The 144,179-nt window shown below is 43.0% G+C and overlaps 1 protein-coding gene across 2 annotated transcripts; it reads left to right on the top strand.

Annotated features, from left to right (window-relative positions):
- Positions 1–28,397: 28,397 nt before the first annotated feature.
- Positions 28,398–79,551, top strand: LOC149440642 (choline kinase alpha-like). 2 transcript variants are annotated; one of them, XM_089658356.1, is made up of 13 exons: positions 28,398–28,809; positions 50,129–50,237; positions 55,638–55,691; positions 58,981–59,007; positions 59,283–59,396; positions 63,858–63,991; positions 64,963–65,067; positions 66,818–66,876; positions 67,585–67,672; positions 69,180–69,288; positions 69,759–69,865; positions 72,348–72,429; positions 73,165–79,551. In XM_089658356.1, the coding sequence occupies exons 1-13, from the start codon at positions 28,550–28,552 to the stop codon at positions 73,222–73,224; spliced, it is 1,308 nt and encodes a 435-aa protein (XP_089514482.1). In that variant the 5' UTR covers positions 28,398–28,549; the 3' UTR covers positions 73,225–79,551. The 2 variants fall into 2 exon arrangements, with proteins under 2 accessions (XP_089514482.1, XP_089514483.1); XM_089658357.1 differs by lacking the exon at positions 58,981–59,007.
- Positions 79,552–144,179: the final 64,628 nt, after the last annotated feature.

The raw sequence follows: 144,179 nt of genomic DNA, 5'->3' as shown, positions 1-144,179 counted from the left end.
CCATGGGCCCCTATACCGCCTCCTCATGCTGCTGCCAGGTCCAGAGTCTCTCATGGGTCCCTGTACGGCCTCCCATTGCTGCTGTCTCCATCGCCACACTCTGCCATGTGCCACTTTCAGGTCTCCTCACACTGCTGGTGTGTTCCATTTTTTGTCATAGGGTGCTGGCAGATTACGGGCCTCCCATAGCTGCTGCCAGGCCCCTAATCTGCCATGGGCCCCTATACCGCCTCCTCATGCTGCTGCCAGGTCCAGAGTCTCTCATGGGTCCCTGTACGGCCTCCCATTGCTGCTGTCTCCATCGCCACACTCTGCCATGTGCCACTTTCAGGTCTCCTCACACACTGCTGGTGTGTTCCATTTTTTGTCATAGGGTGCTGGCAGATTACGGGCCTCCCATAGCTGCTGCCAGGCCCCTAATCTGCCATGGGCCCCTGTACCGCCTCCTCATGCTGCTGCCAGGTCCACAGTGTCTCATGCCATGTGCCACTTTCAGGTCTCCTCACACTGCTGGTGTGTTCCATTTTTTGTCATAGGGTGCTGGCAGATTACGGGACTCCCATAGCTGCTGCCAGGCCCCTAATCTGCCATGGGCCCCTATACCGCCTCCTCATGCTGCTGCCAGGTCCAGAGTCTCTCATGGGTCCCTGTACGGCCTCCCATTGCTGCTGTCTCCATCGCCACACTCTGCCATGTGCCACTTTCAGGTCTCCTCACACTGCTGGTGTGTTCCATTTTTTGTCATAGGGAGCTGGCAGATTACGGGCCTCCCATAGCTGCTGTCAGGCCCCTAATCTGCCATGGGCCCCTATACTGCCTCCTCATGTTGCTGCCAGGTCCAGAGTCTCTCATGGGTCCCTGTACGGCCTCCCATTGCTGCTGTCTCCATCGCCACACTCTGCCATGTGCCACTTTCAGATCTCCTCACACTGCTGGTGTGTTCCATTTTTTGTCATAGGGTGCTGGCAGATTACGGGCCTCCCATAGCTGCTGCCAGGCCCCTAATCTGCCATGGGCCCCTATACCGCCTCCTCATGCTGCTGCCAGGTCCAGAGTCTCTCATGGGTCCCTGTACGGCCTCCCATTGCTGCTGTCTCCATCGCCACACTCTGCCATGTGCCACTTTCAGGTCTCCTCACACACTGCTGGTGTGTTCCATTTTTTGTCATAGGGTGCTTGCAGACTACGGGCCTCCCATAGCTGCTGCCAGGCCCCTAATCTCCCATGGGCCCCTGTACCGCCTCCTCATGCTGCTGCCAGGTCCACAGTGTCTCATGCAATGTGCCACTTTCAGGTCTCCTCACACTGCTGGTGTGTTCCATTTTTTGTCATAGGGTGCTGGCAGATTACGGGACTCCCATAGCTGCTGCCAGGCCCCTAATCTGCCATGGGCCCCTATACCGCCTCCTCATGCTGCTGCCAGGTCCATAGTCTCTCATGGGTCCCTGTACGGCCTCCCATTGCTGCTGTCTCCATCGCCACACTCTGCCATGTGCCACTTTCAGGTCTCCTCACACACTGCTGGTGTGTTCCATTTTTTGTCATAGGGTGCTGGCAGATTACGGGCCTCCCATAGCTGCTGCCAGGCCCCTAATCTGCCATGGGCCCCTGTACCGCCTCCTCATGCTGCTGCCAGGTCCACAGTGTCTCATGCCATGTGCCACCTTCAGGTCTCCTCACACTGCTGGTGTGTTCCATTTTTTGTCATAGGGTGCTGGCAGATTACGGGCCTCCCATTGCTGCTGCCAGGCCCGTAATCTGCCATGGGCCCCTGTACCGCCTCTTCATGCTGCTGCCAGGTCCAGAGTGTGTCATGGGTCCCTGTACGGCCTCCCATTGCTGCTGCCAGGAGGCAGCAGGGTCGCAGCAGTGTCAGTGGAGGCAAACGGCAACGGAGTAGAGCACCAGCTCCACTGCAGCCTACCACCACGGCCAGTAGTGGTGCCGGTGTGCACGGAGGAAGTAGCTGTCAGCCAGTGAGGAGTAGCGTGGGCAAAGTTTCCTACTCGGCGGTGTGGCAATTTTTCGTCAAGCCGCCCGAGGAAGTAAACGTAGCCGTATGTCGACTATGTGGCCAGAAAGTCAAGCGTGGCCAGGGGGCCCATGTTGGGACTACAGCGTTGCGTCAGCATATGCAGCGTCGCCATTCGGTGGCCTGGGAAAACCGTGATAAAGATACGGCGGTTCTGCCTGCCCCAGCCCAGGATTCCATTTTGTCATAGGGTGCTGGCAGATTACGGGCCTCCCATTGCTGCTGCCAGGCCTTAATCTGCCATGGGCCCCTGTACCGCCTCCTCATGCTGCTGCCAGGTCCACAGTGTCTCATGGGTCCCTGAACCGCCTCCCATTGCTGCTGTCTCCATCGCCACACTCTGCCATGTGCCACTTTCAGGTCTCCTCACACTGCTGGTGGGTTCCATTTTTTGTCATAGGGTGCTGGCAGATTACGGGCCTCCCATAGCTGCTGCCAGGCCCCTAATCTGCCATGGGCCCCTGTACCGCCTCCTCATGCTGCTGCCAGGTCCAGAGTCTCTCATGGGTCCCTGTACGGCCTCCCATTGCTGCTGTCTCCATCGCCACACTCTGCCATGTGCCACTTTCAGGTCTCCTCACACACTGCTGGTGTGTTCCATTTTTTGTCATAGGGTGCTGGCAGATTACGGGCCTCCCATTGCTGCTGCCAGGCCCGTAATCTGCCATGGGCCCCCGTACCGACTCCTCAGGCTGCTGCCAGGCCCGTAATCTGTCATGGGCCCTGTTGTTGCTTGTTGGCATATTCCGCTCGTTCAGATGCTCCTTCTCCTGCTACTCCTCTTCACGGATTCCGTCAGCAGTCTTTTCTGCCAGGCTCGGAATCTGTCATGCGCCCCTGTACCGCCTCCTCATGCTGCTGCCAGGTCCAGAGTGTGTCATGGGCCCCCGTACCGACTCCTCATGCTGCTGCCAGGCCCGTAATCTGTCATGGGCCCTTGTACCGCCTCCTCATGCTGCTGCCAGGTGCAGAGTGTGTCATGGGTCCCTGTACGGCCTCCCATTGCTGCTGCCAGGCCCGTAATCTGCCATGGGCCCCCGTACCAACTCCTCATGCTGCTGCCAGGCCCGTAATCTGTCATGGGCCCCTGTACCGCCTCCTCATGCTGCTGCCAGGTCCAGAGTGTGTCATGGGTCCCTGTACGGCCTCCCATTGCTGCTGTCTCCATCGCCACACTCTGCCATGTGCCACTTTCAGGTCTCCTCACACTGCTGGTGGTTTCCATTTTTGTCATAGGGTGCTGTATGGCCTCCCATTGCTGCTGCCTCCACCGCCACACTGTGGCTCCACACTCTGGTTTTGGCCCCGTGACTGCCCAAATGAGTGAAGTGTGCGGTGATTCTAAGATCGACGGCACTCATCTGCATGTCATACTGACTGTCAGTATTATTTCTCTTCCCCAGCAGACTCCAAGGGCATTTCAATTAAAGGTACAGTGTTCTGCACTAATATAAAGGCTCTCTGAAGCCTAGAAACACCCTTTTATAAGTTAAATTCGCAGCGAATATATTCGACTCGAATCGAAATTTTTTCACGAATTCGCCGAATTGGTCGAATCGAATTTTTGAATAATTTGCTCATCTCTAGTTGTAATAGCAGATATGTAGTATATCTACTTGAATGTTCCTGTTCTAAGCAGTACGTGGGTTGCACTACTAGGAGGTTAAGGGACCGCCTACGAGAACATGTCTATAATATCAAAAGAGGTTATAAAGAACACTCCTTATCCCTACACTATAGGCGGCACCATAATAGGGATCCATCTACTCTGAGATTTATAGGCATCGACATGATAACCCCTCATTGGAGGGGCACCCACAAAACCAGAGCAGTCTCCCAACTGGAGACTAGACTTATTTATGAACTAGGCACTTTACACCCAGCAGGACTTAATGTGGAAATCGATGTAAATTGTTTTATTGATAATAGTTAGGTTATATTTATATTAATTGCCTGTCCGCACATATGGTTCTATAGACTATATACCATGTGATATTTTTTAACATTTTTTTGTTATATTTTCCTATACATTCGTATCACACTGGTTTGTTTTATATTACATTTCATTTAACATTCGTCCATCTTTTTTACCATGGTTTTTTGGCTTAACTTTTTTACATCTATTCTTATAACATATAAAATATTGGAACATCGACACAATTCTAACATTTTTGGCTCTATACACCACCACAATGGATGTGAAATGAAACAAACAAGATGTGCTTTAACTGCAGACTGTCAGCTTTAATTTGAGGGTATTTACATCCAAATCTAACAGGTGCTTTAATATCATTATTTTTACCACCATTATACTGTTTTTATTAATAATCTTTTTATATGCTTTGATCTGACTTTATTATCATTTACACATGTTCAAATACATATTTACTACAATCCTAATTTACGGTACTGATGTGCCTCTCTTCTGTTCATATATCATGTGTAGATGGGAGAGTCATTTGGAGACACATACTGATCTCTTTTTATTCTCCATTCCCCCAGAGCATTAATAATATGTGACCTCTTGCTCTGTATTATGTACATTGTCTCTAATTATTAACGCACCTATAAATTGGCTTTTAGTTCACTTATACACTTACTTACAATGATACATCCTAAATCCATGGTAAAATGGCACCGCGCAGGTGCATGGATATATATTGCACTTTGGACTTCGGCAAGATGGCGCCAGCGTAATGCGCCCGCACCATCTTCCCCATAAATAGCCGGCTATAACGTTATGGCATCATTTGGTCTCTGCCCCTGAAGAAGTGTGTGCGCACGAAACGTGTTAGGAGGAGCCAGGTGGACGTCACGCCGCTGGAGCCACGTGGAGGCCTGGCGGCCATCTTAGAATCTGGACGGTCAATCCTTATCATTACCTGACGCTGCTGTTTTATTCTATACTGATTTTAAATCGAATTTGCAAATTCGCCTTTATAATTATATTTAATAAAATTACCTTTTAAAATACTGCACTATGGGCACTCTTCATGGTCTCCTTTGAGGAGCTATTTATTTATAGAGCCCTGCTGTGATCCAGTCATTTACCCACCGTATCCAGAGAGGCGAGCACCTGTAAGCAGGCACCTGAACCCATCCATCTATTAAAGGGACCTCTGGCCAGCTGGATCATCTTACATCTCTGAGGCCTCATAACAACACCACCCTGAGGGAGGATTATTCGTGTTCCAGACCAGACCTATATCTGTGAAAGAGATCTTCATTGATTCATACACTGCGTACTTGAATTACGCATCTGGTGAGTGCGTAATTTTTACCATATCATTGGGAGCACCGCCACTGGATTTGATTGTTATGCCACACCAATTTTATTAAGTAGACTATCACTGCTATTGAGAATTTATACTTTTAGCTAATTTTTTGGTATTTACAACTGGGGACAGATTGTACCAACACTCATTTTTAGCACTGCACTTATTTGTTATATGTCTATGCAAGGTTTTTATATTGGTTTCCTTGAGTGTTCCAGCTGCTTACTGGAGAGCGCTCACTTTATTACTTTACCTACAGTGTTCCCATGTTGCACTCCACATGTGCCGTCTGCTAGTTGCTCCACTCCTGTCCGGACTCCACTCACCTTCCTGCTGCTTCACGCTACACACCAAATGTGACATCTGCACCAGACTTGTCCAGAATATATACACATGAGCCAGAAGTGACTGCTGATGACGTCTTTCCAGTTCGCTTGTTGGTTTACCAGTGCATCCTGGGATATCTCATACCTGCAATACCTATAAAATAAAGCAAAACTAAAGCTTGATAAAAGCCTCTCAAAAGCTGCAGGTGCTGTAAGTGAGCTTTGTCATAGACTTTTATGGAGGCTTTGAAGACACTTTGAAGTGCCAAGAAAGCGACATGGGGTATAATTTTTTAAGCAAAGCAAAGCAAAACAGAGTGTATAAACAGGACTGTAAGTTAACCATTTCATTTAGTGACAGAGACTTTGACTGGCATTCAAAAAAGCGTGCACAATGCCACATTTTGAAGCATGTGTAAATGAGCCCTAAAAGTGTTAGTGATAAGTTGGTTTTACATTTTAAAAATGACAACAAAGGCACCTTAAAGCGGAGCTCCACCCAAAAGGGGAAGTTCCACTTTAAGGACTGGTCCCTTGCTCCCCATTAAGAATGATCTCCTTTGGGGAGCGGGTACCTGAAATTGACTAGGCAATTGGAAGCAGGAGTTGTTTTCCTCCCCCCCGTAGTCTTCTGGGACACATAACAGGTTCATTCAGAAAGTGCACCGCTACTCGCGCATGCGCAGTGGGCACCCAGCTGTGAAGCCGCAAGCTGTCACAGCCGGGTGCCCACACTGAAGATGCCAGCGCCAGGAACGCAAGACAGCCAGTAAAACGGGCTGTGGGGAGGACACCACGGGATCGAGAAACAGGTGAGTGTCTGTTTTTTTAAAAGTGAGAAGCTACAGTTTTTGTAGCTGCTGACTTAATTTTTTTACACTTTGACTGGAACTCCGCTTTAAGAATGTTTGGAAATGGCTGATACTTACAGGCATTTCATTCTTCATATACTTCTCACGGTGGCAATTTTCTCTAAGGGCAGGACAGGCATCTTCCTTTACAGTACTTCCCAGAAGTCTGGGCCTGCCTCCTGGAACATGTGACCAGAACTTCTCAGGAAGCATCTGTGAGGTCAGGGTTACATCACCAGTGCTTCAGTCAACCAGGAAGTGGAAAAACAATAACTGTAAATAAAAGCAAAAAAAAATGTTTAACCACTTGCCACCCCACCACAGTACATTTACTGCGGCACGTGCAGGCTCAGTCACCTATATATATAAGATTGAGCCTGCACCGGTTTAGGAGCGCACAGTGCACCCCCCCTACCCCATGACCTCTGTGTCCAAATTGTTACAAGTAACCGGGTATCATGTGATTGCTATGATTGGTCACAACGATCACAATGATAACAATGTAAACAACCTGTCATGAATGGCTTTCCATTCATTAACAGCTTGCTTAAGTTGTGATCCATGATTGGCCCACAGCAATCACATGGTACCTGGCAACCTGTACTATGTGATTAGCTTGGCCAATCACAGATCACAATCAAAAGCAAGCTGTTCATGAATTGCTTATTTAGTGATTTTGGGTGCTGAACCTGTGGCCCTCCAACTGTTGTGGAACTACAAGTCCTATCATGCCTCTGCAAGTCATGCTTGTAACTGTCAGCCTTGCAATGCCTTATGGGATTTGTAGTTCCACAACACCAGGAGAGCCACAGGTTGAGCACTCATAAGCAAAAGTAGTGTAAAAAACCCTGATCACCTCCTCCCAGAGTAGTAGTCACTATGGTGACAATGAGATACTTTGATGACAGGATGTAAAAAAAAAAAGGTTAAAAAAAAAAAAAAATTGAATATTTATTTTTTTACATACTGTCATCAGTCAGTACACCTGATCACAGCCTACCAGTCATATGTTGACGCTGTATGACACTGGTGCCAGTAGTTAAAAAAAACTGTGAAAAAAATACAATTAAAAAAAACTCACCATGCCTTTTACTAAATACCTCAGACTGTTCCATGTCCTGATGTGAGTTCTAGTAGAAGGGGGGGGGAAATAGACATATGCCACATAGCATGGCTGATTTTTAGCACCAAACTATATTTACAGTGGTCAGGAGTGACAGGACCTCAGAAACTACCCCAAAATAACTCTCTTTAGAAAAGAGGACCCCTCAAGGTTTTTGGCAAGGAGTATAACTTGGACTTTGAACCCCAATTTTACAGAATGCAATTGGCAGCAAAATTAGGGAAAAAAAAGTTAAATACAAAATTTAAAAAAAGTGTAAATTCAGTGATGGGTTTCACTCTGTGAAGCCCAAAGTAAATGTATGTATTTTACTTTAGAAGAGCTTTATTCCATTTTGATGTTACATTGCAATGTGTTTGGGAAATTAAAAGAACAGCATGACCTCTACTTTTTTCACAGGAATACGATTACTAAAGATTTAAATGACCTTGTGTCCACTTACATGAGTATCTGATGCTTGTGCAGCAAACACAAATGTCATCCAGGTCACTCAATGTCATTGTGGCAACTTAGGCTTCGTTCAGACAGAGAGTATAAATCTATACCCTGTGTGAGGGCTGTGTTTTATTTGAGAAGTCAAATATAGGAGCAAGTGCATTTGATCCACTTCCAGTGAAGTCGCACGATTTCAAATTCGGATGCCAATCTGACTTCAGGTGCGAGTTGCAAGATATCTGCAAGATGCAAGATGTCGCACCTGAACTTGCAAAAAGTAGGGCATGCACTACTTTCAAAATCGGTGTGACTCAATTGCACCAGTATGACTGCTTCATTTGCAGCAATTGTGTGCAATTTGTCATGTGATTTGAAACTATCAAATTGCATGACAAGTCACACCGGTAGTAAAGGAAATGTGTACTGATTTTGTACATACAGTACTTGTTTTATTTATTATGGTTAGGGCATAAAAAACAAATATATATGTACTTTATCTCACAGAAGTGAGTACACATTTTTGTAAATATTTTAATATATCTTTTCATGTGACAACACTGAAGAAATGACACTTTGCTACAATGTAAAGTAGTGAGTGTACAGCTTGTATAACAGTGTAAATTTGCTGTCCCCCCAAAATAACTCAATACACAGCCATTAACCACTAGGGGACTGCCCACAGTACATTTACTGCAGCAAGGCGGCACCTGTGCGCAGGATCACGTATATAAACGTGATCCTGCATTTCCGGGTAGGGGGCTTGCGTGAGGCACGTGACCAGCCTACCTGTGCCACCGCTTGCGGCCCTGGGAGTCAGTCACCGGGTCCCGGCCAGTGATTACCCGCCGGAGCCTGGTGATTGCCAGCAAACACCAACAGGGAGGAGGGTTGCATTGTTTACAATGTAGCTCTCCTCCCTGTCAGTTTGGGCACACTGCTCGAGATGGCTGAGCACAGCCGTCCCGATCAGTGTGTTTACAGTGCAGCACACACTATAAGTTGCTGATTGCCACCATAAGTCGCTGATTGCCGCCATAAGTCACTGATCGCTCCTATTATTAGTATATGAAAAAAAAAAATCCAGTATCTATACCGCCATTTGTAAAAGCTATAACGTTCACAGAAACCAATTAATTTACATGTATTGGGATATTTTTTTAGCAAAGACATGTCACAGAATACATATTGGCCTAAATTTATGACGAAATTTTATTTTTACATTTTTTTTACTGGACATGTTTTATAGCAAAAAGTCCAAAATGTTTTTTTCTCAAAATTGTTGGTCTTTTTTTTTATAGAGCAAAAAATAAAAAACGCACAGGTGATCAAATACCACCAAAAGAAAGCTCAATTCATGGGGAAAAAAGGATGTAAATTTCATTTTGGTGTAGCGTTGCATGACCACGCAATTGACAGTTAAAGTAACACAGTGCCATAACGCAAACCGCTTCTGTAACTGCTTCCTGAAATACTGCTACAGGGTGGCATGGGTGCGTAAAATCACGTATATATATGTGATTCGAGCTCCCGCAGTTTTCACGCCCCTTCCAGATAGCCCATCAGTACACCAGTAATCACATTTAACCCCTTGATTTCCAGGAAAATGCTCATGCACAATAAACCTCCATTGCTATTATAGTGTCTGAACGGATCAATATCTTTGATCAGATCAGCACTATACCAGCGTTCACATTAGTATAGTGTCCTCAAAAATACAGCGTTAGTGGGATCAGCTCTGGCACCTGCCTGCACCTGCGTTCAGCCCCTACGCTTACACCCCCCCTTCTCCCCCAGCAAGTGCAGTGTCAGTAGGTCACTGTCACCTGATACATTGCACACAAAACCGCAGTGTTCGCAGAATCAGGCCTAATCTCTGTTAGCACTTGACAATAAATATTGATGACTCTCATATGCAGCAGAGTGCCAGTATTAGTGCCGCGCTACCTTTTGGTGAACTGGTGAGCACCAGCAGCCTAGTACATCCTGGTCTTTCACATATCAGCACTGCAGTATCACTTGGTGATGTGGCGAGTCCCATAAGTGCAGTATAAGCTTGTGCGGTGGCGAGCACATGTATTGTTCCACAACCACCTAGAATTCGCACACAGGCCCATAGAGCCCCTAGTATCTTTCCAGATGTGCTTGCAAATCCTGATTGGCAGCCCACAAATTCTGCAGCACCCGTACGTCCCCCATTCACTGCCCAACCCGGAATTCAGGTGGAAACAGCAAATTTAAATACTCCCCTTGATTTTTTGGAGCTGTTTTTCACAGAAGATCTGTATGCATTGATTGTGGATCAAAGCAATTTATATGCACAACAATTTATCGCCGCCAACCCAAATTCAAACCTTGCGAGACCATTCACATGGAAACCCATTACGGTTTCTGAATTTACATTTTTTTTGGACCTAACCCTCAACATGGGCATTACTAAAAAAAATGAATTGTGGTTGTATTGGTCCACAGACCCAATTCATCATATGCCCGTGTTCTCTGCTGCCATGGCCAGGCATAGATATGAGAGTATAATGTGTTTATATTACATACATTATATAAACATCTGCGTTGATGAGTCCCTGATTAATTTTTCTGGCTGCCTTGCATTCAAACAATTTCTCCCCTGCAAGCGTGCCAGATATGGGGTCAAGATGTAGAAGATTTGTGAGAGGGCAGCAGGCTATACATATAAGTTTTGGATTTAAGAGGGAAAGATAGTCACATGGAGCTCCCCGGATGCCCAGACTACATGGGGAGTAGTGGCAAGATAGTTTGGGACTTGGTGTCATCCTTTTTCCATATGGGGTACCACTTATATATGGACAATTTTTATTCAAGCGCGCTACTATTTAGACATTTGTACTCAGAATTGGCGCATGTGGCACCATGGTACCTAATGTGTGCCCACCATTAGAAGTGGGTGGATGCAGGGTGGTATATTCTAATGGTGGATATACCACACACTTTTTCTGGCAGAGATTTCTTCTCTTTTTTTCATTCAGCCCACAGGTTGCATACAAAAAAAAAAAAGAATGTGCCTGCGTTGGTTTCCTCCGGGTACATTATCTAAGAACATGGGCAGCACAGTGGCTAAATGGTTTGCACTTCCACCTGGCAGTACTAGGGTCCCTGGTTCAAATCTCGGCCACAGAACCACCTGCCTGGAGTTTGCATGTTCTCCCTGTGCCTGCGTGGGTTTCCTCCGGGTACTCCGGTTTGCTCCCACTCTCCAAAGACATGCTGGTAGGTTAATTGGCTCTTGTCTAAATTGGCCCTAGTATGTGTATGTATGAATGTGAGTTAGGGACCTTAGATTGTGTAGGGTTAGGGACTGATGTGAATGTACAATATATATCTAAAGCGCTGCATAAATTGATGGAGCTATATAAGTACCTGTAATAAATAAATAAACATAGCATATATACCCAACAAGGACCAGCAACGTACTGGTACATCACTGGACTTTGAATGGTTATACCAGGATGATGCCTACAGCTGCTATCGCTTTTTTCAGATGGCGATTGGCTTTCATGTAAAAGCAATCCTAGTGGCTAATTAGCTGCAGGATTGCTTTTACAAGCCCCCCCTCAAGTCCCCCTCCCCCGCTGCCTTCCACAGCCTTCTCGGGCAGTCGCATGCAAACGGGGAAACCTGAGAATGCAGCCAGTGTTTTTGCCAGCTGGCCATAGAGCTGATTGGAGACTGGAATGGTGCCAATCATCTCTATAGTCTAAGAAATCGTAAGCTACGAGCATTTCATCCCTTCAGTTTCGCAGGATATAAACAGCACCATTTGTAAATTGGGAAAGCATCTGATCACAACAATCTTGGTTTGATTAGATAATGTAAAGGCAGAGGAAATATCTAAAATCTCATAGACCCCATATTTCTCAAAAAAGAATATACAGTATGACAATGCCCGTTGAAGTTATAGTGGATATTTGCATACCCTGTGATAGCAGAAAAAGAGATTAAAAAAAAAGGAAAGGGACAGTGTAAAAATAATAAAAAAAATCAAAATAACTTAAAAAAAAGCACCCTTGCCCCCCAACCCGCACACGCGCACACCTGTGTGTGCGAGCGTTGACCCTGTGGCGATATGTAAACAGCGGTTGCACCATGCATGTGAGGTATCACCGTGAACGTCAGATCCAGGGCAGTAATTCTAGCACTAGACCTCCTCTGTAGATCTAAAATGGTAGCTTGTAAAGGCTTTTAAAGTGTTCCCTATGGATATTAAAAAAGTATGCAGTTTGTCACCATTGCACGGGGCATGCGCAGTTTTAAAGCATGTCATGTTTGGTATCTATTTACTCAGCCTACAATCATCTTTTATATTTTACCAAATAATTGGCAAATATATTGTATTTTTGTGCTTTAAAAGTAAAAAAAGTGTATTTTATAAAAACAAATTTGCATTTGAAAAATTGCTGCGTGAGTACTATGTGACATAAACAATTTCAGCACCCACCATTTTATTCACTAAGGTGTTTCTTTAAAAAAAATATAATGTTTGGGGGTTTAAATTAATTTCCTAGCAAAAAATACAGATTTTTTTTCATGTGAACAAAAAGTGTCAGAAAAGGCTTGATCTTACGGTGGTTAACAGAGTGAGTGATGTGTGGCATAAACTTCTAATGCTGGGCATAAAATGCCCCCCCCCAAAAAAACGACCCCTTTTTGGAAAGCAGACACCCCAAACTATTTGCTGAGAGGCATGTTGAATCAATAGAAGAATTTTTTTTTTACCACAAGTTTTTGGAAAATGACAAAAAAATATATATTTTTTTTACACAAAATTGTCACTTAAATGATTTACTGCTCACACATGCCATGGGTATATGTGGAATTACTCCCCAAAATACATTATGCTACTTCTCCCAAGTATTGTGGTACCACATGTAAGAGAGTTTTTGGAAGTCTAGCCAAATACAGGACCCCAAAATCCAATAAGCACCTTCAGGCTTTTAAAGGGCTTTATTTCCTCATTACACTTCCTGACTACCTATCATGGGTTTGGAGGCCCTGAAATGCCAGGATAGCACCAAACCCCCCCAAATGACCCCTTTTTGGAAAGAAGACACCGCAAGAAATTTGATAAGAAATATGGTGAGTATTTTGCAGATCTCATTTGTTGCCACAAGTTTTTGGAAAACGAAGAAAAAATACAAAAACAAATTTTTTTTTTTACATTCCAAAACCTTGTGAGAAAAAAATAGATCTGCAAAATACTCACCATGCTTCTTTTCCTTGGGGTGTCTACTTTCCAAAAAGGGGTCATTTGGGGGGGGGGGTGGTGCTATCCTGGCATTTTAGGGCCTCCGAAACTGTGACAGGTGGTGAGGAAGTGAAATGAGGAAGTTACGCACCTTCAGGCTTTCAAAGTGGTCATTGGATTTCAGGCTCCTGTGGCTAGGCTCCAGGGGCGGACTGACCATTTGGAAACTCGGGCACTGCCCGAGGGCCCGGGGTCAGTAGGGGACCCCATGAAATGCACCTGGTACCTTTATCATAGGCTTTTTGAGCTTGTGCAAGGACACAGGGGCCCCATGATCCCCTATTGCCCGGGGGCCCCATGAGTTGTCAGTCCGCCCTTGCTAGGCTCCCAAAAAGTCTCACACATGTGGTATCCCCATACTCGGTAGAAGTAGCAGAATGTATTTTGGGGTGTAATTTCACATATACACATGGTTTGTGTGAGAAATATATAATTTAAATGACAACTTTGTGTAAAAGTGTGCCTCTCAGCAGATAGCTTAGGATATCTACTTTCTGAAAAGGGGTCATTTGTTGGTGTTTGTACTGTCCTGGTATTTTAGCACCTCATAAAATGTGATGAGCAGTCAGAAAGTAAAAGCTGTGTAAATTCTATTATCTATACCGGGTGTCGGCAACCCGCGGCTCCAGAGCCGCATGCGGCTCTTTTTCATCTTTGCTGCGGCTCCGGAGCACACTGCCCACCAGGTGACAGGCAATAGGGTTTCAGTGGTCGGCAAGCCGCGGATCGCAAGCCACATGCGGCTCTTCTGTGTGCCGGGCGCCCGCTCCCCTCCCTCCTCTCGGGCGGCCGCCTCAAAAGTCAGGACTCTTTTAATCCGGCCCGCGGAGCGTGGAACATTAGCTGTCAGGATGTAGGCGGGGCAGCCAGGATGTAGGCGGGGCAGCGTGACGAACTCCTCTCACAGTCCGCCCTGAAGACCGGAACACAGCGCGGGAACACAGCGAGAGGAACGCGCGGAGCAAAGGTAAGTGAATTGAGACAATATGGGGAATTAATTAATATAGGGGGGATGAATTACTATGGGGGATGAATTATTATATGGAGGATTAATTACTATGGGGGATGAATTACTATGGAGGATGAATTACTATATGGGGGATGAATTACTATGGAGGATGAATTACTATATGGAGGATGAATTACTATATGGGGGATGAATTACTATAGGGGGGATGAATTACTATATGGGGGATGAATTACTATGGGGGATGAATTACTATATGGGGGATGAATTACTATGGGGGATGAATTACTATATGGGGGATGAATTACTATGGGGGATGAATTACTATATGGGGGATGAATTACTATGGGGGATGAATTACTATATGGGGGATGAAGCTAACTGCACGATCCTGTATATAGCATTAAGGTAAGAAACAATATATGCAGTGTCGGATTTGTTTTAAATGTTGCAATGGTTTTGCGGCTCCCAGTCTTTTTTTTTCCCTTCGGAAACGGGTCCAAGTGGCTCTTTATGTCTTAAAAGTTGCAGACCCCTGATCTATACCATAGTTGTCGATGCTAGAACTTTCACACAAAGCAATCAATAAACACTTAAACATGTAGCAGAATACATTTTAGCCTAAATTTATGATGAAATTTGAGTTTTTGGGAAATTTTTTATGACAGAAATGATAAAATATTGTTTTTTTCAAAATACATTTTTTTTTCAAAACGTTTTTTGCTTATAGAGCTAAAAATAAAAAGCTCACAGGTGATAAAATACCACCAAAAAAAAGCTCTATTTGTGTGAAAAAAAAGGAAATTTGGTTTCATGTACTGTATTGCATGACTGCGCAATTGTCAGTTAAACTAGTGCAGCGTTGTATAGCAAAAAAATGGCGTAAATTGCAGTATCTATACTGTAGACGCTATCATTTTCACAAAAAGCAATCAATATACACTTACTTAAAACATGTAGCAGAATACATTTTGGCCTAAATTTATAACTAACTTTGGGTTTACTATATATTTTTTATAGCCGAGTGTCATTTAGTGTCATTTGTTCAGTGTTGTCACATGAAAAGATAGAAATACAATATTTACAAAAAATGTGAGGGGTGTATGCACATCTGTGAGATACTATATATACATATATATATATATATATATATATACACCGTATTTGCCGGCGTATAAGACGACTTTTCAACCCGTGAAAATCTTTTGAAAAGTTGGGGGTCGTCTTATACGCCGGTATACGGCAAGACGGTGTCAGGGCGGCACTTTTTCGAGGGGCGCCACCGCCCCCCCTCCTCCTCCAACGGACACCAAGTACAGGGGTGGGCAGAGGGGCTGCTGTACCTTACCTGGCTCCGGTCCTGGTCCCACGACGATCCGGTCCAGGAAGCGCGGCCGCTCCTTCTTTCAGTTCGGCAGCTCGATGGTCCCGCCGCCCGCTCGGCTCCGCCTCCTCACCGGTGATTGGGCGCCAGCACTGGAAAGTCACACAGGTGACCAATCACCGGCGAGGAGGCGGCCGAACTGAAAGAAGGAGCAGCCGCTCCTCTCCCCCACTGACATTAACGATGGGGCACTATTCCTCCTCCACACTGACACCAACGATGAGGCACTATTCCTCCTCCCCACTGACACCAACGATGGGGCACTATTCCTCCCCCACTGACACCAATGATGGGGCACTTTTCTCCCCACTGATACCAATGAAGGGGCACTATTCCTCCCCCACTGACACCAACGATGGGGCACTATTCCTCCCCCACTGACACCAACCATGGGGCACTATTCCTCCTCCCCACTGACACCAACCATGGGGCACTATTCCTCCTCCCCACTGACACCAATGATGGGGCACTATTCCTCCCCCACTGACACCAGTGATGGGGCACTTTTCTCCCCACTGATACCAACGATGGGGCACTATTCCTCCCCCACTGACACCAACCATGGGGCACTATTCCTCCTCCCCACTGACACCAACCATGGGGCACTATTCCTCCTCCCCACTGACACCAACGATGGGGCACTATTCCTCCTCCCCACTGACACCAACGATGGGGCACTATTCCTCCTCCCCACTGACACCAACGATGGGGCACTATTCCTCCTCCCCACTGACACCAAGGATGGGGCACTATTCCTCCTCCCCACTGACACCAATGATGGGGCACTATTCCTTCCACTGATACCAATGATGGGGCGCTATTCCTCCCACTGACACCAATGATGAGGTGCAATTCCTGCCACTGATACCAATGATGGGGCGCTATTCCTCCCACTGACACCAATGATGGGGTGCTATTCCTCCCACTGACACTAATGATGGAGCACTATTCCTCCCACTGACACTAATGATGGGACACTATTCCTCCCACTGACACCAATGATGGGGCACTATTCCTCCCACTGACCAATGATGGGGCACTATTCCTCCCACTGACACTAATGATGGGACACTATTCCTCACACACTGACACTAATGATGGGGCACCATCATTGGTGTCAGTGGGAGGAATAGTGTCCCATCATTGGTATCAGTGGGAGGAATAGCGCCCCATCATTCGTATCAGTGGGAGGAATAGTGCCCCATCATTGGTATCAGTGGGAGGAATAGTGCCCCATCATTGGTGTCAGTGGATGAAATAGTGCCCCATCATTAGTGTCAGTGGGAGGAATAGTGCCCCATCATTGGTATCAGTGGGAGGAATAGTGCCCCATCATTAGTGTCAGTGGGAGGAGTAGTGCCTCATCATTGGTATCAGTGGGAGGAATCATGCCCCATCATTGGTGTCAGTGGGAGGAATAGCACCCCATCATTGGAATACCATACTGAAATACCATACCATATTGAAATCAAATCTGATGTTTTTTCATTTTTATTTGGTGTGCGTTGGAAGAGGGGTAGTCTTATACGGCGAGTATAGCTCAAACCCTATATTTTAACAGGAAAAGTAGGGGGTCGTCTTATACGCCCAGTCGTCTTATACGCCGGCAAATACGGTATATATATTTATGGCAACTGTGATGAATTTACATATTAAAATTGTTTACAGTTTTTTTTTAACAGTATTTTTTTAAAGATGTTTAGTACCCTGCCTTAGGCTGGTAAAATTGAATTTCTAGTTTTCTCATCATAGTTGGCTCTAATTTCTCTGCTATTCTTTCATTGTGCTTTGTATGATTTTTATTGGTCAATTTTAGATTATTTGTTTTACCAAGGCTATGTTAATCACTTGACACCAGCCATGTCCGGCTAGCTGTACAGTGCAAATTAACCAGTAATGCCGCTGCAGTTGAGCACCTTAATTTGCTTTGTTTTGTTTAATTAAGGCCTATTACCTCAGGGGTTTGTCTATTATGACTCACTGTAACATTGTCAAAATAAATAGCCTGCTAATTGTAATGTTTTTGGCTATTATCTACTTTGTGTTTGTCAAATCCGCTGTAACATGTATAGTCATAAATAAATATGGAATTAAAAAAAAAAATTTCTGTCTCTCCCTTCAAGGTTAATTAACAATTTCCCTTCGGGATTAATAAATTATTTTTAATCTGAATCTGCTGTATTCAGTGGAGCAGCAATTTATTTTTTAGGTCTTTTCCTAAACGTTGGGGTTGATTGCTCCTGCATCTGGAAAAAGCTTTCAGAAATAGAGTGGATTATTATTATTTATCTGACCTCAGCCAATCCCTGGGAGGGGGACCCATAAGGTGGCTGTGGAGAGGATAAATGTCTGGGAAGGCTTGTTCAGTGCTCTCTTTTTCTCCCAGGGGCCTCTGCCCCATGGAGGCAGCCTGTGCTACTGAAGATCTGCTGCTGATAGGCAGGCCTCAGCATGTGCTTGGCTGGGGGCCCTAAAGATATCTGCTGGAGGACACTTCTTTATGAAGTTGGGCTGGAGAAGGACCTCCTTTCACAGAAGAGTGTTGCAGGGATGATAGTTGGAGAGCTTGCATTGGACATTGTGAGTAGGACCCATGTAGAGAGCTTTATGTGTGCCTGTGGTTTGAGGGTTAGATGCCAAGGGTAGCTACAAGGACTGTGACTGCTTTTACAGAGTCTCATATGGACTGGCTATCCCCTCTGCCTCTACCAATATTTAAGGCTGCTGCTTAAGGACCTTTGCCTAAGAATCTGTCCTCTAATGCTTGCTTGTGTTTTGGAGTACTCTGCACCCTCATCCCGCTTTCCTGTTCAAGTACTGCAGTAAAACTACAAAAAGACACTAGAATTAACCTGTGTTTGTTTGTGTGCTCTGGAACTGGTATCTGGGCCTGGAAGGCTCTGAACAGGTAAGGAAGATCTGTTTTTTTCAGTGGCCCCTTTGGGGGACAGCACTTTGTATGCAACATAGATATATGTGATAAAGAATACAACATGTGTTACAGTAGTGGTTTCAATAGAGGTAGTCATTATCAGTGTTTAATCAGTTCCCGCCCGGCCTATAGCACAATGACAGCTGGGCGGGACTTTCGTTGTTCCAGGTGGACGTCATATAATGTCCTCCCAGATTGCACCCATGTGGCTACGCTGCAGAAAGATCTGTTAATGACTGATCAGTATACCGGCTCGCTGCCAGTACCACGTGACCGCTGTGACCAATCACAGCAGGTCAAATGAAATTCCTTTCATGCCATCCATTGTGTACAGTTGCTTTGCTAGCTGTGATTGGTAACAGCGAACACATGGTACAGACTGGGCCAAACACAGCCCATCTGTGCCATGTGATGAGCTGTGGCCAATCACAGCTAATCACAATAAAAACCCCAGTGGTGATTAAATGCCGAAAACATTGATAAAAAATTAGTTTGGATACAGTGTTTCAGGACGGCGTAATTGTCATTCAAAGTCCAAAAGCTGAAAATTGGCCTGGGTAGGAATGGGATAAAATTGCCCAGTATTAAAGTGGTTAATTTCCATCACTGGTTAACTGTAACATAAAAGTAAATATATAGTGTGTGTGTGTGTGTGTGTGTGTGTGTGTGTGTGTGTGTGTATGTGTATGTGCACATGGGGGGGGGCACGTAATCCTCAGTTAAGGTGTCCTGCTATGGAAGCAATAAAATGAGAAAGGTGGATGAGAGAGGAGAGAAGTATGGAAAAGGATTTGTGGAGTTAGAGAAATGAGGGAGGGGGTAGAGGGAGGGGTCAGGTTAGGAGAAGGAGGAGGTGGATTCAAGTAGAGTATATTAATACAGATCATTGGTTTATGTTAAATCTCTGTTTATTAGATTTTTGTTCTGTCATAACAAGCACACATGAAAAGAAAAGGGATAACAGAAGGACCATAAGGATCTGGACAAGATCCAGATCTGTTGCAATACACAATGTTGATAAAAATAGGTTATACATGTTGCTGCACAAGGCAGAGCAAAATACAAAATGACAATTGTACAGTAGGTAGATAGCAAAAAAAGTAAGACTATCCTAATGAGTGGATTGTGAGGCAGTCAAATGTCCAGTAAGCCTACAAAATAAATTCTCACAAATAGGTTAGTATCAAAAACATAGGAAACAGCAAACACCCTTCACCTGGAGAGGGATTTCCACCATGAGAGCCAAAGGAAAACTATTCTCCAGTGTACTCAGAACATTAATATGAGTGTAACTGGACAAGCATGCAGAATATCTACGAGGAATGTAGTAGCCACTAAACATAGATAGAAAAAAGAAAAAAAGGGGGTGGGGGGTGCATGGCCCAAGTACTGTGAGGAAGAGAGTAGGTGGGCATCTAAGAAAAGATAACGAGTAATATGGCAAATAGATGAAAGGTAAGAGACAAATTGAGAGAAATGTCAGAAGTGATTCTAGCTCATTGTTTTTGGAACAGTGGTCTCCAAACTGAGGCCCACAGGCCAGATGTGACCCTTTACTTGCATTTATCCAGGCCTTGAGGCACCATTCCTTCTACTGATACGAGGCACCATTCCTCCAACTTACATCAATGTTGAGGCACCATTCCTCCTACTGACATCAGCGATGAGGCACCATTCTTTCCATTGACACCAACAATGGGGCATAATTACTCCCATTGATATCCAATGATGGAACATTATTCTTCCCACAGATCTAAATGATGGAACACTATTCCTCCCACTGATACTAATGATAGGGCACGATTCCCTCAACTGACACAAATGGCAGAGAACTATTCCTTCCACTAACACTGGTGATGGGGCATAATTAATACTTTTTTTCACTCCCACTAACTGCCAAGCCAGAGGCATTGTTTACTCCCATTGGCACTGGGGCTTTTTCTAGTCCCACTGGTGTCAGTTATTTCATGCCCCCTATAGTCTGAAGGACAGTAAACTGGCCCTTTGTTTAGAAAGATTGGAGACCTGTGGTTTGGAGTCAAATGTAAATAAGGGACCTAGAACTGTTGTGCTCACTCTACCCCTTCAAAGTCTCCCCTGCCCTCCACTGTAGCTAATCACAGCACATGAATGCATCATGTATGTGTTTGTGTGTTAAAGTGCCCTCATTTTCAGAGGGAACAGGGAAAGCAACAGGGGTGGCCCCCATGGATAAACACTTTCACCAGATTCATGAGAGGATGAGGAACATTGGAAAAGGAGGCCAAGACCTCATTCTAAATGGTACATAGCACTAGTTGCTGACCCAGCGATTGCCACCAAGACAATAGGATGCCACTGATGGTGAGGATAAACCCCTAAGACTTGCATATCCCATAGTAGACCTGCAGGTACCTTGTACCCCATACAAATGAGGGCTAGCAAACCTTAGTGTGGCAGGGATTACCAGAAAAAATAACCCTCTATGTTTCAACATCTGTACTAAAACAGCCAGCTGTAACAAGTGGTTGAAAAGCAGGGTGCAAGTTGGGACCTCACAACAAAAAGTCTGGATAGACCAGAAGATGCCATAGATCGTTATTGAGCAGGTAAACCAAAACCACGCCTCTCTAACTCAATCCTTGATTGCCTTGGAGACAAAAAAGTGTCCAGCTCAAGTTCAACCATGATGGCATGAGGCTCCTGGTGTATGGACCTGTCCCTCATGACCTAGAGTGTCTGTGTTACCTGCCAGTTCTCAGTGCCTATGATTTACAACATGGAAAAATGGTGACCAACTAATTTAAGGAAATGATCCACCTCCTGCGCTTCTGCTGGACTTATTGATCCTGCAGATGGATTGACCTACAGTGCCTTGAAAAAGTATTCATACCTCTTGAAATTTTGTCATGTTACAACCAAAAACGTAAATTTATTTTATTGGGATGTTATGTGATCAACACAAAGTGGCACATAATTGAATTTTCTTCAGCAGGGACAGGAAAGATGGTCAGAGTTGATGGAAAGATGGATGGAGCCAAATACAGGGCAATATTAGAAGAAAACCTGTTAGAGTCTGCAAAAGACTTGATACTGGGCCAGAGGTTTACTTTCCAGCAGGACAACGACCCTAAACATACAGCCAGAACTACAATGGAATGGTTTAGATCAAAGCATATTCATGTGTTAGAATGGCCCAGTCAAACTCCAGACCTAAATCCAATTGAGAATCTGTGGAAAGACTTGAAAATTGCTGTTCACATACACTCTCCATCCAGTCTGACAGAGCTTGAGCTATTTTGCAAAGAAGAATTGGCAAAAATTTCACTCTCTAGATGTGCAAAGCTGGTAGAGACATCCCCCCAAAAGACTTGCAGCTGTAATTGCAGTGACAGGTGGTTCTACAAGGTATTGACTCAGGGGGGCTGAATATAAATGCATGCCACATTTTTCAGATATTTATTTGTTCAAAATTTTGAAAACCATTTATCGTTTTCTTTCCACTTCACAATTATGTGCCACTTTGTGTAGGTCTATCACATAAAATCTCAATAACATACATTTACGTTTTTGGTTGTAATGACAGAAAATGTGGTAAATTTCAAGGGGTATGAATACTTTTTCAAGGCACTGTGTGTTACAGCCATGGCATTGTCAAGGTGAACCTCACAGAGTGTTACTCAGGAAATACCATCCAGCTGTGCTGTGACATTCAGATCACACAAGGGCCTAGTACAATGATGCTAAGCTGGGCTTTATTCTGGATGCAGCAACCTTATGTCATCTGCAGAGGAGACCTCCATCCACCATGGCCCAAGGGTCCCCATGTAACAAGACAGAGAGATCCAGCGATAAGACTAAATGTGCTTGACTCTAGCCTAAAGTTGCAGAGTCCAATCCTATTAAAAGAAAGACTTTCACTAACCAAACATGCAAGACTCTCCAAGAAGTACTGGGCACATTGATGGCATCCATGAGGATTTCTCAATGACCAGCAGGCAGCTTAACTCCACCAGGGGCCACAGGTGCATATACCAACTGACATCCAGCAGTAGATTCCCTAAGTATTCAGTGATTGAAATGTCCTGTAGATCTAAAAGAGCTAACACTGGTGCTAGCACCTAAGAAAATACCCCGGGGAAAAAATATTTTATTTCAATGAAATAAAAATCTTCTCTGGAGAAAAATCTTCTTTACTTGAAAAAAAAGTCTTGGATCTGAGAGTGCCATGTACATGGATATAGAGTCTAAGATAAAGAAAGCTAGCCTCTCTCACTACTCCAATCACCCCTGAGTAGGAGGACAGGGAATGTAGGAATGGAATTAGTCCTAATGGGTGATGTTGGCATTTCTGGAACTTGAGAGCTCTGTCATTAGGTAGCTTTGAGTGATGTGGTGATGTAGATCACCAATGAGGTCAGGAAAGTTGGAGTTAGCATAGGTGGGCAAAGTGGGACCAAATCAGAGGGAACAGATGGAGTCTGGAACAGTCTGGAGTCTGGTTATGATAGTCTTTCCCCCTTGGATGCAAGGAAACTCTGAGCAGCAGTTTGAGCAGCTCTAGGGGCCACATCTTTTTTTTTTTTTTTTGCATGTAGCATCCTCCTCCTAAAGATGACACTATAAAACTACAAGTAATGGATGATTTATCTTTAGTAGTGTTCCTAAAACAGAGTTTAAAACTGATGTATGGCCAAAAATTTTTTTGCCAATTTGCACAGTAAAAATTACTTAGTTGTAATGATGAGCATCCCATCTCTGGGCGCTGGATTGTTTTTCACATCTAACATTTACCTATGCTCCTGATTGCGCCGAATATGCAGTACTTAGATTTGTAGTACCAGCTGCATTACACAAAGTACACAGATCACTGTGGGATACTTACTTGGCACCTCCTCCATTCATAAGAAGTCATGCATTCTTTTCAATGACTGCAATGGGCTCTGTGATTAGAGGGGATGCGGATGAATATCACAATCTCCCCTCCTCCAATCACAGAATGCCTTGTATTCATTAAAGTGCCAGACTTTTTATAAAATGAGGAGGTGCCTAGCAAGTATCACACAGTAATCAGTGTGCTGAGTGTACTGCAGCAGGTACTAAAAGTCTCAGTGCCAGACATTTGGCTTTGAGAGGCAACAGCTGCCTGACTAAAAGTAAGATATTTAAAGTAGAACTGAAAACACCCTTTTTTGTTTTAGATAGAGTAAGGGGGATTATAACCCCTGTCAGTTTCTTTTCTGCCATCTGTGTCTCATTAGAGAGATTTCCCTTCACTTTTGTTCCATAACCACAACAGTGAGGGGATCTCTGGTTGTCTAGTATACCCATTAGAAAATTTCCCTTTTATTCCTGTTCTGGTCACCACTCAAAGTTTGGGATTTTCATCAGTTTTAATGATAATAGAAAGGATGAATTCCCCTAATGGGGACACAGACAGAAATAAAAAATAAGTTTTGCCTTCTGTTATGCTTTAATAACTAAAACTAAAGGCAAAACATTTTGTATTTTTGCCCTGCCAGTCGTGATCCCTGTCTTCTGTCTTTCCAGTGCTGATCTCTGTCCATTGCTTTTCCAGTGCTGATCCCTATCTTCTGCTTTTCCAGTGCTGATCCCTGTCCTCTGCCTTTCCAGTACTGATCCTTGACTTCTGCTCTGCCAACCGTGATCCCTGTCTCCTGTCCTCTGCCTTTTCGTGGTGATCCTTGTCCTCTGCCTATCAAGTGCTGATCTTTGACTTCTGCTCTGCCAGTGGTGATTCCTGTCCTTTGCCTTTAAAATGGTGACCCCTGTCTCCTGCCCTGCCAGCAGTGAACCCTGTCCTCTGACCTGCCATCAGTGACCCCTGTCCTCTGACCTGCCAGCAGCGATCCCTGTCTTGTGCCCTGCAGACCATGTCCTTGGCTCAGCTGATCCCTATCCTTGGCTCTACTGGCCCCTGTCCTCTGTCCTGCTAACCCCTTATGCCCTACTGATTCCTGAATACTCTTCTGCTGACCTTCCAATCTTTGCCCTGCTGACCCCTGTACACTGCCTCACAATCCAGTGGCCTCTGTATACTGCCCTACAAACTGCTGACCCTATACTCTGCCCTGTTGACCCCCTGTACAGTAACTTACAAAATACTGACCCTGTCCTCTACTGTGCTGCACCCTTGTACATTGCCCCACTGATTTCCCATCCTCTTCCCCCCTGAAATTTTTTCCTGCACCCCACATCAGACAATTAAGATCTGGCCTTGCCCCAGGATGCAATTGGATATTCCTTGGATCAATTTCCCCTGGTGTTATTACCTCTAAAAATGAATATCACATTATATTTTGTGCATTTAGGAATATATCCAGCTCTTTTTAAAAACAAACTACTGAGCTGGCCAGAACCAGTTCTTGCAGGAATCTATTCCACATTCTCACAGCCTTACTGTGAAGAAACTTATATATATATATGTGAAAGTTATGACTGTAATGACCTGGAAGTGAATAACTCTACACCAAATTGATTATAGGGACCACCTATGCATTTATACATGGCGATCATACCCCCTCTTCTCAAAGAGAGAATAAGTTCAGTTCCTCCAATCTTTCCTCATAGCTGAGCTCCTCCATGCCTTTTATCAGTGTGGTTGCCCTTCTCTGTACTTTCTCCAGTTCTCTGATATCCTTTTTGTGAATTGGTGCCCAAAACTGAACTGCATATTTCAGATGAGGTATTACTAATGATTTGTACCGGGGCAAAATGATGCCTCTCTATGCAGGCCATACCTATTTTAATATAAGCAAGGGTTTTGCTTGCTTCACGGCTCATGTACACGGGACATTTGGAAAACTCTTCTAAATAATGGAAACTGACTGCTGGAAAACATAGGTTAAAAAACGTCAGTTTATCTGTGTTTGCATAGCGCGTTTATGCGCGTTTATGTATGTTTGCATTTAGAAGTGTTTTTAAAAGATAACCTCAGAAGACCTTCCAAAATGATCAGAATGCACAGAAAAATATAAAAAAATTAACTATTTCAGACATTTTGAGAGGAATAGAGAGAGCAGAAGCAGAGAGAGCAGTATGTGTTGAGATGACCTGTCTTTTTCTGGTTGTATTCACTATGGATCCCATCATGAGCATAATGCAGCACGTTCTACCATTTTTTCCTTCACGCAAAACCTGGAACTGACTGCGCTGGTGTACCGGGTCCATTTTAATACATGGAAAACGCTTTGCATGCATTTCTGATGATGAAAAGGCTCTTGACAGCATTTGGATATGGAACAGTTAAAAAAAACGCTTCTAAACGCATACGCTTATAAACGTGGTTAGCTGCGTTTACAAGCGTTTACACACGTTTGGCGTTTCAAGCGCCGGTAAAATCTACTCCTGAACACAAGTTTGGTGCATTCAAAAACACAACTATAAACTCAACTGCCTATAAACGACTGTAAATGACATAGTGTATATGGACACATAGGAAACATTAGGGAGAGTTAAGGGGTTGCTGAAAAAAACGCTGAACAGCTCCTGAACGTCAGTTTAGGAGCTACAGTGTACATGAGCCCTTAGAAACTGCAGCTTGGCATTACATGCTATTATTAAGTCTACAATCTACCAGAACTCCCAGATCCTTCTCCACCATTGATTCCCCTATCTGTACCCCCCCTAGTATGTATGATGCATGCATATTCTTAGCCCCCAAGTGCATAACTTAACATTTATCACACAGTGTTGGGCCCTTTTGGGTCACAGGAAGGAGGTGCGAGTTCTGAACGCTTAGCCCACATTCTGAAACTGGACAGAGCTGTGATTTGTTCTTTAGCTGCACTTATTACATATCTTAAAGAATTTCATTTGGAAAAGATACTTCATAATCCAAATCAATTTGTGCCAATGTCCAGTTCAGTAGCGTGCATGAATATAAATGGGACAACTCTAAGAAATCTGGAAATCTTACAAAATCAACTCCTGTGGGAGCCAGTTACATCCACAGAGTGGTCATCACTTAATGAGAAGGCTGAGTGCAAAGCGTGGGATAGCGAAAGAGACCTGACCAGATCTGACCAGACCTCTGATGAGATATTTGAAGTCCCTATATTATACAAATGTGCATAAAGGTTGCGCATCTGGTGAGTGCGCAACCTACTGTATCCTAATTGTTTCACAGTATGCACAGTCTGTGTCGTTTGGAAATCAGTAGATCGGTTGAGATCTTGCTCACACCTTCACGTTGGACTTATTCTTGGATATAGCATTTTTCTTCACGTTATACCAGCCACAAATCCAGTGGCATATATATGAGTGCACAGTGTCACTTTATATCTTTGTATGATTTTATGTATGTGTATATATACGTTTATTCATTTGTGTTTTAGCGCTGCACCTTTTTGTATATCATTGTCTATTAGAAGGTCTTATATGGTGCCTTTGGTGTACAGCTGCTGCTATCTAGAAGGCGCTTACTTGTTTATACATTTTTAGCATTTCATGAATTCATGTTGACTTCTGCTTAATTTTCTAGCAAAAAGTCTTCTATGTTGTCTTTAAGTAAACGTTCAAGTATCTTCACAACTATAGAGGTTAAACTAACTGGACTGTATACTTGGTAACAGGGGCGGATTGACAACTCATGGGGCCCCAGGGCAATAGGGGATCATGGGGCCCCTGTGTTCTTGCCCAAACTCAAAAAAGTCTATGAAAAAGGTACCAGAGGCATCTCATGGGGCCCCCTACTGACCCCGGGCCATCGGGCAGTGCCCGAGTTTCCAAATGGTCAGTCCGCCCCTGCTTGGTAAAGACTTTGATCTTTTTATAGAAATTGGCACCACATTGGCCTTACACCAATCCAGTGGTACTATGCCAGTCATTAAAGAGTCCTTAAAAATGAGATATAAGAGAGCTTACCTCTGTAAGAACCCGAGGGTGTAATCCATCTGGTCCAGGTACTTTATTCACCTTTATTTTAAGTGTTTTTGGACCATACCAATTTTGAGCCATTGTGGATCATTTGGGACTATGTCAAAATTATACCCATTAAAGTCTCGAACCCCCCCATGCTCCTTTGTATACACTGAGCTGAAGAAGGTATTTCATACATTTGCCTTCTCCTTGTCCCCAATAAGCACCTCAAAATGATCCAGTAAAGAACCTATATGTTCAGACCTGACCTTTTTACTGTTAATATATTTGAAGAATTTTTTGAGGCTGGGGGAGGAAGGGGGATGGGGGGAGGGAGTCACCGACATCCCCACCCACCCAAATTCCAACCTTACTGCCTGACAGGGTTGGACACATGCTGCATTTGTTCTGCGTAGCTTTGCAGCTGCAGCATTTTTTACTAGGCTGCAGAGTTTGTGTCAAACTCACACATTTTGATCACTTTTCAGAGGGTGGTGAGCACTGCTTCCTCTCTGAAAGAGACCTTTATGGTATTCCATTATACTTGCAGTCATCTGCTCATTATTATTATTATACAGTATTTATAAAGCGCCCATAGTTCGCTCAGCGCTGTACATTACAAAGGGGGACAGAACATGTGACGGAACAATATCAATACAATGCAAAACATGAGGGGATCGAGGGCCGCTCATGACTGTACCTTGTTTCTTCACTACCTAATAGTTGGAGGATACACCTTCCAATCACAGATCTGTAACTATAGCAACTGCAGCAGCCTTGTCTAAGGTGATGGAGTCAATGTGTGACAGCAGAGGTGGCCATACATGTCTCCAGGGAAACCATCCCATCTCAGCATCCAGACCTACAGACCCGCCCCTTATGAGCAGAGCTGGGCACTGGGCGGGGCCTCACACCCCATCAGCCTTTGTGACGTTACGTTATACATATAAAGCAGAATCCGGGAGTGGGAGAGCAGACGTGAGCTGACAGAGGAGACGGCACGGTGTATCCATAGTAATAGTAACAACGGTCCGTTCTCTCAGAATAGCAGCATCTCCTTCCTCTCCGCACACAGCGCTCCTCCGACATGAAGACCAAATTCTCCTGCGGGGAGGAGCTGCCCGATTCCCTGGGCTTACTGATCACTGCAGCCGGGGGACTGGTGAGCGGCCAGAGGATCGGGGAGCCGGGGGTGGAGAGTCCGGAGAAGGAGGAGGAGAGCTGCAGAGCGCCCGAGGACGAGCCCGATCCCCGCACTAGGCGCAAGGCGTACCGATGGTGCAAGGAGTTCCTGCCCGGGGCCTGGAGGTTCCTGGAGGAGGAGCGATTCCACATCACTGTCATACGGTCAGTGCTACACCGATAGCATCTCGCCACATTGTACGGCGCCTGTACACTGCTGTCTATACACCCATACCATCCGATCTCTGTACATGATCTATACACCCATACCATCCGATCTCTGTACATGATCTATACACCCATACCATCCGATCTCTGTACATGATCTATACACCCATACCATCCGATCTCTGCGCATGATCTATACACCCATACCATCCGATCTCTGCGCATGATCTATACACCCATACCATCCGATCTCTGCGCATGATCTATACACCCATACCATCCGATCTCTGCGCATGATCCATACACCAATATCATCCGATCTCTGCGCATGATCCATACACCCATACCATCCGATCTCTGCGCATGATCCATACACCCATACCATCCGATCTCTGCGCATGATCCATACACCCATACCATCCGATCTCTGCGCATGATCCATACACCAATACCATCCGATCTCTGCGCATGATCCATACACCCATACCATCCGATCTCTGCGCATGATCCATACACCAATACCATCCGATCTCTGCGCATGATCCATACACCAATACCATCCGATCTCTGCGCATGATCCATACACCAATACCATCCGATCACTGCGCATGATCCATACACCCATACCTTCCGATCACTGCGCATGATCCATACACCCATACCTTCCGATCTCTGTACATGATCCATACACCCATATCATCCGATCACTGCACATGATCTATACACCCATACCATCTGATCACTGTACATGATCTGTATACTGCTGTCTATACACCCATACCATCTGATCTCTGTACATGATCCATACACCCATACCATCCGATCTCTGTACATGATCCATACACCCATACCATCCGATCTCTGTACATGATCTATACACTCATACCATCCGATCTCTGTACATGATCTGTATACTGCTGTCTATACACCCATACCATCTGATCTCTGTACATGATCCATACACCCATACCATCCGATCTCTGTACATGATCCATACACCCATACCATCCGATCTCTGTACATGATCCATACACCCATACCATCCGATCTCTGTACATGATCCATACACCCATACCATCCGATCTCTGCACATGATCCATACACCCATACCATCCGATCTCTGTACATGATCTGTATACTGCAGCCTATACACCCATATCATCCGATCCCTGTACATAATCTATACACCAATACCATCTGATCTCTGTACATGATCTGTATACTGCTGTCTATACACCAATACCATCCGATCACTGTACATGATCTGTATACTGCTGTCTATACACCCATACCATCCGATCTCTGTACGTGATCCATACACCCATACCATCCGATCTCTGTACGTGATCCATACACCCATACCATCTGATCTCTGTACATGATCTATACACCCATACCATCCGATCTCTGTACATGATCCATACACCCATACCATCCGATCTCTGTACATGATCCATACACCCATACCATCCGATCTCTGTACATGATCCATACACCCATACCATCCGATCTCTGCACATGATCCATACACCCATACCATCCGATCTCTGTACATGATCTGTATACTGCAGCCTATACACCCATATCATCCGATCCCTGTACATAATCTATACACAAATACCATCTGATCTCTGTACATGATCTGTATACTGCTGTCTATACACCAATACCATCCGATCACTGTACATGATCTATACACCAATACCATCTGATCCCTGTACATGATCTATACACCAATACTATCTGATCCCTGTACATGATCTATACACCAATACCATCCGATCACTGTACATGATCTATACACCAATACCATCCGATCACTGTACATGATCTATACACCAATACCATCCGATCACTGTACATAATCTATACACCCATACCATCCGATCTCTGTACATAATCTATACACCAATCCCACCTGATCTCTGTCGATGATCTGTACACTGCTGTCTATACACCAATCCCATCTGATCACTGTCCATGATCTGTATACTACAGCCTATACACTGCAATACCATCTGATCACTGTACATGGTCTATACACTGCAATACCATCTGATCACTGTACATGGTCTATACACTGCAATACCATCTGATCACTGTACATGATCTATACACTGCAATCATACACCAATACCATCTGATCACTGTACATAATCTATATACTGCAATCCCATCTTATCACACTGTACATCACCTATACACTGCATTCCCATCTGATCACAGTATCTAAACACTGCAATATCAGCTGATCACACTGCGCAGCACCTATACACCACAATACCAACTCAGCACAGTATCTATAAAATGCAATACCATCTGATCACAGTACATGATCTATACACAATATTCTATACACCAATACCATCTGATCACTGTCCATGATCTATACACTGCAATCCCATCTCATCACACTGTACAGCGCCTATACACTGCAATACCATATCAGCACAGTATCTATAAAATGCAATACCATCTGATCACAGTACGTGATCTATACACTGCAATCTATACACCAATATTATCTGATCACAGTACATCACCTATACACTGCAATCTATACACCAATACCATATGATCACTGTACATGATCTATACACTGCAATCTATACACCAATACCATCTCATCACTGTACATGATCTATACACTGCAATACCATCTGATCACTGTACATCACCTTTACATTGCAATCTATACACCAATACCATCTTATCACAGTACATGATCTATACACGGCAATCTATACACCAATACCATCTGATCACAGTACATGATCTATACACCAATACCATCTGATCACAGTACATGATCTATACACCAATACCATCTGATCACAGTACATGATCTATACACCAATACCATCTGATCACAGTACATGATCTATACACCAATACCTTATGATCACAGTACATGATCTATACACCAATACCATCTGATCACAGTACATGATCTATACACCAATACCTTATGATCACAGTACATGATCTATACACCAATACTATCTGATCACAGTATATGATCTATACACAAATACCTTCTGATCACTGTACATGATCTATACACTGCAATCCCATCTGATCACACTGTACAGCGCCTATACACTGCAATGTATACACCAATACCATCTGATCACTGTAGATGATCTATACACAATACCCTCTCATCACTGTAGATGATCTATACACCAATACCATCTCATCACACTGTACAGCGCCTATACACTGCAATGTATACACCAATATCATCTGATTACTGTGCAAGATCTGCACACTGCAATACCAACTAATCACACTGTACGTAATCTATACATTGCAATCTGTACACCAATAACATCTATCTGATCACTGTACTGGATCTATACACTGCAATATATACAGTGTAATACCAACTGATTACACAGGTCATCACCTATACACTGCTGATGCCTTCTGATCACTGTACAGCAATGGTCTCCAAGCTGTGGCCCATTGCTTGCTTTTATTCAGCCCTTGGGGCACTATTCCATCCAACAATGGGGCATTATTCCCCCCATTAACACCAATGAAGGGGCACAATAATGACACCAATGATGGAGCAAAAATCCCTCCAATGACACCAGTGAGGGGGCACAATTCCTCCCAATGACACCAATAATGGAGCAAAATTCCTCCCAATGATGAAGCAAAATTCCTTCCATTGACACCAATTATGGGGCACAATTCCTTCCAATGACACCAAAGATGGGGAATTTTTTTTTCCCACAGACATCGGGACCTTTTCTGCTACCAATGGCCACAGTCTGACCCCCTCATAAAGTCTGAAGGTCAGCAAACTTTGCTTAGAAGGTTTGGAGACCACTGCTGTACAGGATCTATACACTGTAATGTATACAGTGCAATACCAATTGATCACAGTATATGATCTATACACTGCTAATATCAACTGATCAATGTACAGGATCTATACATTGCAATATATACTGTGCAATACCAACTGATCACACTGTACATACCCTGCAATCTATACACTGCTACTACTATGTGATCACACTGTACAGTAAATTCACTGCTGCTACCATCTGATCACATTGTACACTATGTACACTGCTACTACCATCTGATCACACTGTACAGTATATACACTGCTACTACCATCTGATCACATTGTACACTATGTACACTGCTACTACCATCTGATCACACTGTACAGTATATACACTGCTACTACCATCTGATCACATTGTACACTATGTACACTTATGCATTCCAATCACACTGTACAGTATATACACTGCTACTACCATCTGATCACACTGTACTTTCAATAATCTGTTGCTACCAACTAAACATGCTGTACAGTCGATACCAGTGGTGATCAACTTTCTTGATATGGGGGATACAAGAGGTGGTCGAAGACTGAGGACATGATACAAGAGATGATCAGAGACTGCAGACATGATACGAAAGGTGGTCAGACTGTGCACATGATACAACCACTTACCCCCTTAAGGGGGAGTGGTTGGGGGATTGTAAAAATGCGGCTCAATCATATAATTTTGCAGCCGCCAACCCCCACCTCCCCAGCTGTTAGTGTAAACAAACTTTAAGGGCTCATTCACACCATGTGAGTTGAGTACCATTGATCAATGTAGGCTCAATACAAGTGTACATAGAAAACAATTGTTCTTTATGCACCCTGTTCGCACCATACATGTGCAGTGGTGCATGTTGTGTAAAATGCAGAATGTCTACATTTTTATACAGTGTGACAATGCAGAGTTGAATGAAATGTCATTCAATTTTGCATTGTCACATTGCATAAAAATGTAGTGTGACAATGCAGAGTTGTATGGAATATCAGAAAATGACATTTCATTCAAGTTAATGTAAAAAAAAGAAAAAGCAGTTAACTGCAATGAGTTGTAACAACATGTCACAACACCCCTGCACAACGCACACCAGTGGCAATGCATTATGCAATGGATTCTGCACCCCAGCCGGTGTGAATGAGCCCTGAATCAGGCATCATTCACCAAGTGCCAGTCCTATGGTTTTCCAGAGGTCATTCCAATGATGTATCTATGATGGGAACATGCAGATATATGAAACATTGTAAATAAATATACTACTGTATAAAATGGGGTTCATGCCAAAAATGTGTCTTTGTGTGATGTTTAAGGGTTTCAGGAACTGCCTTGCAAAATGCAGCATTCTGGGCATTGGTATGAATCTGACCTTTAAAAACTATTTGCTCTTCTCCATGGAATGTTTTGAATTTTCATGCCATACAACTTGCAAGTCGCACCTTATTGTCCGCAACTACAGAGGTCATATCGGTGCAGTTCCGACTTGGTCGGAGCCGCACCGATTTCTAAAGTAGTGCATACACTACTTTTGGTGTGATATTTTTTTTTTTTTGCATAGACATGTCAGATGTCTTACAAATCGTACCTTAAATCGGAATGTCACCTGACTTTAAAATCGTGAGACTTCACTGTAAGTCGCACGTCAATTTGTTACATTTCATTAAAATTGAAAGGAAAGCGTCAGCACCATAATCTTCACAGTGCACACCAGGCCGGTACTGATCATAGTATATCTGTTCTACAATAAAAAGCCTGCTTGTTGGCATACTTCTGTATTGTATGTAAAGTTCTATTTTAACCTCCCTAGCGGTCTGATTATGTCAGTATTTCTGTGCTCAAAGCGGTACCTTTTTTTTTTTGCATGGAAATATTTTTTTTTATTGTAGCCCTGTAATTCTTAGGAATAACTCACTGAAATCTGTCCGAACAAGAGTCTAGTAAACATCCCGGGTATGATAAAATTTGAAACGCAAAATCATAAATTATAGTATAATAAATATTCATAAAAAATAATAATACATTTAATTCAATAATGTAATCAAACCAAAAACGCTGAAATTTGAAATAGAGCGCCAAGTTCGCACATCACTGAGCTTAGTCGCAAAATCGTTTTCAGTGTCTGATGACGAATTTCCCCACGAATCATTATCGCTCAATTCTGCAAGTGGTTCTAATTTACTATCACTGTTCTCTAGCTGGAATAAAACCGCTTTTGACCTAAAGGGAGGCTTTTTGGACGCCATGGACATTTCTCAGTTTCCAGGCAGAAAGAACAGTAAAAATGCAGGCAGGGCACAGGACAAAGCACTAGGAATAAAATGTATGTGAAATGGTTTGATACAGTAATGTTCTACTATCAGATTTTAGTGTATTGAGAGAATGTCACTTTTAAATTTTTGAATTTCCTGCCTGTTCCGTCCCTCGTAAGTCCCGACGCTCGCAGGGAACGGAACCCAGAAGACGGATGCCGGCATTGGCTGGAGGAGATGGCCGGGGCTGCTGGGGGGGGGATATCGTGGGAGCGAAGGACAAGGTAAGTGCTGGAGGGATCCCTAACCAACGCTGCAGGGTAATCCCAAGTGTAGCTCGGGATTACCGCTTTTGGTACTGAAAGTTTACCCCAAGCAACACTCGGGAAAACCGCCAGGGAGGTTAAACCCTGCAGCTTTGAAGTCTTTCTACTTCAGGGCAACTTCATAGCCGACTATCAGTGCGATTTCATGTGCAGCTTGCTGACATCTGTGCGACTTCATTTAACAGATGTCAATGCAAGTCGCAATGACGTCGAACAGAAATAATGTAGGAACGTTTTTCAAAGTCATCGGAGCAATTTGAACGGTTCCATTGCCGAAAATGGGATGTGATTTTTTTTTCATGCGACTTTGAATTGTCAAGTTGCATGACAAGTCACACTGGTATGAACCAGGGATCAGGCCCCATTCGCTCCTGGGAGTAGCAGAAATGCAGGAAGAAACTAGCATTTCTGCAAACTGCACCCCATAATGGCACCCCAAATGCAGGCAGCAGTTGTGTGTTTTCCACGTGCAACGCAAAGCTCAGTGCCAAAATTTGGTACAGGAACTTCTTTAGCATGTGTTTATGCAAATGTCGCCACTCCCAAAATGCACAAAAAAAATGCCAAAAACTTGAGAAAGCAGAGCTGCTCAAGTGTGAACAGGGCTAAAGAGGCTTGTAATTGCTGTGCCCTGCCTGTGTTCAGCCCTAAAGAATAATGGCAATATTTCTATATACACAACTTTTTAGTGGTGTGATGCAGACTACAAATATGACCTGATGCTGGGCAGGGTGCAGCAATGCAAAGACTAGATCTGCATCTGGAGTCTGTACTTAAAGCTGAACTATGTGAAAAGAAATATCATGTAAGAACAAGAGTCGTGTATTCTTCATTGAATCTTGGTGTGCTTTGCATATTTCATCCAGAGCTGTGCAGTAATCCAATGTGGAGCTTTGCCTTTGTGCAGGATCTTCCTGTAATAAAGACCCCTCATTGCTGTTCTCTCTCCTTGTGTAGAGTGACTGGTCTTGTCTCCGCCCCCTCTGTAGTTTTCTGCAGACAGCCTGTAGTAGGTGGAGCCTGCTGGGTCCCTCCCATAGCAAAATAATGATGTTACTGCTAGTTTTACTAGATAACTGGGCTTCCAAAGGCATTGGATGCACGCAATGATGATTGATATCCTTTTCTAGCTATTAAGGAATATGTTTAGGTGAGAATTTTTGTGCCTGGAGTTTAGCTTTGCATATTTAGTGTTATTCAGGCTGGCAATGGGTTGTGAGTAGTGTTTTTTTTCTTTTTTGTGCAACTGAATTCTCACTTTAAAGTGTTACTAAACCCAGGACCCTGCATTCACTATATCTGATCTCCCACAGTGCAAAGAGCATGGAAATGCAATTATTTTAGTCAGGGTGGATTTGATTTAAATCAAACTGATTTAAATCACGATTTAAATCACTAGTCAGTAAGGCTTGATTTAAATCATAGTTTTCTACATAAAGACTAATTCTTGCTGGTATAACTTTAATATGCAAGTAGATGAAGATTTTTAGAATAACAACTTTTCATATTAGTTTTTTTATCCCCAGTTTAATAGGTTAATCATTCGTATTTGGACAACTTGTCTGTTGTACTTAGGAAGGAGAAAAATAATCATTACCTTAATAACAATTTAAATAGATTTATTCAACTGAAACAATAACATTACAGCATATGTTATTTGCTTAAACAAACATCCATGTTTGTTAACTAATTTGGCTAAACAAAATATATATATTTTAAGAAACGTAGACTGTCAGCCCCTTCCTCCTCACACTTAGTTTCACTTTCTTCTTGTGCAGATCTATTCCACTCCAAACAATCAGAAAAATATTGTTTCTATTCTATTCACTGAACTTCTTGAAGCTTAGCACTGAAGGGGTTGATTCTGTATTCAGAGGTTTGTAGAAGTTAGGATTAAGGTCTTTTTCTTAACTCTGTTCATGTTATAACATTTTTGCTGTGAAGAAGAGGCATGTGATCTCTGCTGAGTCAAATTCAGTTTTGAGAACTGCAAAGTAAACCAAGCATCTGTGATCATGTCTTGTAGGCAGAGAAACTGCCCAATAATCTTACAAAAACCTCCGGAAGAGCATGACATTGTGAATGGATTAATGGAATTTATTTACCAAAAAAATTAAACATATACAGCCTTATTCTACATAATTAAAAAACTAATCTTTATTTCATGATGGAATAACCTTTGGATGGTAATATATTTTCCTCAAAAAGCCTTTTATTTAAAAAAATCCGATTTAAATAAAAAAAATCTGCTTTTTTTTTTATTTAAAAAAAAAAAATATCATTGATTTTTATAAATATATAAATATAATATAAACTGATAAATACGTTTTACTAATTAGCAATCAAAAGTCTTGTGACTATTATCAGTGTCCAGCAGAGCACTGGTTAAAGCTTGGAGGAGGAGTTTTCATTCTCCCCTGATTGTCCTATGAGGCTACATAACACCTGAGCCTCTGTCTGGACAGCGCTGATTTGTCCTTGTGCTAATCACATGCACTTTCCCCCCCAAAAAAACCTCTAGCAGTACACACTAAACTGAGCATGTGCAGCTTGCCCCCAAGGCCCTGTTCTATCAGCAGATGGATTGGGGACAGTAGTAGATGAGGATCAGAGAAGACAGGATTAAGTATCCTTTTTATACAATGTGGAAGATTAACCCCTTAGGTTCCACAATGAATATAACAAGCATGCTTTACTGCATATACAGACTGATTGTACGGTTGTAGGTTTAGTAACACTTAAAGGCTGCACTTACACCTGAGCATGAGGGTTTACAAGGGATTTTTTTTGTTTAGAGCATGTTTTTGTGTGGTTTTTTTTTTTTTTTTCCCCAGGCGTACTCAGGCTTGAGCATTTTTGTTTTAGTCAATAGAGAGCTAGTCAATAGGAAGAGATGGTGGTTTAGGTTTGAAAAACTTTAATTGTCAGGTTTTTCAGGCATTTTGCCCCATTCTGCTTCAAAGGAAGCTCCTGTGTCTTTCTGAGTCTCGGGCATTGAGCTACAAGCGTCATGTCTCATATGTGAACAGACACAGTTTAAAAAGATGGGGTTTTGGTTGTTGAGCGTTATGGAGTATTGGGCTTCAAAGTACTAACCGTTCAGGTGTGAATCAAGGGTAGAGGTCTTTAAAAAATTCTAAACCAACAAACGTAAATTTCATCCATATATGCAGTAAAGCATGCTTGTTATACTCACTGTGGAACTTAAGTGGCTAATCCTTTGCATTGTGTAAAAAGAATGTTTAATCCTGTCTTCTCTGATCCTCCCCTTCTTCCACTGTCCCCGACTCATTTCCTGATAGAACAGAGCCTTGGGAAGCAAGCTGCACATGCTCAGTTTGGTGTGTATTGCTAAAGTGTTTGTTTTTTTTTTTTCTTTGGAAGAGTGCATGTGATTAGCACAGAGCCAATCAGTGCTGTCCAGACAGAGGGTCAGGAGTCCTGCAGTCTCATAGGACAGTGAGAGGAGGATGAAAACGAGCTTTATCCAGTGCTCTGCTGAACACTGATTGAAGTCACAAGACTGCTCTCACTGCTGATGAGAAAAGGTATTTAACAGTTTATATTTACTGAAATAATTTAATTTCCATGTTCTGCGCACTGTGAGAGACCAGATATAGTGAATGCAGGGTCCTGGGGTTACTAACACTGTAATGCTGTGACAATGAATAATTTTCTTTGTTGGCAGTAAGCCTATTTTCATCCACTGCAATTGTATTCACACTATAATAGACTCTTCCGCCCAACTGTGTATTTCCTTTATGGGTACTTGATGGTAACATCTGGACTTCCCGTTATTTCTAATCTCTATATGCTGTTGCTTATGCCAAATTCTTTGCAACTCTAAAGAACTTCCTCCTCGACATCGGGGACACTTATTGTACATTTGTAAGTATTTCATAATATCTAGTGGCGTGTGTCAGCCGCCTTTATTTCTGGAGATGACTCACTGCTATAGCAGGTGATAAGTGAAAAAATAGTCATGCGTTGGTCATTGCCTGCTGATGAGTTTCATTAAAGCAGAACTGAACTCTTCAATTTAACGGTTTCACAAGACGGTTATATTCAACTCATGCTAAAAATAATTGGTAGTTGCTTGTTCTCGCAACCGAATTGTTGATCTATTAAATGGCTGGTGTCATAACTATTACATGTGCCACACCATGATAGCTGCAGATCAGAGACTAAGATGTCAGCTTCCTTGACTGTAAGAGAGGAGGGTTTAGTCTTGCTTTATCAGCCACCCATCAGATTTAATTTTTTTTTTTTTTTTAGGACAGATTAAAAAAAAATAAGTCAAAAACGGACTAATGCCTGTTTTTCTTTGTGATGGGATTGACTTTGGGTGGGGGGCCCATGGAACACAGCCCCCTTTGGAGAGGTGGGGAGACCACTGTCTCAGCTCCCCAGATCCCTATTATGTGTAAGTCACCCTGTGCCTGTTAGGGGTACAAGGTGAAATGTCCTGCTATTGTGTAGACATGTATAGGTGGGGTGTGGGGGTTGTTCATTGTTTAATGCCATGTGGTTGTCCCATTGTTCTATTATGTGTCTTGCTTGAGAACAAACTATTATGGGATGTATGGGTTTGTGTATTGTCTACTGCCACATGGTGTATCCCATTGTTCACTGCCATGCTGCTGCATCCCATTTTTCTAGCAAACTATTATGGGATGTAATGTTTCTGGCAGCCCTTCCCCCTGATGGGACGGCCTGCTGATGTTTCCTGTCTGGGTGTGTATTTCTCCGCCCTGTGTATATATCTTGTATCTATGTTAAAATAAAGCAGTCCATTTTCTGTCTTTCCTTCAAGTAAGGTGCTGTCTTGTCCTGTTGGGTCAGCGGTGGTGTCTGTGGATCTGTGTTCGGACAGGGAAGCTGGAGTCTAACGGAAATACCCAAGTGCAGTCTGGGTCCGATTCCGTTACATTCTTGCTCTGGCACTTTTGGTAAATCACACCTGCGGCCTTAAAATATATTTAGATCCAAAATTGTATTTCTCTTTTGGATGAAGCTTGAAATACGTTTTTGCTGTCAGATTTCCCTTCACTGCTGCCCAGAGATGGATAGGAAGAAAAAAAAGCAACCGAATGAGCTGGACAGTGGACTCCACAATGTCTGTATTCCCACATGGAGTATAGAAGGAATGCAAGCTTTGCTGCCCTCAACAGACCAGGGAAATCCAAAAAGAACTGTATATGAAGAAACAAAAAGCGGCCGCACGGGCCTAGTGCATTACCTTTTTAAAAACTAGATTTATTCATAAAAAGTAAAATACTCACAAAGGAATAAAATCAAATGAAGGGCATGTCACAAGAAATGCAGCATGCTCCAATCACCCTGAAGGATGTCTGGTGGGGCACTGTAGACCTCTAGGTGGCTGTTGGCTGACGCGTTTTGAGGCTATGCCTCTTCCTCGGAGCAAGAGTAAAGATTAGACATCTGGCAAGATTAGACATCTGTAACCTCTGGTGGCCATTTTTACTCTTCTGGATTTTCAAAGTATGTCCATTAGCTATGCACCCTCTTCAAGGTGTGAAAGGTTAAGGCATTGGATTGATTTTTGTTCAGCAATGGAAACATACCAAAAGTTTTTACTCTTCTACATTCTAACCCCCATTCTTTTTGGCTCCACCGCCCTGCGACGCCATGTGCGAAGGTAGGCTGAAGGGCTTTGCCTGACAGCGCTTTTCTGCACATGTGCAAGGTATTTCCTACACAAATAGGGAAGTTTTGTGAGTTCTGTACTACATTTACACCCGACTGTGCTCCGATCTACCTAGATGGAGGATGACGGGTGGCCTTCATTTTTTTTTTTTTTCTTTTTTTGTGGGTCAGAGGTAGGCAGGTATAAATGGACACAAGTCCGTTTTCTACCTGCTGATCCATAGGGTTGAATGGGCCATCCGATTAGGGCCACCTAAAAAAAAATACTTTGTGTGAAAAGGAACTTAGGGATTTTTTTTATTATATTATTTCTTTTAACCTGAAGTGACATCTGTTTTGAAAAGGTTGATTCTACTGCATAGCATATACCTCAGGTGAGTCTGTAAGCTGGTAGGTTAGTGCTTGAGTGACTTGAATCCTTCAGACAGTGGATTGTAATTCATATCAGCTGGCCTTCATGGTTAAGAAAAAAAAAAAAAAATCTAGTTCCTCTGTTGACCCATCACTATGGTGGGTGGTATCATTGTTCACTAATGTTCAATCGTGTGATTGGGGTTAGGACCAGGCTTTTAAAGGAAGGTTGGTCAATGTGTGCCAGAGCATCACTGGGAGCTGGGGCCCCTGGCCAGTCAAGATGCTGAGTTGACATCCAAGGCAAAAGCAGTTTAAATGTTTGGCTAGACATCAAAGTTTCTAATTAACTTTTTTTTCTCAGCTTTAATCCTAGGCAGCCAACCAAGTATTAAATAGTTTGATAATTGCTATAAATATCCATGTAATGTATAATTTATGAATGGCATAAGGCATTTAGGGTCCCTGGCTGAGACCCCTCCATAGCCCATACCCAAAGAGCCCACTATCTTTTATTGGGAGTTTGCCAAATAACAAAAGTGTAATATATTGCAGCTTACGGTTATTAGATGTTGTAGAATGTGCTCTGTTTAGAGTGCCTTGCTTCTAATGAAGGACCACTAGATCTTAAAATTAGGGTTCTGCTTATTTATAAATAGATTTGTGTAGATTATAGTTACAAATTGGGAAAGTGAATAAGGTGACAGGGAAAAGGTGGTTCTTTTTTAGGCTCACACTCATCTTGAACTAATCTACCAGGACTTCTTGTCCAATCTTAGGACACTCCCTCAATTGAGATTGCATCCTTGATCCATCGTTAAAAAAAAAAAAAAAATTCCTGTACTAGAAGTCACAGAAGTTAAAGTGGAATTTCAGTCATTACCAAACTAACACTAAACCTACTCCCAACCCCAATCTACAGCTTTCCTTTCTAGCTCTGTAAAGAAAAGACTTATACTGAAGCCGTTTTTGTTCTGGTGCCAAGTTGAGCTGTCAGCTGCAGCTTTGTGCAGGAGAGGCAGCCGACAATGGATGCCCTATAGTAAGTCTATGGGTGACGTCATCTCCAGTCCCAGTCATTGTCTGCTTTCTCTCCTGCATGCTGGAGACTGGACCAGCTTCAGAATAGGTAAGTATAGCTATCTTTTCTTTACAGGGTTAGATAGAATAGTCATAGTGTGGGAGTAGGTTTAGCTTTATGTAATGACTGGAATGCTTCTATAATTCCTTTTCCAGGGTCAAAGTTGAGTTTTTGAACAGATAATTACACAGAATGACCACAATGATCTTGCCCCCAGCAAGCATGCTGTAGTACTGAACAGGTTTAGGCAGTAAATACCACCAGTAGTTACTGATCTCAGACATATTCATTTATTCCTTTCGTTGATTGTTGGTTTATAATGCAATTTGCTCCTGCAGGAGGCATATTTTAGTTAATATCACAGCTGCATTGATATCAAAATGTATCATTACTAACAGATGTTGTGGCTGCATTAATTTATTTTCAGGCTAAGAACATTTTTGCAAGGACATAAAATAGTTGTTGATCTTGCCAGAACTGCAGGGTCCTTGTCACCTTCTGTGAACTGGACAGAAAGTCTAGTCTTAAGGCTGGTACACACAGGCCGAATATTGGCCAGTTCAACAGAAACCAGCCAGTGTGTACAGCAGCCTGTCTGACCAGAAGCCAGCCTAACTTCTGGCTTCTGTCGAACGGGCATGCTGGTAAACCAGGCAGTTGGCATCTGGCATCCGATCAATGCTTACAGCCAATGGCTGCGAGCACTGACCCGTGTTTTCCGTCTGTTAGAACACAATAGCTCAGTGGGGAGATCACTGTACTAACATCGCATAGTTGGTACAGCAAGCTTCGTGGTTTTTTTTATTTTATTTTTCAGCCCGTTGGGTTGACCAAAAAAAAACAAAAACTACCTGTGTGTACCAGGCTTTGTGTATACTACATATCCCGTCATGACATGTTAGTCCAGCATGAGTGACAACGACACATACAGTAGAGTAATTGAGAGTAGCCACCCGGGGACAGGAAGTTTTTAAACATAGCATTAGCAGGTGAAAATAAAGGAAATAAGCCTGAAAAAAAAAACTAATTCAGTCATCACATTTAAAGCTGAAATCTAAGAAAAATAAATGTCCTTCTTTGCTGCTGTGCTGCACAAGGGTTAGCCTCTCATTTATGGCTAGGGAGACTGGGTACAGTGGTTTTACGTACTTGATCCTCCACCCACAGGATCCTTGCACTGTGAGATTGGTCCTTGCAACCTCTTCTCCCTTATGATCCAACCATCTAAGGCCATCTGACATCATGAAAACTTGACATGAGGATGTCTACTGCAGTGTATCTCAACCTTTTTTCAGTCAAGGCACCCTTTAAAATTGCGAATAGTCCCGAGGCACCCTTTAAAATTATGGACAGTCTTGAGGCACCCCATTCTAAAATGTGAAAAACTATTATAATAGTTTTATATAACGCAGCAACATCCACACATGTAGGACACCCAATGTTAGAGGTGATTTATTCTTCCAAAGCAAATACACTTTTCCACACTGGTACTGACTAGTATTCTAGTGTTTCTCTTCTGCCTCCAGTTTTTCTCCATCACTGAGCTAATGTGACCCCAGCACTGACGGGGAGGGGCAAACAAGGATGCTGTGCAGGCAACAGACATCCTCCTTATCAACAGATGATGTCAATGGTTGCCATGACACCGGTGGTTAGAAGGTTGTAATGGTGCACAATGAAAACCTGTGGCTGTGTGTAACTAAAAGGCAGGCTTGTTCCACCCGCTGGCTTGTATCCAAGTTTTGGGCAATTTTTAGATTTTTTTTTTGCCAAGGCACCCCTGAAGAAACCTCAAGGCACCCCAGGGCGCCTGGGCACCCTGATTGAGAAAGGCTGGTCTACTGTATAAGAGGACTTTTACATTTCCCGGAGCTTGACTTTAACCACCTCACGCCCGCCATATAAGGAAATGACGGGCGCAAGGTAGTTCTGGAAGGACATCATGTGATGTCCTCCCACTCTAACCGCGCGTGTGTGCCGATTGGTGGGGCAGTGTGTCCCTGGGACATAGCGGATCACCAATCAACAGAAAGAGCCGAAGACGTCGGCTCTGTCTTGTGATCAGCTGTGTCCAATCACAGCTGTTCGCATGTAAATAAAGAAATGTCGGTTATCGGCATTTCTCTCCTTACGAGTTGTCATGCTGACAACTCGTGAGGAGAGAATAGTCTGCAATCGGCATTACTCAGAGGGGACATGTACACTGATCATCAGGGCACTGATGGTCAGTATAGCCCCATCAATGCCACCTGTCATTGCCACATATCACTGCCTACCAGTGCACATCAATGCCCTTCATATGTACATATCAGTGCCCTTCTGAGCTGCCTTTCAGTGCTGCCTGTCAATGCCGTCTGTCAGTGACATATATGAGTGCTGCCTTTCAGTGCCCATCAGTGATGTCTGTCAATGCCCATCAGTGCCACCTACCAGTGCCTCCTCATCAATACCGCCTATTAGTGCCCATCAGTGCCTATCACTGCAGCCTCATTAATGCACACCAGTGAAGGAGAAAAATTACTAATTTACAAAATTTTATAACAGAAACTAAGAAAACCCTTTTTTTTTTTTTCCCCAAAAATTTTCAGTTGTTTTTGGTTTGTTTAGCAAAAAATAAAAAACCAGATGTGATTAAATACTACCAAAAGAAAGCTCTCTGTCTCAAAAAGAGATACAAATTTAATATGGGTACAAAAAAATGTTAGTCTTTGTTTATTTCGCAAATAATAAAAACCCCAGTGGTGATTAAATGCCGAAAAAAGAAATCTCTAGTTGTGTGAACAAAATGATAAAAAATTAGTTTGGATACAGTGTTGCATGACTGCGCAATTGTCATTCAAAGTGCGACAGCGCTGAAACTGAAAATTGGCCTGGGCAGGAAGGGGGTGAAAGTGCTGGTAAGCAAGTAGTTAAAGACTGGCAAGCTGCAGTGTATAAAAATCGTTTTTGGGCTTGGATAACATTTAAGAATCTTAAGATGACCTTAGAAATGAGATAAAAGGTTGGGGGGGGGGAAGGTATTGTTTTTCATTTCAGTATAGGGTCTTATTCATTATCCATTCTAAATTTTAGTTCGAAGGGCTAGTATAGAAGTATGTTCATATTAAAGACCTTTTAACTACTTCTCATTAAAAAACAACAACTTTTTTTTGCTAAATTGATACGGTTATGGGAACTTGCAAGTGGTTCGGGAGCTTCTGTGTACATTTACTTGTCCCTGTTTCTTAGTGTGTTTTTATATTCTGTGTACTACTGACTGAATGCTTTGTTAAAGAGCTAAAAAATTGGGAAAAACTTTTTGTTAATCCAAAGCACACATTGTAATATACTTCAGTGAGGTGCGCATTTCTACTGTGTGAACAGCCCATGGAGAAAGCAACCATTTTCTATATGCCCTTGCATTGAGCCTGTGTCAGTCTATGCAGACATGGTGTGAATGAGTCTCTTGCACTCACCCCATAGTTTTCAGGAACCCAGAATAGTAATTAATAACTGCACAAAGCCGTATCTGTTTGTGGCGAACATAGTTTCCTACTGTGCAAAGTGTTGCATTAAAGCTGATTTCCGGGCAGATATGGAAGACACAAATTCTGGAGGATGTGGGGGATGGGTATTTTTTTTAATCATTAACTGTATTTAAAACGCCTCTAGGAAGATCTTTGAAATCTATTTATATTCGCTTGTAGCAGTCTGCATGGCTGAGGCTAAGGAAGGCTGGATTATGAAGTGGTCAGGCTCTGCTACACTGCACCATAGGAGTCTAAACTTGCTTACAGACAGAGCATGGATGACCTCAGTGTGAAGCTTCTAATCACAAGTTTAGGGCTGTGATCAAACTGTATCTCTTAACTACAGTGGAAAAAAAGAGGTCACCTACTATGTGGCTGGAGAGCACGAGTACAAGATTGGCTCAGCAGAATTACAAATCTTTTGCCAGGAAACACAGTTCACATGTTTGTATTTCAACAGTGTATTTAGTTTGATGGAGTTCAGCTATAACACTTATAGTTGTTGTAGGAAATGCCATTTTTAGCTGCAGTACATTTAAGAACAATTGCCACTTCAGAGTGAGATGCAGAAAACACCTGTCTTTTCAGCTGGCCCATGTCTTGGAACGTCCATGCTCTGCTGCTCCCCAGGTAATGCAAGTATTCAACCAGTTGGATGGGTTGAATGCTGGTTTTTCCTGCCACATAAAGGAAAATGGTATTACAGGAATAAAGAATGGAGTATTATAGGAGGAGGGAGGCATTACAGAGGAAAAGAAGGCAGAAACACTAATGGTGGGAAGGAGGTATTGCAGGAGAAGGCAAGTAATGTATACATCCAAAATTGTAGAATGCATAGTGCAGTCAGAGAGCAAGGAAGGGAGTATTCAGAGGAGGGAAGGGGGTTTGACAGAAGGAACTTGGTAACACAGGAGAAGGTAAGGAGGTATTATAGGGGGAAGGAATGTGGCAGCAAAGGAGAAGGAAAGGAGATATTACAGGAGGAAGCAGGTACTATACACAACCAGAATTATAGAATGCATGCCGCAGTCAGGGAGCAAGGAAGGGAGTATTACAGCAGGAGGGAAGGAGGTCTCATGGGAGAAAGGAACTTGGTAACACAGGAGAAGGGAAGGAGGTATTATAGGGGGAAGGAACATGGTAACACAGGAGAAGGAAAGGAGGTATTACAGGAGGAAGCCGGTACTATACACAACCAGAATTATAGAATACATGCTGCAGTCAGGGAGCAAGGAAGGGAGTATTACAGCAGGAGGGAAGGAGGTTTCATGGGAGAAAGGAACATGGTAACACAGGAGAAGGGAAGGAGGTATTATAGGGGGAAGGAACATGGTATTACAGGAGGAAGCGGGTACTATACACAATCAGAATTATAGAATACATGCTGCAGTCAGGGAGCAAGGAAGGAAGTATTACAGCAGGAGGGAAGGAGGTTTCACGGGTGAAAGGAGCTTGGTAACCAGAGTGGATAAAAATCAATGATTTTTTTAAAAAAATCAAAAAAATCTGATTTTTTTTATTTAAATCTGATTTTTTTATTTAAATCAGATTTTTTTAAATAAAATGCTTTTTGAGGAAAAAATATTACCATCCAAAGGTTATTCCATCATGAAATAAAAATTATTTTTTTAATTATGTAGAATAAGGCTGTATATGTTTAATTTTTTTGGTAAATAAATTCCATTACTCCAGTCACATTGTCATGCTCTTCCAGAGGTTTTTATAAGATTATTGGGCAGTTTCTCTGCCTACAAGATATTATCACAGATGCTTGGTTTACTTTTGCAGTTCTCAAAACTGAATTTGACTCAGCGGAGATCACATGCCTCTTCTTCACAGCAAACATGTTATAACATGAACAGAGTTAAGAAAAAGACCTTAATCCTAACTTCTACAAACCTACGAATACAGAATCAACCCCTTCAGTGCTAAGTTTCAAGAAGTTCAGTGAATAGAATAGAAACAATATTTTTCTAATTGTTTGGAGTGGAATAGATCTGTACAAGAAGAAAGTGAAACTAAGTGTGAGGAGGAAGGGGCTGACAGTCTACGTTTCCTAAAATATATATATTTTGTTTAGCCAAATTAGTTAACAAACATGGATGTTTGTTTAAGCAAATAACATATGCTGGAATGTTATTGTTTCAGTTGAATAAATCTATTTAAATTGTTATTATTAAGGGAATGATTATTTTTCTCCTTCCTAAGTACAACAGAAAAGTTGTCCAAATATGAATGATTAACCTATTAAACTGGCGATAAAAAAACTAATATGAAAAGTTGTTACTCTAAAACTCTTCATCTACTTGCATATTAAAGTTATACCAGCAAGAATTAGTCTTTATGTAGAAAGCTATGATTTAAATCAAGCCTTACTGACTAATGATTTAAATCGTGATTTAAATTGTGATTTAAATCAGTTTGATTTAAATCAAATTCACCCTGTTGGTAACACAGGAGAAGGGAAAGAGGTATTATAGGAATGTGGTAACACAGGAGAAGGGAATAAACAAAGACACACAGAATTGTAGAATACATGCCTCAGTCAGGGAGCAAAGAAGGGAGTGTTAGAGGAGGAAATGAGGTCTTACTGGAGGAAAGGAGGTAGTAACACTAGAGAAGAAAAGGAGGTATTACAGGGGAAGGAAGGCAGCAAGACTAGAGAAAAGGAGGTAATATAGGGGGAAGGATTGTGGTAACACAGGAGAAGGGAAGGAGGTATTACAGGAGGAAGTAGGTACACAACCAGATTTGTAGAATTACAAAGTAATTAGAGGAAGAAGGAAGGCAGGAACACTAGCAGAGGGAAGGAACGTGGTAACACAGAAGAAGGGAAATACATATTACAGGAGGAAGCAGATGCTATACACAACTAGAATTATAGAATATATTCTGCAGTCAGGGAGTGTGGAAGGGAGTAATACAGGAGGAGGGAATGAGGTTTCACAGGAAAAAGGAACTTGGTAACACTGGAGAAGGTAAGGAGGTATTACATGGGGAAGGAATGTTGGCAACACAGAAGTGGAGGAGGTATTACGGGGGAAGGAATGTGATAACAGAGCAGAAAGGGTAGGACGTATTACAGGAGGAAGCAGATACTATACACAACCACGATTAATAGAATACATGCTGCAGTCAGGGAGCAAGGAAGTGAGTATTACAGGAGGATGGAAGGAGGTATTACAAAGGGAAGGAATGTGGTAACACAGGAGAAGGGATGACACACAGACACAGAAATGTAGAATACATGCCACTAATGTGGAGCAAGGAAGAAAGTATTACAAGAGGAGGAAAGGAGGTCTTACAGGAGGAAGCTGTGAACTACACACACACAGAATTGTAGGATGTGTGCCGCAGTCAGGGAGCAGTAAAGCAGCTGTACTATAAGACATTAGTCATTGGAAATGTACATATATTGTGTATTGTTTTACCAGGTCGACTATTGGTGTTCAAATGACCCTGTGCTTACAAAGTCGCTTTGAAATTCTTTCTTGTGTTGCAGAGCCCTTTAAAATTCACAAAAAGTCAAATATCACTGCAGTCTCTTGTGTATTTTTATTATACAAATTAACTACCAGCCTGAGATAAACAGATAACTCACTATAAAAGAATTTCAGTGACATTGACAACTACCATTGTAGTAATTTATTAAACAGCTCAGGGAATATGATGATCTAGTTTTGCATGGAATTAGGTCTTTTGGCCCAAAAACAAAATTTCTGCCACAAGGTCACCATGTTCTTTTGTTAGGTTGACCCACTAAACAGGATAAAGGGTTCACTTCTGATCCCATTTAAAAAGTACAGTGCCATTTGTTGTAACAATAGATTACATTATCCCTCACCACTCCGACACAAATCGCTCACCAGCATTCATGCATCTTTTATGGCAGTGCAACACATATTAGTGCACATTAGAATGGCACCACATTGCACAAACTCAAGTGGCATGCATTGCTACATGCTAAGGTAATGAACGTTAATGCATATGCCTATCCTTTTTATATAAAAGGTATGAACAGAAATGAATCCTTCTGTAAGTAACTTTAGTTGTGTTTAGCTTGACAATAAAGTTCAATTTCTGTGTCATGCCATTTACTCTGTAATACTTCAATTCCATTTATCAGTTAAGCTAGCTCAAAGGGGGCATTGATACTGTCCACATACAGACATGCAGTATCTTTGTTTTGGCTGGACCACAACTGAGTTTTTTCAAAATTTCAATATAGAAAAACAAATTAATTTTCATAGGTGTCATTGTGTTTAATCATATTGTTTTCTTCCTACAGAGGTGGCCTGAGCAACATGCTCTTTCATTGCTCTTTGCCGGATGATGAAAAGTGTTTAGACAGTGAGCCAAGGAGCGTACTGCTGCGGCTGTATGGTGCCATTCTACAGGTGGGTGGAATCTGACCAAAAGCATAACTGTATTCTTTTGAATAAGGAGAGATTTTGAAGGGTAATTATAATGCTTTTGTCTGTGCCCATTTTTGTTAGGTGTTAGATTTAAAAGGTAAATGTGATAGGCCATTCTTTGCTGTTTGGATACTTGTAGCATAGATTGTGTGCTTCCACCTTAGATTATAATGTACTGTATCACAAACGTCAATGTTTGACTGTAGATTACAGAATCAAATAGATCCTATCTCTGTTGTCAAACAGCCCTAAATGCATGCTAAAGAAAAACCTATATCTTTGCAAGGATCTATGTAGAGGCATGAAATCAGAAAATGCTAATATATCCAGAAAGTTCAGTTTGTTAGCTAAGTATAGACATATAATGCACTGTGATGAGAAATGCTAGAGAAACATAGCATGCCGACGTTGTTTTGGCAAAAAAGTGGCATTACTATAGTTTTCTTTTTAGGCACATAATTGTCACTTGTATAGCTTCCATGGAACCATAAACTGCATTATTTTACTTTGTAATTATCAAGTGAAACAATTTGTACTGCATATAGTACACTGTTGTAATATCAGACGAGTGTATTGCACATAGGCACATGACGAACGTAAACACAAGTTGTGACGGACTGATATATCATCGACTTGTGCTGAGTTTACAAATCTGCTGTGTGTAATTTTTTTCGTGCTTACCAAAATGTGAACTGCCTGCCTGACAATGATTTGCAAAGGTGATGATACTGTGCTTTCCAGATTCAGTCATTCTGGCTGTGGATGTCTGGAGTTGTAGTTCGGAAGAAATGGCTGGAATGCGTAGATTGGTCATGCCAGGTTTAGAGGTAAAGGTGCTTTAACATATTAAGTTAGGCTTTTTACCCTAGGTACGTTTTTTTGTAAATTGTTGCTTTCCCTACAGGTTTAATTATCTTAATGCAACACATTTGGTTTGTGAATAGTGCAAATCTCACTTTCAAAATATAACCTTGGAACAGGGGTGGAGTGACCATTTGGAAACTCGGCACTGCCCGAGGGCCCGGGGTCAGTAGGGGGCCCCATAAGATGCCCCTGGTACCTTTTTTCATAGGCTTTTTTGAGTTTGGGCAAGGACATGGGCCCCATGATCCCCTATTGCCCGGGGGCCCCATGAGTTGTCAGTCTGCCCTGCGTTGGAAATCCTTGGCCACTAAATGATGGCCATAGATCCTTGTGCCAAGAGAATACACAATGCAATACTTATAGTTTTGTGTCCGGTTAGGTTCTAAAATGATCATATAGAGAATTAAATCTAGGATGATGAAAGAATCACATTTCTATTAGTCAGAACATTCCAGAATGCTCACGTAACAAACTTTTATGAATGACATGTAGTCATATTTTTTTTTTTTTGCCAAAGTTTGACTCTACTTTATTGCTACATTATTTGGAGTATTTATAGCTGTAGCTCACTTGGCCAGCTCCTGTGTTTATGGCTCTGTATTTTTCCATTTTAGTCACAGGTCAATGTCTAAATTAACTGAGCAGTGTGGCATAGACTTTGGCCTTAAAAAAAAAAAAAACGCAGATGTAGAACTCCCCTAGGATTTCTGGTGTTTTTCCTTTGATTACCACACCCAGGTACAGTCCGGGCAGGCTTACAGTTTTATTTCTCTCTCCTGGTAGACAAATGATTCTCTGCCTGTTAAAATACACAATACTATAGACTAGCAGAACTGGTTTACCTGTACGTTCTCTGCTAATAGGTCAAGCTTTTTCTGTGAGATGCCAGATAACATTTTCCCCTATACCCATTATCACCAATATAGAGCAGATCTACATAACCTTCCATTGTTTTAATTGTAGAAGGAAAGGTGTATGATTAAAAAGAGCATATTAACTTTATAGCAAAAATGTATAGTATACTATGGCTTAGGGAAATTGCCAGCCACATCTTAGAATTTTAAATCTGGCGCCATTCCACCTCTGATCCAACTGCCTGTTGCAGCACTTGGGTGAAGATCAGACAATATAGGGAGAATCTAATGTTGCAAGCTCCCTGTCGCCAACAGAAGTTTTATAACTGGCCAATCTTTCAAGGTTGAATGAAGGTAGTAATCATGCAAGCACCATCTCTTCTTTGGGTGAATTGAATAGAAGTCACAGATTGGTCCCAGCACAACCAATGACCGCTAGATGTTGCACCCTTGTCACTCTAGGACAGATGTCTGCCTGTCTATGACAAGCTCAGTTTTTAAAATGATGTATTTCTTAGTTGTTTTTGTTCAGCTATTAACTTCAAAACATTTTTTGGGGGAAGGTGGTCTAATTAAAAGGAAAACAAAAAAGACCAGGGCTTCAGAAATTGCCCTTGAATTTTTTGTTTCAAATGTTAAATTCACATGTCTACATAGTTTTCCACAAGGTGAATGACTTAAAACCCATCTATCTATATATACGATTGTAGTAGTTATTCATTTTTATTTATTGTAGGCAAGACCGTTTTATAAACCAAATTAAAAAAATAAACGTTCATAAATTTGAATTTATGAGATAGAATTGTATTCTCAGTATAGTTTATCCTTTTGCTATATAACATTCTGTACAGATAAAAAAATGTTACACAAACCATGCATATTTAATGTTTTGGCCTTTGTGTCAGTATAGCCTTTCTTCAATTTCCAACAGCTTTTTTAAAAAATTTAGTTTACGATTAGCCTGTTTTTTTTACTGCTTAGGTGGCAAAAGACCATGTTTATGTCCTTTTTTAATTAAGAGAGCGGGCAAATGTGTATCTCTTTCTCATACTAGGCATATAGGTAAGGATAAGAATATGGACATAAGCACAAGAAACCGACGTTGCACAGTGTTCTGGTTGGTAACTTGAAGTTTAAATCCTTTGATAGTGGTCTAGCCATTTGATTGGTTAGTCAATGTAAAGCCTAATTTTTAATACTTAATATCTATGTAACACTGTCATCTTTGTTACTTATTGAAGTTTGGGATAAAACCTTTACCAGCTATTTTATTGACCTTTAAAGTGTTGGAAATCTTTATCTTTGCCTTATACTAATTATCTACTAATGTTCCAACATGTTAAAGTGCACATTATAAGGTGCAACATAATGTTATGCATTCTAGAATCTTTTCTTGGTTTTAAGTCTTCTTTTTTAAGTCTTACTGGGTGGGTTAATATGGGGGGATGGTGATTATGGATGGGGTGGGGTGTTATACCTCTTTAGTTGTATGTGCATGTGTTCTTTGCTGCAGGCGTACCCATGCGATCGTGCCTTGCACACTCTGGTTACCAGGTGACAGACACGATACACGGTATAGTATGCGACCTCTGAAATTGGAGCATTCTGTTAAGATTTACATTTTTAATGTTCATATGCATTGGTTTATAATGCATGTCTCAGTCTGTTTTGAAATGCCTTTAATGGGGAGCTGCAGGACCAAAATGAGATATTGAGGCGACTGCAAGTCAAAAATAATTCATATGCTGTTCAAACTCTTACAGCTGTTAACAGCAAAGCTAAGATGGTTTTTTTTTTTTGGAAATCAACCATATGCAAGCGCAGTAGACTTCAATAAAAAAAAAAAAAAAAAAAAGATATCAGGTGATGTTCGGTTTTGAATTGCCAAACTTTACCATTGCAGTTTGCTTATTTTTATCGCATAAACCTAAATATACCTTATTTTAAATGTTGGGGAAGAAACACAAATTTAATTTCAAAGCATATTTTACTTGAGAATTATACAAATATTTCAGATAAATAGTTAAGATTGCAAAAATATGACAAAGACCTTTAGATCTCAGTATGGTAGGAGTTATAGCATTTTATATATTAGACTATATATAATCTCACACACATAGATACACATTTAACTTGAGATCCATTACTTTACGGATCTATCCAATTGCTTAGTTTAGTTTGGTGGACTGCATCCCCCCATGAGGCGATTGATACCAACTGTCATCAGAAACCAGGTTTTTTTTTTTTATAATGGGCAATTTGTAGCATTTAATTAATCCAGGACATGGAATCTTATGTTCGCCAAGGCCTGTCACAGGCAATTAATAATTTCCTTTTTTACTGTAAGCATTCTAATTTCATTGACAAATACTTTTAATACATGGGATAATATGTAATGTTTTATGTGCACATAGAGGGCCTTTTTTTAATTAAAAAGTGCCCTAGTGCTGATTAACTTGATTCTTTTTTTTTTTTACTCCAAATCTGAATTTTTTTAACTTTTTTTTTTTTTTTTTACATGGGCTAAATTTATTTGCAAACTCTGTTGCATGTAAAAAAAATTACATTTTTTATTTAGATACCTGATTTCTGATCTTTCTTATGGTTGGTTCAATAAATGTCTTTCTGGGTTATAAATATGACCTGCTGTTTTCTGCTTTACTCTTTTATCTTATGTTCTAGGAATTTTGATAACTATTTAGAATAAGGTATGTCTAACTAGGTTGTATACTAATTGCTCAGTAATTAAGGCAAGTTAATATTGCAAAGAGGGATTATAACCCAAAAATAACCAACAAGATTAGCTTTAAATGGTCAGCAGGACTCAGATTAATGGAGACCAGCATTTATACAGTATGGTCACCAACAAATCTTAATTTCTAATGATCGAGGCTTCAATTGCAGAATAAAGTATTGGAAAATCACTTAAATGGCCACTTACCCTTACTACAGCGCTGCTTTAATCATTTAGAATCTTTAGACAGTACCGCATTGCATGATATTCTAAACCTTGGCTTAGTTTTCTACAGACCTTCTGCTTTTTACAGTCTAAAAGGAAATAGATAATATGCATTAGGCTCTATTTATAAAGCTTTTACACAATAACAATTTTTACCCATGTGACTGTAATTTTCAAAACTATTTGGATTTTGCTTTAAAAAGTGACAGTTATTTTCAGCTACAGATTTTTAGCCTGATATATTTTGTAAATGTAGCCATTTGTGTCAAGCATTTCAAATAAATGCAGTGCGTTTTCAAACAAGCCACTAACAGCTAAAAAAGTTTAAACATTTGTAAAGAAGTGTATGCAGTGATCATTTTTAAATCCTCGTAGAGGTCAGCCTTGCTATGTACTTGGCAGCAAGCAAATCAGAAATGTGTAAAAATCTTGTTCTTAGTTCATCTTCTTTCAACATGTCCTTCAAGAAAAATGTTGTGTGCCTTTTGTGAAAGCTTTCATCTCAAAGGCAAGTTTATGTCCCTTGCAAAATGCTTTAGCAGTATTTTTCTGTCAACCTAAGCAGCTAAATCTGGTATTTTCTGTTAAGATATGCACAAGCATATGTATGTGAAATTTCTGTGCCTTTATTTCTTTCCGCACCAACCTGGTTTGGATTTAATTACTTTGATGGTTAAAATAACACCTTTTTTATGACCTCAACAGATGTCGTGTAACAAGGGTGAAAATCAAGAGACGCAGAGAGAAAATTTTTTTCAAGTAAGTATTTTTTGTATCGGAGTCAAACACTCTACAGAGGATTGGATACAATATCATAAATCACATAAAGTAAACTACATGTGGAAGTAAACTTGGCCTTGGGTAAAGATCCAGTTAAGAAAAACACTGTTAAATGCTGTTCCAACTTTTTTAGAGATGTCCTAATGCTGCTACTTTAAAATTCATAAGACATGCTGGGAATAATTTGTTCAAGAACGGATCTAAAAGGACTATAAAAAAATTTTCTGTGCAGTAGTGAGCTTGTCACCTTTCCTGATCTATAAAAATTGGGACACTTTAAGACACGTATGTTGGGAGAGTGGAAGGATTACCGGTGCTATATCTGCCTTATGTGTTTAGCTCGGCGTGCTTCAACATTTTCTAGTCTTGGCTTACCATTGACATCTTGTGTGTGTATAATATGGTTAGAATTTTACATAAAACACAAACATGACTGACTACCTTAATCCAGCACTAAAGTCTAAAGTGGATGGTCTTTTGTGTATAAAACTGGACCAAAGGGTGTTGTCTATTTTTGTTAGTTTCAGATGAGTTCTAACCTGGCAGCGTTTCATAATATATATTTGCATTTGTATTCTTGTTTGAAGTTCAGATTTAGGTTCTCATTCTTATTACTTTTTAATTTGGCAATATTGGTCACTAGATCTACCAGGCTTCGACCAGATATCTGAATTCAATGCCTATTTTTTGTAAATCGAAATCAAAAGTAAATGAAATACTAGTATTTCTCAGATTTTTTTTAAAGTGAGGATATCTGTGCCCATTATGGAACTGTTGCCTTTTGTGGAACAGTTTGCATGTTGATGCCTAAATACAGAGATCAGATCTCAGACAATTTTCTAAGCTATATGATACATTCAGCTTAGGGGATAATTAGTAAAGCTTTGGAAACAGTGGCTAAAGTCTGTTTAGATGACACTGCACATTTAGGGGCTCTGAGTTTTACGTTTAGCTGTCCTGAGGTTGCCAATTAGGGGCCCTGAGTTTGTTGAGGACAAAGAATTTGAGTTCTACAATTTCAGCTTCTGTAAGGTGTACAGCCAATGATTTGTGCTTCAATACCCAGGCACAGAAGTTGCATAATTCATGTCATACAGTTGATAAGAAGTTCTTATGCATTGTTTTTTGTTCATTATGCATCGAAGGCTCCTTTTGTTTTTTTCTATTGACCTGAACTCTGTGCTTCATCAGGTTTTGGCACAATGCCTTACATACTGAATGTCATTTGTGTGCAGGCTTTTTCTTGACTCTAAAGTCAAGTGTCACCCAGTGCATGTATGTTAATAGTTTAACTCCAGGAATCTAAGAGTAGGTTCTCTAGCATGTGCTACAAGTATGGGAACAGTATAAACTTCTGAAAATTAGATTTCATATTTTAAATATAAATGGTGTATTGACCATGTAATAATGCAATCACTGAACATCTTTGTGGAATGTATGATGCGCTTTATTTGGAAAAGCTACCAAAATGGCAAGCCAGTACCCATGTGCAGCAAGATATTAGAGAGATCACCTACTTGTACCTTCACTAACAAAAAATGCACATACAAACTGCAGCAGGCCATGCATAAAATTGTCTATATAGGTGCAGAGTTGCTACTCCATTGGCAGCAGGGAAATGATGGAGGAAAAGACATGTCTTGATTTCACAGGTCTTTTGCCTAGCAGACAGATTCAGAATATTTTCTCTTGATGCAATATCAGTGCGTTTACACGTTTTAGCAGGTGTGCATCTCATAGTAATTGACCCCATTTTGGATGGTAAGAATTTGTCAAATGTTTTTTTTTTTACAAAACCCGGCTTGTGTAAATAGGATCAGCTGCAAGACTGTTGCCCATAACTGTCTATATCTCTAGCAGCGAGTTACAGGTGGAAGGAATTGTCATGAATGGGGTCATCCTTCCCGTAGTCTTAGTATTTCAGGCTAATATTCATTTCTGTCCAGTGCTGGGTTTGTGTGTGTTTTTCCATCCTCACATCTAACCCCCCCCCCCCCCCCCTAAAAAAAAAAAAATACATTTATAGTGTAGGTTACCAGTCCTTTGATTTAGTGGATGCATTATGTTTTCACTAGGCATTTTGTTTTATCGTCACCTGGTGAACATGGGAGTAACACACTTGGGTGGCTGTGCTAGTCCGCCTCTGTATCAGTTGCCATCCAGGCTGGACTACAACCATATTTGCCTTTGTTCATTTCCATTACAAGGGGGATGGAGAGAACAATTAACTGCAGGAGCTTATATTCCTTCTGTAATCTCGCTGAAAGTTACAAGGGCATTCCGGGAAGATCAACAGGTATTTCTTGTACTTGCTGGAATTTTTAATAGCCTGAAAAATAAAAATAATGCAGCTGCCACATCTAACGAATGGTAAGATGTAATTATAACTTTTTAATACTTGTCTATAGTTATTTTTTTCAAGTGGTTTTATTTAAACTTTTTTTAATTTTTTTGTAGCTTAGCAGAGTTGGGAAGAATTAAACCCTTTGCTAAATTATTTGCTGTCTGTACATATTGGAGAAATGTCTCCATTTGTCGCAGAAATGCTACAAAACATAACTCTACAAGTAAGGGGAGTTTCCCTCTAGAGAGTTGTCCCCAGATGAAACTGGGTCGATTTACTAAAGCTGGAGAGTGCAAAATCTGGTGCAGCTCTGAATAGAAATCAATTAGCTTCCAGTTTTGTTTGTTTTTTTTCAAACCTTAACTGAACAACCTGAAGTTAGAAGCTGATTGGCTGCCATGCACAGCTGCACCAAATTTTGCACTCTCCAGTTTTAGTAAATCAACCCCAAATGTCTGCATTAGATGATTCTGGGGACAACAATAAAATGCTGCCTTTACCCAAACTTTCTTTCCCTGTGACAGTGGTCACCAGTACAAATAGAGGGTTGAATCCCCCCCCAGTGGGAGAAAGACGTTGCCTAGAGATACACTATAAAAACACATCACAAGGAGGGATAGTGTTGTATGTTTATATTGAGAGTTTACAATGAGAAATCTTTGCTGATCATTAGATGGCATATCACCAAAAGTTAAAACCAGTCAGGCTGCTTTTGATGGCTGATTTCTCTTAAATCTTTATCACTCTACAAATTGACTTGTATGAATAGCTTTTACCCTCTGTACACAAGGATGTATATTTGTATCTGCATTTTACCTTCAACTTCCCGAGTCTTTATGTACAGAGTATTTGAAGGTTATTTCTAGAATGTCTGTGTGTATGCTGAGTATACAATGTTGATTGGAGCACATACTTTATCTCCAGGTAACCTCCCTGCAAGCTATAAGAAGGGTAAATACTTCCTGCATCATTGATCCGACTTGTCTGCCGTTTTCTTTAATGGGCTGCTCTATTGCTGTCTGGATTAAGATAAGCAGACTAGATGCTTCATTCACTACTGTCTACTGTCTGCATGCAGTTAACCTGATGCATCAGTGACTTTACTTTAACCTCATTTACAGCTAAAGCATGTGGCCTTTTAATCATGAGGCTGTTGAATCCTTCTTCCATGTTCCTGGTAATGGTGTTAATCAGTATTATCCCATTGTCAAATCTCTTCTTGACAGGGTGCTGCAGCCATGGTAATGGAGAGTGTCATGTTTGCAATCTTGGCAGAGAGATCCCTTGGTCCGAAGCTGTATGGGATCTTTCCTCAAGGACGTCTTGAAGAATTCATTCCAGTAAGCACAAGCAGACTTTTTTTTTTGGGGGGGGGGGGGCATTGTATGAATCAGCCTTACGAAATAGTGGAATTCCTAATTGTGTAACTGCCATTGGCTTCTGACTCATCTTCTTGGTTTTTAGTGAACAAGTGCCAACACTAGCTGAATAGGAGTAGTTTGGTTTCAGAAGGAGTGGAATCCGATGTCTGGGCAATGAAATGCCCATTGTATGACACCACTAAGCTTTGTTGAGTCTCGTATACAACCCACTTAGTGGTAGACATATTTTAAGTCCTGCTACGTATATGAAGCAGTATTTCCTTTGTAGGATCAGTAGACTTTTGCAAAATTTCTAGGTAGATAAGCAAATGCATTTTATAAAGGGCCAAAATTATGTTTCAACTATACTGGCACTTTTTTTTTTTTTTTACCTGATGTATCAAATTTTAAGAAAATGTATGACTTGTGTTGACCATAGAACCCTCAAGATGCTACATCACATGTTCCCATAGCATGTTGTGAAATGTTATCTGCTTTTGATAACACCTCCACCTTCTCTGTTAAATCATCCAGATGGTTGGTTAGAAACACTGACATATCATTCCACTGAGAATTGCTGATATAGGATTGGTTAAAATTTGTCATCTGTAATTATGGTGTATGCACATAATAGGTCCTGAAACTAGAGGAAGTAGGAGTTACCTATAATTCATCAGATTGGCTTTCTGGTTCCAGTTTGATGGCAGATATGTGATAAAGATGCTATTATTGTCAGTCTTTTTTTGAAATAATAAACAAATAAATCTGACCAAGAACAAAAATACAATACATTGCAGCTTACCAGTCCTTAGCTGTAGAGGCTACATTTGTTTTCTTATTTAGGATAAGAATTTTCAGCAAATACAGAAAAATACCAGTTTATCTTCCCATTAATGCAGTGTCCTTATCCTCCTGTGATAAGGAGGTGAAAACTATCTTATTTGTGTAAATTCATAACTCCATTATTCCCCATGTAATGGAGATGAACAGTTTGACATCCAGCTTAGCTGACAGCCATGATGCTGAGAGGAGTTATCTTAGCCACCCAGGAACAGTGCATTATTTGCAGGATTACTAGATGAAAAAAGGCTAAAAGAATAATACAGCCACCACATATAGAGATTAGTAAATTGAAGTAAATTACATTTCTGTGTAGATATACTTTTGGAACTTTGCCAACATCTCTGGATTTTAGGACAAACAAAAAACTTGGCTAATAGACTCAAAAAGCTAGTCTGTTCAGCACAAAAGAAAACAAAACCCCTGAGAAAAAGCTCCTAGGTTGCTATAACATTAAATATCCAGGTTTCCAAAATTTGTGCTTATTGCTTCTTATTAAATTGGAAAACTGTACTTAACCACTTCCCGTCCGGCCCATGTATATAAACGGCTGGACAGGAGCATTGCAGGAGCGGGTGGCCGTTTATAAACATCCTCCCTGCTCCCCGCCTGTGCACGCTCCCTGGAAGCGCGCGGCACCGCAATCCGGTGCCGCTGTGTCCGGAGAACACCGATCGCTCCTGTATGAGGTCCCGATCATGTGATCACTGATTGGCCAATCAGTGATCACATGAATAGTAGTAAGCAAGCTGTCACTTGTGACATCATTGCTTAATACTTGTGAATCCTGTGAATGATCACAGAAGTCACATGGTACAAGGCTATTCACAACAGCCTTGTACCATGTGACAAGCTGTGACCAATCACAGGATTCACAAGTATTAAGCAATGATGTCACAAGTGACAGCTTGCTTACTACTATTCATGTGATCACTGATTGGCCAATCACAGTATTTCTCAATGGCTGCAAAAATGCAGCCAGAGAGAAGGAGAAATTGTTGCTTTTACAGCCTTTATGTGTGTAAAAGCAATCAGTGTAAAAATAAAAAAATAAAAATCTTCAATATCCCCTTACAAGTAGTACAATGACACTGTACTGCTAGGGTGACAGTATGTTAAAAAAAAAAAATCAATATAAGTAAAAATGTAAAAACATATTTGAAAAATTATACTTTTTGGCTATAAGCTAATTTGGGTTATTTTTTTTCTACTAAAAAATAGATGAATACATTTTAGTCAAGATTTATGCAGAAAAATTATTTGCAAAATTTTATAAAAAAAACACTTTTTTTTTTCTTTTTTCAAAATGTTTGGACTTTTTTATTTATATAGCAAAAAAATAAAAATCCCAGTGGTGAATAAATACCACCAAAATAAAGTTTTATCTGACTGTGCTAAAAAATTCATATGGGCAGTGTTGCATGACCGCACAATTGTCATTCAAAGTGTGATAGCGCTGAAAGCTGAAAATTGGTCTGGGCAGGAAGGGGGTGAAAGTGTCCAGACTTGAAGTGGTTAAAGTGATATCAAAGGCTTACATTTTGTTTAAATAACAAACACATCATACGTACCTGCTCTCTGCAGTTGTTTTGCACAGATCAGCTCAGATCCTCCTCTTCCCGGGTCCCCTGCAGGCTCTCCTGGCCCTTCCTTCCTGTTGGGTGCCCCCACAGCAAGCAGGTTGCTATGGGGGCACCATAGTATGCGTGTCCATTCACACATGGAGCTGCGGCTTGGCCCCATCCCCTTTCTTCTCATTAGCTCACTGACTGTGATTGACAGCAGTCTGCCTCCGCTAATGAGGAGAGGGAGTCCCAGCGCTGCACCCTTTGATTGCATTATAGCTTTCCAACTCAGAAGTTGAGCTTCTGATTGACATCTGTCAAATGGGGAGGGTCACACACCGATCAAATTTCAGCTGGTCCCTGCTGAACCAGTTACATTTTGATCCGTGTGTACCCACCTTAATTACTATGCCAACACTTAGATTACAATCATCCATACTATCCGGATTCCAAATGTCCTTCAGGTCCAACACCACTGTCCAAACTAAAGGCAAGAAGAGCAGTGACTGGTTATTTGCCCAGCTACCAAATGACCCTTCTTGTATTGTCTCTAGCAACTTGGATTAGAGGGTGTTGATTGTGATGGAGAAGCTTAAGGCTGGCTTTATACGGATCAATTTTTTTTTTCATCAGCCAGTGGGCTGATCGGAATAAACTATATTTCCCTTCCACTAAGATTTCCCCTTGCACACAAACAAAGTGGATGGAGTAATCCTCCCCACTTTGCGACTATATTCTGACAATGGGAACTCTTCTGCTGTCAGAATACATTTATCTAATTGGTTGTAGCACTGATTTAAGAAAAAGTTTGCAACAAGCCGGTTCAAGAGAAGTCGATCATTAGATTGACTTCTCTGGAACAGGAACAGCCATAGATGGACTGAAAGAAGAAATACATATTTTGTATGTAATAGAGGCATTGTGACCTCTCAGAACATGTTGGGGTATTAGCAGAATTTTAAAGTAGTTGTAAAGGCTTATTTTTTTTTCCTAAAACAAACCTATTATACCTACCTGCTCTGTGCAAGGGTATTGCACAGAGCAGCCTCTTTCCTTGTCTTCTGAGGTCCCCTGTCCAGTGCTGTCCACTCCTGAGTGCCTCCATAGCAAGTTGTGTGCTATAGTGATACCTGTGCAGGCATGCTCCTGAGCCGAGCGGTGTGCATCCATAGACACACATTGTGACTTTGCCTTGCCGCTGTGCCCTCCTTGCAGGATTTGATTGGCAGCTGTGGGAGCTAATGGTTCCCACTGCTGCCTCTGTCCTGTTAACACAGGAAGAGAGACCAGCGCTGCTGCAGACGGGCAAAGTGCTGGATTAAAAAAGGAGCCAGGAAAGTATTTCAAGAGGATCTTCAGCCTCTTTGGGAAAAATTAAATGTCAGCAGTTACAACTAAAATAAAAGGATATTACCTCTCTAAGGATCCAGCACTACCATCACCTGGGCTGGTTCTTTGCTGATCTACAGGCCTCTGAAGCCGGTATGTTTAGTGTGGGAAGCCAACTGTGACTCCTTGCAGCTTCACAGTTGGATTCGCACTGTGCATGCACAAGCTGTACTGTACTGTGTGAATGGTCCAACAGCCTCCTGGGACCTGTGACATGAGGGCAAGATAGGTGGACTTCCTATGGAAGTCAAGTCCACCGTTCCGTAGTCGGTGATACACAGAGGATCTAGCTTACTAAAAGCGTTTAATTTCTGAGGTGTTTTTGCCTTTACTGCATGCAAGCAGTTTAACCAGTGTAAACATTTTTTCTATTTTCTCCCAGAGAATTAGAAAATGACCAAGAGAAGAAGAGATCATATATGTAATAGAAAAGATAGATATTATAAATAAGAATAGCAGCATTTGTTACATCAAGGCTAAAGCAGTAGTAGCAGAGATGCATGCAATAATAAAAGTAGTAGGATAACTAAAACTATAAAGACCTTTGTTTGGAATTTAATGTTTGCCCCTAAATAAATATGAACACCAACACTAAATGATAAAAAGCCCACTATCATTTTAGTAATACGTTTCCTCCTTTTTATAGAGTCGAAGGCTTGAGACTACTGAGTTGCTTTTGCCAGCGATATCTGCTGAAATAGCTGAGAAAATGGCTCGATTTCATGGTATGAGCATGCCGTTCAACAAGGAACCCAAGTGGCTCTTTGGGACAATGGAGAAGTAGGTTGATTTTTCTGTTTTCTATTTGTTTCACAGGTTATCTCTTATTTCATTATTATTATATTATTTATTTTATCTTTATTTCATTAACAATAGATCTGCGAATACATAGCATTTTTGGTTGATCAGCTTAAGTATCTTAATAACTTTATTGCAGACCGTAATGTCTGTATTTAATTCCAGACCACCCCAATGCTCAAGAAGCCCTCAAACGTCCTTCAAATTCTTTAGGAAAATTAGACTATTATGCCCTCCTTCCCCAAAAGCCATTGGTATTGCATTGTAGGAGGTGAAGGTGAGCCTATGTTCAGGGAAAAAATAGTATATGCTTCAAATTTCTGGTGGGTTGGGAGGACTGGAGCCTTTATAGTGTCTGTGCATATATATGAAAGCTGGCTTACACCAATTTTTTTTCTTAATATAGAACAGTTTTGTATTTAGCCAGCCATAGATGGTTCGAATTTCGGCTGGTTTAGCAGGAAACAGCCAAAGTTCCAAACATCTATGTGCAGGCTGATTGTACCTAAGTTGATCCATTGATCAACTTGGGTACAACCAGCATGTCTGATTTTTACATGTGATTTAATTCCAATGGCTATAGTTGCTAGCAAAAATCGCTGTGTTCTCCCAGCAGGAATGGCTCCCCATGCACCTATGCCGGGAGAACACAATCACTCTGCTTGGGGGATTCTCCCATAAACACTGATCCACATCTATGTCGTGCCTTAGAGTAGGTCCATAATTGGTGGGTCTCCTTTCTTCAACCGCTCTCATTAGCAGTAGGGATACAGTCTCTCTGCTGTTGCATGTTATGATGGCAAAATAGAGATTTATGGCTAGTGGAAACCCATAAAAATTTAACCTTGGCGACATGGAGGACAGTTTTACCAGTTAGAGTTTATTCATAAAAATGTATTTTGTATTGCAATGACTCTAGCATATTATGCTCATTTATTCAACTCTTTCGTTAGGTACTTAAAGCAAGTCTTGAAAATTAAGTTCACTAGAGAATCTCATATCCGGAAACTCAATACATTTTTAAGCTACAATCTTTCCAAAGAAATGGACACCCTGAGGTAAGGTCTGTTCTGACACTAGACTTGTCTGTTACAGATTTCTATAAATGGCATCTGAGCATTAAAAAGTCATGTAGTCCTGTAGATCTTCTACATTTTAGGTAAAGAAGTAAAGTTGTAGTTTTTTGTTTTTTTTGTTTTTAATTTTATGTTAGGAGGACGCGGCTAGAGCAATGCCTGTTTGCATGAATGTATAATAAACCAACTGGATGCTGTCATGGACAGTGCTGTGTAGGCTTGATAATGTACATCTGGGTCCCAAAATCTGTGTGGGTGCCTTATGGAACTAAAATGTTAGGTGTAAGCAGGAGTTCATTGACAGACAAAAAATTCTATAATAAAGTGTGAGCAGGCAGAATGAAAACCAAGGGAATGAGAATATTTAGAGCGGTTTTTATCCCTCTTAAAGCCCCCCTCTTCACTCCCAGTGTTTTTATTATATACGTGTCTAATATAGTTGCTTGGCAATCTTCGTTGTGCTGCCCAGCAAATATTTAACGTCTTCCCACTTCTGCACCTCATCTCTTGACGCATTTATGGCCCACATTCCATTCACTTCACTGGACAAGTCTGTCAACAGCTGAGCAAGTCGTAATACAGACTTTCTATTGAAACGAATAGAGGGTAGGCTGTACAGAAGTTTTGAAGAGTTACTATGAGGAAATAGGCAGGCCAGTCAGTAATGATTTGAAAGGGAGCTGTTTTAGTGGCAAGTATATTTCAGGGCAGAAAAAAAATTTTGTCAGAAAAAAAAGCAGCACAACAAATGCTAATAGTTTCTTGAATTGCACAACAGTTTGGGAGTTTATTAACATTTGCTTTTATCAGCTTTTATTTTCTCCTAAAACATTCCCTTCTGCTCATTTTTCAGTGTACGCTTGAAAACTCTGTTTGCATGTTTATGGGAGTTAAACGTTTTTCTGATTGAAAGCTCCTCTCAAAAACATGATTCTGAAGGGTTTCTTTCTGCCTCTAAATGCTTCTCTGAAAATATGCCTGTATACTCCCTAATGCAGTGCATGGACACAAAAAGGCAAATATACTGTGCACTGCAAGTGCAGTTGCTCTAGATCTGAGGGGGAGCTGTGTTGATTTCTATTATCCAATCATGTGCAAACAAAAATGCAGTTTTTTTTTTTTTTTTCTCTATGTGATTGGACATTCTCTGCATAGTGAAGCCGTACCTAATTTACTAAGCTCTGGCGCAAGTGAACAGCCTTGAGTAAATCAGCCTTGAGTAAATCATCCCCAAAGGCTAATAGAACTGCTTCTATAAGTTGAAGGAAAAAAATGGAAAATGTTTGTATAAGCAGCATTTTTTTTTTCTATGCCCAGTGTGTATGGACCCTCAGAATCACCTGGACAGGGGAGTACACCCTTACAAGAGTAAATGCCCCAAAAGTTTTTTGACTATTTACTAAAACTGGTGCACACAGAATTTGGTGCAGCTCTGCATAGTAACCAGTCAGCTTCCAGGTTTTATTGTCAAATTTTAATTGAACAAGTGGATTGTTTACTCTTCACAGCTACACCAGATTCTGTGTGCACCAGTTTTAGTAAATCTCCTCCAATGTCTATTGTATAATATAGTTATTCTCAAAGCAATATATTTTACATGTATGGTGTTTGGAATGGGTGAAAATGTAATTGTTGTAATGGATCAATATCCCTAAGAATATGCACCGCATAATTGTGTTCCCCTAAATCAATGAGGATGTAAAATCATGGTCTTCAATCTTCTTTCTTTTAGGGCTCTGCTGGAATTAACGCCATCACCAGTTGTGTTCTGTCACAATGACTGTCAGGAAGGTAAGACTAAAGCTGGTCCTATATTAATTGTCTTTTTTTTGGTTTGAAAGAAAAAGACAGATTCCCCCATCCACATCAAATGCCTCCTACTGTGCTGTGTTCTAATGACAAGGAGACTTCCCTACCATCAGAATACACTGATTAGTACTGCAGGCTATATCTGGCAGCACTGATCATTTGGGAAAAACCCAACAGGCTGGTTATACAGACATCGATCAGCAGATTGACTTCTATACAACCAGCCTGCCCATACATGGATCAAAATTCATCTGGTCCCTGCTGAACCGGGCCAGTTTCAATCCACATATGGCCACCCTTAAGCTTTACTGCTGGTGTTGAATTGTATTAATGTGAGATATATAATGAATGCAGCCATGTCCAGTGATAGTCTTGGCTTTTAAAGCATTGTCCACTTATGACCTATAAGTCTCTAGCAAATCCCTCACAAAAATGAGTGGTGTAAATTAATGCTCATTCAAAGTGGAATACTTTATTTGCTTTTCTATAGAGAAAAGGGAGTGATCATGGAAGTCCACAGGTAATCCAACAAGCCTTGGTGATTGCCACACTGCAACAGTCAGCGCTCACATACTTGACTTTGTGCTATTGACTGTGAAACTTCATCTTTGTTAACTAAAACTTCATAATCCATTGTAACAGTTCATTGTGACCTACTGAGGAATCACTTTGCCTTACTTTTCCTTGCAGGTAACGTCCTATTACTGGAAGGAAGAGAGAATTCTGAAAAACAGAAGCTTATGCTTATAGACTTTGAATATAGCAGCTACAATTACAGGTAAGATATCACATAATGTCTCTGTTGGGTAGCTTCTTTAATGATGGATTGGATTTTCACACAATTTGGTTACACCATGAGTCCTGCTGTTATTAACCCTAAGAGTTTTATGGACATTTTTGGCCAGTATTATCTTAGATTCATTACTCATTGTCCACTAAGAGGACAATGACAGCATTGTACAGCAAAAGACTACTATTAATGGGTTCATATATGCTGTATACAGTCAAAGACATGCTTTTAATCTAAGAACACAAATACAATATTACAGCTTACCAGTCCTTAGATGTCTTGGCTAAATTAGTTCCTGCCTTAGGGTGACTACATTCATTCAGTGTAATGTATCGATGGAGGAGCAGTGTTTTTCAACTAAAGACAGAAAGTGTTGGACTACAGAATGCCACTCCTTTCTTCATCTACATAGCATAGGGAGTGGTGGTCTATAGTTTGAGTTGGTCAGGGCTCATAACACTGCAGTGAGCACCATAAATTATCAGCTCACTAGATTTCTGGCAGGAGCAAAGGATATTTTTTGCACTATTCAAGCAGATATGTCAACTCTATCAATGGTATACTGAACAGAAGATGAGGTTAGTTCATTGTTGGGATTTATGTCCTCTTTAACTTTTAATTTTGCCAATATGACCAAGCCCTAAGAAATAACACATGCAAAAAAAATCTGACATATATTTCAAAAGGCAATTTTTTTATCTCACATTAGTATTGTATAATTTTCTACTTTTAGATGTGCAGTATTCATTATAAGTAGTCTTTAGTAAGACCCAGCAGAGCTATAATTACAGTAGACGTATATGCATCTAATATCAGGGAAATATACTTTGGGGTTGATTTACTAAAACTGGAAAGTGCAAAATCTGGTGCAGCTGAACATGGCAGCCAATTGGCTTCTACCTTAACTTGCCAGAAAACCTGGGCTCTGATTGGTTTCTATGCAGGGCTGCACCAGATTTTGCACTCTCAGTTTTAGTAAATTGGCTCCTTTTGCCTTGCACAAGATCAATAGTAGTGCCTTCTTCTAATAGTGGATTCTGCCATTATATACATTTACTTTAGATTTGAACTAAGCTGTAATTCAAGGCACACTTTTTTGCTACAGGTGACACACCTATATTGAATTTAAAAACCTCCATAATGTAGCATTGGACAATGTGCTTGTTTCCTGTATATAGCACTGACCTATTACTTTGCAACACAGTCACATCGGTTTCTAATGATAGGAAGTTAAAGGTAGGCTCTGCTTTAAGCCGCTTAGTTTTATGGTCATCTGTTGTGTATCATATAGCCTTGTATATGCAGATCAGATTACATATGCACACGTTTGTCATCTTGAAAGGATTATAACTGTTAACATGCTGGATCAGCAAACATTTAAACCTTCAGCTGTTGATCTGTCATTGCAGTTAGTGTCTATGGACATGACCTCAATCTTAAAACTGATCCATATTTATACTATGAGTTGTTGCTTAACCAGATTCTCTTCCTCCAGGGGTTTTGATATTGGTAATCATTTCTGTGAATGGATGTATGATTACACCTATGAGAAGTTTCCATTCTTCAAAGCCAATTTCTCAAATTATCCGACAAAGAAGCAACAGGTATTAGCCTTATTTATAATGTGAATTCTCTAAATAAATGACTTAAACCAAACCTAGCTGAGATACATTTTTACCATTAAATTTGAGTATCTTTCAACAGTTTTTCCAAACAATCTCCTTACTTGAAAAAATAAACGATAAGCCACACAGTTGTCTCATTTTTGAGCTGAGACCACCGATGTCATTAACAGGGTGTTATTTATTTGGAAGGAGAACAAAAGTTTTATGTTTGGTCATATCAGGTGAAATATTCTGCCTATATTGAGTCCTGGTCCTGGGCCAAGTGGATCTACAGCTATTGCATGAATATCCCAGTCATAGTTAGCAGCCTGTGTTGCATGGCATGGTGGCAGCTGCAATTTCATTAGTTCTCTTGAAATATTTCTTATTGGCAGCTGACAGCTCTTGTTTCTCTGAATATTACCAGAGTCAAGTGTCTGACAGCCATGTGGTGGTCTTCTGTCTTTCAGCTTCACTTCATTTCTAGCTACATGGCAGAGTTTCAGCCTGAGTTTGAGAACTTGAGCAATGAAGATAGAAGTAAAATTGAGAATGAAATGTTAACTGAAATTAACAGGTTAGTGAAAATACACTTTATAGTTTTTTTTTTTCACTGCACTTTAATATTTTGTAAGTAAAGCTGGCCATAGATTGTAATTAATTTTTTTGATCAGCCAGCCAGCTGATCAAAAAAAGGAATGGATTCTCCAGTCCACACTTTGGAGGTGGATACAGGAATCCTCCATGCTTTGTCATTGTATTCTGACAGTGGGACTCCTCAGCTGCTAGAATACACCGATTAGCGCTGCAGCAAAAAGTTTCCAACAGCAGTTGACTCCTCTTCGATGGAAACAGCCATAAATGGATTGAAATCGGGCTGCTTCCTGCTGAACCAGCCAAACTTCAATCCATCTATGGGCAGCTTTTTATTTTCCGAAAGGAAGCAGTCACAATAGTTCACTCATGTACTGATACCTTGTATCTCCTAACTTGGGAATCTTTGTTCATTCTACCTGTGGCATGGGCTAAACAGACCTGTAGGAAACAGGAGCTAGATGTTTTGCGTCCAACATCAATGTGAACTTTAAATATTCCATCTCAAGATAAATATTTCCCCTTTGACAGTTGTTGTTTATACAGTACTGTGCAAAAATGTTAGGCGGTTGTGAAAAATGCTATAAGTTAAGAATCCTTTCAGAAATTAGAAGTATTAAAAGTTTCTTTTTATCAATTAACAAAATGGAAAGTAAATGAACAGAAGAGAAATCCAAATCAAATCCGTATTTGGTGTGACCACCCTTTTTTCCTCCAAAACCGCATCAGTTCTTCTAGGTACACTTACACACAGTGTTTGAAGGTAGGTAGATTGTTCCAAACATCTTGGAGAGCTAATCACAGATCTTCTGTGAATGTAGATTGCCTCAAATCCTTTTGTCTCTTCATACAATCTTAGACAGACTTCATGATGTTGAGATCAGGGTTCTGTGGGGGCCAAACTATCACTTCCAGGGCTCTTTGTTCTTCTTTACATTGAAGATAGTTCTTGATGACATAGCCTGTATGTTTGGGGTTGTTGTCCTGCTGCAGAATAAATTTGGGGCCACACTCCTCTCTGATGGTATGGCATGGCATGATAGATCAGTATCTGCCTGTATTTCTCAGCATTGAGCAAGTCATTGATCCTGACCAAATCTCCATCTCCACTGCAGAAATGCAGCTCCAAACCTGCAAGGAACCTCCACCATGCTTCACTGTTGCCTGTAGACACTCACTATTGTAGCACTCTCCAGCCCTTCGGCCAACAAACTGCCTCCTGTTATAGCCAAATATTTACAATTTTGACTCCTCAGTCAAGAGCAACTGCTGGCATTTTCTGCACTCCATTTCCTATGTTTTCATGCATAGTTGAGTCACTTAGCCTTGTTTCCATGTTGGAGGTATGGCTTTTTGGCTGCAATTCTTCTATGATGATCCTTTCTGGCCAGACTTCTCCAGACAGATGGGTGTACCTGGATCCCACTGGTTTCCACCAGTTCTGTGTTGAAGGCACTGCTGGACCTCTTTTGATGTCAAATGGAAGTAAGCATGTGTCTTTCGTCTGCTGCATTAAGTTTCCTTGGCCAACCACTGTGTCTGCAGTCCTCAATGTTGCCCGATTCTTTGTGCTTCTTGAAAAGCTTGATGAATTGAATTGATGCTGGTGTGAAGCCAAAGGATAGTCACACCAAATATTGATTTGATTTAGATTTTTCCTTTATTTACTCACTTTGCATTTTCTAAATTGATAAAAATGAACAATTAAAATGTGTATTTTTGAAAGCATTCTTAATTTTACAGCATTTCTTCACACCTGCCTATACAATACTGTATATTTGAGATAAGTGCAGTAAAGTGAATATTCTTGTGAATATTTATGGTGCCTACAGTCAAATCTTTAAGTACACGAGACCTTGTAGAGTCAGTGAATTTTTTCCCCTGAGAAACAAAATATCTTCCTCTGGGGCAAAGCTCCTTGAGTTTGAGAGTTTAACTTGTTGGACATGTTTTAACCCCTAAATAACTTTGTAATGCTATAGTAACATGAGTAGTTTAAGGCTAAACTACAGCCACACCTCTAAAAACCGCTTGGCCTCCATCGCACACTTCGGCACCTGAAGTAGCAGAATTGCTGTCATTGTTTTGCAGTGTCATCACTATATATGTGCATGATATTTCAGGTATTCTAGCCGAAGAGCAATAATAAAAAATGTAAGGCACATTGATTAGGTGTGAAGACTTCTGTAGATAAAGAAATGGTACTGCTCGGGCCTTCAAGAAGGGGACATACCCCGAAAGCTATTCCTGAAAATTTAGATGTTAGTGCAAATAATAAAAAAAGTATCACAGACAGTACTCACTTGTTTTTATGCAGATAAAGAATAAAATTGCCATTTCTTTTTCGTCATGTTTAGTGGAATTGTTTCTCACTGAGACCTTTAACACCACAGCAAGCGACAGAAAGTGCTTTCCTCTAATCAGCTAATGTATATTGAGTGTTTTTGCTTCTGTTTGTAACTTAGGTTTGCCCTTGCATCGCATTTCTTCTGGGGCCTCTGGTCTATTGTACAGGCAAAAATCTCTTCAATTGAATTTGGTTATATGGTGAGTAATACTTTTTTAATACTTTTATACTTTTTTTTTCATTTTGTTTGCACACTGCCAAAGCATGTGGATGTGATGTCAGCAGCCCCAGAAGACTTGGAGCTGTCACTCAATGACCCTCTATAGCAGCGGTCTCCAAACTTTCTAAACAAAGGGCCAGTTTACTGCCCTTCAAACTTTAGGGGCCACAGACTGTGGCCAGCGGGAGTAGAAATGGTGCATGTGTCAATGGGAGTAAATAATGCTTCCTCTTTGGTATTAGTGAAAGGAATAGGGCCCCATTGTTGGTGTCGGTGGAAGGAATAATGTCCCATCATTGGTTTTAGTGGGAGGAATAGTGCCCCATTGTTGGTATTAGGGGAAGAAATAATGCCCCATCATTGATCAGTGGAAGGAATAGTGCCCCATTGTTGGTGTTATTGGCGGGAACAATGCACCTTTCTTGTTGACAGTGGGGGGGGGGGGGAATGTCCCAAGGACCAATAAAAGCAAGCCAAGGGCCGCATCCAGCCGCCCGGGCCGCAGTTTGGAGACCACTACTCTATAGTATTCCTTTTTTCCTTCTTTCTCTGGAAGATACATATAGAAAACAATTATGGAGTGAGTTGAGAGGTGAGGGTGCTAGGACAACAGAGATGTTGGACACTACTAGAAAAAGGCGTTTGTAGAGAATGTTAAGGTGGGAATCTTACAAATGTATTGTTTTAGTAATCCTTTTACATAATTTTTTTTAAGGAATATGCTATGGCAAGATTTGATGCCTACTTTCTGCAGAAGAAGAGGCTTGGACTGTAATTCCATTCTGCATGAACAACTGGCTGGATGTTCTCCCATCTCTATTGTTGTTTCTGTTAATATCTCAGATATGATGGGACTTCTTTATCGGCATCAGAAGAACTGTGCATTGTGTATAGCAACCAGTTAAATTCTCCCTTTCATTCTTCCTGTGCAGGTCAGAAAATGAAATGGGTTCTGGTTGCTTTGCTCAACAAAGCTCTTTTTTTCAAACACATTTTCTAATGTTCTTTAGGACATTTCTTTTAAGAATGAATGTAATATAACCGTGAACATTTACTGAGTTTAGTTTCTGCAATGATGGAGTAAAGTCGATTTATATTGTGTCAAAACTGTGCTGATACCTCCACCCTTTGGAGATCCCCATTTTGCTCCTGGAGCAAATATGAGAATGCAGCCTATCCATATTGAAAACTGTAGCATTTTATGAATAATAAACCCACAACATGCAGGCTCCACATTAAAACGAAAAATGTATTTCAATGTGTGTGGAGATCAGTTGTGCTCTTATCCAATCAGATACAATTACTTAGGATATAGGAAAGGTGCTCTAACCCTTCATATTTAACTCTCCTGATATCAGTCTAGTGATTGGTAATGTTTTCTAGCTGAGGATTGCTGCATTTTGCACATACTTTTCTTTATGCGCTGAAAATTGGGTATATTAGGCACAGTGGTTTTAGAAAGTATTTATCTGATTTGGAGGCGACCACTTCTCTATAGCTCTCCACATTATGCAGGTATAGTGCTTTTCCCTGCAATATTTGTACACTGGAGTTTTTATTTTAAGAGAAATTTCAGTTTTGTTGGTAAAACTCCTCCAGGTCAACTATTTACATTGCAAAGACTTTAGCATACTTTGTGCAATCCTTATGGAGCTAAGGTCAAACTATGCAATCATTGATCTTTTTTCAACAAAGTGCTAAGTGGGGGTTTTCTGCTTAATGTGATCACAGGAATATTGCCAGTGTTAACTCATTTTTGATATGAGATTATTAAATAGATGGGTTATGTATTCTCATAATTGTAAATCAGTTCAAAATATTTTACATGTACAACCTTAATCTGAAACCAAGATGGTATGTGAAGTGGTTTATTATTGTAATTGTAAATATTGTATAATTTTTTTTAAAGGTGTAATATGTATTTAAATATTTTTTTAAGAATGGTTTACTGATTTGGGCTTTTACATGTTTTTACTGACATTCCAGTAACCAGAATACCCAGTTAAAGTGTTACTAAACCCAGGACCCTGTATTCACTATATCTGGTCTCCCACAGCACATGGAAATGCAATTATTTTAGTAAATATAAACTGCTAAATACCTTTTCTCATGTGCAGCAGAGCACTGGTTAAAGCTTGTAGGAGGAGTTTTCTTTCTGCTCTAGGAGGATGCAGAATCCCTGACCTCTGTCTGGACAGTGCTGATTGGCCCTGTGCTGATCACTAGCACTCTTCCAAGAGAAAAAAAAAAACCTCTAGCAATACACACCAAACTGAGCATGTGCACAGTATCTCCACACAAACTGAGCATGTGAGGGGGGGGGGGTCACTGGAAGAAGGGGAGGATTAGAGAAGTCAGGACCAAACAGAGTTTTTAAACAATGCAGAGGATTAACCCTTTAGGTTCTACAGGGAGTATAACAAGCATGCTTTACTGCATATATAGACTGTTGTGGGTTTAGTAACACTTTAACATGTACTGTACAGTAGTTCTTTGTGTATTACAATAAACCAATGTCAGGTAAGGCTTCAAATATAATTCTCGACTCCATAGTCGAGGATCAAGTAAGAAGGTAATGCCCAAACTGACGTATGTGTTTGTGCTTGGGGAGAACTGTATAGATGAATTTTTATATTCAACCAAAGGAACATAAGCTGAACACTACTTTTAAACACAAAGGAAAGGTTCCATTGCCTACAGCAACCAGTCACATTACCATACGTTTCATTGCAAGAAAATGAGTGCAATATCAATGCAAATGCAACACTGTCGCAGTCATTTTTATGTATAATACACAATCGACATACTGGAGTGTAGAGACTGTTAATCCTGTATATATTGCACTGACATGGATTTACATCTTGTTTATAGCTTTGATATCATTTCTTATCTGATTCAGCTATTTCTTACCCACTTCAATATTTCAGTTCTTGTATTTCCAGCCTTGAAAGTTAAACGTCAGGACTTGGTTAGCCTGTTGCTCTATTTAACAGCCAGTCAAGCAAAAATGTAAGCATGTGAAAGGGTATTCTACCCTGACAGTCATTAGGGTCATGATCTCGTGTCACGATGTGTATGGTGTTACATCCTAAGGCTACCTGAAGTATTTCATTTTAGCAAACTGAGCTAGTTTGTGTTGATCATAGTGCTGGCTTAAATGAAGCTTTTTTTTAAGATAGTTCCTAGCTCATGGCCAATAATGTTGTACGTGGATTTATTCCTTTGGCAGCATAAACTTGTGTATTCTGACACCTTTAGTCATTATCCATCCATTTTTCTTTCTAAAAACATTAAGGTTGCCAGATGCTTGCAGAATGTATGTATCCTTGGTATGTTTTCAACCCACAGTACAAAATATACATGTACAAGGAAAATAGGAAATGTGCATTTGATATATTGAAAGCACTATTTATTGCTGTATCAAATTTGCCTTCCAAATGCTGGCAGATCAACTACATTAGGAGATCTAGCATCTGTCATTTAATGGCTAAACACTCTGTGATTATTGGGGGCTTTTTGCTGTACTTTAGGTGGATTTCCCTGACAGATTTTATGTGTCAAAACCTGAGCAAACAAGAACTAGAAAATATTCTTCGAGGGAGATGAGATAGTCCTATGACTTGGGCTGGCCATAAATGGGGAATATATACCTAAGAATTACAGTTGTGCAGAGAACTGACATATAATTTCAGGACTTTATTAGCAGAGGATCTTTCACTCTTCAAACTATTTCAACTCCCTATGTGTTTTGAGTACTTAGCATGCATTCATTTTGTGCACAGAGATCTTCCTGACAGTCATGTACAAAACCTATATTAAACCTGTATTTGCTTTATATAAACAGATGTAGTATTCGGGGTTTGACTGTATCTGAGATTCTAAAGATTTAGACTAGGTTTACACATCCAGTAGTGCATGCCGCTACATTCAAATTTGATCCATAGTGGGTCGATTTTCAGAGGCATTTGGTAAGCAGTTAGCAGGTTGAAATGTTGCCTCTTCACCGCCTTTTTAACCATGTAAATGCCTTGCCACCATGCTGCAACAGTGTGCAGTACAGCTCATTAACTTAAATGAGTCATATTTGGTACCAGTACTGCCCAGCAAATGGATGGGGGGGGGGGGTTAATTTTTGTTGAGCCTGCAAAGGAATGTGCTGTGGTATGAGTACACCCCTATCTGACTGCCTTTGTGGCTTAGGGAGACTGTTGGCGGGGTTAGGATGGGGTTGGGGGTGCCTGTTTTTTACCGTCCCCACAACTGCAAGTGTAAACAAGCCTTTGGTATGATTGACATCTTCTCTACAGATGACATGTTTGCATTAAACTTTTTTGCAAATTATGCTGTGGTCAACAAAAGGCTAATTTTGTGTTGTAATTAAAAATGTCATTTATAGTTGTTGTTAAGTAGGCACTAGGTGCAATCTTTATTTACTTAGCCCTGCCACATTTCACGAGTTTTCATTTTTCTTTTAAGTAACATCTAGCCCAGGTTCACACTGGATCCAACTTTGAAATTGTACGACTTCAGTTGGAGTTCAGCAGTTTCAAAGTCGCATGTCAGTGTCCTGTGTCACCTGAACTAGTGCAGGAACCTTTTTTTTCTCATCAAAGTCGCACAGATTTGACTGGTTCCATTGCTGACAATAGGGTGCAATTTGAAACTGTCAAATCACATGACAAGTCCCACCAGTGTGAACTAGGGCTTACAGTACAATTTCTGTAGATAAGATCACCATACATATGTGGTAATATACTGTATGCTTTCCAGGGCAAACTTAAATATTTCTCCTGTTATTTCATAAGCACTAGAAAAGTGTTAAGTGGTTTACTTCACTGTCAAACGTATGAAGGTTACGTAAGGAAAAATAAGATACTCTGATCTGCAAATCCTTACACCATGCTAATAGATCACTGCTATGGCTTGTACTATCCTGGACCTTACACAAGTTAGGTTGATGTGCCGTATATCAGTATTATATGGCCAGGCAAAGTATCGATTTTTCCTTCTCTTCTTGTAAGTGTATATAAAATAATGGAAACAATATTTGTAAGCTAATGATTCTTTGCTTGATAATCATTTGATAATGAATCTTGTAGTGGGTTTTTATGCTTGAATTACACTAATACTGTGTATTAATATTAACTAAGTGAACTAAATGGGGAAAAATGTGTGTAATATCCTCAGTAGGGACATTAAACACAAATCGGGAATAGTGTTACAGTGTGACTCCAATTTACCATTCACAGTCATTGTAAAAGATTCTATTGCAAATATTGCCTCTCTATAAAGAGATCTATGCATAATCAGAGGGTATAGGCTTTGCTTAAATTTAAATTTCTGTCTGTGCAGAACAGAGTCCTGTAGTTGGCTTGGCCCCTGCTACATCCCATCCTCTACTTGGAAGTATATCCTTGGGCTGTTCTGAAGCAGGGTTAGTTAGAAAATTTAAATAAACCTTTCCTGGTAGAAACCTCAAGGCTGCCAAGCTTTTCTTTTTCTTGATTTTTAAACTGAACCGGCTTTAGCACCTTCTGTGTTGCTGATATGGAACAAGTATGTGGATAAGAATAAAATACGTGAACTCCTTATATTATATTATAGGTAATTGTTCTGGATTAGTAAATCAATGTACTAAAGCAGGGGTCTCCAAACTTTCTAAACAAGTGGCCAGTTTACTGTCCTTCAATCTTTAGGGGGGCCGGACTGTGGCCAGTGTGAGTAGAAATAGTCAGTGGCAGACTGATGGCAGTGGGAGGAATAGTGTCACATTATTATTATTATTATACAGGATTGATATAGCGCCAACAGTTTGCTCAGCGCTTTACAATATAACGGGAGACAATACAGTAACAATACAGTTATTGGTATCAGCGGTAGGAATAGTCCCCCATCATTGGCATCAGTGGTAGGAATAGTCCCACATCATTGGTATCAGTGGGAGGAATAGTCCCACATCATTGGTGTCAGTGGGAGCAATAGTCCCCCATCATTGGTGTCAGTGGGAGAAATAGTCCCTCATCATTGGTGTCAATGGGAGGAATAGTGTCCCATTTTTGGTGTCAGTGGCAGAAACTATGCCCCACTGTTGCGGAAGGGCGGGATGAAATGAAGCAAAGGGCCATATCTGGCCACAGTTTGGAGACCACTGTACTAAACCAACAGAGGGTCAGCATCACAGCCAGGAAAACTGCTCTAACACAGACATCTGAAATGACAGCTCTTAGGTTTCTATTAATAAAGATTTCCTTTATGCAAAGGTAGACTTGCTGCACTTGGATTAGTATGAGTAACAGATTTGCTTCTGTTGCAGACAGAATCAATATCCCTAGATCAACCAATTAATCTTGCCTATATTATACAATGGTGTGGTGTTACACTTTAACATACCTTCCATAAAGCACATATTGGGGGACCTTTGTTAATATGGTTTCGCTTGTAACCATAGAAATATAATCCTTGTGAATGGAGGTGCAGCAATTGACTAGTGTTAAAAGCACCAGAATAAACACATATGGTGCTCTTGGGTAATAGTGGTACTGTTCCTTAACCTTCCCTCACAGAAGAGGTTGCCATTAAAATGGTATGCCATAACAAAGTATAAACACCAGCTTGCAAAATCAGGGTGCGATATTGCCGTAGGAAGCTATAGATGCAATATTTTGCTGATGGGTCACTGCCATATTGGGTATCATGCTATCTCAGCAATGAGTATCCAAAGACCTAATATAGTGCCACAAGTAAAGGCCACAAACCCACAAACAGTGATTTGACTTTTGTGTATTCATGCTGTTGATGGCTTAGTTCAGGGGTGCTGCCTACCTTCTAACTTGGGTTGTTTTATCTATAGGAATTATAATGTGACATTAGAAATTATACTGTGAAATTCCATGACACTATTTGTTAAGTATTCTTTTAACACCGGTGTTTTCTTTGATTTTTACCTAAGACAGGTTTTTAGAAAACTTGACATTATATACAAATGTTTTGTATTCTTTATGTATTCTCTGCATCTGTTATGCATATCAAAATTACCTTGCACTTTTTTATTTTACGTGTAAAATGCAAAGCTGTATTTTTATATTAAAATGTGGATGGTAAATATCTGTCTTGTAGCTTTTTTTTTTCCAATATATTTTATCTGAGCATCTGTTTAAATATTCAGATTAATGACACCTTTGTCATTAGTGTTTTAAAAGAGTAATATCGATTGCATTCAAAATACTTTAACCCCCAGATGTTGATTGGAATTCTAGCAAATGGCTACTGAGTTGGGAAAGTAAATGAATTGTCTAATTGCAACCTGTTAGATTGCTGTTGGCGCTGCTGCAAGTAGAGGTGATAGCATATCCCTATGTCCCAGGGGTACAGGCTTCTCCTAATACCAATCCAGGGGAGTAGTAAATATAATGAAGAAAGGATTGTGCTACTCCTGACTATCCCAAGTTAATAAACGATAACAAGAAGCCTCCACCTATGTCTCCAATAAACCACACGCCCTGATGCATTTTCTCCAGCCTATCGGTGCTTAAGCCAGCTATAGATGTGCAGGCTGAATGTACCCACGTTGGTTTATCTATCAACTTGGGTACAACTAGCCTGTTGTATTTTACATGCAATTATCACTAGCGGCTGTTCTAGCTGATTAGCAATAATCACTGTCTTCTCCTGGAGAGGAAGGCTTCTCCTGCCCCACTGGGAGAACAGAATGGCTCGGTGGGAAGGATTCCCCTGTCAACACTGGTTACAGGAAAGAAATTTGCACCATCTATGGCCTGCCTTAGTAGTTAGGGGCTGAACTGTAATTGTCAAAAGATGTATAAATCAGTCAGTGTTTATGCTTGAATCCCCTGCCAAACTAAGGGCAGATGAAGAGTCCATAAGGAGAGCACCTCTGAACCTCCCTGGAGGTATTCCCGACTATAGCTCGGGGTAAAGTTTCAGTACCACAAGCAGTAACCCTGAGCTACACTCGGGAATACCCTGCAGCGGATCTCTTCTTCACTTACCTTGTCCTGCGCTCCCGCGATGTGTCCCCGGCAATGTCCTCCGGCCGATGCCGGCATCTGTCTTCTGGGTTCCGTTCCCTGTGACGTCAGGACGTATGGGGGATGGAACTGGCAGGAAATTTAAAACTGTGAAAAAGTGACATTCACTAAATACACAAAAATCACATAGTAAAACATTACTGCATCAAACCATTTCACATACATTTTGTCCCTAGTGCTTTGTCCTGTGCCCTGCCTGCATTCTTACCGTTCTTTCTGCCTGGAAACTGAGAAATGTCCCTGGCGTCCAAAAAGTGTCCCTTTAGGTCAAAACCGGTTGTAGACCAGCTAGAGAACAGCGATGGTAAATTAGAACCACTTGCAGAATTGAGTGATAATGATTCGTGGGGAAATTCGTCATCAGACACTGAAAACGATTTTGCAACTTTGCTCAGTGATGTGTGAACTTGGCGCTCTATTTCAAATTGTAGTGTTTTTGTTTTGATTATATTATTGAATTAAATTTATTATTATATTATTTTTTATGATTATTTATTAAATCATAATTTATGATTTTGTGTTTCAAATTTTAACATACCTTGAATGTTTATTAGACTCTTGTTGGGACAGATTTCAGTGAGTTATTCCTAAAAATTACAGGCCTACAATTAAAAAATACATATTTCCATACAAAAAAATGTACCGCTTTGAGCACAGAAATACTGACATAATCAGACTGCTAGGGAGGTTAAGCATAGTAATCTATACAAGGGATTGACAGTTTTGTGTATTGAATTTTTTGCAGTTATTATTTAAGCACCCTTTATAAACAGATGGTGAAAATTGCACTGTTTTTGAACTTTGTAGTCTTGCACCATATTTTTTTCAAGCCAATTTTTTTAGCACTTAACAGTATTACATAATATATGATATATTAAGTAATTTATATGTTTGGTTTTCATATTTTATTATCTTTACTGCAGCACTGTTTTTATCTGATTGTACACAATTTTTAGCTTTGTGCACAATTGTTTTTTGCTTTTGACACAAGTGTAAAAATTTGCCAGGAAGTGTTTGTATCTATAGCACTCTCCGCTCCAGGGTAGCTAGTTGTAGTATGTAATAAGGCAGTCATCCCAATGAATTTGAGACTCCCACTCCTATCCAAAGTACGTGGGCATCATATAAATAGAACCAAAATTAGAATAGGAACACACTGCAAGCTAACTTAAATACAGTATTTTTTTTTTACAAAGTTCATCACTATACCTTCCTAATATTCTACTTGTGCAATATGATACAGCAAATACAGTGCAAGGTTGTGAAAACATAATGGTTCAAGTAAATACACATTTATAAAACAATTACAATAAAAATTCAGCATTCAATATATAGTAATCTAACAAAAGTCAACATCAAGTACAGGCATACTACTTAGGTCTGAGTTTCTGCCAGCTATCTGACAACCATATTATCTTGTGCGTATCTGCCAAAACACCCTTGATGCTCAATCCCACTCCACCCTTAATGGGTACACTCTCACCTTCTTAGGTGGACCTTATATAATGAGTATGATCATACAAAGCTTTACTCACCAAGCAGTTAAAATATATGGGTGTCTGGATCCAGATGGTGGGTCAGAGAAGTAGAACATAAAACATTCCATAGTGCTTTTTATAAAAAAAAAAAAGGCTTATATTAAAATTTATTAAACCATTCACATATAACAGTGCACTCTACTCATACACAAGATACAGCTCTCACTAAAGTGATCCTAGGCTAACCAAAAGATACCACCAGTGCTGGTATTCTAAGCACATGCTTAAACCCAACTCTCTGATTTCATCACTTTGACTCTGCTCTATGCAGTATGTCTTTTGACTTCATCAATAGCATGGAGCTGGTGACTCGTGTTCTCTTCTTAAGCTTGTGCTGTTTACAGTTTCCATGGAAACACACACTTCTACTTAACAATATACCCACTGCATGGCAATATAATGTATAGTGTAACTCAGAGGTGTCAAACTGCGTCCCTCCAGCTGTTGCGGAGCTACAAATCTCATGAGGCCTTGCAGGGCTGACAATTGAAAGCATGACTCCAAAAGGCAGAGGTATGATGGGACTTGTAGTTTCTCAACAGCTGGAGGGCCGCAGTTTGACACCTGTGGTAATATATCTGTATTAAAAATTGAGTACATACACAAGTACCCTTGTTATCAAAACATGCTTGCTAAAGAGAACACAGATCTCATTCTTTTCCAAGAAACCGACCCTGTAGGACGTGGTACCTTATCCTTTAAGGAAGGTGTCTCCGTTGCAGTCCAAAAAAATGACAAGCAAAGATCTTTGCATCAGAAGTTGACCCCAGGCAGATATGTTTCTAAAACCCTTTCTTTTGACAAGACTATCATGATAGCAAAAATGTATTTACTTAACACAGCCGATATCCACATACCTTTAAATACAATCATTAGCAAGTTACATATCACTTTCTTTGAATTCTGCAAACTCAAATTAAAATGTTTGATCTTTGGCACACCTTGCACACCCTGGAGATACCCCTTAAGTCAACTGAACTTTGGAGACAACATTCTTCAAAACAATGGCTCTATATTTTACAGCTCTACTCTAGCTAGAACTCAAACTAATGAAGTTGTCCAATCTTTTTATCATTACAAATCCTCTGTCTCCTATCCTTTGCATTATAATAAATGAATGTTTAGCTGTAGCTCTGACTAACCTTTTATCTATTAATGGATTATCCCTAGATGGCTATGAATACAAATGCTCGCTATGCAGGTGGTTTACTACCTTATGTAATATCTCCACCTACTAACTTACCCTCCACACTGCAAGAATTCAAACTATTTTGGAAAAGTCCATAAATTTAAAGTTAACCTTTCAAAAAAAATAACTTCCTCCTTTTTGGTTTAATAGGCAACACTCAACCATAAAACACCTCTTCTTCTTGTTTAAATATGGCTTGAAAACATTACATTCTTTAAACTACCTACACCTTCTAATCAAAAATAAAACCAATCCAAATAAATGGACAACCCACCCTTTATCCTGGTCTGGCCTAAATAAATGTTATAAAAATGGGTAACTTACCAAAATTCCTGTACTTGTTCCAGACCTTTCCTACTGCACTTTAACAACAGTGGGTCCAAATAGAACCCAATCTTTCACCACTACCACCCAAAGCAGCTCTTTGGGCCTTATCCAGAGTCCAAAGTAAACACTTATTCTGTATATTTCTATATCCTAAATGCTGACAGATAATCTTCAGCCCTTCCTCTTTATCTTTTATTCCAGGCCCATTAACTTTTTTTTGTCAAGAAAAGGTTTATTGAGACAAATGCCAAGCATACAAAAGAAAAGACCAAGTGTTCCAGTTTTCCACGATACACTGTCTAAGAATGACTCAGGACATGTACACATTACAATAACATGATCCACCAATTGTCCTTACAGCTGTACAAAAGTAAATAAAAGGGCATTCCTGCAATTCTGACTCCAAACAGATGGTATGAAATATCAACCCAACAACCTATCCATAACCAGGTCCACCGAAGCGAGGCCTGGAACATCCAGCCAGCTACTCCATACTCTATTAAACTTAGTGAAGCATCCCGATGTTGAAAAATACCCCTTTTGTACTGGAGTGTAATGCCTATATGCTCCACCCACTCTGGTAGGGGAAGTACTTTTCTAATGTAGCAATGTCATTTTATGAGCCTGAAATAAGGCTTTAGAGATTGCCTCTACTGTAAACTGATCTGTCACCTCATCATCAATAATGCCCAGAATACAACGTCTAGGGTCTAAAGTAAGATTAGTAAGAAATACTCTGTTAATTGTATTAAGTACTGTCTCCCAATACCTGTGCAGCTAAGGGCACCACCACAGTATTTAGATTAATGTGCCATGGTCCCTGCTACATTTTGGACAAATTGGATTTGTGAGGAGGCCCATTTTAGACAGTCTTAGTGGAGTGGAGTGTACCTTCAGTAGGATATGCAGCTGAGACAGTCATTGGGATGTGTTCAAGGAGCTGGAGTGGACAGCCTCCAATACCATCTCCCACCGCTCACCAGGTAAATCCCCTACATCCACTTCCCATTTTTCTGCCACCCTACAAGAATAGGAAGCTACATATATGTTCAGCAGCATTGCATAGCAGTGAGAAATAAAGCCTTTCTGAATAGAGCCCTATTGCATCTCATTGAAAAGGGAGAGAGAGAATCCTGGCAGAAAGTACTGTGCCTTGACAGCATGCTGCAGCTGTAAATAAAAGTATATAGACTGTGGTATTCCATATTGTGTTTGTAGAGCAGAAAAAGAGAGCAAAGTGCCTCCCCTAAAGATATATATCATTTCAGATGCGATACACCATGAAACAGCCATTTCCTTGCATAGGGTAATTTAGCTAGCTTGGGATATGTATGGTTATTCCAAATACGGCTGTAACACATGAAACCTGCAGCTGCCTAGCCTTACACTTTTTGCATCGGTTTATAAGTGGGGAAGGATTGGTTGGGTTTAGAAAACCTTTAGACCTTCTGGAAGAGAGGGTGACTGCGTACAGTTAAGGACCAAAGCTAGGGAGGAATCCAAATTGACCTGGGTGCCCTCTGCAGCTAAAGACATACCTGGTAGCATATGGGGTAGTTGAGCCGCCAGATAGTAGAGCCATGGGTTAGGGAACGCAATGCCACCATTATTTTTATGTTTCTGTTGTTGCTCTAAACATATCCTATGGGGTCCATATTTCCAAAGGAGAGAGCAAAAAATAGAGTTGAATGTATGAAATAACGTAAATGGCAGCACTAGGAAGCTATGTGGGAAATTAAGTACTTGTGGCATCAAAATCATTTTGACCAAATTAGCACGCCCCACCACAGAGATACTAAGTTTGTGTCATATCATAAGTTTTTTTTGGAACCTGGTGAGCAATGGAGAGATGTTCAACTGGGAGTAAGCCATCAACTCAGAAGAGATAACAATGCCTAAACACATAAAGGATACTACACAGTGTAGTATATTGTATGTAAAAAAATAAATAAATAAATATATATATATATATATATATATATATACAGTTGTGTTCAAAATAATAGCAGTCAGACATCACTAGCCTGATCAATCACTGTTTTTGGTAGAAATGATATTTCTACATGGCAAATAATTTACTAGCAGGTGTAGTACAGTAATAGAAATCCAACAGACCCAACAGTCATGACATGCATGCTGCTTATTCTGTGTAATTGAATCACTAATTGAAAGGGGCATGTTCAAAATAATAGCAGTGTGGAGTTCTATTAGTGAGGTCATTCATTCTTTGAAAAACAGGTGACAATTATTGCCCTTATTTAAGGAAGGAAGGCAGCAAATGTTATACATGCTGGTTACAGTGCATTTCTCTCTGTAATTCTGAGGAAAATGGGTCGTTCCAGACATTGTTCAGAAGAACAGCATACATTGATTAAAAAGTTGATTGGAGAGGGGAAAACATATAAAGAAGTGCATAAAATGATAGGCTGCTCAGCTAAAATGATCGCAAATGCTTTAAAATGACAACCAAAACCTGAAAGACATGGAAGAAAGCAAAAAACTACCATTTGAATGGATAGAAGAAGAGCAAAAATGGCAAGAACTCAGCCAACAATCAGCTCCAGGAAGATCAAAGAAGGTCTAAAGCTACCTGTGAGTACTGTTACAATTAGAAGACGCCTATGTGAAGCCAAGCTATCTGCAAGAAGCCCCCGCAAGGTCCCACTGTTGAAAAAAAGACATGTGCTGAAGAGGTTACAATTTGCCAAAGAGCACATTGACTGGCCTAAAGAGAAATGGCGCAACATTTTGTGGACTGATGAAAGTAAGATTGTTCTTTTTGGGTCTAGTGGCCGGAGACAGATTGTCAGACGACCCCCAAACACTGAATTGAAGCCACAGTACACTGTGAAGACAGTGAAGCATGGTTGCAAGCATCATGATTTGGGAATGTTTCTCATACTATGGTGTTGGGCCTATTTATCGCATACCAGGGATCATGGATCAGTTTGAATACATCAGAATACTTGAAGAGGTCATGCTGCCTTATGCTGAAGAGGAAATGCCCTTGAAATGGCTGTTCCAACAAGATAACGACCCCAAACACATCAGTAAATGTGCAACATCTTGGTTCCAGACCAACAAGATTGATGTTATGGAGTGGCCAGCCCAATCCCCGGATCTTAATCCAATAGAAAACTTGTGGGGTGACATCAAAAATGCAGTTTCTGAGGCAAAACCAAGAAATAGAGAAGAACTGTGGAATGTAGTCCAATCATCCTGGGCTGGAATACCTGTTCACAGGTGCCAGAAGTTGGTTGACTCCATGCAACACAGATGTACAGCAGTTCTCAGAAACAGTGCTTATACAACTAAATATTAATTAAGTGATTCAAAGGAAAGCAAAATCTTCAAACATTTTTCAGTTTACATAGTGAATGTTTGAGTTTGTAAAGAAGAATACAAACACTGCTATTTTTTTTTGAACAGTCTAATATTCACTTTTCTTCAATTTTTTTTAGAGAAACAACACAAATTTGATCTATTTTTCTTCATGTTTTGATTTGGAATAGAATGTGTAGTGTTCCCAATGCATTTGTGTGTATGGAAATAAAAGCTATTAGAAGGATTTTGAGCTTTATTCACTTTTTTCAACACACTGCTATTATTTTGAACACAACTGTATATTGAAGATATTGAAACACATACTGTTCATTCTTGGACAGGCCAGTGACAAGACCACTTTACATATTAAAAGAACTCTTTGCTATGTTCATTGTATTCAGGTCACCTTGGTATTTGGGGAATAGCCTGTTTATCTAATTAGACATTCCAAAGAGTACATTGTATATGTGATTTGACCATACAAGAAGTATTTCTTGATGGTAATTAGACTCCAGGGCATATTATATGGTGAAAGGATGACTTGTGTATCTGGTAAACACTATAGTGAACCTAATTGTTACAAGTGAAGTCTTTTCATGTAAGATCAAAAGTGTTTTGTCAGCCAATTAGAAACCCTCCAGTAAACTGTATTTCAAGGGAAGTTATTTTGGCTGGGAGAGGAGCTTTTCCCTGTCATTAATATGGGAGCACAGGTATAGATCATAACTCACATTATTTCATAAGCATAGGTTATACATTGCAATGAGTCCTTTGTAAGATGAGTCTCTTGCAGTCCACAAATAGCTGTGTAAGGGAATTCCCGTGAGACGGCTGGTGAATAGACGTGCGCATGTGCACATACACGCACTGTGAAGACTGGCTCCAGACTGACTATTTAAGAAGTGCCTCTGCATGTGCTGAGTGCTGACTGGTCTTCAGCTCCCCTGTGTCCTGCTTGTTCCTGTGTGATTCCTTTGTTGCTGGTCTGGCTTGTTCCTCACATGACTCTGATTGCTCTCCTGATTGATACTGGTTCCTGACTTCGGCTCTGCTCCTGACCTTGGCTTTCCTTCTGATTCTGTACCCTGCTGCCCGACTGTTGTTGACCCTGGCTATTCCTATGACACTGCTCCTGTCTCTTACCCTCACTACCTGCCTTACTCTGGTGCACGCCTGGCAATCTACAAGACCTGCTCTGCTTGTTTCTACTGTGCCTGGATCAGAAGATCATCAGTCTTCCAAGGTCATCATCTGCAAGAGCTGCAAACTACTGGCGCTCTTGTTCCCCTGGGTCCTAGACTTCCTATTTTCCAACTCCAGTGGGGGTCAGGGCTAGTGACACAAGAGTGGCTGACCTCGTCATTTCAGTCTTCCATCAGGTACGTGACAGTACCAGTCAGCCTGTGATGGAGTCTGAAAGGGAGGCTTCTGCAACGGGGAACATCTGTCAAACAATCTCTGCCTTGTCGTACATGGTGCAGAGTTTGCAAAAAAAACCTTGAGCACATGGAAAACCAATTACCCACCAAGTCAGATATCTCAACAGCCATGGGTCCTTCTGCAGCCTCAGACTTAACTACCCAGACAGAGCTCAGCATGATTCATGGAACTTCTCCACCGGAACCCCAGGTTCCAATACCTGAGTTTTTCACGGGAGACCGCAGGAGGTTTCAAACCTTTCGTAACTCCTGTGAGCTATACTTTTCTCTGTTACCAAGAACCTTTGCATCACAAGACACCAGAGTGGGGTTCATTATTTCACTCCTTCAGAATGAACCCCAATCCTGGGCACACCACCTTCGTGAGCAACATGATCCGGCTCTGACTTCTTCGGACTCTTTTTTTCTCTGCGATGTCACAACTTTATGCTGATCCCTTCCGTCGTCAGACTGTGGAATCTATGCTTAGCAAGCTACAGCAAAGCCAAAGGCCTATAGAGGAATATGTCATTGAGTTCCATATATGGAGTTCCGACACTCAATGGAACAAGTCTGCTCTCCGCCATCAGTTTCGCCTTGGTCTCTCTAACATCTTGAAAGATGAGCTTGCCCGAGTTGGGGTACCAGCCAGGCTAGAGGATCTGATAAACCTAGTCATTCAAATCGACCGATGGCTCCAGGAAAGGCAGGGCGAAAGAGCTAGCAGGGGTGTCTTGATCTGCTCTGAAATAGAGACTCCTGTCCCCTCACCCACTGCTGTCGCATCAGACATACTCTCCAGCAAAAGGGAGCTTCGTAATTCTCCTCATAGGAGCTTTTGGAGACTACCATTTTCCTCTGCTGAACGTCTTCAATGACAAGACTCAAACCTCTGCCTCTACTGTGGTGATGCGGGTCACTATGTACTGACATGTCCAGTGAGACCTCCTAAGCCCTCTCCTAGCAAGTTCCATATGATGCACCTACAAGGAATGAGTCAAACGCACCTTCCCTTCCGTCTTCACTTGCAACTTGCTGGAAGAACTATTTCTGTTTTAGCAATTATAGACTCTGGTGCCTGTAGCTGTTTCATGGATTCTACCTTTGCTCATCATAACAATGTCCCTCTCTGCACCAAGAAACAAAGATTTTTGGTCCATCTGGCTGATGGCTCTGGTATCAGTTCTGGCCCAGTGATGCAAGAGACTATGCCAGTCTTCTGCCAGTCATACTCAGGACATCAGGAACTTCTACGTCTGTGAAGGGGAAAATGGAGCAGCCATTTTAGATATAAATATGAAATACATTGGTATTGAATTAGATGGCCTAACACCCTATTTATTTTTCTTTGTTTCTGTATGAGAAAAAACAGTTCCACACCTTATGCCCTCTCCTGTTGGCCTAACATCTGGTACTTCACTTTTGCTACCAGTTTCACAGCATTCTCACAACCTATTGACCTGCTACCAGTTCCACAGCATTCTCACAACCTATTGACCTGCTACCAGTTCCACAGCATTCTCACAAGCTATTGAAAACAAGATTGTTGTCACAGCCTTTGAGGACCAGTCAAACTGGATGGACATTTACATGTGGACAAATAATCGCATCTCCTGAAGTTTCTCCAAAAACACAGATGGCTCTTGACAGAAAGATCAGATAGTCAGGTACCACCCACTGTAAAGCATATATATTGTATTAGAGGGCCCTAGTTAGCCAGAGAAGATTTTTTTTAACAATACTCTGTATTGCTTGCTGCTCTCCCTGCATGCTTGTACAATAAATATCTTCATTTTTGAAAATTTGGCTTCAGCAGTCAAAGTTACTGAAACCCCTTATGTTTTGGGGTTTCCCCAACAGTCTGGATGTCATAACCTCACCAATGTTTCCGGTCATCCTCGGCATGCCCTGGCTAAGGGCGCACAACCCATCCATTAACTAGTATTCTTCCGAATACTATCAGAACCATTGCATTCTGAAGGAACCATGCGCAGTGACTCCTCTTCTTAGCATCCATCCTGATTCAGAAATGATGAAACTTGTCCCTGCTGTCTACCATGATTACTTGGATGTATTCAACAAAAAGAGTGCCAATGCTCTTCCCCCACACCGGTCCTATTGAACTCCTACCAGGTGCTGAGATCCCTTTTGGGCGAATTTACCCTCTCTCCGAATTGGAACTAGAGGTCCTCCGGAATTACATAGATGAAAGCCTGGAAAAAGGGTTTATTCGGCCCTCTACATCACCAGCGAGAGCTGGCATCTTCTTTGTCAAAGAGAAAGATCATACTCTTAGACCATGTGTGGACTATCGTGATCTAAATAAGATAACAGTCAAGAACCGTTATCCTCTTCCTCTGATTCCTGAATTGTTCCAAAGGCTACGAGGGGCATGTGTCTTTTCAAAACTAGATCTGAGAGGTGCATACAATTTAGTCAGAATTCGGGAAGGGGATGAATGGAAGACGGCCTTTCGAACACGCTTGGGCACTTCGAATACCTGGTTATGCCATTTGGCCTTTGTAATGCCCCAGCAACATTCCAACATTTCGTTAATGATATATTCAGGGACTATCTTGATTTATTTATCATTGTTTATTTGGATGACATCCTAGTCTTCTCAAGCTCAATAGAACAACACCGGGACCATGTGAAGAAGATACTGGGTAGGTTACACCAACATAACCTCTATGCCAAAGCTGAAAAGTGCGAATTTGAGAAACAGACCATTCAGTTCCTCAGACTTGTGATTACTCCCGATGGCATTGCTATGGATCCTCAAAAAGTGACCTCTGTATTAGAGTGGCCTGTCCCAGGAGACAGGAAAGCGGTACAAGGCTTTGTGGGATTTGCTAATTTCTATAGAAAATTCATTAAGAACTTTTCCTGTATCATTGCACCAGTAACACAGTTAACCAGACAACATGTTGCTTTCAAATGGACTCCCGAGGCTCAAGCAGCTTTTGAACAACTAAAGACATTATTCACCTCTGCTCCTATCCTGAAGCACCCAGATCATGCTTTAGCTTATGTTCTCGAAGTAGATGCTTCTGAAAATGCTGTTGGAGCTATATTGTCTCAAGGACAGGGACCCAAGTCCCTCCTTCACCCTGTTGCCTTCTTCTCTAGAAAGTTAAGCTCCCCTGAAAGGAACTATGACGTAGGAGACAGGGATCTGTTAGCCATCAAGGCGGCCCTCGAGGAATGGCGCTACTTGCTGGAGGGAGCTTCACACCCTATCCTCATTTTTACGGATCACAAAAATCTGGAATACTTGAGAACTGCAAAACGCCTAAGGCCACGGCAGGCAAGATGGGCACTTTTCTTCTCCCGCTTTGTGTTTCACTTGACATACCATCCAGGATCAAAGAACGGCAAACCCGATGCGCTCTCACGCATGTTTCATGTCCCAATAGTACCATCTGAGCCTGATACGATCCTGCCAGCTAAAAACTTTTTACTCCTGCAAGCAGACCTTGTATTACAAATAAAGGAAGCGGTTGATGAGCATCCACCCCCCTTGGAAATGCATCTTCGGCTTAGGGACAGACTGTATCAGCATAAAGAACAGATTTATATACCGGAACAACTCAGGACTCTCATTCTTAAAAGATGCCATGACCATCCTTTAGCGGGTCACTTTGGGAGAACTATTGTAGAGCTTCCCCCATCTGATGGGTTCACCACCATCTTTGTTGTGGTTGATCGTCTGTCAAAGATGGCCCATTTCATCATTTCATACCCCTGAGAGGGACTCTTTCTGCTGCTGAGACTGCTTCTGCTTTCATTAAAGAGATTGTGAGGTTACATGGTATTCCCAGCAATATCGTATCCGATCGGGGAGTGCAGTTCACCTCTAAGTTCTGGAAGGCTCTGTGTGAGGCACTAGAGATCAAACTTCACTTTTCTTCTGCATATCATCCACAAACGAATGGGCAAACTGAGAGGACAAACCAGACCCTTGAACAGTATCTATGATGTTTCTCTTCTTACTCACAGGATGACTGGGTGTCTCTCCTTCCATTGGCAGAATTTGCATATAACAATTCGATCCACTCTGCTACCAAACAGTCCTCTTTTTATGCCAACTATGGATACCATCCTTCCTTCCTCCCTGAAATGCCGTTGGAACCCGCTGTCCCGGCGGTACAAGAAAGGCTGGATTTCCTCAATAGGAATGGTCAAATGTTACGAGAAACTATTTTGGAGGCTCAGGCAAATAACAAGAGATTTTTTGACAGAAAAAGAAGGGGGAATCTGAATATGAAACCAGGAGATAAGGTCTGGCTATCCACAACAAACTTGAAATCGAGCTGCCCCTCAAAGAAGCTTGGCCCAAGGTACCTGGGACCATTTACAATCAAAAGAAAGATTAATCCTGTAGCTTTTGAATTAGTGTTACCAAAGAATATGAAGATCCATCCGGTATTCCATGTCTCTTTATTAAAACCAACAGTTTCAAGTCCAGAATCTCCTGCTCCACTGCTTGTCGAAGGTAATGAGGAATATGAAGTAGAAGCCATCCTGGACTGTAGAAAGAGGGGTGGTCAGACCCAGTTCCTCATCAAATGGAAAGGCTACGGTCCAGAGGATAATTCCTGGGAACCATCCGCTAATGTCCATGCTCCACGGTTAGTGCAGGCTTACCTTCATCTTCATCCAGAAAAACAAGCTTTAGTAGACATCCAGAGGCTGCCCCTAAGGGGGAGGCAATGTAAGGGAATTCCCGTGAGACGGCTGGTGAATAGACGTGTGCATGTGCACAGAAATGCACGATCACGCACACACACGTGCACACGCACTGTGAAGATTGGCGCCAGACGGACTATTTAAGAAGTGCCTCTGCATGTGCTGAGTTCTGACTGGTCTTCAGCTCCCTGGTGTCCTGCTTTTTCCTGTGTGATTCCTTTGTTGCTGACCCGCCTTGTTCCTCACCTGACTCTGATTGCTCTCCTGATTGATTCTGGTTCCTGACTTCGGCTCTGCTCCTGACCTTGGCTTTCCTTCTGATTCTGTACCGTGCTGCCCGACTGTTGATGACCCTGGCTATTCCTATGACACTGCTCCTGTCTCTTACCCTCACTACCTGCCTTACTCTGGTGCACGCCTGGCAATCTACAAGACCTGCTCTGCTTGTTACTACTGTGCCTGGATCAGAAGATCATCGGTCTTCCAAGGTCATCATCGGCAAGAGCTGCAAACAACAACTACTGGCGCTGTTGTTTCCGTGGGTCCTAGACTCCCTCTGTTCCAACTCCAGTGGGGGTCAGGGCTAGTGACACAAGTGAGGCCGACCTCGTCATTTCAGTCTCCCATCAGGTACGTGACAAGCTGGATGATATTTACAGAGTAAAGCATTCACCATAGATTTCTTCAAGGGGCTGTGTAGGCCATGGACATTCCATGACACCACCGGGACATAGAGATTGTAGAAGGGTATTAAGTGGAAAGGCAAATGTAGAAGCACTTCCAGCTGAAAATTGCCAAATAGGCCCATAGGCAACAGATGACAAACATACCTCCTAACTTTTGAACTTCAGAATGAAGGACACTTTAGGGAAGTGACCTGTGGCGTGCATAGCACGCCATGGCAAAAATGGGTGTGGCCAAATGCTTAAAAGTGGGAATGGCCTAAGGGGTGTGGTTAAACAAAACCCCGGCTTCCTTGCACTTATAAAATATGCTTTGATTGCTGTGCTACAAGCAAGAGTCTCTCGGACACAAACCCCAGCACAATCGTTTAAAAAAAAGAATAAAAAGCTTCCTTACAAATGGTTTTGCACAAACTGTGGAAGAGTGCATTACACAAAGTGTGGAAGGATTCAGAAATGCATTAAGCACAGAGTGCTGGATTCAGGAGTGCGTTATGTACAGAGTGCAATGTTCAGAAGTTAGTTAAGCCGCAAAGACACCGATTAAACATACACTTAAGTTCTAAAATTGTGATTAACAGCATACAAAAGCCAAGGTAAGAAAGTAGGCATCAGATGAATACCAAATGAGTGCAACCGAGCAGGACCTGCAGCAGTGTGAACATCTAACACAGCCAGGGATTGGCAAACAAGCCGGCAGGGGTACTGCTGAAATGAGAGAGAGTGCAGCTGTCAAGTCCAACCTTTTAAAAACAACCTTTCATAGGGAAACAGCAGACATTTATACAGGGACAACTGGGAAAAAGGTGACAAGGGGCAGGACAAACTGGAACTACTGCATGTGCACCCGCAGCGGTGCATAATTCAGGTTTATTATACACTGCTGCAGGTGCACATGCAGTAGTTCCAATTGGTCATGTCCCTTGTCACTGTCTTCTCTGGCCAGTAATGCATAAATGCCGTCTGTTTGTCTATGTAGTGCTTGCTTGACAAAGGGGGTGGAGAGTTGGATTTGACAGCTGAACACTCTCTTTCATTGCAGCTGCAAGCCCCGCTGGCTTGCCCGCCAATCCCTGGCTGTGCTAGATGTTCACACTGCTGCAAATCCTGCTCAGCTGGAAGTTAGCATATAAAGAATAGATAGAGTAATGTGGGACAATGCCCCTGTACACCGGGACCGCGGGACAAAGGTGAAAATGCAGGAAAATCCCAGCCAATCCGGTACTGTTGGGGGGTAAGGTCAATGCAGACCTCACCTCAACAGCCAGTGTGGACAATAGAACAATGTAGCCTCTGAAGTTATCAGACACTGCAGTGCTCAGCTTGTACACAATAATCTGGAACCACAGTCTCAACAACTGTAAATAACAACAGAAAAGGCACAAAGTGCCACACATGGAAGTGTGCCTCCAACTGGGCAGCTAGCAGACCAGAAAAGAAAATCCATGAAGATCTGGTATACAATAGCTGTAGTAAAATACAGCCCCAGTCCATATATCCACAAACAGTAGAACAACTCTTGTGAGTAAAATGCATCAGCCATGAGTGATGAAAACAGATTATAATCTGTTATAAACAGATTATAATCTGGGAATAATTATTCCCAGTAACTCACAGGAACGTTCCAGTTCCTGTAAGTTACTCACAAGCGGTTGAAGACCTCCCCGGTCAGGAGATAAAATGAAAGCACTGACAAGGACCTGTCAGCAGTTGTACACCCAAAATTATCCTGCATCCTCCTCCTGTCTTCTACCCCGAAGGTCGGCTTTGTTGACATCTAGCCATTTCATAGCTTCAGCAGAGGTGTAGAAGAAGTGAGCTCTGCCACAGACCATAACTCACAGGCATGCAGGATATAGCATAGCATCTGGTAAGGACAGCCATTATAGTTGTTTTTTAACACCTAGGAATTTGGCCCTTTTGTTCTGTACCTCTACTAAGAAGTCAGGGTAAAAGAAGACAGGTACCCTATTATATTTACTATTGTGCCGCTCTCTGACTAATATTATTTCCCGGTCTCTATGATTAAGGAGACAAGCCAATATAGGGTGGATTACCCTGGAGAGCACGGGTTGCTGTGCGGTGGGCCGCTCGACCACAAAGAGTGGTGTAAAGGCAACACGGCCAAATACTTCCAGCAGCTAGTGTTCCACAAAGTCCGTGGGGTTCAGATTTTTCGGTAGGCCAATGATGCCTAGTAGGCCTTAGTATGCCTTAGTCTGGTTTCAATGTTGTCCACCCCCTCATTTACATCATGCACCAGCCTGGCCATGGTGCAGGACTCTGCAATGAGGGGGCAGTCTATCTCCGAACTCACTAATGCCCCCTTTGCCGCCGTAGTGCGTAGATTTGAAAATCTTGTCTCATCAGTGCCACTTCCTCCTGTAAACCCCTAATTGTACCTGGACAGATTTAACAACAGCAGTACAGGTGTTAACAGCCTTACTGATAGCATTCAGAGTAGGCTGATCTTCCCTTTCAGCAGTGTCAGCTGGGGAGTCCATAGACTCCTCTTCAGAGTCCTGTAGAGCTTCCAAATCAGGGCTCTGTATAATAGAATTAGGGTCTGGCAAGGTCCCTGTGGCCTGCTCCTTGGGTTCCATAACATTCAGCCCTTTTTTCTGAATTTTTGGACATAATAGAGAATGTCTCTGTCCTTACCAGGTTCACAGGGAGCATTCCCTTGCTTCGCCTGCGCTTTCTTAGGTTTGTTATAGCCTTGTGGTGGTAGCTGTGCTGCACTGCCGCGGTGCCATGTTGAATGTCCTCTTCTTTCTTTAGATTTGCAGGTCAGCATACCAGAGAGGCAAGTGAAAGTAATATTAGCAGAGAGCCAGGATTCTGCAGAGCAGAATGATGGTGGTGAGCCGATCAGCAGCCCGGGGGAGGATCAGTAAATGGATCAGACAGGGAGCCCTGTGAAGCATATCTGCTCACATGCCTTGTATGACCACGCCCCCACTAGCAGTTCTTTGATTGCCTTCTCTGAACCCCAAACAATCAATCCTTCCATCAGAAGCTGATTGCTTGCCTATGGCCAGTTACAGAACTGCTATAGTTCTCTTCAACCTAATTTTACAGCGCATAGTCCTCTTTCTCCTTGGAACATATTTGTGCCAACTCAATGGCCCCACCACATACAGTCTCCCTCTTATATTTCTTTTGCTTATCTGCTACCTCCACTAACTTTCTAACTTAGACTCAGAAATGGGAATCAGATATGTCCCTATCCATTGCTCCAAATGAGTGGGTTAAAGCTTTCATGTTAAAACACTGGCTTTTTATCTCATCCAAAATCCAAGAAGGAAATGTTAAGATAAAAACATGCTTTGAATTAACACACATATAAAAAAGCACTATATAGGAACAGAGCATCAAATAAAAATACCATATAAAACAGATTTATTTATTTGCATAGTTACTCTCAGTATACAAAACAAACTATACAAATAAAGGATCAAAGTCCTCCTGCGCTATAAAGGAAGTGTGCCTAACCTAAAGCTGCCAACACTCAAAAAACTGATACCCAAACAGTGTTACTCATTAGTATAAATAGTGTAGCGCTCATAAATAAAAAATAGAAAATAAAATAAAAATTCATATAGTATAACTCATCACTACAATAGTGCTAAACATGTATAGTGTCAAACCCAAATAAATAACAATATCTGTGCCCCTCGCTTAAAAACGTGCACACACACCAAATAAATACAGTATCTATAACAGTGCCTCTCACTTAAAAAACCGTGTACACACACTTAATAAAATACATAAATAATATATCAACAACCCCTCAAATCAAAACAAGGGGCTAAACAAAAAGTTCTACAGTGCAATAAAGTGTCCACACTTCAAAAATTATACTCAAAAGATCAAAAAAAGTCCAAAAACAGTATATAAGTGATGGATAAAATCATGCAATGTGCAATGGTGTTTAACAATTCTGTGCTTGTGCCAACACACTTCTTCTGTTTGCGGCTGAATTGCCTCCTCACCTCCTCCCTGTGACCCCTAGGGGCCAACGTGCTTGCAGGATCACCCTGGATCCTTAAATCATATGGACCAGCAACCTTCTTCTTCCAGTGGATCTCCTTATGGGGCTCCTGTTGCCCCTGATCAGACCAGATGTCTCTAAGTGACAATGGCTCACCAGCCCAGTGAGCCAAGAAAAAGAGACCCTCTAAGTGTAGTATTAGAGCAAACAAGACTCCTTTTATTGCAAGAGAAGGAATATCACTCACATGTATCTCAGTTCTCCCTCCTCACCGATGTGTGGGTATACTGCATGTGTGTGGGACTTCCTGGATATACCAAGATGGCGTCGCACGCCGGAAGTGCATCACCGCGCACCGGAAACTGCGTACTCGCGTACCTACGGGTTACGTCACTGAATACTCGTGAGGAAGTCACGAGTATTCAGTGACGTAACCCGTAGGTACGCGAGTTCGCAGTTTCTGGTGCGCGGTGACGCACTTCCGGCGTGCGACGCCATCTTGGTATACCCAGGAAGTCCCACACATCATTGTCACCCTGAAGATAGTCTTGCCTTCAAAGGAAGGTAAATCCAGGAATGTTCAGGGACAGGTAGTGGCAAGTGCAGGCAGTGCACTGGTTTCAAAGCTCTGACATAGGCTGTAGCATGCTTCCGGAGAGAAGGCCACCAGACCGAATGGCAGAGAAGGGTGATTGTCTTGTGGAGGCCAGGATTGCTAGCAGTCTTGACATTATGGGGTAGATTTACTAAAACTAGAGCACTCAGAACCTGGGGTAGCAGTGCATGGTAGCCAATCAACTTCTAAATTCAGCTTGTTCAATTAAGCTTTGGCAATAAAACCTGGAAGCTGGTTTCTATGCAGAATTGCACCAGGTTTTGTACTCTCCAGTTTTAGTAATCAATCAATGGGTAGTGTGCATGTAAATGGGTATGGATTAGAAATAGTATACAATTTACAATTCAGCCCTTAAAGTCTTACTAAACCCACAACAGTAAAATCTGTATATGCAGTAAAACATGCCTGTTATACTCACTGTGGAAGCTACGAGGTTAATCCTCTGCAGTATTTAAAAAGGCCCTTTGATGCTGTCTTCTCTGTTCCTCCCCTTTTTTAAGCGACCACCTCTTATCTCCTGATAAGACAGACTGAACCGTAGGCATTTGCAGATGCTCAGTTTGGTGTGTATTGCTAGAGAGGTTTTTTTTCTTGGGAGAGTGCATATAATCAGCACAGGGCCAATCAGCACTGGTCAGCCAGAGGTCAGGGGTTTTGCATCCTCCTAGAGCAGAAAGAAAACTCCTCCTACAAGCTTTAGTTAGTGCTGGGCTGGACACTGATAGAAGTCACAAGACTGCTAAATGCTGCTGATGAGAAAAGGTATTTGGCAGTTTATATTTACTAAAATAATTGCATTTCCATGTTCTGTGTACTGTGGGAGACCAGTCCGGGGTTTAGCAACACTTTAATAGTAAATGCATGGCCTGAGGGTGCCATCTTTTTTATCCAGGAAAAAGAAACTAAATTTTGTACTAAAATATGAAGGGTAAATTAATCCCTTTTGCAGGTCCTTCATGGCCTGGTTTTTGGGTTTCAAGAGGGGGAAAACTTGCCTCTTGGGTTTTGAGGTACCAGGGAGCAATTGGGCAATAATAGTAATAGCTCATAGGCAGATCTGGAGACATCAGAAAAATCCTGGAAGTGGTCAGGGAGAGATTTTAAAACTACTTGTGCTTGAAGCCAGTAAATAGTGTAGACCTTGTCCTGTACCACAATCTTCTGAGTGACCCTCTCGAACTGGTATTCGAGTTGTGTGCACAGAACCATGGGTAACCCAAAATTAGTTGGAGGAATGGATAGCAGATAATGAAGAACAAGATCTTTTCTTGGTGATGGACTCCCATGGTGAAGATTAGCATGGGAGTCTGGAGGCTGACTGTACCTTGGGCTAGCAGGCAGCTGTCAACAGCAATCAGGAAGGACAGGGGAACCACCAGAACAATAGGGAGCTGAGGCTGACTGACTAGACCTCATCTATGAAATTACTAGCTGAACCAGAGTCCACAAAGCTGAGAAGTTATGCTTATCTATGTTGGGTAAGATTTGCAGACAGGGACAAATACTGTACCTTGCTATATACTTCAGGGAAATGGCCTAGCAAAGTTCTTACCACCCCCTCACTTCACTAGGCCTAGGCATTTCCTAGCTTAATGGGGAGCCTGTTCTCATAAAGTCCCTTGGAACAACAATAAAAAAGAGACCAAGGTTCCTTCTGCACAGCTTCTCCTGAGCAGAAAGACGAGTGGCCCCAATCTGCACAGGCACATCCAGTAAAACAGTGGTGGCTGGAGCCTCGGGTATAAGTAAGCTGAAGAGCAAAGGAAGATAGTAATGACCCGTCTTCAGAGCAATACTCACAAAGCAACTTGTCAATATGGATTCATGGCTTCTTTAGCGTTCTTGGTGTGGGATGATTAACTAGAGCATTCTTGCATACTCTTAACTGTCTACGGAGTACTATATTATTATTATTATACAGTATTTATATAGCGCCAAAAGGTTTGCTCAGCGCTGTACATTATAGTGTGGGACAGTACATGAGACAATACAGTAACAAAACAATACACGAGGGGTTCAAGGGCCCTGCTCTTTCGAGCTTACAATCTAGGAGGGAGGGGAAAGTGGTACAGGAGGAAGTGGCTGTGGGGATGGAGTGGTAGGAGGAGTGGAGGAGATCAGCTGTTAGGTGAGGGTGGGGTATGCTTCCCTGAAGATATGGGTTTTCAGGGTGCGCCTAAAGGTGAGGAGGGTAGGTGACAGTCTGATGAATTGGGGAAGTGAGTTCCAGAGGATGGGGAAAGTCCTGGAGAAGTCCTGCAGTCGGGCGTGGGAGGTGGAGACCAGGGAACTAGAAAGTAGGAGGTCTTGTGAGGAGCGAAGATTAAGGGTTGGGTGGTGTTTGGGTATCAGGTCGGTGAGGTAGTTTGGGGCAGCGTTGTGAATGGCTTTGTATGTCAATGTTAGTAGTTTGAATTTAATGCGTTGGACAATCGGGAGCCAGTGGAGGGCATGACAAAGGGGGGTGACAGAAGAGGAGCGGTTGGTAAGGTGGATGAGTCTGGCCTCTGAGTTCAGGATAGACTGAAGCGGGGATAGTCTGTAATGAGGTAGGCCGGTGAGAAGGGAGTTGCAGTAGTCCAAACATGAAATAATGAGGGAGTGAACGAGTTGTTTAGTAGTGTCTGGGGTTAGGAACGTACGTATTTTGGAGATGTTGCAGAGGTGGAGTCTGCATGAGTTTGCCAACGATTGGACATGGGGTTGGAAGTACAGGTTTGAGTCTAGAGTGACACCTAGGACTTGCGGGGTGGGACTGATCATTTCAGCCTACATCTGGGGCTGATCTCAAGAACAATATTATTTAGTGGGCTGCCTGCTTTGATGTAAAGTAGAAAGGTGTGCTTCTGTCATGCAGTTAGGATCATTATAAACAAGACACAGAGCGTTGAAGAACATGTCCACAAAAGCCTGGGCAGGTTCACAGGATGGTAATCTGAAGGCCCAGGACAATGGATCCCCTTGGAATAAAATCATTACAATCTTTACTTTTTGTTGTTCAGAACCTGAGGACCAGGGATGAAGCTCGAAAAATTTGAATTTTTAAAGTTTGAAAGGTCCCAGCAGTTGCTGTTAAAATGATCTGGAAAATGAATCTTTGTCTCATCAGGTTCAGAGGCCACTAATACAACAGTAATTGCAGGGTCTGGGTGCAGCTGATAAGTCTGTGGTTTCTTGGAAGTTACAGATCAGTTTACAAAATTCATCTGCCATTAACTGGGTCTGAGTAGGATCCATATTCACGTGTGGTTTGTAATAATTTAAGGTTCACTGGTTTGTGCAGGGTTCTGTGAAAATAACAAGACTAATGCACAGTTTCACCTGCCTTTCCTTTGTGGGTAATATAGCTAAGGTACTTGGATGCCACCAGGACTTATAGCTCAGTGCTATATTTGCTCAACTGGGATGCTCCCCAGCAACCTTTAGATGTAGAAAGTTCACGTATCATGTCATATGACTTCATATTGTAGAAAAAGTTCAAGGCAGGTACTATATGCAGGAGTGACTAGGACTAGTGATGGCAGAATGCAAGCCTGCAGTGAACAAAACAGGTAACATTATGGTCAGGACAGGTCGCAATCAGAAACATATCCATTATCAAACAAGGATCAGGGCAGGTGGCGATCAGAGAGAAATTCATTTTGACAGAGAAGGTGTCAGCAGCAGGAGAATCGACAAGAAGCAATAAAACTATGCTTACAGGGACATGACAATGTGAGGGTACAGGAGCCAAGTAGCAAACACTACTACAAACCCTTGTGATGTCTATAAAAAAGCCACAGTGCTGCCAGCCAACCACGGGGAAAGATGCTAGGCAAATGGGGCTGACCTGCTGCTAAGCAAAGAGGATGACACCGGAGGGAAGTGCCTCCACCTGCCAATAGTTGAGGAGGAGGCATTGCCCAACAACCAATATTTGGGAAGAGAAACCACAGAAATTGGAGGAGTGGCAGTAAAATACCTCAAAGTGTGTCAGTAAGTGCTGGGTAAGCGAGGGGTGTCATCTTCAAGTGTGCAGAGAAATCACAAAACAATTTGGTGGCTCTTCTGGGGATAGCGCTACACTACAGAATATTAACAATGCTCTTTTTCCTGGCTCTAACTAATTCTTTAAATCTTTTTGTTGTTTTTTATTAATAAAGAAACTGTGTAAAAGCACTTTTTTTTGTGTGTAAACACATTACTAAACAAAAAAGCAACATTGTAGCCTCTTGTTGTGGTTAATGGTTGTACAAAGACTTGCTGAGTCTTCTACTTTTGCTTCCTCCCTCCTTACTTCCCTTTTAATTGTGGACACTTGCAAAACATTGGTGCCTATTAGAAAAAAAAAAAAAAACAGAAAATAAATGTTTTCACCATACGCACCCTTATAATATTCCTTCGCTTCCGACATTCCTGTGTCATATTCACCATATAGTTATGGGGAATAGGAGTACTAACTTTATTACAGGCATATTTTTTAATTTGTTGAGTGAATGACTCTAAATATCATAGCTAGCAAATCAGCATGACAGCCAAGCAAATAGCATTATAGGAGAAACTCAGTATTGACAGCATCTATAAATTACAAGAAAATCGCACCCTGCCATCTGCATATTTTTGGATGTGTTACCGAGGGGGCGCCTTGTATGAAAGTTCATATTTTAAAACATTTAAGGGTCAAGAGCATCAAATACAGCCAATGCATTCTGGGGGGGGGGGGGTCTCCCCCTTCTTTGGGCCTAACATTCAGGGTCCACCTACACTATATTTTCATCATGGATTTGTTTCTTTGAAGGAAAACACACTTTAAGGTATATCTATCACAACTAATTTTTGCTTTCATCGGTCCACTGCTAATATACACACAGTAAGCATCTGCATATGTCTCATGACAAACTTACATTAAAATTGTCTATTTTATCAGGATTTAATGTTAGCTAACTGACCACATATCCCATGAGTGCCATAATAGCAGTGGGGACCTTTCCACCTTTATCATGGTATAAAACTTTCTGGTATTCTCAATTTATCCAGGCTGACATTCAAATGTACCCGGCATAGTGATGATGATAATTAGAGATGAGCGAAGTATTCAAAAATTTGATTCGGCTGATTCGGCGAATTCGAGGAATAAATTCGATTCGATGCGAATATATTCGCTGCAATTTTAACTTATAAAAGGGTGTTTCTAGGCTTCAGAGAGCCTTTATATTAGTGCAGAACACTGTACCTTTAATTTAAATGCCCTTGGAGTCTGCTGGGGAAGAGAAATAATACTGTCAGTCAGTATGACATGCAGATGAGTGCCGTCGATCTTAGAATCACCGCACACTTCACTCATTTGGGCAGTCACGGGGCCAAAACCAGAGTGTGGAGCCACAGTGTGGCGGTGGAGGCAGCAGCAATGGGAGGCCATACAGCACCCTATGACAAAAATGGAACCCACCAGCAGTGTGAGGAGACCTGAAAGTGGCACATGGCAGAGTGTGGCGATGGAGACAGCAGCAATGGGAGGCCGTACAGGGACCCATGACACACTCTGGACCTGGCAGCAGGATTAGGAGGCGGTACAGGGGCCCATGGCACATTACGGGCCTGGCAGCAGCAATGGGAGGCCCGTAATCTGCCAGCACCCTATGACAAAATGGAACACACCAGCAGTGTGAGGAGACCTGAAAGTGGCACATGGCAGAGTGTGGCGATGGAGACAGCAGCAATGGGAGGCCGTACAGGGACCCATGACACACTCTGGACCTGGCAGCAGCATGAGGAGGCGGTACAGGGGCCCATGGCAGATTACGGGCCTGGCAGCAGCAATGGGAGGCCCATAATCTGCCAGCACCCTATGACAAAATGGAACCCACCAGCAGTGTGAGGAGACCTGAAAGTGGCACATGGCAGAGTGTGGCGATGGAGACAGCAGCAATGGGAGGCCGTACAGGGACCCATGAGAGACTGTGGACCTGGCAGCAGCATGAGGAGGCGGTACTGGGGCCCATGGCAGATTACGGGCCTGGCAGCAGCAATGGGAGGCCCGTAATCTGCCAGCACCCTATGACAAAAAATGGAACACACCAGCAGTGTGAGGAGACCTGAAAGTGGCACATGGCAGAGTGTGGCGATGGAGACAGCAGCAATGGGAGGCCGTACAGGGACCCATGAGAGACTCTGGACCTGGCAGCAGCATGAGGAGGCGGTACGGGGGCCCATGGCAGATTACGGGCCTGGCAGCAGCAATGGGAGGCCCGTAATCTGCCAGCACCCTATGACAAAAAATGGAACCCACCAGCAGTGTGAGGAGACCTGAAAGTGGCACATGGCAGAGTGTGGCGATGGAGACAGCAGCAATGGGAGGCCGTACAGGGACCCATGAGACACTGTGGACCTGGCAGCAGCATGAGGAGGCGGTACAGGGGCCCATGGCAGATTACGGGCCTGGCAGCAGCAATGGGAGGCCCGTAATCTGCCAGCACCCTATGACAAAAAATGTAACACACCAGCAGTGTGAGGAGACCTGAAAGTGGCACATGGCAGAGTGTGGCGATGGAGACAGCAGCAATGGGAGGCCGTACAGGGACCCATGAGACACTGTGGACCTGGCAGCAGCATGAGGAGGCGGTACAGGGGCCCATGGCAGATTACGGGCCTGGCAGCAGCAATGGGAGGCCCGTAATCTGCCAGCACCCTATGACAAAAAATGTAACACACCAGCAGTGTGAGGAGACCTGAAAGTGGCACATGACAGAGTGTGGCGATGGAGACAGCAGCAATGGGAGGCCGTACAGGGACCCATGAGAGACTCTGGACCTGGCAGCAGCATGAGGAGGCGGTACGGGGGCCCATGGCAGATTACGGGCCTGGCAGCAGCAATGGGAGGCCCGTAATCTGCCAGCACCCTATGACAAAAAATGGAACCCACCAGCAGTGTGAGGAGACCTGAAAGTGGCACATGGCAGAGTGTGGCGATGGAGACAGCAGCAATGGGAGGCCGTACCGGGACCCATGAGAGACTGTGGACCTGGCAGCAGCATGAGGAGGCGGTACTGGGGCCCATGGCAGATTACGGGCCTGGCAGCAGCAATGGGAGGCCCGTAATCTGCCAGCACCCTATGACAAAAAATGTAACACACCAGCAGTGTGAGGAGACCTGAAAGTGGCACATGGCAGAGTGTGGCGATGGAGACAGCAGCAATGGGAGGCCGTACAGGGACCCATGACACACTCTGGACCTGGCAGCAGCATGAGGAGGCGGTACGGTGGCCCATGGCAGATTACGGGCCTGGCAGCAGCAATGGGAGGCCCGTAATCTGCCAGCACCCTATGACAAAAAATGGAACCCACTAGCCGTATGAGGAGACCTGAAAGTGGCACATGGCAGAGTGTGGCGATGGAGACAGCAGCAATGGGAGGCCGTACAGGGACCCATGAGAGACTGTGGACCTGGCAGCAGCATGAGGAGGCGGTACAGGGGCCCATGGCAGATTACGGGCCTGGCAGCAGCAATGGGAGGCCCGTAATCTGCCAGCACCCTATGACAAAAAATGTAACACACCAGCAGTGTGAGGAGACCTGAAAGTGGCACATGGCAGAGTGTGGCGATGGAGACAGCAGCAATGGGAGGCCGTACAGGGACCCATGAGAGACTCTGGACCTGGCAGCAGCATGAGGAGGCGGTACTGGGGCCCATGGCAGATTAAGGGCCTGGCAGCAGCAATAGGAGACCCGTAATCTGCCAGCACCCTATGACAAAAAATGTAACACACCAGCAGTGTGAGGAGACCTGAAAGTGGCACATGGCAGAGTGTGGCGATGGAGACAGCAGCAATGGGAGGCCGTACAGGGACCCATGAGAGACTGTGGACCTGGCAGCAGCATGAGGAGGCGGTACGGGGGCCCATGGCAGATTACGGGCCTGGCAGCAGCAATGGGAGGCCCGTAATCTGCCAGCACCCTATGACAAAAAATGGAACCCACCAGCAGTGTGAGGAGACCTGAAAGTGGCACATGGCAGAGTGTGGCGATGGAGACAGCAGCAATGGGAGGCCGTACAGGGACCCATGAGACACTGTGCACCTGGCAGCAGCATAAGGAGGCGGTACAGGGGCCCATGGCAGATTACGGGCCTGGCAGCAGCAATGGGAGGCCCGTAATCTGCCAGCACCCTATGACAAAAAATGTAACACACCAGCAGTGTGAGGAGACCTGAAAGTGGCACATGGCAGAGTGTGGCGATGGAGACAGCAGCAATGGGAGGCCGTACAGGGACCCATGAGAGACTCTGGACCTGGCAGCAGCATGAGGAGGCGGTCCTGGGGCCCATGGCAGATTACGGGCCTGGCAGCAGCAATGGGAGGCCCGTAATCTGCCAGCACCCTATGACAAAAAATGTAACACACCAGCAGTGTGAGGAGACCTGAAAGTGGCACATGGCAGAGTGTGGCGATGGAGACAGCAGCAATGGGAGGCCGTACAGGGACCCATGAGACACTGTGGACCTGGCAGCAGCATGAGGAGGCGGTACAGGGGCCCATGGCAGATTACGGGCCTGGCAGCAGCAATGGGAGGCCCGTAATCTGCCAGCACCCTATGACAAAAAATGGAACACACCAGCAGTGTGAGGAGACCTGAAAGTGGCACATGGCAGAGTGTGGCGATGGAGACAGCAGCAATGGGAGGCCGTACAGGGACCCATGAGAGACTCTGGACCTGGCAGCAGCATGAAGAGGCGGTACAGGGGCCCATGGCAGATTACGGGCCTGGCAGCAGCAATGGGAGGCCCGTAATCTGCCAGCACCCTATGACAACAAATGTAACACACCAGCAGTGTGAGGAGACCTGAAAGTGGCACATGGCAGAGTGTGGCGATGGAAACAGCAGCAATGGGAGGCCGTACAGGGACCCATGAGAGACTCTGGACCTGGCAGCAGCATGAGGAGGCGGTACAGGGGCCCATGGCAGATTACGGGCCTGGCAGCAGCAATGGGAGGCCCGTAATCTGCCAGCACCCTATGACAAAAAATGGAACACACCAGCAGTGTGAGGAGACCTGAAAGTGGCACATGTTTGGGGCATGATTCATGGCGGATTTAGTCAGTTGTGTCAGGAACTGGTGGTTTGAAATCCAGACTAATCCACGCCTGATTCATTTTCACAAACGTGAGTCTCTCCACACTTTGGGTGGACAGTCGTGTCCTCCGCGGAGTTACAATACCTCCTGCCGCACTAAACACGCGCTCCGATGCCACGCCACTGGCCGGGCATGACAGCCGTTCAAGGGCAAATTCAGCTAGTTGGGGCCAAAGGTCAAGTTTCGTTGCCCAGTAGTCAAGGGGATTGTCTACCTCGGTTGGCAGGGTGCTGTCCAAGTAGGCCCAAGCCTGTTGTTTGAGGTCCTGCTCCAGGTCCACCTGATGCTGCTGCTGCTGCGGCTGGTTAGTAGTTTCCTCACTGCGCTGGTGAAGAAAGCTACTCATCATTGACTGCAGACTGAGGCAGCCGCTGCTGGTGGAGCTGCCACTGCTCCTACCACCCCACCCCTCCCCTGCTGCCATGGCAGCGGAACGCGAGCGCACAGGGCCCACAGTGTCTGAGGATGGACGTTGGCGCAGAAAGGCAGAGACCAACTGACTACATAGGTGGTTTTTATAGTACGTTATTTTGGCCTCCCTCTCAGCAGGTGTGAAAAAGGCCACCATTTTTGAACGGTAGCGAGGGTCCAACAAGGTGGACAGCCAAAAGTCATCCCTCTGTCTGATGGTTATTATTCGGCTGTCGCTACGCAAGCAACCGAGCATGCTATGGGCCATTTGTGCCAAGGAATGCGAGGGACTCCCTGCCTCCATCTCCACAGCATACTGCCACGGTGCGTCTGGGTCCTCTGTCTCCTCCTCCTCCTCTACCAGATGCTCCTGCTCCTCCACTCCTGTCCGCTGAGTGGAAAAACCACCCATTTCACTCAATAATTCCTGAGCACCAATGTCCTCCTCTACCTCCTCCTCTTCTTCCTGTCCTGCCCCCACAGGGGTCATGTGGCGTTGAGATCTGTGCGCCACGTCTACCGCACCCTGACCAGCCATTGTTAACAGCATTTGTTCCAGGACGTGCAACAGAGGAATGACGTCGTTCATCCCATAGTCCTGCCGACTCACGAATAGCGTGGCCTCCTCAAAGGGCCTGAGCAAGCGGCAGGTGTCACGCATGAGCTGCCAATGGCTGACATCGAAGTTACACAGGGGAGTACCTTTATCCGCTTGTAACATCAGGAAATCGGTGATGGCCTTTCGCTGTTCGTAAAGGCGGTCTAACATGTGTAGGGTTGAATTCCACCTTGTTGCAACGTCGCAGATCAGGCGATGCTGTGGAATTCCGTTCTGCCGCTGCAGCTCAAGGAGGGTGTGCTTTGCGGTGTAGGAATGGCTGAAATGCATGCAAAGTTTACGTGACATTTTAAGGATGTCTTGCAGTGGGATGGTGGATTTTAGGAACTGCTTGACAACCAGATTGAACACGTGAGCCATGCATGGCGCATGGCACAACCTTCCTTGACGCAGAGCAGACACCATGTTCTTTCCGTTGTCGGTCAACATGGTTCCGATTTTCAGTTTGCGCGGAGACAGCCATCTGTCGATTTCTCTGTTCATTACACTCAGAAGTTCCTCCCCTGTGTGACTACGTTCGCCAAGGCATACCAGGTGCAGCACAGCGTGACACCGTTGCGCCCTGCACATGTGATATGCCGGTCGGGTAATGGGACTTGGCACGGGGGTGGCGGCTGAGGACACGGCGGAAGAAGAGGTGGTAGAGGCGGACATCTTTTGTGGACCAAGGACGTGCAAACGTGGAGGCAAAAGCGGCGTGACCTGTCCAAGTTGCTGGTGCGGCTGTGCCGGCACCACGTTCACCCAGTGGGCCGTAAATGACATGTACTGTCCCTGACCGTAGTTACAGCTCCACACGTCGGCACTGCCGTGCACTTTGGCAGAGACCGACATGCTCAAAGACTGGCCCACCATCTCTTCTACATGTGAATGCAGGGCTGGCACTGCCTTTTTGGCGAAGAAATGACGGCTTGGCACTCTCCACCGCGGCGCGGCACAAGCCATCATTTCTTGGAAAGGTGCTGAGTCCACCACTTGGAAAGGGAGGGACTGCAGCACCAGCAACTTGGACAGGAGGACGTTCAGCTTTTGCACCGTCGGGTGCGTGCTCGCAAACTGTTGTCTCTTGGAAACGGATTCCAAGAAAGACTGCTGACGGAATCCGTGAAGAGGAGTAGCAGGAGAAGGAGCATCTGAACGAGCTGAAGATGCCAACGAGCGACAACTCCCCTCAGCAGAGGTGTTGGAGCCTTGACTGGCTGATAGAGGGCGATTGACGTCGGGTGACGGAGCAAGTAACGGAGCGGGTGATGGAGCGGGGGCTGGGGCAGGCAGAACCGCCGTATCTTTATCACGGTTTTCCCAGGCCACCAAATGGCGACGCTGCATATGCTGACGCAACGCTGTAGTCCCAACATGGGCCCCCTGGCCACGCTTGACTTTCTGGCCACATAGTCGACATACGGCTACGTTTACTTCCTCGGGCGGCTTGACGAAAAATTGCCACACCGCCGAGTAGGAAACTTTGCCCCCGCTACTCCTCACTGGCTGACTGCTACTTCCTCCGTGCACACCGGCACCACTACTGGCCGTGGTGGTAGGCTGCAGTGGAGCTGGTGCTCTACTCCGTGGCCGTTTGCCTCCACTGACACTGCTGCGACCCTGCTGCCTCCTGGGCAACCCACCGACTGTTTTGCTCACTGCCAAGCTGCCACCCTCTTCTCCTGATGATGCGGAAGCAATAGCCTGATGACGATGAGGCTGCCAAGTGCGATCAGCCTCATCATCATCAATTAGGGTCTCCGCCTCACTACTAGCCCCCTCGGCTGCGTGTGGGTCAGGAGACAGACCTTTCTCTAGACCGGCTACCGAGCCACTCTCCTCGCCATTACTTCTTCGCCTGGCTGCTGAAGAGGCGGATGTCTCCCCCCGTTCCTGACCGCCCTCTGTTAGCTCTTCCTCACTGTACAGTGGGGCTGAGCCCACAGCATGCGATACTTCGCTTGGTGAGGGAACACCAAAGGACAGGGGCAGGTAGAGGACACGTGATTTCAGTGGGCTTGCTCCCGGGCCATGCCAACTAACGGTTGTGTCTGACGTACCCACCGACCGTTGGCTGTAGGTGTCAGAGGTGACCTGGGAAGAGGAAGACGACCGAGCCAACCAATCGATGACGGCAGGGTTGTCGGTGGAGACACGACCGCTGGATGACACCGGGAGCAATGGCCTCTGGCTGCGACTAGTGCTGCCTCGACCCCTTCCTCTGCTGCCACGTCTGCTCGCTCCTAAAACATTGCCTCCTCTGCCACTCCTCTGCATGTTGTCTGACATACTCTTTAATTCAACGATTATGTGTCCCTCAGTAACAATTCTGTGTCCCTCAGTAACAATTCTGTGTCTGTCCCTGAGTAACAATTCTGTGTCTGTCCCTGATTAACAATTCTGTGTCCCTCAGTAACAATTCTGTGTCCCTCAGTAACAATTCTGTGTCCCTCAGTAACAATTCTGTGTCTGTCCCTGAGTAACAATTCTGTGTCCCTGAGTAACAATTCTGTGTCCCTCAGTAACAATTCTGTGTCCCTCAGTAACAATTCTGTGTCTGTCCCTGAGTAACAATTCTGTGTCCCTCAGGAACAATTCTGTGTCCCTCAGTAACAATTCTGTGTCCCTCAGTAACAATTCTGTGTCCCTGAGTAACAATTCTGTGTCTGTCCCTGAGTAACAATTCTGTGTCCCTGAGTAACAATTCTGTGTCCCTCAGTAACAATTCTGTGTCCCTGAGTAACAATTCTGTGTCCCTCAGTAACAATTCTGTGTCTGTCCCTGAGTAACAATTCTGTGTCCCTGAGTAACAATTCTGTGTCCCTCAGTAACAATTCTGTGTCCCTCAGTAACAATTCTGTGTCTTTCCCTCAGTAACAATTCTGTGTCCCTGAGTAACAATTCTGTGTCCCTCAGTAACAATTCTGTGTCCCTGAGTAACAATTCTGTGTCCCTCAGTAACAATTCTGTGTCTGTCCCTGAGTAACAATTCTGTGTCCCTCAGTAACAATTCTGTGTCCCTCAGTAACAATTCTGTGTCTGTCCCTGAGTAACAATTCTGTGTCCCTGAGTAACAATTATGTGTCCCTCAGTAACAATTCTGTGTCCCTCAGTAACAATTCTGTGTCTGTCCCTGAGTAACAATTCTGTGTCTGTCCCTGAGTAACAATTCTGTGTCCCTGAGTAACAATTCTGTGTCCCTGAGTAACAATTCTGTGTCCCTGAGTAACAATTCTGTGTCCCTCAGTAACAATTCTGTGTCTGTCCCTGAGTAACAATTCTGTGTCTGTCCTTGAGTAACAATTCTGTGTCTGTCCCTGAGTAACAATTCTGTGTCCCTCAGTAACAATTCTGTGTCCCTCAGTAACTATTCTGTGTCTGTCCCTGAGTAACAATTCTGTGTCTGTCCCTGAGTAACAATTCTGTGTCTGTCCCTGAGTAACAATTCTGTGTCTGTCCCTGAGTAACAATTCTGTGTCCCTGAGTAACAATTCTTTGTCCCTCAGTAACAATTCTGTGTCTGTCCCTGAGTAACAATTCTGTGTCCCTCAGTAACAATTCTGTGTCCCTCAGTAACAATTCTGTGTCTGTCCCTGAGTAACAATTCTGTGTCCCTGAGTAACAATTATGTGTCCCTCAGTAACAATTCTGTGTCCCTCAGTAACAATTCTGTGTCCCTCAGTAACAATTCTGTGTCTGTCCCTGAGTAACAATTCTGTGTCTGTTCCTGAGTAACAATTCTGTGTCCCTGAGTAACAATTCTGTGTCCCTGAGTAACAATTCTGTGTCCCTCAGTAACAATTCTGTGTCCCTCAGTAACAATTCTGTGTCCCTCAGTAACAATTCTGTGTCTGTCCCTGAGTAACAATTCTGTGTCTGTCCCTGAGTAACAATTCTGTGTCTGTCCCTGAGTAACAATTCTGTGTCCCTCAGTAACAATTCTGTGTCCCTCAGTAACTATTCTGTGTCTGTCCCTGAGTAACAATTCTGTGTCTGTCCCTGAGTAACAATTCTGTGTCTGTCCCTGAGTAACAATTCTGTGTCCCTCAGTAACAATTCTGTGTCCCTCAGTAACAATTCTGTGTCCCTCAGTAACAATTCTGTGTCTGTCCCTGAGTAACAATTCTGTGTCCCTGAGTAACAATTCTGTGTCCCTCAGTAACAATTCTGTGTCCCTCAGTAACAATTCTGTGTCTGTCCCTGAGTAACAATTCTGTGTCTGTCCCTGAGTAACAATTCTGTGTCCCTGAGTAACAATTCTGTGTCCCTCAGTAACAATTCTGTGTCCCTCAGTAACAATTCTGTGTCTGTCCCTGAGTAACAATTCTGTGTCTGTCCCTGAGTAACAATTCTGTGTCCCTCAGTAACAATTCTGTTTCCCTCAGTAACAATTCTGTGTCTGTCCCTGAGTAACAATTCTGTGTCCCTCAGTAACAATTCTGTGTCCCTCAGTAACAATTCTGTGTCTGTCCCTGAGTAACAATTCTGTGTCTGTCCCTGAGTAACAATTCTGTGTCTGTCCCTGAGTAACAATTCTGTGTCCCTCAGTAACAATTCTGTGTCCCTCAGTAACAATTCTGTGTCCCTCAGTAACAATTCTGTGTCTGTCCCTGAGTAACAATTCTGTGTCTGTCCCTGAGTAACAATTTTGTGTCTGTCCCTGAGTAACAATTCTGTGTCCCTCAGTAACAATTCTGTGTCCCTCAGTAACAATTCTGTGTCTGTCCCTGAGTAACAATTCTGTGTCCCTCAGTAACAATTCTGTGTCCCTCAGTAACAATTCTGTGTCCCTGAGTAACAATTCTGTGTCTGTCCCTGAGTAACAATTCTGTGTCTGTCCCTGAGTAACAATTCAGTGTCTGTCCCTGAGTAACAATTCAGTGTCTGTCCCTGAGTAACAATTCTGTGTCTGTCCCTGAGTAACAATTCTGTGTCTGTCCCTGAGTAACAATTCTGTGTCCCTCAGTAACAATTCTGTGTCCCTCAGTAACAATACTGTGTCTGTCCCTGAGTAACAATTCTGTGTCCCTAAGTAACGTTTCTGTGTCCCTAAGTAACGTTTCTGTGGCCCTAAGTAACGTTTCTGTGGCCCTAAGTGACGATTCTGTGGCCCTAAGTAACGTTTCTGTGGCCCTAAGTAACGATTCTGTGGCCCTAAGTGACGATTCTGTGGCCCTAAGTGACGTTTCTGTGGCCCTAAGTAACGTTTCTGTGGCCCTAAGTAACGATTCTGTGGCCCTAAGTAACGTTTCTGTGGCCCTAAGTAACGTTTCTGTGGCCCTAAGTAACGATTCTGTGGCCCTAAGTAACGTTTCTGTGGCCCTAAGTAACGTTTCTGTGGCCCTAAGTAACGATTCTGTGGCCCTAAGTAACGCTTCTGTGGCCCTAAGTAACGTTTCTGTGGCCCTAAGTAACGTTTCTGTGGCCCTAAGTAACGGTTCTGTGGCCCTAAGTAACGTTTCTGTGTCCCTAAGTAACGTTTCTGTGTCCCTAAGTAACGTTTCTGTGTCCCTAACTCTCTCCCTCAATACAGCCAGGTCTGCCTCTCTTGAATGACTGGAGGCAAATGGAGAATTCTAAAATGGCCGCCATTTATAGCTCGACCATTACACAGTGCTGGCTGGCTGGCTGCTGATTGGCTAATGCGATCACATGTCATGAATGAATGCATTATGGGTCAGCGCGCCTTGTCTGCGCGCCTTCCCAGACATCCCTGCTCCGTCGCCGCACATGTCGCCGCCATTTTAGGAAAAATTTCGATTCGCGCAAATTTTCCTAATATTCGAAATGAATTCCACTTCACCGAGTTCGATTCGCTCATCTCTAATGATAATGTGGGTGGTTACAAATTTTGTTTTAATTTCGGTTTTAGAATAGCAGTGTAGATTAATGATTTGAATAGATATTGACAGCTTGGTATAATGGCAGCTGGACATGACATCAGATGTTACTTCCACCCATCATCTACACAGGGACAACCACAACATGGCAGCACTGTGGCAGCAAGCCACAAGCAGACTACAATACAACCAATTTTACCGCACATCAGTGGGAAGAATACACAGAAAACACATCAAAGATGCCAACAATCTAATTAATGCTGCCGTCAGAACAGGTTTAAGAATGTTACAATGCTAGTAGCACCATCTGAAGAATTTATAGCGAATGGCAACAATGTTCAATAAATTTTAGTTTCTGTTGTCCTGTTATCTCCCCTCCGTGTGGGGAGGTTTGCCCCCCCCTCTTCTTTTTCCCCTCTTGTTATTTTGCAATGAAGTTTGTTAAAATCATAGATCACCTGGAGGGGAATGTATTTTTCTCAACAAAAATGAAGTTACTCTTTAACACTTAAATAAAAAATGCAGCGCTCATAAAAAATGAAAAATGGTAATAATAAACACAGTCCAGTAAAAAAACAACAGTGCTCCTTGTTTCCCAGTGTAAATGGTAAAATTTCGCACTAACCAGAACGCGCATAGGTAATGCGCATATGTGTATATATATCCTAAAGATCCTCTCTCCACTTGAGTCTGGTCAGGTATGTGGCTGGGAAGGATGGAGATCCTACGCCCTCATGTGGTGAGAAGTGATTCAGCAGGTCAGAGCAATAGCGATCGAAGTAAGCCTCCAAAGGAACTGGCACAGGAATCCCCAGGGCTACAAAGATGGAAGAAGCTCCTCACAGGAGACATAGGGGAGCACTCACTTCGGAAGTGCGTGCGCACGAAACGCGTCAGGTGGGACCCAGGACGCGGTTGACACCAAGCCGCCGGTGCCACGAGGAGGCCCGGCGGCCATTTTGACTTCCAAAAGGGTCAGTGTGTTTGCTCATACTTGGCTATTCTATTGTATTCTGCACCTGTGCTGTTCTCAATAAAAGTTTTAATTACTACACTATGAGTGCTCCTGTGAGGAGCTTCTTCCATCTTTGTAGCCCTGGGGATTCCTGTGCCAGTTCCTTTGGAGGCTTACTTCGATCGCTATTGCTCTGACCTGCTGAATCACTTCTCACCACATGAGGGCGTAGGATCTCCATCCTTCCCAGCCACATACCTGACCAGACTCAAGTGGAGAGAGGATCTTCAGGATATATATACACATATGCGCATTACCTATGCACGTTCTGGTTAGTGCGAAATTTTACCATTTACACTGGGAAACAAGGAGCACTGTTGTTTTTTTACTGGACTGTGTTTATTATTACCATTTTTCATTTTTTATGAGCGCTGCATTTTTTATTTATGCATTTTGGGACTTTTATGTGTTTTCCTATATGTTCAGCTGCTTTGCATTGTATATGAGCGCTTACTATATTATTACTATTCTCTACTCTTTAACACTCTTCCATCCCTTGTGGTATGTTTGAAACCTCAACACTGGGCCCTGTGGCTGCTTCTTCGCCTCCACTTTTTGTCTCTGCCATTCTGTGCTCCCTTTTCTCCACATCCTGTCTGCAGTATGTTATCTAAGAACATGGGCAGCACAGTGGCTAAATGGTTAGCACTTCCGCCTGGCAGTACTAGGGTTGCTGGTTCAAATCCTGACCATGGCACCACCTGCCTGGAGTTTGCATGTTCTCCCTGTGCCTGCGTGGGTTTCCTCCCACTCTCCAAAGATATGCTGGTAGGTTAATTGGCTCCTGTCTAAATTGGCCCTAATATGTGTATGTATGGACATGAGTTAGGGACCTTAGATTGTATGCTCCTTGAGGGTTAGGGACTGATGTGAATGTACAATATATATGTAAAAGCACTGTGTAAATTGATGGTGCTATATAAGTACCTGAAATAAATAATAATAAGGACATGGTCACCACTGTCTTCCAGTTGCCATAGTATAGACAAACTCACAATTAGATATTAAATACCCCTTGAGATGTTTACAATTATCCAGGAGTCCTGCATTTACTAAGGCCCAACCCTTGTTGGAAGTATGTCATGCCCTTCATTCCACAGTCTGCAAGGGTTTTTACATGATTTCTCCCCACAGTTCTCTCTTTTCTCTGGTTCACTGCCTGCTTCACACCCACACTGCCAGCCACAGCCATCTGCACTTTTCTCCACCCAACCACCACACATTTTCAGCTTAGAATAACCATTCCGTCCAAATTGTCCTGTTCATGTTTATAGTTTTTTTTACCTAATAATACAATTGTGTTGTTTAATAGTTTCCCAATAAAATAAATCTCTGGCTGTTAGAGAAAAATCATCTGAATGTTAAGAGTAAATGCTTCCCTGCATAGGATGACCTCAATTTCAAGTGACATACTGATGTGTAGAATTCCAAGAATTCGACTCAAGTCTGGAATCTAATCACAGAGGAGCCAGCTAGACCAAAACAAAACACTCGCATCATTTCTGTGAACTGAAATATTAGAAAGCCATAATGTTGCCTCTATACAAATCATTATTAGGACCTCATCTAGAATATCCAGTTCATTTTTGGACACCAGTTCACAAACAGGATATAAGGGAACTGGAGAAAGAGCAGAGAAGGGCAACCAAACTGATAAGAGGCATGGAGGAATTCAGTTATGAGGAACGACTAGCTGAACTAAATTCTTCTCTTTTGAGAAGAGGCAATTAAGGGTGGATATGATCACTATGTATAAATTCATAGGTTGTCCTCCTAGTGTACTTGGTGTAGAGTTATTCACTTTCAGGTCATTACAGAGGACAAGTGGGTACTCTTTACCTCTAGAGGAAAAGAGATTTACCGTTCACATATATAAAAGCTTCTTCACAGGAAAGCTGTGAAAATGTGGAAAAGGATCCCTCAAGAAATAGTTTTGGCCAGCTCAGCAGATCCCCCTTGTGGGGGATCAGTGAGGACTTTTTTCCCCTGCTGGAGTGAATTGGATCATGCTTTATTGGGGTTTTTTATCTTGCCCTGGATCAATTGTGGGTATAGGATTGTGTACATGGAGGTTTTCTAATAATTTATTTTTTCTGTTAGTCATGTTGAACAAAAAGAGACATGTCCATCTAGTTCAACTAACTATGTAACTATTCAACGTGATATCATGTCTTTTATAGACGCTGGATAGATGGTTTTAAAATATTTAATAAATTTACAGTATGTAATGCCTTTTCAAAATGCCAAAGGCCGAGGCCATTTAAATTGTAATACATCATTGCTCCTGTAGCGGATAATTGAAAAATACACTGTACAATGTAACCTAAAGAGGATGGTTGCAAAAAAGGAGTAGCTAGAAGGGGAAGTGGGAGAAGGAGGGCAAAGTTAATTAACATAAGAAAAAAAAACTCCTAGATAAAGTATCTGAGGCAGAGTGGAATACAGACATATTCTAAATTATTAAAAAATTGGTTAGTTATATTTAGTTTAGTTAAAGGTTATTATTATTACTATTATTATATATGATGTATATAGTGCCGAGAGTTTGTGCAGCACTTTACAAAGTGAGACAGTACAGTAACAATACAATACAATTCAATTCAATACAAGAGGGTTAGGAGGTTAGAAATAATTCCTTTCTAGCTTTAGCATACATTTGCAGCATGCCTAATTGCTAAAGTGTATCTAATGAGCTTGAGTGTTAAAACCCCAGTCAGGTCTCTATTGCTGTCTATGTTCACCCTGGAGACATTCCCTCTCTTTTTTGTCCCTGGTAACTAGTGATGAGTTTGGACATGTTTGGACTAGGTTCTGAGCCCATATGTGTACAAATTTTCGGGGGATCCTAAGGGGTATGTTTATGTGTGGCTGTGGAGCAGGGATTGCCCTAGCCATAGATGATTAGCCCATACCAGTGAGAGCTTCCTGGCAGGTTTGCACATGTGAGTTTGGGTCCAAGTCCAAACATGTCTGATCTCATCTCTGCTGGTGGCCACAGAAAAGCAAAAGGCTCACTTAATTACCCCCTCCCCAGCAATACATTGAGCCATTGTGAAAAAAGTAGGCAGCCCTGTGTAAGGTGGCAGATTTGAGGTTACTGAGGACTGAGGACTATCTTCTGGCCCCATGTGATGGTGCTGAGCACCAGTGCTTTATTAGAGCTAAATAAAGACCAAACAGGGCCCCAGGCAAACCATTAGCTATAAGCCCCACCCAAGCCACATTCCCTATGTGCTCTCTGTTCATGTATTTTATTACATTCAAACTCTATATACCCTAATAGATTGTAAGTTCTCCTACCTACCACTACCTCCTTCTAAATGGCAGAGGTGGTGAAATCAGATAACAGTGGTGTAATGGTGGTAATAGATTAATTGCTGAATTCAGTGACTGCACAGATGAGCAGTACATTGCAAATACACTGCTGGTAAGTGGATATAAGGGAAAGGGGAGCCACTGAATAACCAATAAGCCACAGCCTGGCTTCCACCCTTCCTTTTTATACATTTTTGCTCTGGGGCCAGGTTCTTAATTTTTCCACATCTACTATAATCAACAATATGAAAATTTACTATAAAACTCCAAAATTATATATTTTCTTAAAGAGGAACCTCAGGATTTTTTTTAAGTCAGCAGCTGCAAATAATTCTCATGCCTCACAAATGTTTACGAAATCTGTAATTTCAGTAAAAATATATTATTGAAGATTTTTAATGCACAGAAAACATGGTCTCAGTGGTATTCCTTCCAGCCAGCTGCCCCTGCACACCCTGATGCACATCAGCATCCACCAGCAAAAGTCTTATCAGGCACTCATGCCGCTCTGCTCTGGCATCCCTTGTTACTTTACCAGGGCTCCTGAGCCAGAGCTGTAAGAGAGGCCTTCCTCTAAGCTTCAGGCTCCATCACTAGGTACCAGACATCATCAATGGGTAGTCCTTCCTCCTAGACTAAGTGGTGCTCATGTAATGACATGTGAGCACCAATTACTACAATTCAGAAGTTCTATAAGCCAAAGCTGTGTAATGCCCCTCAAAGGTTGGAGCCATGACAGCGTGGGCTCACAGAAAATGAGTTGGATGATGCTTGCTATCATTCATCCCAGAAGACTGGTGGCATCTTGGCATCTATTGGTGGAGGAGTTTTGGGGGACACTCTGTATTGAAGGTGAATTTTGATGCAGTAAAAGCTGATTTTAAATGTTTACAAATCCATATAAAAGCTGCACTGCTGACTAACCCCTGACTCTTTCCTTGGCTTCATCGGTTTTGAAACTGACTCACAATAAGCAATTGTAACACCTGACATATGCATACTTGTGCCATGTCACTCACCAAGCAATGAAGTAATGATGAGTATGCTAGCCTTGAATGTTGCATTATCAAAAATACTCCAGCAACTGAAGCTGACATATTCTATATTGAAGGTTTACTTAAAATGTTACATGACATTGTCTAACAGCAGAATGTTGCTTTGAATTTGTGAGATGAAAAAACTTTGCTAAAAATTATTTAAAGCAACCCTGTGTTATCTGTCTGTAGAAAAACATTGAAAGGTCCTCCCTCTCTTCCTCTTTCACAGGACTTGAACTCTTTTCCATCAGTTTCCCAATTAACTAAAATGATCCAACTGTCCCCTGGCACTGCTCTCAGCTGAATATTCAAATTTCTGTCAATGCTGGAGGTAAAACAAAACGGGAAACAGACAATGCAAGCACTACTTTTCTCAGTAAGGAAAAAGACATTTTGCAACATGTCTGATCTCTCTTAGTGCTGAGCTGAAGTGCCTGGTTGTCTAAGAGAGCTGGGCAATCTAGCACATCGTAAAAGATAACGCAAGCCTTACCAGGAGTTCAAAGACATTCCAGAGGAGCAAGAACCAGAAAACACTTTTAAAATCCATTTTTTCCCCTATGTCTCATATCATGGAATATGAGAGACTTACATAAAAACCAGGCCTATCTTCAGATTGCACATGAGAAGACAAACAGTTTGATAGGTCACACCAACTGACTGAAATACCTAGGAAAGCAGAAAATTACATCTCTTGACCCATTCAGTGTATAATTTCATATTTCATATCTAATCATTCCTCAGATGCGCCCGCATATTAATCTACCCACGGGCAGAGTGTTACTTGTACCTAGGGAAAGTTATGAGCCAAAATATGAGCTGTGAAAGATTTTGGCTCTAGTTTAGGTCTACGCCCAGACAACCCCTCCCTAAACGGGGCATTGGTCCTTGACTTCAGAGACACCCCCCTGCTAGGGAACTACAAAATGGGCTGTCAGGCCTAAGAAAGTTAAGTTGAAGAATTCTCCCATTTAACATCAGAACCAACTTCGGAGACAGCCCTTTCGCTCTGAAACTTGAACTGCAAACCCAAGGCTGATTGGCAAGTACTTCAACCCTTTAACCTCCTTTCTGTTACATCTTTGCTGTGCTGTTGTTCTCTGTATATTTATATATATATTGGTTACATCTTTTTTTCTGTAAATATTTTTATTGCACCCTTTTGACCTTTTAGTAATAAATCTTTCCTTCTGAAAGTGTTGAACTGTTTCTATAGCTCTTTATTGCAATTTACGAATTCCTGCCTCTAAAAGAGCGCTACTGTGTTTGTTTAACCCTCTGTATAACCGGTCTGCGGTTACAGTGTTATACAGATGATTATCTCAACCAGCATAGTGTTATAGCTGATATTGCCGAGTTTCCTCTTTCTCTGTACAAAAAGGAGGTGGTGGCAGTGTGAAGGGTTAATTGCGTAATTAACCTGACCCAGTAACAAGCGCATTCAGGCTGCAGGACATTGATTGGTGATCCATTAGCTGGAAAATTGTTGTGTAGGGTACAGCTGGGTGTGGCAGTGTTACGCACGTGACACCGCAGTTTTAGACTGGCTAGTCCTTCGGTCACGAGTTTGGTGAGAAGGTCAGGGGTCGGACGCCACGTTGTTATAATAATTTAGACTAATTATTTTGCTCTTTGATTATTATGTAAATTAAGCTGGTACTGGACATGGTTTCTCTGAGTGATATCACCCGATCTGCGCATTCACTGTACTCCAAAACTTTGCATGCATCAAGGGAACCCCCAATTCCAAAATAAAATGTTTAGCAAAGGCCTCAACTTTTCTAATTTTGGAGTTTTGCCCTGGCCCCTTGCTATCCCATTATCTGTTGCGAGCTACTAAGGCTGGCCATAGACATAGCAATTTTCTTTCCTGCAACAACGGATTGCAGAAAAGAAATTTTCTCAATTCCCAACACCAAAAACAGACAGTGTTGATAGGGGAATCCCTCCCACGGAGCCATTGGGTTCTCCAGGTGAGGTGCATGTAAAATCTGGCATGCTGGTCTATTTATCGATTTGAGTACATTCAGCCTGCCCATACATGATTCGAACCATCTCTGGCTGGCTTAAGTGGTCAATAAGTGGCAGATCTAATGGAACGATAATAATAGACAAGGAAATCTGGTATATTTCCTTGATGTTCTTAGAGTGGTCAGAGACATGAAATGTTGCATAATCCAGCCAATTTCAGGGATACTTCCCTGGTCCAGTGAAAAAAGAAGCATTAGTCAATTTGATTAGCAATTAGATCATTTTATTCTATATTTACTGTTTGCAGCTTTCTGGACTGTTAAAACTTTCCTAGGTCTAAACATGCACTGGCAATCTGTGTGTGCATGTTTACCTAACATTATGAACAAAAAATATTTCTTGGGTGGGTCATGTCACTATAACTAAGTTGTCATGTAATCAACTAAATAAAAACTGCATAGTCTGACTCCCTCAAGATGGGTAAAAATTAACTACATGGAGAGTACAAAGGTGGAATCCTATGATACAAAATGAAGCATAAAATGACATTAGACAAAACGGAGTACAGCTGCTGGATTCCAGTAATTTTCCAAGCGTGAGAAAAGTCACTTTCATGATGGTTTTATCAGAAAAGATAAGGCATTGTTCTACAGGAATGACAACAAACACTGTCAAGCCTTAATATAATATACTGTTGGATTTTCACAGCAGGCAATACATGGAAAGGAAACACAACTGTGGCACTAATATGTCCAACAATGGGACAGAAAAGAAAAATAAATCTGAGCTAGAAAATGGTTTGTGGAAAAAAAACACCAACATTCACACATTTGTATCTGAAAGTTTTTCAAATTTGGCAGATGTGAATACATTGTGCGACTTTGTTTATGGTAGACTTCCTGGAGCAAACAGCTAAAGAAGTTATGCTGTAAGGCAGGACATGCTTGAAAGGCTTGGTCAGAATTCTTTTCTTGATATTAATTAAACTGTTTTACAAAAAAAATCATCAAAGTTTAAATAAGTTTAGCAGTCCAACACCCTGTTTTAACATGGGCCTGGCAATTGGGGTTTTTGGAGTAACTGTTGGAGGACAGTTAATGTTTTAGCACTATAAATACAACCCTTTTCTCCTCTTCTTTATATATTGATTATTTTACTTATCAAACAGATTCAGGAAAAAATTACTGTCACACTTTTATTATTCACTAAAAAACTATGACCAAACTGAGGAAATATACAACATTCCATTTTTAAACAATGGTATAATTGAGGCGTCCTAATTGTATTTCAGCAGTAATAAAGAAGCTGTTCAAAGAAAGCAAGTTCACAACATTTACTTTAATATATTTGCCACTTTACAATGGATAAAAATAATTGAAAAGCTTATCTGGTCAATGACTGTTTTTTGTGCAGTTAGCATTCTTTCTCAAGGTATATCAAACTTGCGAACTGCAAAAAAAAAAAAACATTGTTCGCCACATTAACTTCATTGTTTTTAGCTTTTGTAAAGCTGCAAATAAAGAAACATAAAATTTGACTCTGGATATTTTTACCTTTGGATGGCTTCAAGACAATATTTGCATGTGAGCACCAGGATTCCCTATTATACATTGGGTGGTTGAGCTAAATCCCTTGTGGAAGTTTCTGTTTGTAACCTACCTTATCTCTCTGTGAGTGTTTTTTCTATTATCTTCAGTTATGATAAATCATGAGGCTCTTGAAATATGCAATGTGATAGCAATTTAACTTCTTTTCCAAATTTGCATTGTCTCTCCACTTGACATGTGTCAACTTCTAGATGACAGCTGTCCATCTATTTTAAGGGACGACAATTGTAAAGCTGCTATCACATTTCTAGCCTATGGAAGATTTACAAATGCCATCCAATTATCATTAGCCAAGATGAGGACAGTATAGAACAAGCAGCTTTGATTACAATACTTTTTCACAAATACCAAAAAATATATCTTCGCTGTGGTCTTAACCAATAGAAGGTTCTGAATTTAATTTGCAAGTTTTGGAATGTGTGCTAAGAATTAGACATTCTGAGATATTTTATAACAGTAGTTAATATTATTTTAAGTTAAAAGATAAGTTCACTTAAAAAAAAAATAAATACACTTTTTTTGCAGATAAAAAATGTGCATTTACTTTTTTTGTAAATAAATGTGCATTTATTTTTTTTTTGGAAAGCATTGCACCCACGATCAGCAGATTGTGGGTGTCATGCAGGACTCCTACAGACTGTCAATGTAAGTTGTCTATAAAATGATAAAAGTTTAAATGAGCGCTAGGTGAAAATAGTGAGCAGCTAGCATGAAGGTAAAACCTCAAAATCCTTCCAATAAAATGAAATGTAAGCTGTCTGCCCATACATTGTACAGACAGGCAGTTTCACACTGACACAAAGAATATATGAACTACTCTTCTACATTTCTATGTTTTATCTTCATAAACGGTCATCCTTTTTCTGTGGCTGCTGGGCAGGAACTAAGGGGCATTGGCCTCATAGGAGGAAGCACATTTCCTCCATGATCAACTTCAATTTCCTCATGACAATATATAAAGGCGGAAATGTCGGCAAGCTTAATCATTAGGTATTGCCAGTGGAGAGATGCCGTACTGAGGGGCTGATAATGCTGCTGCAATCTCAGCAGTAGACAGCTAGTATTGTCAGCTCTTTTTCTGAAATCAATTAATAAGCATTCAACTGGCAGGATCAACAGGTAAATTCATAGAGAAAGGAAAGACAAAAAACTTCAGTTATAACATACAAACACCATATGCACGTGACCCACGTTTTATGGCCTATTAATAAAATGCAGACCACACCGGGGTGGATTCAGTAAAATTTTTCTGGCATTAATCCCTGTTGGCAATGTATTGTGCCTAATTCACAAAGCATCTGCAACACTTTTGATTCTGACAGCAGCTGGTGCACCAAATTCAGGTAGTTCTAAAATGCACCACTTTTACATTGTGGCATGTAATAAATTCAACATAAAATACCAACGGTTTGTATCTTTCAAAAGTGGAGCCAAATAAGACCAACTCTTTTTTAGAACAAAACTGGCTCAGACAGATTTTACAAAAGTAATGTAAGGAAAAGCTGGTGCCACAGTGAATTGTCTACAATCCATGCTCTTTCTTAATATTTTTGTAATAGGGTCAAGCAAAAAAGCAATGCGTTTCAGCTGTCAGGCATTAGTCATGGCTAAGGTTTGGTGGCTGAAATGCGTTGGCTTTCTGCTTGACTCTATTACACAAATATTAACAAGTAGCATGAATTGTAGACAATTTACTGTGGCACCAGCTTTTCCTTACATTACTTGAAGATTGGAGATTGATGGAGTCCTTACAAGCTGGAAGCGCATGTCTGCAAGCTGAGGATTATTTAGGAGGTAGCAGCTCTGCCTCACCTGTTTTAGATTTTACAAAAGTGTCTTGCGTGCACTCTACAAGTGGTGCAGTGCGCACCAAATTCAAGTACAAGCTCTAGACAGGTACATGAATTTGGTGCGTGCTGCACCACTTTTAAAACTCGAGAGACATTTTCAAAAAATCTGTCTGCACCAATCTTTATGAATTCCAGGGACTGAGCAGTAGTCATTGCTCCATGGGGTTCTCTCTGCTTGACACACCAAGGAGAGCTTTGTGACTGGAAGTGAGTCAGTCATGTGTGACTTTGACAAGTCACATGACTATTTATTTTTTTTTTTTACACTACACCCATTAACTTCTAATACGCTTTTACTTTGGGCTCCTGAAGCCAGAGGAGCACAATGCGCATCTGTAAATCTATGCATTGAAATGTGTGGTGTTTTTTTTAGTGGACAGTTTGATTGAAGAATACTTGTAATGCACTCTGCATATGTTACATTTTTGAATTTGCATAGAGATACTTAAGTTCAGCCAGTGCAGAACAGCATTTTTATTTGCATAAAGAAAAGCGGTTTGTTTTACAAAAATAATGTAGCATATTTTCTCTTGATTCATTTGATGTATTCATTTATTGATAAGTTCACTTTCTGCTGTGCAAAGCATGCATGTATGTGTAGCTGGCCAGTTCCATTGGCTCTCTTATTGTGCTTTGTAACTTTGTTATAAATATCAGTGTTTTATGCATTGGTCCACAGTGCAAGTTTTATCTATGAGCAAAAAACATATGTCAGATCTCTTAAACTTTCGCTGTTTAAAGACCTTCAGCCTGTAATTGAAAGAGAGAAAATTACTTAATTTAATTTTATTTTATATAAATAAAAGCAAAATCCTTAACGGTCTGATGCCAATATTTGGTACCAACTACACATGCAAGGACACACACAAACATATGTTTTAGTTGTTTTTATCCTGTGGATGAAAAAAATGTAGCTGCTGACTAAAAACAGCCACTCACCTGTCCTTCGATCAAGCGGTGTTCTTACCGCAGCCGGTTTCACCGGCCATCATCTCTCCCCAGCATCTTAAGTGTGGGCACCAGGCTGTGACAGCTTGCAGCTTCACAGCAGGGTGCCAACTGCACATGCGCGAGTAGTGATGCGCCTTGTGAATGGCTCCATAGTCTTCTGGGACCTGTTACATCTCCCAGAAGACTACGGGGAGGGAGGACAACTTCCACTTCCAATTGCCTAGGCCAGTGGTCGGCAAGCCGCGGCTCGCGAGCCACATGCGGCTCTTTACACATTTTAATGTGGCTCTTCTGTGTGCCGGGCGCCTGCTCCCCTCCCTCCTCTCGGGCGGCCGCCCCAAAAGTCAGGACTCTGCAGCTAGCCCAGCAATGGGCAAACTACGGCCCGGCGGACCTTTTAATCCGGCCCGCGGAGCGTGGCAAACATTGGCTGTCAGGATGTAGGCGGGGCAGCGTGACGAACTCCTCTCCTCTCACAGTCCGCCCTGAACGGCGCGGGAACGCGGCGAGAGGAACGCGCGGAGCAAAGGTAAGTGAATTGACACAATATGGGGAATGAATTACTATAGGGGGGATGAATTACTATATGGGGGATGAATTACTATGGGGAATGAATTACTATATGGGGGATGAATTACTATGGGGGATGAATTACTATATGGGGGATGAATTACTATATGGGGGATTAATTACTATGGGGGATGAATTACTATGGGGGATGAATTACTATATGGGGGATGAATTACTATGGGGGATGAATTACTATGGGGGATGAATTACTATATGGGGGATGAATTACTATGGGGGATGAATTACTATATGGGGGATGAATTACTATGGGGGATGAATTACTATAGGGGGGATGAATTACTATAGGGGGGATGAATTACTATATGGGGGATGAATTACTATATGGGGGGTGAATTACTATGGGGGATGAATTACTATATGGGGGATGAATTACTATGGGGGATGAATTACTATATGGGGGATGAATTACTATGGGGGATGAATTACTATATGGGGGATGAATTACTATGGGGGATGAATTACTATATGGGGGATGAATTACTATATGGGGGATGAATTACTATGGGGGATGAATTACTATATGGGGGATGAATTACTATGGGGGATGAATTACTATATGGGGGATGAATTACTATGGGGGATGAATTACTATATGGGGGATGAATTACTATGGGGGATGAATTACTATATGGGGGATGAATTACTATGGGGGATGAATTACTATATGGGGGATGAATTAGTATGGGGGATGAATTACTATATGGGGGATGAATTACTATGGGGGATGAATTACTATATGGGGGATGAATTACTATATGGGGGATGAATTACTATGGGGGATGAATTACTATAGGGGGGATGAATTACTATATGGGGGATGAATTACTATGGGGGATGAATTACTATATGGGGGATGAATTACTATGGGGGATGAATTAATATATGGGGGATGAATTACTATGGGGGATGAATTACTATATGGGGGATGAATTACTATATGGGGGATGAATTACTATGGGGGATGAATTACTGTATGGGGGATGAATTACTATGGGGGATGAATTACTATATGGGGGATTAATTACTATGGGGGATGAATTACTATATGGGGGATGAATTACTATGGGGGATGAATTACTATGGGGGATGAATTACTATATGGGGGATGAATTACTATGGGGGATGAATTACTATATGGGGGATGAATTACTATGGGGGATGAATTACTATATGGGGGATGAATTACTATGGGGGATGAATTACTATGGGGGATGAATTACTATATGGGGGATTAATTACTATGGGGGATGAATTACTATATGGGGGATGAATTACTATGGGGGATGAATTACTATATGGGGGATGAATTACTATGGGGGATGAATTACTATATGGGAATGAATTACTATGGGGGATGAATTACTATATGGGGGATGAATTACTATGGGGGATGAATTACTATATGGGGGGTGTATTTTCAGTTTTAAAAATGTGGCTCTCAAAATAAATTTCAATCGTGGTTTTGGCGAGATTTGGCTCAGTTGAAAAAAAAGGTTGCCCACCACTGGCCTAGGCAATCGCAGTGGAAGTGGGAGTGGGCACCTGTCAAAATCGGGTACCTGCCCAACCCCCCCCCCCCTCCCCAAAAGGTGCTAATCCTTAAAGGGCCTTAAAGCGGAACTTCCTCTTTTGAGTGAAGCTCCACTTTATCAAAATTGTTTAAGCAAATGGTCACAAAAGCTATTCAACACAGAGAAGATGTGGAGTATTTTGTACTTCACGAAGTTCCTCAAATTAGAGAGTTTGTTGTTACTTGAGATAAAAACCAGAGTTGCAGCATGTAGGGGCATCTTGTGTCCTGATAAGCAGCACATGCTGTGTTACATTTCCACCAGTTACACAGTATATTTCTAACAAAAAACTTGTGATTGTTTTTATCATTGACATTTTTACAAAGGAAGAAAGTCTTAAAACTGCTGACAAATAACTTTGACAGCTGTCATTGCCAAGTAACTTATTTAAAAGAAAAAAGAAAAACACAGTCCCCCCAACAGTCTTTTATGTATTTTGGGGGATTTTTGGAGGGGTATGTGTGCTGGGTTTTTTTTTGTTATGTTTTAATTCACAAATGTCATTTTGCTGTAGCACATGCGGGGAGGCTGGGCAGGCAGTGCAGGTTCACAGGGCTTTTGGGCCCCACATGGATATGCGGCCCTGGCCCAACGGGCAAGTGCCCAATGGGCCCTATGGCCAGTCCGGCACTAGGTTTAGTATACACTGGGGTTGATTTACTATAACGGAAGAATGCAAAATCTGGTGCAGCTCTGCATAGACCAGTCAGCATCCAGGGTTTTTGTCAAAGCTTAATTGAACAAGCTGAAGGTAAACGCTGATTGGCTACTATGCACAACTGCACTCGATTTACACTCTCCAGTTTAGTAAATCAAGCGCATTCTGTAATACCTTATATTCTGCTACTATAATACTTAGAATATCTAAGTATTATAATGTATTATCTAAGATACGATAAGACCTTCTACACACTTTAATCTACATTTGCCTTTTGTAAAATCCCTACACGTTTTTCAAAATGGTGATTTCAAAGTAGATGGGTTTCTATGAAATTGGTAGTTTACCACTTCTGTTATTAGGTAAGTATTCATGTAATTCAGGAAAACTTAGTTTACAATAGTGAGATTGTATAACACGAAACTATAGGCACTTATTTATTTCAGGTACTTACATAGCACCATCAATTTACGCAGCGCTTTACATATATATTGTACATTCACATCAGTCCCTAACCCTCAAGGGATGTACAATCGAAGGTCCCTAACTCACATTCATACATACACATACTAGGGCCAATTTAGACAGGATCCAATTAACCTACCAGCATGTCTTTGGAATGTGGGAGGAAACCGGAGTAAACCCACGGAGGCACAGGGAGAACATGCAAACTCCAGGCAGGTGGTGCCGTGGTTGGGATTTGAACCAACCGATCCTAGTACTTCCAGGCAGAAGTGCTAACCATTTAGCCACTGTGCTAACCACTGCTGCTGCAATTAAAAATGAGTATGCATTATGTATAGATATCTTATTTAGAAATATATGTTCTCTGGATGAGCGATATTTTTGTAATTTTGAGTACTATGTCAACAATGCAACACACTATAATTGTATAGGGAAACAGCTTCCTTAATTACAGTGGGCACTGCACCACTCAGATGTGGAGTTTCCATGTTGCGGGCTATAAAAGTTATCAGTAGTGCTATTTATTCAGAGACCAAGAGTAAATGGGTAAGTTTGCTTTATCTTCAGATAATCACAATTCAGCTGGCAGTCAGTAATTGGCAAGTTATTAACTGGCAAAAACTATTTGAATTAAATAAAGCTTCCTATAAAGTAAATATGCATTATGAGAGTTCAGTGACTAACGAAATTTTAAATGATCATTCCGTATAAACTTGATATTTCAGGTTTTAGTAGATAGCAGTACATTTCTTGAGCGTAATTACATTGTAATATATAAATAATATGATAAATAAATAACAAGCAAATGTGTGCCCGTTCCAGGATCGGTGATTTTAGAATAGGTAGAGGTGGAGTACAGAATTAGGTTTTGTGTCATAAATTATCAAGACATTCTTTCTTTGATTAAAAAGGCAGAAAGTCTTTTGCAAAACTGCAATTTGCAGAACTGATTTAGCAAAACTAGTTATGGCTTTTTGGAGACATGACAAAAATGAGAGGAGTGATTGCTCAGAGGACCTTTATGAATAGCTATAAATGTCAAAACTGATATTTATCATGAAAAAAAATGGATGATTTATGTATCCTGACACTTTATGAAAAGAGTAGATTTACTTGAAAGGTCAAATTATTGCCTTTGCATGGAATGTTCAATCGTCTGAATACATGATAGTTAGAGATGAGCGAATCGAACATGGCGAAGTGGAATTCGTTTCGAATATTGGGAAATATTCGATTCGCGCCGAATCCGAAAATTAGCAGACTTCGGATGCGCGAATCTAAATTTTCCAAAAATGGCGGCGACATGTGTGGCGACGGAGCGGGGATCTCTGGGAAGGCGCGCAGACAAGTCGCGCTGACCCATAATGCATTCATTCATGACATGTGATCGCATTAGCCAATCAGCAGCCAGCCAGCCAGCACTGTGTAATGGTCGAGCTATAAATTGCGGCCATCTTAGAATTCTCCATTAGCCTCCGGTCATTCAAGAGAGACAGACCTCTCTGTATTAGGGACAGAGTTAGGGCCAAAGAGACTTTAGGGCCACAGAATCGTTACTTAGGGACACAGAATTGTTACTCAGGGACACAGAATTGTTACTCAGGGACACAGAACTGTTACTCAGGGACAGACACAGAATTGTTACTGAGGGACACAGAATTGTTACTGAGGGACAAAGAATTGTTACTCAGGGACACAGAACTGTTACTCAGGGACACAGAATTGTTACTCAGGGACACAGAACTGTTACTCAGGGACACAGAATTGTTACTCAGGGACAGACACAGAATTGTTACTGAGGGACACAGAATTGTTACTGAGGGACACAGAATTGTTACTCAGGGACAGACACAGAATTGTTACTGAGGGACACAGAATTGTTACTGAGGGACACAGAATTGTTACTCAGGGACACAGAATTGTTACTCAGGGAAACAGAATTGTTACTGAGGGACACAGAACTGTTACTCAGGGACACAGAATTGTTACTCAGGGACACAGAACTGTTACTCAGGGACACAGAATTGTTACTCAGGGACAGACACAGAATTGTTACTGAGGGACACAGAATTGTTACTGAGGGACACAGAATTGTTACTGAGGGACACAGAATTGTTACTCAGGGACAGACACAGAATTGTTACTCAGGGACAGACACAGAATTGTTACTGAGGGACACAGAATTGTTACTGAGGGACACAGAATTGTTACTCAGGGACACAGAATTGTTACTCAGGGACACAGAACTGTTACTCAGGGACACAGAACTGTTACTCAGGGACACAGAATTGTTACTCAGGGACAGACACAGAATTGTTACTGAGGGACACAGAATTGTTACTGAGGGACACAGAATTGTTACTCAGGGACAGACACAGAATTGTTACTGAGGGACACAGAATTGTTACTCAGGGACACAGAATTGTTACTCAGGGACACAGAATTGTTACTCAGGGACACAGAACTGTTACTCAGGGACACAGAATTGTTACTGAGGGACACAGAATTGTTACTGAGGGACACAGAATTGTTACTCAGGGACAGACACAGAATTGTTACTAAGGGACACAGAATTGTTACTGAGGGACACAGAATTGTTACTCAGGGACACAGAATTGTTACTGAGGGACACAGAATTGTTACTCAGGGACAGACACAGAATTGTTACTGAGGGACACAGAATTGTTACTGAGGGACACAGAATAGTTACTGAGGGACACAGAATTGTTACTCAGGGACACAGAATTGTTACTCAAGGACACAGAACTGTTACTCAGGGACACAGAATTGTTACTCAGGGACACAGAACTGTTACTCAGGGACACAGAATTGTTATTCAGGGACAGGCACAGAATTGTTACTGAGGGACACAGAATTGTTACTGAGGGACACAGAATTGTTACTCAGGGACAGACACAGAATTGTTACTGAGGGACACAGAATTGTTACTGAGGGACACAGAATTGTTACTGAGGGACACAGAATTGTTACTGAGGGACACAGAATTGTTACTCAGGGACACAGAACTGTTACTCAGGGACACAGAATTGTTACTCAGGAACACAGAACTGTTACTCAGGGACACAGAATTGTTACTCAGGGACAGACACAGAATTGTTACTGAGGGACACAGAATTGTTACTCAGGGACAGACACAGAATTGTTACTGAGGGACACAGAATTGTTACTGAGGGACACAGAATTGTTACTGAGGGACACAGAATTGTTACTCAGGGACACAGAATTGTTACTCAGGGACACAGAACTGTTACTCAGGGACACAGAATTGTTAATCAGGGAAAGACACAGAATTGTTACTGAGGGACACAGAATTGTTACTGAGGGACACAGAATTGTTACTGAGGGACACAGAATTGTTACTCAGGGACAGACACAGAATTGTTACTCAGGGACAAAGAATTGTTACTGAGGGACACAGAATTGTTACTCAGGGACACAGAACTGTTACTCAGGGACAGACACAGAATTGTTACTGAGGGACACAGAATTGTTACTGAGGGACACAGAATTGTTACTGAGGGACACAGAATTGTTACTGAGGGACACAGAATTGTTACTCAGGGATAGACACAGAATTGTTACTGAGGGACACAGAATTGTTACTGAGGGACACAGAATTGTTACTCAGGGACACAGAATTGTTACTCAGGGACACAGAATTGTTACTCAGGGACACAGAACTGTTACTCAGGGACACAGAATTGTTACTCAGGGACACAGAATTGTTACTCAGGGACAGACACAGAATTGTTACTGAGGTACACAGAATTGTTACTGAGGGACACAGAATTGTTACTGAGGGACACAGAATTGTTACTCAGGGACAGACACAGAATTGTTACTGAGGGACACAGAATTGTTACTGAGGGACACAGAATTGTTACTGAGGGACACAGAATTGTTACTCAGGGACACAGAATTGTTACTCAGGGACACAGAATTGTTACTCAGGGACACAGAACTGTTACTCAGGGACACAGAATTGTTACTCAGGGACAGACACAGAATTGTTACTGAGGGACACAGAATTGTTACTGAGGGACACAGAATTGTTACTGAGGGACACAGAATTGTTACTCAGGGACACAGAATTGTTACTCAGGGACACAGAACTGTTTCTCAGGGACACAGAATTGTTACTCAGGGACAGTCACAGAATTGTTACTGAGGGACACAGAATTGTTACTGAGGGGCACAGAATTGTTACTCAGGGACAGACACAGAATTGTTACTGAGGGACACAGAATTGTTACTCAGGGACACATAATTGTTACTCAGGGACACAGAATTGTTACTCAGGGACACAGAACTGTTACTCAGGGACACAGAATTGTTACTCAGGGACACAGAACTGTTACTCAGGGACACAGAATTGTTACTGAGGGACACAGAATTGTTACTGAGGGACACAGAATTGTTACTCAGGGACAGACACAGAATTGTTACTGAGGGACACAGAATTGTTACTGAGGGACACAGAATTGTTACTGAGGGACACAGAATTGTTACTGAGGGACACAGAATTGTTACTCAGAGACACAGAATTGTTACTCAGGGACACAGAATTGTTACTGAGGGACACAGAATCGTTACTCAGGGACACAGAATTGTTACTCAGGGTCACAGAATTGTTACTCAGGGACACAGAATTGTTACACAGGGACACAGAATCGTTACTCAGGGACACAGAATCGTTACTCAGGGACACAGAATTGTTACTCAGGGACACAGAACTGTTACTCAGGGACACAGAATTGTTACTCAGGGACACAGAACTGTTACTCAGGGACACAGAATTGTTACTCAGGGACAGACACAGAATTGTTACTGAGGGACACAGAATTGTTACTGAGGGACACAGAATTGTTACTGAGGGACACAGAATTGTTACTCAGGGACAGACACTGAATTGTTACTGAGGGACACAGAATTGTTACTGAGGGAAACAGAATTGTTACTCAGGGACAGACACAGAATTGTTACTCAGGGACACAGAATCGTTACTCAGGGACACAGAATCGTTGAATTAAAGAGTATGTCAGACAACACGCAGAGGAGTGGCAGAGGAGGCAATGTTTCAGGAGCGAGCAGACGTGGCAGCAGAGGAAGGGGTCGAGGCAGCACTAGTCGCAGCCAGAGGCCAGTGCTCCCGGTGTCATCCAGCGGTCGTGTCTCCACCGACAACCCTGCCATCATCGATTGGTTGGCTCGGTCGTCTTCCTCTTCCCAGGTCACCTCTGACACCTACAGCCAACGGTCGGTGGGTACGTCAGACACAACCGTTAGTTGGCATGGCCCGGGAGCAAGCCCACTGAAATCACGTGTCCTCTACCTGCCCCTGTTCTTTGGTGTTCCCTCACCAAGCGAAGTATCGCATGCTGTGGGCTCAGCCCCACTGTACAGTGAGGAAGAGCTAACAGAGGGCGGTCAGGAACGGGGGGGGACATCCGCCTCTTCAGCAGCCAGGCGAAGAAGTACTGGCGTGGAGAGTGGCTCGGTAGCCGGTCTAGAGACAGGTCTGTCTCCTGACCCACACGCAGCCGAGGGGGCTAGTAGTGAGGCGGAGACCCTAATTGATGATGATGAGGCTAATCGCACTTGGCAGCCTCGTCGTCATCAGGCTATTGCTTCCGCATCATCAGGAGAAGAGGGTGCCAGCTTGGCAGCGAGCAAAACAGTCGGTGGGTTGCCCAGGAGGCAGCAGGGTCGCAGCAGTGTCAGTGGAGGCAAACGGCCACGGAGTAGAGCACCAGCTCCACTGCAGCCTACCACCACGGCCAGTAGTGGTGCCGGTGTGCACGGAGGAAGTAGCAGTCAGCCAGTGAGGAGTAGCGGGGGCAAAGTTTCCTACTCGGCGGTGTTGCAATTTTTCGTCAAGCCGCCCGAGGAAGTAAACGTAGCCGTATGTCGACTATGTGGCCAGAAAGTCAAGCGTGGCCAGGGGGCCCATGTTGGGCCAGGTCCAGAGTGTGTCATGGGTCCCTGTACGGCCTCTCATTGCTGCTGTCTCCATCGCCACACTCTGCCATGTACCACTTTCAGGTCTCCTCACACTGCTGGTGGGTTCCATTTTGTAATAGGGTGCTGGCAGATTACGGGCCTCCCATTGCTGCTGCCAGGCCCGTAATCTGCCATGGGCCCCTGTACCGCCTCCTCATGCTGCTGCCAGGCCCGTAATCTGTCATGGGTCCCTGTACGGCCTCCCATTGCTGCTGTCTCCATCGCCACACTCTGCCATGTGCCACTTTCAGGTCTCCTCACACTGCTGGTGGGTTCCATTTTGTCATAGGGTGCTGGCAGATTACAGGCCTCCCATTGCTGCTGCCAGGCCCGTAATCTGCCATGGGCCCCTGTACCGCCTCCTCATGCTGCTGCCAGGCCCATAATCTGTCATGGGTCCCTGTACGGCCTCCCATTGCTGCTGTCTCCATCGCCACACTCTGCCATGTGCCACTTTCAGGTCTCCTCACACTGCTGGTGGGTTCCATTTTGTCATAGGGTGCTGGCAGATTACGGGCCTCCCATTGCTGCTGCCAGGCCCGTAATCTGCCATGGGCCCCTGTACCGCCTCCTCATGCTGCTGCCAGGCCCGTAATCTGTCATGGGTCCCTGTACGGCCTCCCATTGCTGCTGTCTTTATCGCCACACTCTGCCATGTGCCACTTTCAGGTCTCCTCATACTGCTGGTGGGTTCCATTTTGTCATAGGGTGCTGGCAGATTACGGGCCTCCCATTGCTGCTGCCAGGCCCGTAATCTGCCATGGGCCCCTGTACCGCCTCCTCATGCTGCTGCCAGGCCCGTAATCTGTCATGGGTCCCTGTACGGCCTCCCATTGCTGCTGTCTCCATCGCCACACTCTGCCATGTGCCACTTTCAGGTCTCCTCACACTGCTGGTGGGTTCCATTTTGTCATAGGGTGCTGGCAGATTACGGGCCTCCCATTGCTGCTGCCAGGCCCGTAATCTGCCATGGGCCCCTGTACCGCCTCCTCATGCTGCTGCCAGGCCCGTAATCTGTCATGGGTCCCTGTACGGCCTCCCATTGCTGCTGTCTCCATCGCCACACTCTGCCATGTGCCACTTTCAGGTCTCCTCACACTGCTGGTGGGTTCCATTTTGTCATAGGGTGCTGGCAGATTACGGGCCTCCCATTGCTGCTGCCAGGCCCGTAATCTGTCATGGGCCCCTGTACCGCCTCCTCATGCTGCTGCCAGGCCCGTAATCTGTCATGGGTCCCTGTACGGCCTCCCATTGCTGCTGTCTCCATCGCCACACTCTGCCATGTGCCACTTTCAGGTCTCCTCACACTGCTGGTGGGTTCCATTTTGTCATAGGGTGCTGGCAGATTACGGGCCTCCCATTGCTGCTGCCAGGCCCATAATCTGTCATGGGCCCCTGTACCGCCTCCTCATGCTGCTGCCAGGCCCGTAATCTGTCATGGGTCCCTGTACGGCCTCCCATTGCTGCTGTCTTTATCGCCACACTCTGCCATGTGCCACTTTCAGGTCTCCTCACACTGCTGGTGGGTTCCATTTTGTCATAGGGTGCTGGCAGATTACGGGCCTCCCATTGCTGCTGCCAGGCCCGTAATCTGCCATGGGCCCCTGTACCGCCTCCTCATGCTGCTGCCAGGCCCGTAATCTGTCATGGGTCCCTGTACGGCCTCCCATTGCTGCTGTCTCCATCGCCACACTCTGCCATGTGCCACTTTCAGGTCTCCTCACACTGCTGGTGGGTTCCATTTTGTCATAGGGTGCTGGCAGATTATGGGCCTCCCATTGCTGCTGCCAGGCCCGTAATCTGCCATGGGCCCCTGTACCGCCTCCTCATGCTGCTGCCAGGCCCATAATCTGTCATGGGTCCCTGTACGGCCTCCCATTGCTGCTGTCTCCATCGCCACACTCTGCCATGTGCCACTTTCAGGTCTCCTCACACTGCTGGTGGGTTCCATTTTGTCATAGGGTGCTGGCAGATTATGGGCCTCCCATTGCTGCTGCCAGGCCCGTAATCTGCCATGGGCCCCTGTACCGCCTCCTCATGCTGCTGCCAGGCCCGTAATCTGTCATGGGTCCCTGTACGGCCTCCCATTGCTGCTGTCTCCATCGCCACACTCTGCCATGTGCCACTTTCAGGTCTCCTCACACTGCTGGTGGGTTCCATTTTGTCATAGGGTGCTGGCAGATTACGGGCCTCCCATTGCTGCTGCCAGGCCCGTAATCTGTCATGGGCCCCTGTACCGCCTCCTCATGCTGCTGCCAGGCCCGTAATCTGTCATGGGTCCCTGTACGGCCTCCCATTGCTGCTGTCTCCATCGCCACACTCTGCCATGTGCCACTTTCAGGTCTCCTCACACTGCTGGTGGGTTCCATTTTGTCATAGGGTGCTGGCAGATTACGGGCCTCCCATTGCTGCTGCCAGGCCTGTAATCTGCCATGGGCCCCCGTACCGACTCCTCATGCTGTGACGTTGCAACAAGGTGGAATTCAACCCTACATATGTTAGACCGCCTTTACGAACAGCAAAAGGCCATCACCGATTTCCTGATGTTACAAGCGGATAAAGGTACTCCCCTGTGTAACTTAGATGTCAGCCATTGGCAGCTCATGCGTGACACCTGCCGCTTGCTCAGGCCCTTTGAGGAGGCCACGCTATTCGTGAGTCGGCAGGACTATGGGATGAACGACGTCATTCCTCTGTTGCACGTCCTGGAACAAATGCTGTTAACAATGGCTGGTCAGGGTGCGGTAGACGTGGCGCACAGATCTCAACGCCACATGACCCCTGTGGGGGCAGGACAGGAAGAAGAGGAGGAGGTAGAGGAGGACATTGGTGCTCAGGAATTATTGAGTGAAATGGGTGGTTTTTCCACTCAGCGGACAGGAGTGGAGGAGCAGGAGCATCTGGTAGAGGAGGAGGAGGAGACAGAGGACCCAGACGCACCGTGGCAGTATGCTGTGGAGATGGAGGCAGGGAGTCCCTCGCATTCCTTGGCACAAATGGCCCATAGCATGCTCGGTTGCTTGCGTAGCGACAGCCGAATAATAACCATCAGACAGAGGGATGACTTTTGGCTGTCCACCTTGTTGGACCCTCGCTACCGTTCAAAAATGGTGGCCTTTTTCACACCTGCTGAGAGGGAGGCCAAAATAACGTACTATAAAAACCACCTATGTAGTCAGTTGGTCTCTGCCTTTCTGCGCCAACGTCCATCCTCAGACACTGTGGGCCCTGTGCGCTCGCGTTCCGCTGCCATGGCAGCAGGGGAGGGGTGGGGTGGTAGGAGCAGTGGCAGCTCCACCAGCAGCGGCTGCCTCAGTCTGCAGTCGATGATGAGTAGCTTTCTTCACCAGCGCAGTGAGGAAACTACTAATCAGCCGCAGCAGCAGCAGCATCAGGTGGACCTGGAGCAGGACCTCAAACAACAGGCTTGGGCCTACTTGGACAGCACCCTGCCAACCGAGGTAGACAATCCCCTTGACTACTGGGCAACGAAACTTGACCTTTGGCCCCAACTAGCTGAATTTGCCCTTGAAAGGCTGTCATGCCCGGCCAGTAGCGTGGCATCGGAGCGCGTGTTTAGTGCGGCAGGAGGTATTGTAACTCCGCGGAGGACACGACTGTCCACCCAAAGTGTGGAGAGACTCACGTTTGGGAAAATGAATCAGGCGTGGATTAGTCTGGATTTCAAACCACCAGTTCCTGACACAACTGACTAAATCCGCCATGAATCATGCCCCAAACATGTTATTATTTTTAACATAGGCCTCTGTATGGCCTTCAATTTAAGCTGCTTACGCTTCGCCACTCTGCCATGGGCCCCTGTACCGCCTCCTCTTGCTGCTGCCAGGTCCAGAGTGTGTCATGGGTCCCTGTACGGCCTCCCATTGCTGCTGTCTCCATCGCCACACTCTGCCATGTGCCACTTTCAGGTCTCCTCACACTGCTGGTGGGTTCCATTTTGTCATATGGTGCTGGCAGATTACGGGCCTCCCATTGCTGCTGCCAGGCCCGTAATCTGCCATGGGCCCCTGTACCGCCTCCTCATGCTGCTGCCAGGTCCAGAGTGTGTCATGGGTCCCTGTACGGCCTCCCATTGCTGCTGTCTCCATCGCCACACTCTGCCATGTGCCACTTTCAGGTCTCCTCACACTGCTGGTGGGTTCCATTTTGTCATAGGGTGCTGGCAGATTATGGGCCTCCCATTGCTGCTGCCAGGCCCGTAATCTGCCATGGGCCCCCGTACCGCCTCCTCATGCTGCTGCCAGGTCCAGAGTGTCTCATGGGTCCCTGTATGGCCTCCCATTGCTGCTGTCTCCATCGCCACACTCTGCCATGTGCCACTTTCAGGTCTCCTCACACTGCTGGTGGGTTCCATTTTGTCATAGGGTGCTGGCAGATTACGGGCCTCCCATTGCTGCTGCCTGGCCCGTAATCTGCCATGGGCCCCCGTACCGCCTCCTCATGCTGCTGCCAGGTCCAGAGTGTCTCATGGGTCCCTGTACGGCCTCCCATTGCTGCTGTCTCCATCGCCACACTCTGCCATGTGCCACTTTCAGGTCTCCTCACACTGCTGGTGGGTTCCATTTTGTCATAGGGTGCTGGCAGATTACGGGCCTCCTATTGCTGCTGCCAGGCCCGTAATCTGCCATGGGCCCCCGTACCGCCTCCTCATGCTGCTGCCAGGTCCAGAGTGTCTCATGGGTCCCTGTACGGCCTCCCATTGCTGCTGTCTCCATCGCCACACTCTGCCATGTGCCACTTTCAGGTCTCCTCACACTGCTGGTGGGTTCCATTTTGTCATAGGGTGCTGGCAGATTACGGGCCTCCCATTGCTGCTGCCAGGCCCGTAATCTGCCATGGGCCCCCGTACTGCCTCCTCATGCTGCTGCCAGGTCCAGAGTGTCTCATGGGTCCCTGTACGGCCTCCCATTGCTGCTGTCTCCATCGCCACACTCTGCTATGTGCCACTTTCAGGTCTCCTCACACTGCTGGTGGGTTCCATTTTGTCATAGGGTGCTGGCAGATTACGGGCCTCCCATTGCTGCTGCCAGGCCCGTAATCTGCCATGGGCCCCCGTACCGCCTCCTCATGCTCCTGCCAGGTCCAGAGTGTCTCATGGGTCCCTGTACGACCTCCCATTGCTGCTGTCTCCATCGCCACACTCTGCCATGTGCCACTTTCAGGTCTCCTCACACTGCTGGTGGGTTCCATTTTGTCATAGGGTGCTGGCAGATTACGGGCCTCCCATTGCTGCTGCCAGGCCCGTAATCTGCCATGGGCCCCCGTACCGCCTCCTCATGCTGCTGCCAGGTCCAGAGTGTCTCATGGGTCCCTGTACGGCCTCCCATTGCTGCTGTCTCCATCGCCACACTCTGCCATGTGCCACTTTCAGGTCTCCTCACACTGCTGGTTGGTTCCATTTTGTCATAGGGTGCTGGCAGATTACGGGCCTCCCATTGCTGCTGCCAGGCCCGTAATCTGCCATGGGCCCCCGTACCGCCTCCTCATGCTGCTGCCAGGTCCAGAGTGTCTCATGGGTCCCTGTACGGCCTCCCATTGCTGCTGTCTCCATCGCCACACTCTGCCATGTGCCACTTTCAGGTCTCCTCACACTGCTGGTGGGTTCCATTTTGTCATAGGGTGCTGGCAGATTACGGGCCTCCCATTGCTGCTGCCAGGCCCGTAATCTGCCATGGGCCCCCGTACCACCTCCTCATGCTGCTGCCAGGTCCAGAGTGTCTCATGGGTCCCTGTACGGCCTCCCATTGCTGCTGTCTCCATCGCCACACTCTGCCATGTGCCACTTTCAGGTCTCCTCACACTGCTGGTGGGTTCCATTTTGTCATAGGGTGCTGGCAGATTACGGGCCGCCCATTGCTGCTGCCAGGCCCGTAATCTGCGATGGGCCCCCGTACCGCCTCCTCATGCTGCTGCCAGGTCCAGAGTGTCTCATGGGTCCCTGTACGGCCTCCCATTGCTGCTGTCTCCATCGCCACACTCTGCCATGTGCCACTTTCAGGTCTCCTCACACTGCTGGTGGGTTCCATTTTGTCATAGGGTGCTGGCAGATTATGGGCCTCCCATTGCTGCTGCCAGGCCCGTAATGTGCCATGGGCCCCCGTACCGACTTCTCATGCTGCTGCCAGGCCCGTAATCTGTCATGGGCCCCTGTACCGCCTCCTCATGCTGCTGCCAGGTCCAGAGTGTCTCATGGGTCTCTGTACGGCCTCCCATTGCTGCTGTCTCCATCGCCACACTCTGCTATGTGCCACTTTCAGGTCTCCTCACACTGCTGGTGGGTTCCATTTTGTCATAGGGTGCTGTATGGCCTCCCATTGCTGCTGCCTCCACCGCCACACTGTGGCTCCACACTCTGGTTTTGGCCCCGTGACTGCCCAAATGAGTGAAGTGTGCGGTGATTCTAAGATCGACGGCACTCATCTGCATGTCATACTGACTGACAGTATTATTTCTCTTCCCCAGCAGACTCCAAGGGCATTTAAATTAAGGGTACAGTGTTTTGCACTAATATAAAGGCTCTCTGAAGCCTAGAAACACCCTTTTTATAAGTTAATTTCGCAGCGAATATATTCGCCTCGAATCAAATTTATTCCTCGAATTCGCCGAATCAGCCGAATCGAATTTTTGAATACTTCGCTCATCTCTAATGATAGTGACCATGTCTGTTTTTCTAACATAAATTGGAACACAGCCAGGGCTATAAGTAATGTTAGGCCCTCTGGAGAGAGAGCTTTTTTATGCAGTGCATAGCTTGAGAACTTCACTGGTAACAAATATGCTGACTTTACCTCTATGCAGGAAGTTTCTACATGGATAAATGTAGAGGGGTTGTAAATAGACCAGATGTAAGGCCTTCAGTTAAAGTACGCTCCAGACAAAATTGAAAATTAAACCAGGGTATCAGGGGCGGACTGACAACTCATGGGGGCCCCGGGCAATAGGGGATCATGGGGCCCCTGTGTCCTTGCCCAAACTCAAAAAAGCCTATGAAAAAGGTACTAGGGGCATCTCATGGGGCCCCCTACTGACCCCGGGCCCTCGGGCAGTGCCCGAGTTTCCAAATGGTCAGTCCGCCCCTGCAGGGTAAGTACACAGAAGGAACACACAGGCTGATCAAGGATTTAGTTTTTTATGCAGGAACTGCTATAATGTACCATTCCACCTAACACCCCTAAGACCCCCATTGCCCCTTGCTGTCTCTCACATACTGAAAATAAAACTGTGTGTGATATTCTACTCAGCCATTCACTGGATTCAAACCTGCCTGAATTTGATTAGTGATATATGTAGCGGAGAGAGAGAAACCTACATTTTGGCTGTGTATAATCAAAGTTTGATTAAAAGAAAACCAAAAACTGACTTACATCACCATATAGAGGCTTTTCAGGCTGTATGAAAAAAAACTTAAAAGCATCTACAAATCCTGTAGCTGTTGACTTTTAATAAAAGGACACTTACTTGTCCAAGGATCCAGCGATGTCCTCACCCAGACCGCATTTTCATTGGTCTTTGGTCTCCCTAGCGCTGGCATGTTTACTAAGCGAAGATGGCTGTGGCTTCAAAGCCAGCTTCCCACTGTTCATGCTCGAGCCACGCTGTGCTTCTCTAATGGCCCGGCAGTCTTCTGGGAGAAGGGGGTTAACTTCTGTTCAGATCTTCTAGACCAGGGGTGTCAAACTGGAGGCCCTCCAGCTGTTGCAAAACTACAAGTCCCATCATGTCTCTGCCTTTGGGATTCATGCTTGTAATTGTCAATCTTGCAATGCCTCATGTGACTTGTAGTTTGGCAACAGCTGGAGGGCCGCCAGTTTGACACCCGTGGCCTAGATGATCCAAGCAACAGTTGGAGTTGGTACCTCTCAAAACCAGGTACCCACTCCCCCCAGAAAAATAATTGTATCCAAAAGTGATACAGGTGGGAAAGCAGAAGTTCTCCTTTTGGGTGAAATTCTGCTTTAAGCAAAAGGCCATCATAATTCCATTTAGAGAGATTACCTACACTGAAGTGTCCAATGGACCAGGAAAAGCATATACAGGTAATCTGTTCAATTTGCAAGAGAGCCGCCAATAAAAACTAGTCAGGTAAGGTTGAGTCTTGCAGGAAAAAGGATTGGGAGAAAGGAGAGAACAGTGGGACCTGGTCATGACTCTTATCTTTCTTGATGCAAGTATACTTAAATCTAATTTTCAGCTTGTTTGTCATAATGTCTCACTCTATACAGTTTTTTTTAAGGTGACCCTGTCATCAATGTCCTGCAGCGAATGAGTAGTCAGCAGAATAAACCACAGCATGCGGTAGGGAAGTCGATACTCTGCAATCTGAAAGGTGGAATACCTCCTGCAACAAATGAGGAATGAAGTGGCAGAGTTTCAATAAATGAGCCTTATGTTTTAAAGTGTGGTGTCAAATATTTTGCAGATAATTCTCCCATGCCTAGGACTCTGATCTTTGTCTCTTTATCTGTCATCACCGATCCATCACTAATTAGGTGATTTTATCAGTGCTGCTAAGCCTTACTGTCCTTTCTCATAAGAACTTTACCAGTAAGACCATGAACCAGAGCACCACATGGAGCTCAGTTCTGAAATTCTATGGGAAGACATCTATTTTTGCTCCATTTTTCTGGTTGAAATACTCTATTAAAGAGCAATACCACTTAAAAGTTTATATTGTTATAGATGGCATCTGGAAAGCCCAGAGCAAGAAAGAAATGGGAACTTTTGGCCTGGAAGGGAAACACAACCCAATTCCCAACACAGAATGTATTGCAGTGCTGCAATTATTGGTGAGTAAGGTGAATGTAGTCTTACAGGGTTAGTTCAGCTTTTTAGAAATAACTTACCTCCATGGGTGATGAGCTGTCTGTCTC

This window comes from Staurois parvus, unplaced genomic scaffold (assembly GCF_062004578.1).
Source record: "Staurois parvus isolate SC_StPar_1 unplaced genomic scaffold, SC_StPar_1.0 ptg001064l, whole genome shotgun sequence".
Lineage (NCBI taxonomy): Eukaryota > Metazoa > Chordata > Amphibia > Anura > Ranidae > Staurois > Staurois parvus.
This window is presented reverse-complemented; position numbering and strand designations above follow the sequence as displayed.

Coding starts and splice junctions, on each gene's coding strand:
- LOC149440642 (XM_089658356.1), top strand. CDS start 28,550: ATGAAGACCAAATTCTCCTGCGGGGAGGAGCTGCCCGATTCCCTGGGC. Junction 50,238..55,637: donor TGTATGGTGCCATTCTACAG/GTGGGTGGAATC, acceptor TGACCTCAACAG/ATGTCGTGTAACAAGGGTGA. Junction 59,397..63,857: donor GTCTTGAAGAATTCATTCCA/GTAAGCACAAGC, acceptor TCCTTTTTATAG/AGTCGAAGGCTTGAGACTAC.